A 133854-nucleotide genomic window follows, 5' to 3' on the forward strand; every position below is an offset into this window, starting at 1 on the left:
TTTTTTGTACTAAAAGGGCGTAGTTTTCGGGGATACAGGAATTGGGATACCTAGGGTGCCAGGCGTTGGAGGGTGGAGTGGGCACGCCCTGAAAGCTCCTTACTGCGGTAGCTCTTGGGAAACGGGCTGCTTAGCTCAGCGAAAACTGGGGAGAAATGCGGCACCTTGCTCTGCTACCTAATAGCTGGTCCTTTGGTGACCCAGGACTTGAACTCTAGTAAGATGCTGCTCCCCCAGACAGGAAGAAAGGGGGCATTGCCCTCCTGCTGTTTTCTTGGAAGTTTTCTAGTGATAACGTTTAGAAACAGAATTGTAGCAATGGTTTTTCAAATTAGAGATGTAATTGTCTGAGGGTGTGTTCACAGAGTAAGTTGAATGGTTTAGAAAAACTGGTATCTGGACTCTGAAGTCATTAGTTTCTGTCCATGTAAGGGATTCTGGACTTTCGAGCAGCATTGAAGACACTGCTTTTATCAGAGAACTAAGGGATGAGAAGCCTAAATTTCAATGCCTTCCAGCCTGCCTCTAGACATTTTGGTGAAAGTGTTTTTCAGTTTGCTGAATTCTTTGACTACATGGCTGGCCCTTGCAATCTTTCAAAAGCCTCAAGATTGAAACAAAAGGGGGGGCGGATGGGAGAAAATAGGATGGGCTCAAGTCAGAGTGACGTGCTTCTTGGGGTTAATTCCTTTGATAGATACTTAGTGTCCACCAATCCAGAAGCTAAGGATACAAAATGAGTAAAAATTGGTTCACCATCTTCAGGATTTTGCAATTTGTTGGAAAATGTATAAGCAGTGGAGTGTGGTAAGCACTCTAATAAGACGTGTATCAAGGTTATTGTTGTTGTTGTTGTTGTTTTTAAGATTTTATTTATTTATTTGACAGAGAGAGAGAGAGAGATCACAAGTAGGCAGAGAGGCAGGCAGAGAGAGAGGAGGAAGCAGGCTCCCTGCCTAGCAGAGTCCGATGCGGGTCTCCATCCCAGGACCCTGGGATCACGACCTGAGCTGAAGGCAGAGGCTTTAGCCCACTGAGCCACCCAGGCACCCCAAGGTTATTGTTAATTCACAATGCATTCAACACATTTCTCCTTACCTAAACAAAAAATAAACCTCAACTTGTGTAAGACCTTCGCTATCCACTTAAACAAAGAGTATTTTACGTTTCAGGGCATGATCACAATGAAATCAATTACTTTATTGGGGCGGGGGGGGTTCAGAATTTAGAATTACAGGACTTGTTTCAGTTGTTTTTCCCTTACATTGGCTGTAGGAACCTTGGCAGGTCCTGTAACTTCGCAGACTTCAATTCCCTCTGTAAAATCTACTCCCTATTTGATTGTTGTGGTCGGAAAAGTGAGATAATGAATGCAAAAGGACTTCCTAAAGTACATACATAATCCAATTGTTACTATTCTCTTCTTGTCTTAGTATAATGAAATATGATTTTTATCAACCTTCCTCCACCTTTTGAAAGACCTCAACCTTTAAAATAGTTAACAAAACAATTCTCCCTCTTCGCCTACAGATCCTTAGGAAAATGACCTCCAAATGTCCATCAGGGATGTAGTCTCCGGGAGGAAAGGACAGAACTTCCACTTAAAAAAAAAAAAAGAAAGAAAGAAAGCCAAATCAAAAGGAACCGAAGTTCCACTGCGATGGAGAGGCATCAAACGCCACGCCTACGGGCAGTTCTCCAAACTGCAGCCTCCGGCCACGACTGCAACCCGCGCCTCATTTTCGTTTCTCATGAGTCAGCGGACTCCATGTCTGGGAGGACCGAGGAAGGTTCTACCGCCGTAGTAGACGCGTCCGGCGACTGCACTAGTAAGCCCCTCTAGCTGCCAGCGGCGCCCAGACTCTGTGGTCGCGGTTTGGAAATCTGCGCGGGAAGTGGGCAGCGAAGGGTGAAGCAGCGGTGGGCTGTACCTTGGAGCTGCCCAATCGAGGTGCGCCATTTCGTGCGCGCAAGGCAGCCTCGGATTACCGCCTCCCTCAATCAATTTCAAGCGCCCAGGAAAAGCCGCCCCTTTGAGCTGTTAAGGGGGCGGGGGCGAGGCTCTGGCTGGGCCTCTGGGTTGGGAGCTTCGTCAATCGTCAAGCAGCGGGGCTGTGACAGGCAGCAGCAGGAGCCAATCAGCATATCGGCGCCCTCTCGGCCCGCGCTCCCCCGCAACCGGGTCGCGGCCGTTACTGGTGGCGCGCGCGCGGGGACTCAAAGTAGGTGAGTTCTGGGGGGCTTCGTCCACCGCTCCTCGGAAGCCATCTTGGTTCTCTCGGAGGGCGGGGTGGGCGTGCCTTGGGTGCGACTGGGCGGAAGATACTTGGAAGTTTGTTTCTCCGGATTGTAATACTCATCCTTCCTTGACGTCTCTCCCCGAGTTTAGGTATGAAGACGGGGAGTCGTGGGACCTGGAACCTGGAGGGAGCCTCCTGTGGTGGAGATCAAAGATGGTGGCCCACTGGATTGGCTCCAAGGGCCCTGGGCTCCCGCTGAGTTCTCCATTCTTTAGGCCAGAGTTAGCACTATCCCCGTGGACGCGGCCTAATTTCCCTGTCAGCAGTTAACCTCTGCGGTGACATCTTTCGGAGTGATTTCCACCCATATTGTATTGACTTTTCATCACCTTTCATTTGTCCTTTCATCAGGAGGGCAGGGTTAATTTGACCTTTGGTTTGTGAAGAATGTATCCTGAGCTCTTTGAACAGTACCAGGTGCACAATAGGTACTGTCTTTTTGAGCAGTACCAGGTGCACAGTAGGTACTGTCGAATGAATATGATGGGGCTAGTTCTGCTGCTCCGGTTCTCCAGAGGGTTTGTGAAGGCAGAAATAGAATTAATGGTTACAATATAATGAGAAGGATTAGGGGAAGTACAAGTTCAATGACCAATGGGGACCATGTGGGTACACGAAGAACACTAGAAGGCAAGGAAAATTCCAGGAAAGTGACCTTTGAACTGAATCATAAACTATGGGTAAGAATTGGACCAGAAAACTAGGAATGAAGGGCCAAGGAACTGGCTAAGGCATGCAGGGGTTGGAAACAACAGGAACAGGGTGTTCAGAAATTGGGAAGAAGGTCCATGCGGCTGAAACATAGGCTTTGGTATAGGGGAGCAGGACCTGAGGTTCAGATCATGGAGGGTATTGCGAAGGAGTTGAGATTTTGTTTTATCCCGTGGGCATGGAAAGCCACCAAATATTAAACAGAGACAGTATCTTGGTGATCTTGGGCAAGTTCCTTAACCCACCTATGTTTCAGTTGCTTAGCCTGATAAATGGAATATAATAATAGTAGTTTACAAGGTTCTTGTGAGGATTAAGAGAGTCTGTCATTGTAAAGTAAATAGAGCAGTGCTTCACACATAGCAAACCTCTATGTATGTCAGCTGTTAGGATTCTTTGCAGCTTAGTTTGATCACACTGTGACATTCTGGTAAAATATAAAAAGCCTGTGTTTTGCAGAAGCACATTTATTCCTGTCCTTTCCACCTACCTGCTGTGTTATCCTGAGCAAGTCATTTAATATTTTTAGCTTTGGTTTCCCAAATGCATGCCTCATATGTCTATTATGCCTGACACATAACACAGTGCCCAACACACAGCTGATGCTTGGCAAAGTTTAGCTCCCTTTAAAATGTTTTTTTCAGGGGCGCCTGAGTGGCTCAGTTGTTAAGCATCTGCCTTCAGCTCAGGTCATGATCCAGGGTCCTGGGATCAAGCCCCGCATCAGGCTCCTGGCTCAGCAGGAAGCCTGCTTCTCCCTCTCCCACTTCCCACTTGTATTCCCTCTCTAGATGTCTCTTCTTCTCTGTCAAATAAAATTTTAAAAAATAAAATAAAATGTTTTTTTCAAACTGTGGGTTCCAACCCAGTGGATAGTGGATAGTGAAATCAATTTAGTGGGTTGCAGATCAGCATTTAAACAATAGTGGATGGGGGGGAAAAAAAGAATGAAAACTGGCAGTGTATTGTATACCATAAGGCTAAGCATTGTTTCTCAAAATGTTCGTCTCTATACGTAAGCACATGCATTTGTATAGTTTGTGTACTTGGGACCTTCTAATATTTATTCCCTCTCCCATAATATTTATATTTATTATAGTCACAAATATTTTTGGAATGTTTCAGAAAGGTAATAACAGGATGCTTGTCAGAAGGAGAAATGTCAACCATCACAACTCTCCAGATTTACCCCAGTTATCAGCCTCCTCTTTAAGGCTGTGTGTGTGGACCTGTGATAGAGTTGATGATAATGCGTTTCCTTCCCAGGTCATGGAGGACACCCAGGCTGTTAACTGGGATGTTGAAGAAGAGGAGGAGACAGAGAGATGCAGTGAATCCTTACGGTGTAGCTTGGAGCCCGTAGGGCGATTGCATATCTTCAGTAGTGCCCATGGACCAGAAAAAGGTCAGAGGTTATTGGATACTAAAGTACTGGTATAGGCCTCTTATTTTTGTGGGGAGGTAGTTGGAGGGTTGTAAGAAGCTTATACATGTTTCAAGGAGATCTGAAAAAATGTTTCACTGGGAATTCAGAGGAGGGGCCTGATTGAGTTGATTGTTTCAGGCAAGTACCCTGGGCTCAGTGGGCTCAGTTTTACTTTGGTAGGAGAAGATGAAGAGATTCATATGAAAATCCAGCATGGTCTGGAAATGGATGGTGGTGATAGTTGCACAACAATGTGAATGTACTTAATGCCACTGAACTGTACACTTAAAAATGGTTAAATAGTAAATTTTTCATATATTTCACCACAACAGAAAAAACCCAATATGGATAGATAGGGTATTGACAATGAATAACACTTATTAACAATGAATAACACATTGCTTCTATTCTTCAATACTTAGGTCTTCTCCGGTCTTGTGTATGTATGTGTATGTCTGTGTAAGTAAAGTGACAAGTTTATTAAGTGAAGATATAAGGAAAAGCTCTCAAGAGTAAGGGGGTCCTGGAGCCCCTGCGTAGCTCAGTGGGTTAAGCCTCTGCCTTCGGCTCAGGTCATGATCTCAGGGTCCTAGGATGGAGCCCTGTATCAGGCTCTCTGCTCGGTGGGGATCCTGCTTCCCCCTCTCTCTCTGTCTGCCTCTCTGCGTACTTGTGATCTCTCTGTGTCTCTGTCAAATGAATAAATAAAATCTTAAGAAAAAAAAAAAAGTGAGGGAGTCCTGACAGGGTTGACTGTCTTTTGTTTTTCTTTTGTGTGTGGGGATCTTGAGTTAGTAGTGGAGTACTTAACGGAATATTTTCCTGATAGCAGGCCAAGACTCAAGCTTTAACTTATCTGCCTCTTTAATTCTTAGATTTCCCCCTGTATCTCGGGAAGAATATGGTGGGGCGAATGCCTGATTGCTCTGTGACCCTACCCTTTTCATCCATCTCCAAACAACATGCAGTGATTGAAATTTTGGCCTGGGACAAAGCGCCTGTCCTCCAAGATTGTGGCAGCCTCAATGGTACTCAAGTCCTAAGGCCTCCTAAGGTCCTAAGCCCAGGGGTGAGTCACCGGCTGAGGGACCAGGAGTTGATTCTCTTTGCTGACTTGCCCTGCCAGTACCATCGCCTGAATGTCCCCCTGCCCTTTGTTTCCCGGGGCCCTCTAACTGTAGAAGAGACACCCAGGGTACAGGGAGGAACTCAACCCCAGAGGCTCTTGTTGGCTGAGGACTCAGAGGAGGAAGTAGGTATGTCTGTGTATTGGGAGGGTGGGTGAGAAGATGGAGATGGTGAGTATAAAACAGTCAACTTACTCCTTTCTACTCTTGACAGATTCTCCTTCTGAAAGGTGTGTGATGAAAGGACCAAGGACCTCCCCTTTGGCAGCAGTAGTTCCAGAGAGGTGAGTGCCAAAGGGCCAGATACTTGAGTCTTCAAAAGGAGGAGGAACCAGGGACTGTAGGATCCATCTGCAAGAGATGCTTATCATGAAAGTGGGGAATCGCACATACTCTTTCACTCAGATGAACTTTGATTGAACACCTCTGATTGTGCCAAGTAGAGAACTAATTGCTGGAGAGAGGAAAGAAACCACCCACAAAAAAACAAAAAACAGCTACTGCCTTGTGTCTGCCCTTATGGGGCTCATAGCTGAGCGGAGTATTCCTTCTTGGGAAACGGGTGCTATAGACTCTTTCCCTTTTCTTCCCTTTGCAGTGATGAAGAAGGACCTTCTCCTGCCCCAGATGGCCCTGGGCCACCATTTGCCTTCAGCCTGGACAGTGACACAGATGAGGAAGAAAGTCAGCATCCAGCAGCAGGAGAGGCCTTCTTAGCTGCCAGAAGAGGCTCCACTGCAGAGACAGAACAGCCTACAGCTGTGGCAACTGAAATCCAGCTTGAAAAGGATCAGTGTTCAGTGAAGGAGAGGAACAATGGCACAGAGGTTGAGAGGGATGCAAGGAATGGGGTGGTCCCACTTGGGGCCACTCTGGCAAGAAACCAAACTGCTGAGGAGGACAGTGACACAGATATGGATGAGAGAAGGCCTGCTGAGGTCCTCTGGAAAAGGGCCCAGCCTTCTGGCTTCACAGACAGTGATACTGATGTGGAAGAAGAAGGGATCCCCGCAACCCCAGCTGTAGTTCCTACGAAGAAGAGGCAAATCCTCCACGAAATTAGTAAAAAGATTCCTCAGGCACCTGCTTTGGTACATCTGCAGGAGAGCCCAGCCAATAATGATACAGATGTGGAAGAAAGTGAGTTCCAACTGGCAGTCCCTCCGGAGAGAAACCAAGCCTCCGTGGTGATTGACAGCAATACAGATGATGAGGAAGAAGTCTTAGCAGCACTCACTTTGGCACATCTGAAAGAGAGCCAAGCTGATACATGGAACAGAGGTACTGATGTGGAAGAGAGCAGGGCCCAACCTGTGGCTCTTCTGGAGCAAAACCAAACCTCTGCTGGGAGAGACAGTGACACAGACTCGGAGGAGGAGGGGCTCCCAATCGAAAAGAAAGGAACTGTTCCCAAGTGTCATATAGACAAGGCATATTCAGAAAAAAGGCAGTCTCCTCTCCAAGACTGTGATCTAGGGGTGGACGAAGATAAGAGCTCACTTGGGGCCCATCTGCAGAGAAGCCAAGCCTCTGCCACAGTGGACATCAACACACAAGTGGAGGAGAAAACCCTATCAGGACCAGCCGTTACACTTGTGGAGAAGCATCAAGTGCCTATGGTATGGACAAATCAAACAAATGTGGAAGTAGAAGGGGGCCAAGCAAAGCTGCCTGTGATGCATCTAGAGGAAACCCAGCCTCCTCCCCCTGGGGACTGTGAGACAGGTGCAGAAGAGGGCACATCCTTAGCAGCCTCAGTGGTGGCAGATACAGGAAAGTGCCAGCTTCCAGCAGAAGGGGATGCTGGGATGGAATGGGCTGCAGCTGTTCCTGAGCAAGAGAGAGCTCTTGAGGCAAGGGCCCAGGGTGAATCCCTTGTGTCACAGGTGGAGCAGGATCTTCTCCCTGTCTCGAGGGAGAACCTTACAGATCTTGTGGTGGACACAGGCACTTCAGGGGAACCCATCCAGCCGCAGAGAGAGGGAGCCCAAACCCCTACAGAAAGGGAGAGAGAATTACATGTGGACAGGACCAAGGACTCTGGGGACAACCATGGTGGTAAGTGCTGGACTTCCTCCCTTGACTCCTTAAAGAAAGAATGCAAAAATAACAATAATAAATAAATAAAAGAATGCTTATAGGGTTTCCTAGTCTATTTGAGCTGCTATAACAGAATGCCATAGGCTGGCTGGTTTATAAACAACAGAAATTTTTTCTCATAGTTGTGAAAGCTGGGAAGTCCAAGATCAGAGTGCCAGTATAGTCATGTTCTGCTGAAGACTACTTCCTCTTCATAGGCAGCTATCTTCTCACTGTGTTGTCACATGGCAGAAGGGGCACAAAGGGAATTCTGGGGTCTCTTTTACAAGGGTACTAGTCCCATTCATGTGGGTTCTACCTTCATGACCTAATCATCTCCCAAAGAACTTACCTCCTAATAAAATCACATTGGAAATTAGGTTTCAACATACGAATTTGGGTGGGGATATAAACATTTGGTCCATTACAGAGGGCTTGGGGCTAGGGAGAAAATGGTAGAGAAAGAATAAGGAAGTGTCAGATAAGACTTTTTTTTTTTAAGGTTTTTTTTTTTAAGATTTTATTTATTCATTTGACAGACCACAAGTAGGCAGAGAGGCAGTTAGTGAGAGAGAGGGAAGCAGGCTCCCTGCCCAGAACCGCAGGATCATGACCTGAGCCAAAGGCAGAGGCTTTAACCCACTGAGCCACCCAGGTGCCCCTTTTTTAAGGTTTTATTTATTTGTCAGAGAGAGAGCAGCAGGCAGAGGGAGAAGCAGGCTCCCCACTGAGCAAGGAGCCCAACAGGGGGCTTGATCCCAGCACCCTGGGATCATGACCTGAGCCGAAGGCAGACAGTTAACTGACTGAGTCACCCAGGTATCCCCAGATAGGACTTTCTATTATCTGTCTTATATTTTCCCCTCTCAGATTCTGAAGACTTGGACCTACAGGCTACCCAGTGCTTTGTGGAGAGAGAGAATCAGAGCCCAGAAGGTAAGGACATCCATGTCATATGGATGTTGGCACAAGTGGGAGCTGGGAGCCTAGACTGGTGGTCCTTGAAGGTTGTGAATACTGGTGTGGGGAGGCCAGGAGGCCAGGAGTGGGAGCCCAGAGTTCTCTGGAGGAGCTATGCTTGAGCCAGCTTTTCTTGTCCAGCAGTCCAGAGCATGGAGGATGAAGCTACCCAGGCCTTCCTGGTTACTCTACCCCAAGACCCTGGCCCTTCCTGTTGCAGTTTCCAGGCCCCAGGTATAAGAAATTCTAGCCTTCATGCCCCTAACTTGGCATCATTGCTTTTCCCTCATGTTTCTTTCATAATCTTTGACTCTTCTGCTAATGTTTCTCCATCTCCCATCTTTTTTTTTTTTTTTTAAGATTTTATTTATTATTTGACAGAGAGATCACAAGTAGGCAGAGAGGCAGGCAGAGAGAGAGGAGGAAGCAGGCTCCCCACGGAGCAGAGAGCCCGATGTGGGGCTCAATCCCAGGACGCTGGGATCATGACCTGAGCTGAAGGCAGAGGCTTAACCCACTGAGCCACCCAGGTGCCCCTCTCCCATCATTTTTAAAGAGGCTGCTATGAGAATTTCTATGCACATGTGGGGTCTTAACTTAGACAAATATTAAATGTAGTAATTGTCCTCTTTATTCCAAGCCTTCCTTTAATAATCCACTTAGGTTTATTATTCATGAATTTTTTCTTTGAAAGATTTTATTTATTTATTTGAGAGAGAGAGCGTGCACACGCGCACACCCACATGAATGGGGGAGAGGGGCAGAGGAAGAGGGAGAAGCAAACTCCTCGCTGAGCAGGGAGCCTGATGTGGGGCTCAGTTTCAGGACCCTGAGATCATGAGCTGAGCTGGAGGCAGATGCTTAAGTGACTGAGTCACTCAGGCACCCTTGTTATAAATTAATTTCTCTTACTCTTTTTTCAACCTATTAAATTTTCAATCTGCATTTCTCTCTCTCTTTGACTCTTTGCCTCCAGGTGCCCTGGATGAGCCATGGGAAGTCTTGGCAACACAGCCATTCTGTCCGAGAGAGTCTGAGGCCTCTGAGCCCCATCCCATTGCTGCCCATCTTGATGCCCATGGATCTTGCCCCTCTACACCCAGGACACCACCACAAGCCCAACATCCAGAGATCCCAGGTCATGAAGAGGCACTGGGGACTCAAGGCAGAGGGATGCAGACTGTGGAGAACGACATGGGTACACCAAGGGAAGCAGCAGAGGGGGTGACCCCTGAGAGAGGACTGTTGAACAGGGAAACCAAGAACCTGCCAGCAGAAGAGAGAGAAGATGTTATAGGAGAAGAAGAATTAACCAGAGGGAAACAGATGTTAGCTAGAGATAATCAGGGACAAGAGTCTGACCAAAAGGTAAAAAGTGCAAGTATTGAAAGGAATACGGAGACTTTAAACATAGAAATTGAGATCCCCAGGGAAGTACAAGAGGAAGAGATAGGAAAGCAGACTCTTGCAAGAGAAGTATTTGAGAGAGAAGCAGAGAAACTAGTACTAGAGAGAGAAGATGAGCCAAGTGGATTAGGCATTGAGGTACCAGAAGAAAAACTGGAGAGCGGACCACAGAGAGGGGAAACAGAGAAAGGGAGCCAGGACCAGGAAGGGCAAGCCTCCCATCTAACACCAGAGCCTAGAGCAGGGACGGGAGACCATCAGGGACTCACTTCAACCCCAGGAGCTTCTGGGAACCAGTCAGATGGAGCCCCGATAAGCCCCAGGAGGCAGCAGAGAGGTAAGTGAAGGCAGAGGGAAACCCAAGATGGTACACAGCCCCTGTGCTAATCAACCCCTAAGTGTCTCGACTCTTAGACCTCAGCTCCACTTGCTTTTACTTTCTCTCTAGGCCACTGGACTTGCAAGATGCCACCTGCTGAGAAGGCCTCTGCGGTGAGAGCTGCTTTTTCTACCTCTTCACTGCCCCTTCACCTGACCTTGCTTTAGTCTACTCCTCCATCTTCCCGATTTTCTTCGGTTGTCACCACTCCTTAGTTGGCTTCTGTGCCTTTCCTTTCAACCTGTCATTTTCCATATCTGTTTCCCAAGTTCTATCTCCCTCTGTCTGACTCAGAACGTCCATTTTTTCATGTCTTTTCCCTTTTTCCAACCATCCTTTTATTATCATCATCTATCTGTGGAGAACACTGCTGGCATGAGGAAAGGTGTGTGAGAATGAGGACTGCTCCCTCCCTAGGAAGTTCCCAGTCTCATGGAAGGGAGATCATAGATAAGTGAAATGCCAGGAACACACTCTAACCATAAACAAGTATTAAGAACATATCCAAGTACTGTCTCTCTTCTCTCTGCCTCTTCTTCCCTCACTTGCTTCTGTTTCTCTTCAGGGTGATCAGGAATCTGCAGATGCTTGTCTGCCTCCTGCAGTGCCTGAAGCCTCAGCCCTCCACCACAACTCCCTCCTCTCTCAGAGTCAAAAACATCCTGTGCCCCAGCCCTTCCATTCTCCCTCTCCATCTTCTTTAGAGCCCATTCCCAGAACCAGACAAAATGGGAATCAGGAAGTTCCAGAGACTACCTTGTCCTCAGACATGGAGCCTCTCCACTCAAAATCCAAAGTCAGGCTCCAAGGGTCCTCCAGGAAGACACCCTCTGCAGTTTCTTCTTTAGCCCTTGAACCACACTCTACCATCCCCACAGACCAGCCCCTCAGTCCTGAGCTCACATCTCGGGTCACTCGGGGCAGGACACGTAGGTCCTCTGTCATGACCCCTGAACTAGTTGTCCCCACAGCCCCTGAGCTCCAGACTTCCACCTCCAAAGACCAGCCTGTCATCCCTGAGTCAACATTGCCGGTCACTCGGGGTAGAACAAATAGGTTTTCTGTCAAGACCCCTGAACTTGTTGTTCCTATAGTCCCTACAGTCAAGCCTTCCACCTCCAAGGAGCAGCCTGCCGCTACTGAGCTCATATCTCAGAGCAGGACCCATAAATCTGTCAAGACCCCTGAACCAGTTGTCTCCACAGCCACTCAGGGAAGGGCACATAGGTCTTCTGACAAGACTCCCAAAACAGTTATCCCCATAGCCCCTGAGCTCCAGCCTTCTACTTCCAAAGACCAGCCTGTCACCCCTGAGCGCACATCTAGGGTCACTTGGGGCCGTACACGTAGGTCCTCTATCAAGACTCCTCAACCAACTGTCCCCACAGTCCCTGAACTCCAGCCTTCCACCTCCAAAGACCAGTCTATCATCACTGAGCCCATATCTGGGGCCACTCACAGCAGGACATATAGGTCTTCTGGTAAGACCTCTGAGCCACATATCCCAACAGCTCCTAAAGTCCAGCCTTCCATCGCCACAGACCAGCCTGTCACCCCTGAGCCCACATCTAGGGTCACTTGGGGCAGGACACGTAGATCCTCTGTCAAGACTCCTAAACCAACTGTCCCCACAGTCCCTGAACTCCAGCCTTCCACCTCCAAAGACCAGCCTGTCATCACTGAGCCCACATCTGGGGCCCCTCACAGCAGGACACATAGGTCTTCTGGCAAGACCCCTGAGCCAGTTATCCCAATAGCTCCTGAAGTCCAGCCTTCCATCCCCACAGACCAGCCTGTCATCCCCAAACCCACATCTCAGGGCAGGACACCCAGGTCTTCTATCAAGACCCCTGAGCCAATTGTCCCGACAGCCCCTGAGCCCCAGCTTACCACCCCTGGAGGCCAGCCTGTCACCCCCAAACGTACATCTCGGGGCAGGACACCTAGATCTTCTAGCAAGACCCCCAAATCAATTGTCTACACAGTCCCTGAGCTCCAGGCTTCCACCCCCACAAACCAGCCTGTCACCCCCAAACTCATATCTCTGGCCACTCGGGGCAGGACACAAAGATCCTCTATCAAGACCTCTGAGCCAGTTGCCCCCACAGCCCCTGAACTCCAGCCTTCCCTCTCCACAGATCAGCCTGTCACTCCTGAGCCCACATCTCGGGCCACTCGGGGCAGGACACATAGGTCCTTTGTCAAGATCCCCCAACCAACTGAGCTCAGAGCCCCTGACCTTGAATCTCTCACCCCCACAGATCAGCTGGTCACCCCTAAGGCTCAGGGTTTTCAGGGTAAGACACTCAGGTCTTCTGGAATAAGTGCTGGGCCAGTTCTTACCACCCCTGAATTCCAGTCTCCTGTCCCCACAGACCAGCCTCTTCCCCCTGAGCCCATCTCTCAAGCCAATTGCAGCAGGAAGCTGAGGGCCACTAGGAAATATGGGTCCCTCACAGCTCCCATTGTCTGTGAGCCGTATTCTGCACTCCCTGAATCTAAATCTCAGTCCTCAAGGAACCAGAGACAAGGGGCAATGAGAGTAGTTGAATCCCTCAGGACCACACCCAAGCCTGCCTTAGCCCAGCTTCCTGAGGCCCCCACTCATGCTACCCAAATCCAAAAGGTAGAGGGAGCAGGCAGATCAGAGTTCACCCCAGAGCCCCTGCCTAAGGCCTCTCAGAGCTGCAAGAGGCCTTTGGCTACTGTAGATTCACCCCCACTTCAAAAACGGCTCCAAAGAGGGGAAGTCACCCAGAAGACAGTGTTCCTCAAGGAAGAGGAAGAAGATCCAATGAAGAGGCCAAGGAAGGAAGAGGTAGGGAGAGGGCCGGGCCTATGAAGCTAGGAAAGGGCTTAGAGACTCAAGAAACCCCCAGCAAGATCTTTCTCAATCTCAGGATGTAGTGGCTCCAGGACCAGGCAAGAGAAAGAGAGACCAAGCAGAGGAGGAGCCCAAGGGACTACCAAGCCGCAGCCTTCGACGCACCAAACCTAACCAAGAGTCCACAGCCCCCAAAGTAGGAGAAAAAAGGCATGGGGCTTGGTGGGAGACAGACAAGGGAGGATGGGAGGAGACCTTAGGGGTTTGGAGACAGGCGCAGATGGTACAGGTTGCTGTGACCAGCTCAGGTTAACCCCTCCACAGGTACTTTTCACAGGAGTGGTGGATGCCCGTGGAGAGCGGGCAGTGCTGGCCCTGGGGGGGAGTCTGGCCAGCTCAGTGGCAGAGGCTTCCCACCTAGTGACTGATCGAGTCCGACGCACAGTCAAGTTCCTCTGTGCCCTGGGGCGGGGGATCCCCATCCTCTCCTTGGACTGGCTGCACCAGGTGAGAGTCTAAGAGAGGACATACCATCAGAGGTCACTGATGGCAGAAGAGCTGGGTGGTGGGCTGGGCTGAGCTTTTGTGCTCACTGGTACTGTCCTTAGTCCCGCAAAGCTGGTTGCTTCTTGCCCCCGGATGAATATGTGGTGACTGATCCTGAGCAGGAGAAGAACTTCGGCTTCAGCCTTCGAGATGCCCTGAGCCGGGCTCGGGAACGAAGGTTGCTGGAGGTGAGAGGCTATCTTCTGCCCTGTGCTTTAGCCTTCCCTCCAGAGGCGCCCCAGCTATTCACTGCCTGTCAGGGCATACATTTATGACCTCCACCATTTTCTTCCTCTTAGGGCTATGAGATCCACGTGACCCCAGGAGTCCAGCCCCCACCACCTCAGATGGGAGAGATCATCAGCTGCTGTGGAGGCACTGTACTACCCAGCATGCCCCGGTCCTATAAGGTATGAGTGCTATGTTCTGGATCTGGTGAGGTGGCAGTTAAAGAGATGGCTGGGGGGCGCCTGGGTGGCTCAGTGGGTTGGGCCTCTACTTTCGGCTCGGGTCCTGGGATCAAGCCCTGCATTGGGCTCTCTGTTTGGCAGGGGGCCTACTTGCCCCCTACCTCTGCCTGCCTCTCGGCCTACTTGTGATCCCTGTCAAATAAATAAATAAAATATTTTTTTAAAATAAAAAATAAAGCAAGTAAAGAGGTGGCTAGAACGGGAAAAGGTTGGAGAACCAAACATGGACAGGAACACAAGAAGTGAGAGGGTGAAGGGAAGCTCTGTAGTATGTAAAGGGATAGGAATGAAGAAGTCTGCTGATTCCGAGGGATTTATTTTTATTTATTTATTTATTTATATGATAGAGAGAGAGAGAGAGAGATCACAAGTAAGCAGAGAGGCAGGCAGAGAGAGGAGGAAGCAGGCTCCCTGCTGAGCAGAGAGCCCGATGCGGGGCTTGATCCCAGGACCCTGAGATCATGATCTGGACCAAAGGCAGAGGCTCAACCCACTGAGCTACCCAGGCACCCCCCTGAGTGGATTTATTTTTATTTTATATTTTAAAATTTTTTAAATATATGCAAAGGGAGAGAAAACTTCCATTATCAGTGAACCTCCCATATATCAATCACTCAGATTTAACAAGGTAGTTTAGACTTTGCTACATTTTCTCCATTTATCATTTTGTTCTTTGCTAAATTATTTTTTTTAAAGATTTTATTTATTTATTTATTTGACAGATCACAAGTAGGCAGAGAGGCAAGGCAGAGAGAGGGGAAGCAGGCTCCCGGCTGAGCAGAGATCCTGATGCAGGGCTCGATCCCAGGACCCTGAGATTATGACCTGAGCAGAAGGCAGAGGCTTTAACCCACTGAGCCACCCAGGCGCCCCTGCTAAATTATTTTAAAGAAACTGCAAACTTCGTATTATTTCTCTCTATATACTTAAAGTATACTTTCTGAGATACCATGCACTTTGTTTTCTCTTTTCTTTTCTTTCTTTCTTTCTTTTTTTTTTTTTTTACATAATCACAACGCCATTATTGATCCATAACAAAATTAACAATAGTTTCTTGGTCATTTTCTTACATCCCATTAGCCAGATCTCACTAGTTGGCCAAAAATGTCTCTTTATTATTTTTTTTTTTTTAAAGATTTTATTTATTTATTTGACAGAGATCACAAGTAGGCAGAGAGGCCGGCAGAAAGAGAGAGAGGAGGAAGCAGGCTCTCTGCGGAGCGGACAGCCCGATGCGGGGCTCGATCCCAGGACCTTGGGATCATGACCTGAGCCGAAGGCAGAGGCTTTAACCCACTGAGCCACCCAGGCGCCCCCAAAAATGTCTCTTTAAAATTCAAGTCAGGATTCAGACAATTCCCATGTATTGCCACAGTTGCATATCTTTTGATTCTCTTTTACTCTAGAAAAGATCTTCCCCAACCCACCTAACCTTTTTTTTATTCCATTGACTTCCTACAGAAACCAGGTCAGTTGTTCTTTAGAATGTCTGAGTCTGGGTTTTTCTGTTTGCTCCTTTGTTGTGTAATTTATGTTGTTCTTTTACATTTCCTGTAAACTATTAAATTTAAAAAGATTGAATAAATCCAGGTTTAGCTTTTCTGGCAAGAGTACTTCTAGCAAGTATGCTTCATATCAGAGGTCTATTTCAGTGATGCTGAAACTGATTAGTAGATTCTGAACCTACTTCTAGGATTCTTTTTCACTCCTGACTTTGTCTTTGCTCTGTCTTTCCCCAGCCTCAGAGAGTTGTGATTACATGCTCCCAGGACTTCCCTCGATGCTCTATTCCGTTTCGGGTTGGGCTGCCCATCCTCTCACCTGAGTTCCTGCTGACAGGAGTGCTGAAGCAGGAAGCCAAGCCAGAGGCCTTCATCCTCTCCACTTTGGAAATGTCATCCTCCTGAAAATGTAACCACAGTACTCTCTTCCCTCCTAGACCAGTAAATAAAGTGTTAGAAAATATTTGGAAGAAAGAACCTAGGGTTTTAGATAGGTTTTGGATATACTGACCTGATTTGTCTTGGAACATGGGGGGGCTGAAAAGGTTTACGGGTAACCAAAAAGATAGGGAGATTTAGAGCCACAGATTTCTTAAATAACCACTTAAGAGTTGGGTAATCCCATACTCATCTCTTAAGTGGCTACCCTTAGCAGGACTGATGTACTTAGTGCTATGAGGAACACACAGTGTCCTGCCTCCTGTTTGGAAACAAACCATTTCTCTTCCTCTTTTACTGGGATTCTTACTCATCTTCTGAAAGATAGTGGAAAGAATTTTAGTGTCAAGAACTTAAAGGGATGCTTGGAGTGGGTAATTTAAGGTTGGATTATGGAACGCTCTAAAATATTTTCCTTTCTTCTCACTCGATCTTGTTAGAAGCGTTCTTTAGCTTTGACTTTGAGCAAATTGCTACATTTTTCTGGCCTGCTTTTCCAGTATTTATAAAAATTAGAGCTTAGGTTTAACCTCTGATAAATAAATATTCACTCTGTGCCTTATGGTGTAGTGTAGTTTCTTTTAACATACCTGAAATTTAAATTTTACTTATTTTATTTTTAAAGTAAGCTCTGTACCCAAAATGGGGCTCGAACTCACAATCCTGAGATCAAGAGTCTCACGCTCCACCAACTGAGCCAGCCAGGTGCCCCTTAAATTTAAATTTTAAAAGTTGGTTGATTACAATGATGGGGAGAAATTGGAACCTTTATTATACATTGCTTCTAGGAATATAAATGGTTCAGCTGCTGTGGTAAGTAGTCTGACAGTTTCCCAAAAAATTAGACATAGAATTCCCAAATGACCCAGTAACTCCATTAGTAGGTATATATGCAAAAGAATTAAAACTTGTGTTCAAACAAACACTTGTACACAGTGTTCATATCAGCACTTAACATGAGTCAAAAGGAAAAAACAAAAACAAAAAAACAAGAGCCAAAAGGTGAAAAAAAAATGTTCATCAGCAGTTGAATATAAATACATGTGGCATATCCACACGATGGACTATTATTCATCCATAAAAGGTGGTGAAGTACTGATTCATGCTACAGTGTTTTGAGGATGAACCTCAAAGCATTATGCTAAGTGAAAGGAGCCAGACACAAAAAGTCACCTGGGATGATTCCACTTACATGAAATACCTAGAATAGGTAAATGCATAGAGACAGTAGAGTGGTGGTTGTCAGGAGCTGGGAGAAGGGGAAAATGTGTGCAGGGTTTTATTTTGGAATGCTGGGGTTTTACTTTGGAACTTGATAGAGATGGTGATTACACAGATTATGAAGGTATTAAATGTCACTAGATTTTTCTCTTTAAAATAGTTAATTTGGGGGGCGCCTGGGTGGCTAGTGGGTTATGATCAGGTTATGATCTCAGGGTCCTGGGATCGAGCCCTGCATCGGGTTCTCTGCTCAGCAGGGTGCCTGCTTCCTCCTCTCTCTTTCTCTCCCTGCCTCTCTGCCTACTTGTGGTCTCTGTCAAATAAATAAATAAAATCTTTAAAAAATATTTTTTTTGGAAATAGTTAATTTTGTTATGTGAATTTCACTTTAAAAAAAGATGGGTGATTAGTTTGTGACTTTTCTGCAAGTGAATTATACTTAAGTTTGTAAAACTTTGGTGTAGTAGAATGAGCACAAGCTTTACTGACTTTTAACACTGCTGATTTCTAAACATGAACATGTCTCGATATATGTTAAGCACAGCCATTGTAGGTGTGGCACATGGTAGGACCCAAATAAATATTAGTCCCATTGCACAACTCAGCCTGTACTCTGTGAAACTGTCTATGGCCTGGAGGTCCAGGGGATTCCTTACAGTACCAGCTGCCTCTATATCCCTATTTAGCACTCATGTGCACTCTTAGTGACACTGAAGTGCCCCAGTTTAAATTTCTGGAGACTAGAGACCTTTTCTTACACTTCCAATAAATTCTATAGCTTATAGCACAAATAAGAAGTATCTCTATCACTCAGGGTCCCAGCAAGAAATGACAACACTGGGGCGCCTGGGTGGCTCAGTTGATTAAAGTCTTTTCCTTCGGCTCAGGCCATGATCCCAGCGTCCTGGGATCGAGCCCCGCATCGGGCTCTCTGCTTGGCGGGGAGCCTGCTTCCTCCTCTCTGTGCCTGCCTCTCTGCCTACTTGTAATCTCTGCTTGTCAAATAAATAAATAAAATCTTAAAAAAAAAAAAAAAAAGAAATGACAACACTGTCAAATTAGGGCAATTTGGAGAGAGTTTAATAAAGTGAAATTTACAAAGAAATTGGAAGAGTAGAGAAATCATAATGTTGCACTACTCCAGTACCTATAGCTCTATTGTGACCACCTCTAAGTCCTAGAGGTTGAGAGGAGGGAGCAGTTTTGCAGAGAGGGCTTCCTCAATAAAAGCTGTGATTTTCATTGATACAGTCCATTCAGGACAACCTCTTGAAGCAGAAAGCAGGGTGGAGGGTGCATCTGGAGAGGAATCATAAGATGTCTGGTAACAGTTAACAACAGCATTGATTAAGAAAGGAGGGTAGGAGTACTGAGTCTTGGGGTGGAGGAATGTAAAGGCTATGGGGTGCTACCTGGCAATTCATGAGCCGAAAGCATCCCATCTTGGTAAATTTTTTTTGTATTTCTTCTGTCTGTAAGCTAAAGGATTTCACTTAATGATGTCTAAGTTCCCTGCTATGGTCATAGCCACTGTGACTAGGTCCTTAACAACATGGTCTTTTTTTTTTTTTTTTTTTAAGATTTTATTCATTTGAGAGAGACAGAGAGAGCATGAGCGAGGAGAAGGTCAGAGATGAAGGAGACTCCCCACTGGGAGCCCAATGCGGGACTCGATGCCAGGACCCGGGATCATGACCTGAGCCGAAGGCAGTTGTCCAACCAACTGAGCCACCTAGGCGTCCCAACAACATGATCTTTAATTCTGATGGAGGAGGGGCACCTGGGTGGCTCAGTGGGTTAAAGCCCCTGCCTTCAGCTGGATCCTGGGATCAAGCCCCGCATTGGGCGCTCTGCTCAGCAGGGAGCCTGCTTCCTTCTCTCTCTCTGCCTGCCTCTCTGCCTACTTGTGATCTGTCAAATAAATAAATAAAATCTTTAAAAAAAATTCTGATGGAGGAAAACCTTTCTTTTACTTTGCTTTTCAGAAGTATTTGTAGGTATTACAAACAGGTCTGAAGGGAAAATATGTTTAGACAAAAGATCTTAGCGATTTCTCACTAGTAAGTGGGGTCAATCTAATAAGCTTGCAGAGTGAAGTCATAGATAGTTAATTATCACAGGCTTGGATAAAATTAACCTACTACAAAGTTCACAACAAATACAATTTTCTATCACAAATATTTTAACATTGTTACTCTCATGATTGCAAATCAACAACCTTTGGCATTATTAGAAATAATCTGTGTTACAGAGAAGTTTTCTGTCCTTGGCAAGTGGAGTGAACAAGTTACAGAATAAACATGGTAAAATAGTCACTAACTCTTTAACAAGATGTAAAAGGTGATTCAGAGCTTTGGGTTCTCAGTCTGGGTCAACAGTCTTCCGTTCTGTCGCCGTTTATTATTGAAGTGTTAACTGAGGCTTTGTAACTCTGACTCCGGCTAGATTTTCTGGCTAAGGTTACAGAAAAGGGGGGGTCATAATTCTCGGTTTCTACAAGAACCCTGAAAGAGAGGAACTGTCTTCATTTCAGCTGAGACAACTAGCCGATCTACGATTCAATCCACACGAAGGGCTATAGAGCCGCTGCCCTTTCCATCTGTCACTCGGAATTCTAACTTTCCCTTCTGTGACGCAGAGACTGCGGTCTGGGTAAAAGCCCCCGCGACCCGCCCAGCCGGCAGAAAAAAGGGCGCACGGCTGACCCGAACCCCGGCATTTGAGCGAAGGAGCCCCGCCTTTCCGGGCGGGACCCGAAGGGCGGAGCCTGCGGCCGCGGGAATCCCAAGCCCGCCCTCTTCCCCACCCCTCCGTGTGTCGCCATGGCCCCAGCTCTGCTCCTGATCCCTGCTGCCCTCGCCTCTTTTATCCTGGCCTTTGGCACCGGAGTGGAGTTCGTGCGCTTTACCTCTCTTCGGCCACTTCTTGGAGGGATCCCGGAGCCTGGTGGTCCGGGTGAGCGGGAGGGATCAAGGATGAGCTCTGGGGATGGAGGTGGAGCCGGACGAGAGGGAGGGAGGGCGGGGCTTGGAGACGAATGACAGGGCAAGTCCGGGAGAGGGAACTAGAACTGCGAAAGCTGGAGAAGCTTCAGGGCAGACCAGAGGGCTAAATTAGGAACTCAGAGATTAGCGGTTTGGAGAGAGCGCGCGCGCGCGCGCGAGAGAGAGAGAGAGAGAGAGAGAGAACGAGAACTGGGTGGGGAGGAAAAGGGCGATAAGCAGAGGAAAGAAAGTGCTTTAAAGAGAGGAATATGGAAGGAAGAGTGTTCGAAAGAGGGAGCATTTAGACCACGGAAACAAGAGGGTCAGTCCCCTCTTCAGCCATATTCCTCCCCACTCTGAAGGAGGCCTGGGGAAAAGGGAAGAAGCAGGGAATGGAAAAGGTAGGCAAAGCCTGGAGAGGAAGCATTAAGACTCTTGAAGCATTAAGGGGAAATGGCCTGGGGCCCCAAGAAGAGAGTAGGATAGGGGATGTTTCCCCTAACCCTCTTGATCTTTTGTCCCTTTCTTCAACTCCCCCTAGATGCCCGCCAGGGATGGCTGGCTGCCCTGCAGGACCGCAGTATCCTTGTCCCCCTGGCTTGGGATCTGGGTCTCCTCCTACTTTTTGTGGGGCAGCACAGCCTCATGGCAACTGAGACAGTGAAGGCGTGGATGTCTCGATATTTCGGGGTCCTTCAGAGGTCACTGTATGTCGCATGCACTGCCCTGGCCTTGCAGGTATGAGGCCTTGGCCACTGAGTCCCAAGAGAAACTGTCTGTGATAAGGGTGTCCTAGACTGGAGCGGCAAAAGGCCTTCTGAAAATGTGGGTTTAGGAAGAGAACTGAGGGTGTTGAGGACTCTCATCTCAGCTTTCATTCCTCTACAGCACATATTCTCCTTATCAAGAATGGTGTACCATTACTCATTCCCCAAGCAGATATGTGCATTCTCACCTTTGCAACCTTGTTCATGTTTTTCTGCTTGAGATTCCCCTTAGTGACATCTCTTTCAGGGCTACCCTTTCTTCGAAACCTCTTCCCTAGGTCTCAAGAGAAGGCTTCACAGTTAGCATTCACTTGTCTTCTCAGTGGGTGCTTGGTACTTTATGTACCTATCTGGTTACCCCCATCTGGTCTGCAAGCCCTCAGGGTAGATATAGGTCATCCTTACATCCTTGGGACCCCACCCTAGGACCCCCACTTAGGACCCCCACCACCCCTATGTGGTGACTTTTTGTGATGTTCATGTAGAGGTGGGGAGAGCTGCAGGCCAGCCTGGGTTGGGGGGCAGCCTCTGGGTCTAAGTCTTTCAAGGTAGGCTGCTGAGATACCCAGCCCCACATCCTTCCCCAGTTGGTGATGCGGTACTGGGAACCTGTACCTAGAGGCCCTGTGTTGTGGGAGGCTCGGGCCGAACCATGGGCCACCTGGGTGCCCCTGCTCTGCTTTGTGCTCCACGTCATATCCTGGCTCCTCATCTTCAGCATCCTTCTCGTCTTTGACTACGCCGAGCTCATGGGCCTCAAACAGGTGAGGCTCCCAGATTCCTACCTGAGACCTAGGATTCCTTCCAGAATGCCTTTTTCCCTTCCAAGGATTTCCCTCCTCCTTCTCTCATGCTCTTCCACCTTCCTCTTCTTTCAACTCCCTTACCTACCTTCCTTTCTTATAAGACAGTCTCCCCTCAGCGTTCTGTCAAAGGCCTGAAACCATGGGCCTACTGGGACTGGGGAAGGTTCATGAACCAGAGATGAGGATCAGGGGTCCTGGTCTCAGGAGGGTGGTCCTTGGGCCTGAGTTACAGAAGGGGAAGTTTCCTGGAAGGGGAGGAAAGAGATCGCTAAGTTGCAAAAGGGGCTTGATCCCATTTCTAAGCTGTTCTCCCTTCTAGGTGTACTACCATGTGCTGGGGCTTGGTGAGCCTCTGGCCCTGAAGTCTCCCCGGGCTCTAAGACTCTTCTCCCATTTGCGCCACCCAGTGTGTGTGGAACTGCTGACGGTGCTGTGGGTTGTACCCACCCTGGGCACTGACCGCCTCCTCCTTGCTCTCCTCCTTACCCTCTATCTGGGCCTGGCTCATGGACTTGACCAGCAAGACCTCCGCTACCTCCGGGCCCAGTTACAAAGAAAACTCCACCTGCTCTCCCGGCCCCAGGAAGGTGAGGCCAAGTGAGGAGCTAACCTGGTTCCAAGCCCGGCATTTTCTCTCCTTTAACATCCAGGCCCTGGCTGCTTCAGACCAGAAGCCGAAATTCATGGACTGAAGGGGCTGTCCCTTACCCTGTTTGAGCTTCCACTCCTTGGGCCCAGCACCATAACCTAAATTCTGAGTTTCAACCACTGGACTCCAAGATCTAACTTCTCACCAGCCTGGAAGAGGGGATAGGGAACTTACCTGTCTCCTCAGTTCAGGGCTTGACACCCCCCCCCCACAACATACACACCTTAAGAACCTCCTCATAAGGAAGAAGGGAGGACCTGACCACTTCCCTCCCACTGTTACTCCCTTCTGCACCTCAGGGATCCCCCTTCTCCTCCTCTGGCTTCCCCTTCTAGGAGTGGGACCAGGGTCTGCAGGTTTGATAATGCCTGCCCTCCAGGCTCCGAGTGCCAGCCCCCTGACTAGCCTTGCCTGCTCCTTAGGCGCTGGCCCTAGGCTCTGTCCTCTAACCTAGTTGAAAGGATCCTCTCGCTTTTCATTTTGGGTGACTAAGAGCTCTCTGCTCTCCCGAGGAACACGCGCAGCAGAAAAATAAAATTCAGCCTGTTTTTTCTACATATGGTATGCAGTCTATCGGTGTTTCTCTAGCTAGAGGGGCTGACTTTGGAAAGGAGGGCAAGCGGAGCCGGGCACATCAAACTGGAATCTGGGCAACCACCGCGCCCTCTGGCGACCGCTGCGGTCAGGCCCAACCCCGTTTCCCCAGAGAGGCCCAGTCCCCCTTCCTCCAAATCCCCCAGTTTGCCTCGCTGCAGAGCAGGGAACCCAAGGGAGACAGGTTGAAGGCAAACAGTGGGACAGCGGCTCTGCTGTGGGATCCAGTTCCCATAGCTGTTGGCTTCGGAGTACCTCTACTGCCGTCCCGTTCCCCACGGGCCCACCACAGCCTGGTGGCGGCCCCGGACCCCGCAGTAACAAAGGCCGGCCAGGGGAGGCAAAAGCGTGGGGAGGAGCAGCAGGAGATGGAAGGGCGGGCCCGGCTGTAGCAGCTGCTGCTTCCTCTCCAAGTCCCTCAAGGGGCCTGAGTCACGGGCGGCTGCCTTGGGTCGGCGAGCTCGGGGCGAGGGTCTGGACACCTGGGTTCTCCGGGGCTACGGAGAGGGAGCGGGGCGTGGTCCATGGGGACAGAAATTCAGGGCCAGGGATTGCGGCGGGAAAAGAGTCCGCGAGCCTAGTCCCACGCGAGGTCTCCAGAGCGAGGCTCCGCCCCTCGGGCCCCGCCCGCGCCCCCTTCCCACTCCGCATTGTCCTCAGACAAAGCGGTCGCCGCCCCCTGCCCGGCCCCCAGGTCTCTGTCTCGGTCCCTCCTCCTCGACTCCCCTCTTTCCCTCCTCCTCTCCTTCCCTCCTCTCCTCCCTCCTGTCTCCGGATCTCTCTCGGTCCCACTCTCCTCCTCTTCCTCTCTCCTCCCTCCGGACGCCAGGCTCCTCCGCACCCCCTCCCCTGGGAGCCCCGACGGCTTGTGAGTTGACTGAGGGGCTTCAGACTTGGGGAGGGGGTGTCTCCTGTCTCCCGTCCCCGGTCCGGACCTAGGGCTGTCTCCTCTTTGTGACGGGATTGCCTGTCCGAGCGGTCCGAGCTGGGTGGGAATGGCCGGCTATGTCAGGACTCCCCGAGAGCAGAGACTCAGGCATAGGACTGGCAGGCTCGGATGAGCGGAGCCGTGGAGAGGGTACTCTGCACGCCAGGGTCTCGGGCTCGGCGGGTGGGAGAGGCAGGTGGTGGTGACGGGACCGGGTGGGGGTGGACGCCAGGGTTCTGGGAACGTGCTGGCAGCCCAGACACCCGGGTTCCGAAAGTCCCCAAGGGAGGGTATTTCCCCCGAGCTGTCTGGGGGCGGAGTGCAGGGTGGCGGCTGGGGGGCCGGAGAGGCGTGGCCGGAGTCGAGCTGGGAGGGGAGCCGGGACCTCCCAGGCCCGCGCTGAGACGCTCCCGGCGGCTCCCGCGGAGCTCCATTTCCCCTCTGCCCCCTGATTCCCCCGCTCCCCTAGACCTCTCCACTCCCCGCCCCTCCTCACCGCTCCGACACCCCCTCAAGTCCCACCATCCCCTCTCGGGCGGGATTCCCTGATCTCCCTTCCCACTCTAACCGCCTCGGGGTAACGGTGGGGAAGCCTCGCCTGAACCCTAACACCCCCTATCCCTCCCGGCCTCTCTTTTCTCTCTCTTCTCTCATTCCGACTTTTTCCGCCCTTCTCTTCTCTCACATCCTCGGGACTGTCTTTGATACCATTAATCCTGTGCTGCCAAATCTGACTCCTGCGGCTTTGCCCTGAATCTCTCTTCTTCCTCTCAGGGCCACGACCCCACCCCCACTTGGCCCCCAGCCTTTTCACTTTTGTTTTCTCCTTTCTTTGCCCTCCATCTTCTCACTCTTTCCCTCTGTCTTTACCCTCAGCTCCTGTGCCTATCTCTGTGTCCCACCTCTCCCCCCTCTACTTCCTCTCCCCCCACCCCCAGTTTCACCTCTGGGCCTCTGGAGCCTCTCTTTCCTGTTCTCTGGCCCCAGCACTCCCTACCCTCACCTCAGCGCGACCATGGCCACCATCCCAGACTGGAAGCTACAGCTGCTAGCCCGCCGACGGCAGGAGGAGGCAGCCCTTCGTGGCCGGGAGAAGGCAGAGCGGGAGCGTCTGTCCCAGATGCCAGCCTGGAAGCGGGGACTCCTGGAGCGTCGCCGAGCCAAGCTTGGTCTGTCTCCTGGAGAACCTAGCCCTGCACCTGGGACTACAGAGGCTGGACCTCCAGACTCAGATGAGTCGGCTGTCCTCCTGGAGGCCATTGGGCCAGTGCACCAGAACCGATTCATTCGGCAGGAGCGCCAGCAGCAGCAGCAACAGCAGCGGAATGAAGAGTTACTTGCAGAGAGAAGGCCTGGGCCTTTGGAGGCCCGAGATCGGAGACCCAGCCCTGGGGAGATGCGGGATCAGAGCCCCAAGGGAAGAGAGTCAAAAGAAGAGCGGCTCAGTCCCAGGGAGACCAGAGAGAGGAGGCTGGGGATAGGGGGAGCCCGAGAGTTGAGCCCCAGGCCTGTAGAGGCTTGGGACTGGAGGCAGAGCCCTGGAGAGGCTGGAGACAGGAGCTCCAGACTGTCAGAGGCCCGGAAATGGAGGCTGAGCCCCGGAGAAACTCCAGAGTGGAGTCTGAGACTGGCAGAGCCTGGAGAACAAAGCCCCAGGAGAAAAGAGGTGGTGGAAAGTAGACTGAGCCCTGCAGAGTCTGACAACCAGAAGTTGGGGCTGACAGAGTCGCATAAATGGAGGCCTGACTCTGGAGAGTCTCAGGAACAGAGTTTGGTACAACTGGAGGCATCAGAGTGGAGGCTGAGCTCAGAAGAAGAAAGAAAAGACTGTTCGGAGGAATGTGGGAGAAAAGAAGAGAGACCAGTTCCAAGGCTGGCCTCAGAAGAGATTACAGAGCTGTCAGAGACCCTGACAAGGGAGGCTCCAGACAGCAGCTCCAGAGAAGTGGAGGCAGGAGAGCAAAGGCCCACCCCTGTGGAGGATGGTGAGAGGAGCCTGAGGCTGACAGAAGGATGGAAATGGACCCTGAACTCTGGAAAGGCTCGAGAATGGACACCCAGGGACACAGAGGCTCAGACTCAGAAACTAGTCCCCCCAGAGTCTGCTGAGAAGTATTTGGGGCCTCTTGGTACTGAGGCTGGAGAAGGGGAGGCTGAGAAGGAGAAGGCGGGGGCTCAGGGCAGGCCTCTGAGAACCCTGCAGAACTACAGCTCTGTGCCCTCCCCCTTCCCACCAGAGGACGCTGGGACTGGAGGCTCTAGAAGGCAGGAAGAGGAAGCAGTGGATCTCCGGCCCCCACCAGCTGCCCCTCTGTCTCCCCCACCCCCAGCCCCACCTGCCCCCCAGCCCCCTGGGGATCCCCTCATGAACCGTCTGTTCTATGGGGTGAAGGCAGGGCCAGGGGTGGGGGCCCCTCGCCGCAGTGGACACACCTTCACAGTCAACCCCCGGCGGTCCGTACCCCCTGCAGCCCCCACCACTCCTGCCACCCCAGCCACAGCTGATGCGGCAGTCCCTGGAGCTGGGAAGAAGCGGTACCCGACTGCCGAGGAGATCTTGGTTCTGGGGGGCTACCTCCGCCTCAGCCGCAGCTGCCTTGTCAAGGGGTCCCCTGAAAGGCACCACAAACAGGTAGGGAGCAGCCAAGTCAGACTTCTCAGAAGCCTGCTCCTCAGTTCTCTCTGGCCTTTCTTTTTTATATCCCCGTATTCTTGTCCTCCTCTATTCTTTCTTGTGAATTCCTGCCACCACCCTTCCTCCTCTATACACACCCTTCTTTCTTGTAGAGCTCATTTTCCATTCATTTCCAAGCCCAAGGATCCTGCCCCAAATCAAGTGCTGTCCATGGGTGTGTCTCACAGGGTGTGCCCAGGCTGCTCACTTGTCATCCCTTCAGGCTCTGGGTCCTTCCTCCCCACCGCTTCAGCTCCCCCTCTTCCCCCCGCAGTCCCATTTCTTCCCTTCCTTTCCTCTGAGTCTGTGACCGAATCTAGCCCTTCTGGTGGGAGACCTGAACCAAGGCTACAGCCTAGAATCTGTGAGAGCAGGGTTTTCAGTTGAAAGCACATACAGCCTTCCAGTGGAGTGAATGTTGGGCAGGAACCCGGCAGAGGCACAAGGGGTGGCTTTGGGGTAGGGAGAAATGGCAGGGAGAAGCGAGTGGAGAAGGGTCTCAGTCCCAAGGCAAAGAGGGGAGAGCTGAACAAGGGGACATCCTAGGATGGGGGCAGAGGAATGGAATAGGGCTGGAGGGCAGAGAAAAGACTTCTGAACCCCGAGTCAGCTCCATGGGAGAGGCGCACACAGAGGCCATTTGAAGTGGGTGACCTCAGGGTTGCACACCCTCAGCTGGGCCACTGCTTTAGACAGTGCTCCCTTCTCTCTTGGGACAAGAAAAGCCTTCTCTTCTTCCAAAATCTGCCCCCCCAACTCCTCACTCCCCTTCTTCCTTCCTCCCTGGGCTTCCCCTTCCTCCCTAGGACTGCCTCAGCAGTTGGTTTTCCCCATTTTCCCCTCTCTTCCTGCTGCCCTGGTCTCTCCCTCCCTTTGGGTAGCAAAAGAGAGAAGTGAATTTGGAGGCACTGTGCTGAGAGCAAGGAATACAATGGGAGTTGGGGACAGGGGTGGGGGCTGAGGCCAGCAAAGGGTCAGAGGTTAAAACTGGAAAAAGGACAAGGTGCAGGAAGTGGGAGCAGCTAGGCTTCTTGCCCTGGCTTCAGCCCAACCCCTTCCTTACACACCAACCAGTTTCCAGCTTGCAAATCTCTAAGGAGAGAGAGGTCCCTGCAGGGACAGGGAAGCCCTTCCTAGTCTCCAGTCCTCATCTCACCTGACATCCTCAGATTTGGTTTTCTTGTGTGTACCCTGTCAGTGGGAAACCACAGGGACCAGAGACCTAGATTGAGCTTTCAGGTCACTTGATTCCCCCAATTCATCTTCATGTGGAGCTCAGGCTCCCACACCTGAGCTGTGGTACCTGAGTCTGTCCTGAGCACTCTGACTGCTACCAGCCCCTTTCCCTTTGGGCTGGGCAGATGAGAGGAGGTAGGTCAGGAACTGCCAGCATGAGGTGTTCAGACAAGTCACTTCCTACTGAGGTTGGCCTGTGCCTTTGGGGAGGAAGAGCAAAGGGAGGCATGAAGTTTGGGGCCCAAAGCTGGGGCCCATATGAGTGCAGGGCAGGACCTTTCATAGTGACCCTACCTAGGTCAGGGAGTAGGGGAGCCGGAAGCAGATCACCCAAACAGGAAGCCTGGGGTGGGGGCCGGAAGGCTGGTATGGCTGAGTGGGGAACCGCTGGGCCCTGGGCCTGCCAGAACCGCTCAGGATGTGGTGAGAGAATAAGGAAGCCCTGGCTGCTCTGGGGGTGGGGGTGGGGAGAAGCAGCACAGAGTTTTCTAGACCCAGACACCTCCCCCTCCACCCTGTCTCAGGCCTCCTTCCCTCTCTGCACCCTGCTCAGCAGGGACTAGCATGCCTTGTCCCAGCTCTGACCCAACCCACTTGCTGGGAGACCACAGGACTGCCCTCCCCCATAACTTCTGTTGGCAAGCTAAAGCCATCAAACATATCCTTGCCACGGGAGAGAAATCCCAGCCCTGCCCTGTGGCTGGTGCCCTTCCCTAAAGGCCCAGAGATGGGCTCCTCCCCTCTCTGGCCCCCTTAAGACTTTATATAGCTGATGGGAGTGGAGCAAGTGAGTCACACCCCTCTGTTTCCTTACACCCCCACCCCACCCCCAACTCCCATGCAGGCTGTGCATTCCTGAGAAGTCCAGTCAGAAGTTGGGGGGGGGAGGGGGGGAGGGGGCTCTGAAGAGAAGCAGGGTTAGGGAAGAAAGACAAACATGACTGATAGCAAATAAAATGAATCCTTTTTCAGAGTGGATAATAAATTGTAGAGCTTGTTATCCCAAAGGGGATGTGAAAAGAAAACAAATGGGTCCCCAGAAGTCTGAATAAATCTGTCAGTAACAGAACCAGAAGTGGTCCCTTTTGAACAGCTGGAATGTAAGGGATCTGGCTGCTGTCACTCATCTCTACCAGCAGTTCCACAGACAGTGTGCCTCCCACATTGTTCCCCAGTGTTGATTCTCTGTGGGGACCACTGTCTGAGGTCTGGACCAACCCTTCCTTACTCCCTGTAGCAACTTTCATGCTCTTATGGACAGCAGACAAAAGATCACAAATAAGTAAATTCTCTGGTACATTAGAAGGTGGTAGGTAAATGATTAAGGCGGCGGGGGTGGGGTGGTGGTTAGAACAGGGAAAGTGGAACCTTGAGGGCCAGAAAGTTGGGGGAGTGAATATGAACTTCAAATAGGGTGACGAAGACAGGGAGCCACAGGGATATTTGGGGAAAGAGCGTTCCTGGTAGAAGGAATAGCCAATGCAAAGGCCCCAGAATGGGAGTGTCCTTGGTGGGCTTGACGAGGGTGGCCAGAATGGGAGCAGATGCCTGAGAGGTGAGGTGGGATGTGACACAGTGGAAATACCCTGTGCGCCTTAGGCTCTAACTTTTCCTCCCAGTGAGATGAGCCAGTGCATGGTTTGGAGCCAAGGAGGCGGAGTTCCAGCTTCCCTTGGGGACCCAGGTTTCGCATTCCTTACAGCCTTTAGCATCCACCTGTCCAGCCACCCCTACCCACCCACCCCAGCTGCACTCTTCTCACATCCCAGCCCATGTGGAGACACAAGGAAGCAGAGCCCAAGGTCCGAGTTTCCCAAACAGGTGCCTGGGAAGACCTGAGTAGATCATCTGGACCTTTCCAAGTAGTTCACAGGGAATCCTCCTGTTTGTCTCCTTAATTGCTTCGGCTCCCAGAGGTAATCCCACTCTGCTCCTGCGCCCTGAGCTTCTTAAAAGGGCAAAGGGGAAGGGTAGAAAGGCGCTGAGAACAGCTGGGCCTCGCCTGCTCTTGGGACAGTGTGTTTGTGGGTTTTCTGCTCTCTCCAGGTCCCCTCTGGCCTTTTGCCTCTGTCTCTGCTTGCCTTTCCTGGTGCATTCTCCACTGCAACCTGTGTTTGCATGGACTTTCCTCTTTGCCCTTGTCACCCCGCCTAGCTGTACCTTTCAGGGACTTAAGGGCCCATCTCCCCTGTGTGTTAGGGGAGAGTCTGGTTTCCTCTGGGCCTTTTGGTAGATCTCTTCTTCCCTCCCAGGCCCCAGCCCCACTTTGTTGTTGGTCCACTCCAGCTACAGGAGAAGAGTGAGGGGAGCAGGAGGGCACCGGTGTCAGAGTCCGGGGTTTCCCCAGGAACTTCAAGGAGCTGGGGTGTGGAAACTAATGGCTTGGCTTGGCTTTTGCCTGGGACTGCCTCCAGCCAGCTACTTCCTGCCAGGTCAAACTTCCCTCCTCCTCCAGGAAGCCTTCCTGGTTCCCCTCAGGATGCCCAAAGAGTCAGTTCTGATTACAGGAGTTATCTCCATATATTTTCAATTCTTTTTATCCTTCCACCACCCGCAGTCTAAAGAGTTGGGACCCAAGTCCTGTATTAATCACTTCTGCCACCTCTGCCCCAGCTCAAGCCAAAGTCTGATGTTTTGGAAATAAGATAGAAGAAGGAAATTATGGGATTAGAAAGCCTGTATCAAAAGGAAAACTGGACCCCTGGAACCTCGGGCAAAGTCAGTAGGGTGCCCAAATCCAGCTCCCCCCCCTCCCTTGCATTTGCTCCCCGTACTAAATTCTGGGCCTCCCCGCAACCGCACCCCGTTCTCTCCCACTTCAGCTCAAGATCTCCTTCAGCGAGACAGCATTGGAGACCACGTACCAATACCCCTCCGAGAGTTCGGTGCTGGAGGAGCTGGGCCCGGAGCCTGAGACTCCCAGTGCTTCCAGCCCCGCAGCGGCACAACCCGACGAAGAGGAGGATGAGGAGGAGCTGCTGCTGCTCCAGCGGGAGCTCCAGGGCGGGCTGCGCACCAAGGCCCTGATCGTGGGTGAGCTGAGGCTCCGCCTGTCCGAGGGCACCCCCTGGTGCTCAGAATGGGCACTGCGGTCCGGGAGGGAAAGGGAGGAATTAATGTGGGCGCTTCGAAGAGGCTTGACGGGATCTCTAGCCCCACCCACTCCTTTACAAATGGGGAAATCGAGGTCTTGGGAAGTGAGATGCACAGGGGCTCTCCAGATTTCAAAACTAGGAATCTTTCTGAGCGCAGTAGTGTGGTTAAAAATACAGGGTGTGGATCAGACAGGCCTGCATTCGAATTCCATCTTGTCTCTTGCCTGTGGTGTATGTAACCTCCAGGAAATCACCTAACCTCTGGCTTCCGTTTATTAATTCTGAAATGTGTTTGATAATAACCACCTCCTGGGGTTTCCAGGAGGAATTTTTATGAAGCATCTTGGAACTCTGGCTGGACATCAAATTATTTCGCCCTATCTGGGGTTATTGTGTGATTAAAAGAGTTGTGAGAATGCCTGACACAGAATGCAAGTCACATGAGTGATGGCTGCTGTCACTGTAGTAGCAAGCACTTGGCTTGGAGGATATTATAAGCCTTACGTTCAGTGTAGAGGGTAAGTGGGGAAGGTAGGAGGCCCTCACTCATTCCCTACTATTATTGCTTCCTCTCCCACAGATGAGTCCTGTCGGAGGTGACCTTCTTTCAACATAGAGTCTATACCCTGGTTTCCCGGAACTGAAGATCCTGGAGCCCAGAAGACTGAGAATAGAGAGACCCTGAAAATGAGCTTGGCAGGGAAGGGCAACCGATATCTTCCAACTTGCTTTCCTCATCCTGTTTTTGGGGGCAGAGCTAGTCTCCCAGTTTCCACCCTCACCAAAGGTCCCTGGTTTGAGTGTGTCGTGCTGATGGCATCCTAGATGATTCAAACGTGAGCATCAAGTCCTGAGGAGGATCACAGCACTCACTGGGGCTGGAGGTGGAGTACCTCCTCCACCTCCATGGGTGGGTTACCCTCTCCCTTCAGCTTCCTTGACTCCCAACCATTCCCTGGGGGCTCTTAGGATTTAAGTACTCTTCCTGGGCAGCCTGCCCCCACTCCATTTACAAGCCCCTCTCCTTCCTATTCTGTAGGCCACTGCCCTTTTGTTTATACCTCCTGCCTCCTCTCTTGACCACCAGCCTGGTTTACAAACCCCATTAGCTCCCAGCCCCACCTGTCAAAGTCCCAGGTTTACAACGACACCTACTTGTTGAATCCATGTGGAACCCTCTCCCTTGTCCCTGGCGCTTGCCTCATTGGGGGTGTGGCTTCCTCCACTTTTGCTCAGTATTACTGTACCTTAGTTTTCCCCAAGAAGGAAGGCTGGGGATCTTAGACCTGTACCCCCCATCTAATTATTTAATTCTGTTCCTTCCAGTGGTCCACAACTGAATTGAATTGCAAGGGTGAGGGGCGACTAATAAGGCACCTCTTCCCCATTTCTCCTTCCTTATCAACTGCCTGTTTTGTTTGTTTGTTTTTTAAGTTTTCCTTAATAAAATGGAGTTCTCTCCAACTCTCCTGCTGCTTTTCCTTCTTTAGAAAAAAAGTGTGGGTGGGGGAGGCTGTCTGTTCCTCATTCCAAGTCTCTCCCGTCTTCCCACTGGCCATGAAGAGGTAGTGGCCATGGCTGCGGGAGGGAAAAATGGGGATGAAACAGGAACTCAGCATTGACATGAAGAAAGGGCTTGGGAGAGCCCCATACCTGTTTCTCAAAGGACTGGCAGGAAAAGGACTGGTTTGAGGAAGGGTAGGAGGAATCCACTAAGCTGGAAGTGCCACAAGAGCAGACTATTTCAGCGGGGTTTAATGAGGCATCCCCATGCCTTGCAAAATTACTCCTAGTGCACTTGCAGAGTTATTACCAGAATGAATGACTGAACAAATATATGAATAGATGAAAAAAGCTAAAATACTGGAAGCAGAGGACACTCTGAATTGAAGGATTCTAGTATTTAGAAGGCTGCTAGAAGCAGCCAGCTTACACTAACTAGTGTATAACAATCGCTAATCTAGGGGCATTTATTCCAAGACTCAAGACCATAAATAATAAGTCTAAAACTGCTGCAAAATATAGTGTATGTAGAGAAGGGCAGTTTCCTGAAAAACAGTCTCTGAAAGACCATGGGTTTTATATTTCTCAAGGTTTAATTAAAAACCATTGATAATTCAAGGCTTTGTTGCCCAACTATAGTTCACTGGGAGATTTTCCCATTTCAAAGAATTTCTTTCTTCTACAAATGTGGCAGATCTATAGTTCACTTATCAGGGTTTTGTTTGTTTGTTTGTTTGTTTTGTTTTTTTCCCAGTTTGCTAGGGTAGTAAAGACAAGTTTGAGTAGTTATAATCCTACCACTACAGGAATTTTCTCAGCTTAGTCAGAGGAGACTCCCTTTTACTAAATATAAAATAAGTAAGACAAATTAATTTTAAACATATACGGAAGTCTTTAATTTACTAGCAAAGGAACAATGAAGGTGTTAAAACAATGAGCCAGTTTAGAGAGGGTATGAGTATGGAAGGAAACAATGCTTACATTAGTAGCTAATTAGGTAAAGATCCTAATCAGTTACCACCCAGGAAACCAGAGAGGCAGAAAGCTCTGAGATGTCAGGGCTGCCCACAGTCCATCTCAGAAACAGAAAACAATGCATTTAAGAAGTAAATGCTAAGGACTCAATGCTATGGCTGTTGGAATAGCAATATTTATTTCCCAACAGTAAGTGTCTGGTAAGTCCAATTACTCATAGAAGTATGAAGGGGGGTCAAACCAACATCAGATAAGCAGAGAGTAAGGTAACAAGCTCTGCTTATTTTTGAATAAGCATCACCAGTGAATTAATCAAGCTGTTAGCAAAAACACAGAACATAGTTTACATGTTCCTTAGTTTGGAGGGGTTTTTCTTACTCTTTACAGATTTTATTTATTTATTTGACAGAGACACAGCGAGAGAGGGAACACTAGTAGGGGAAGTGGATGAGGCAGGCTTCCCACTGAGGAGGGAGCCTGAGGCGGGGCTCAATCCCAGGACCCCGAGATCATGACCCAAGCAGAAGGCAGATGCTTAATGACTGAGCCGCCCAGACGCCCCAGTTTGGAGGTTTTTAAAAATAACTTTATGGGGCGTCTGGGTGCTTCAGTCGGCTCAGGTCATCCGGCTCCCTGCTCCCTGCTCGGTGGAGAGTCTGCTTCTCCCTCTGCCCTGTACCCCACTCGAGCTCACTCTCTCTAATAAATGAATACAATTTCTTTTTGAAAAGAAATCACAAGTTTCGGAGAGGAGGCACAGAGAGAAAGAGGGCACTCCCCGCTTTGCCCCCTCCCCATCCTGAGATCATGTCCTGAGCCGAAGGCAGCGGCTTAACCCACTGAGCCACCCAGGCGCCCCGAATACAATCTTTTTTAAAAGATAACTTTCTGAGAGCACCAAGAAAAGAGGGCACTTTTGCCCCCCCCCCATCCTGTTTCTTCCTGCTTGGAGGTCCTTGGTTACGTCTACGTGTATTCATTCCTGTCGCAGGTGCCGGTACTCGCAATCAGCATGAGGTAATCCTTCATCAGCACGGACCTAACCTTCCAACTTGAGATATTATCTCCCACCAACACGCACAAACCTTGCATTATATTTGGCTCCATAGGACTTACAGGTTTTATTTATTATGTATCTTCTCCCTCCTCCCACCCCGCCTTCATTAAGGGGTTTTTGTCTGATTAGTTCTTTGCCATATCCCCAGCAACTAAAATTGTGCTTAACACACAGCATTTGTTGAATGAATGAATAAGCGAGGGAATCCACAGACTAGCCATCAGAGGGCGACAGAGAGACTTAGTGGAGGCGGAAATGAAACGTTTTGCCCCGAGCTTCACGTGAGGTTCCGTAAAGTTTGAACTCGCTCGGCCACCATAGTGCTTAAGCCGGAAATGGCAGGCCATTTCCGGTTTTCGCGGTTCGGGAAGACGTTTTCGGGCTGTCGGAAACCGAGCCCCAAGGTTCTAAGACAGGTCCTTCACGGAACTCAGACTCCATCCCAGGGCTCCAGGCTCCAGGCCTCCGACGGCCCCAGCCGCCAGCGTGACTACTGGAGACAGTTCAGGGCCAGGAACGGGGCAGCGTGGGTCACCATGGCGACGCCGGGTGGGCTGGAACGCTGGGTGCAGGACGAGCTGCACTCGGTGCTGGGGCTGAGCGAGCGGCATGTAGCGCAGTTCCTAATTGGTACCGCGCAGCGCTGCGCCTCGGCCGAGGAGTTTGTGCAGCGTCTGCGAGACACCGATACCCTGGACCTCAGCGGACCAGCCCGGGACTTCGCCCTGAGGCTCTGGAACAAGGTGTTGAGAGGGGCGGCGTGGGGCGGTGCCAAGAGTGGGAGCGGCGGGGGAGGAGGTGGAGCAGGGCAGGGGGTGGAGCTGGGCAGGGGCCCCAGGTTACTTGTGCAGGTGAGGTTGGGCTAACGTCCTTCCGAGAATTAAGTAATCTCAGTACCCAAGCACCTAACTTTTGTCCACTGTCGCCTGGGTACTGTGCTAGGTGCTGGACGTCCAGTTCTGGGGAGAAGTTCAAGGAGGGTTAAGTGTTATAGAGCAGTGTTTCTTGAACTTTAATATGCATGCTACTCATCCAGGACCCTTATTAAAATGTAGATTCCGATTAGGTGGTTTTGGGATGGGATCTTAGTTTTTGCATTTCTAACTAGTTTCCAGGTGAATCCGATGGTCTACAGGCTACGCTTTGAATAATGAGGCAGTAGAAAAGATGTGTGAGAAGTGCTGTGGAAGGGCAGAGAAGGTATGGGTAGTGCTCAGGGGAAGGAAGCCCAAAGATTCCCCAAAATCTGTCTGGTAGAGAAGGGGTTGGGAATAAAGCTGTAAAGATTAACTACTGGAGGACAGGACTCTGTATTTCTTGTCTTTGTATTTCTCCCACCTGACAGCTCCTTACAGAACAAGTGCTTATTTAAGCATATGGAAGAGTGAAAGTGTCCAGCATGTTCACAGAATGGCATATAGCCTGCTTTAATTGTCACATATGTCACAAATGGTGCCTGGTGGGAGATGAGTTTAGAACCTAAGTGGTATGAGGATAAGACGTTATGTAAATCTGTTTAGCATGTATCCTGGAATCTGGTACAGTGCCAGGCTTCTGCAAACCAATCCTTATAGCATATCAGTTCTTGCATAGGGATAGCTTAGTTATGAGGAAGCACAGAGGCTGAACAATTGAGAGTTGGTTTTGAGAATGTAAAATAAACTCCATGAAGGCAGGGATTGTTGTCTTTTGTTTATTCCTGTGTCCTTGGTCCCTAGGAAACAGGTACCTGATGCATCAGACAGATTTTTTTACGTGACCAAAAAAAAAAAAAAAAAAAAATTGCAGATGTGATTAAGTTAAGGATCTTGAGATAGGGAGATTATCCTGAGTTATTTGGTGGGTTCTCATGAGTGAAAGTGGGCAGGAGAGTCAGTGTCAGAGCAATGCAGCAGGAGAAGGACTTGATCGGGCATTACTGGCTTTGAAGGTGTCATTCAGTAAATGTTTGGTAAGTAAATGATTGCAAGGAGGTTCAAAGCTGAGAGGCCCAATTCAGGCTGATGAACATGGGGTGAAGCCATAGGGAAAAGAGACAGTGAAGGCTGGTTTAAGATCAGGTCATTCCTTTTTTTTTTTTTTTTTAAAGATTATTTTTTAAATTTATTAACTGACAGCAAGAGATCACAAGTAGGCAGTGAGGCAAGCAGAGAGAAAGGAGGGGAAGCAGGCTCCCTGCTGAGCAGAAAGCCCAATGTGGGGCTTGATCCCAGGACCCTAGAACCATGACCCGAGCCGAAGGCAGAGGCTTAACCTACTGAGCCACCCAAGCGCCCCAAGATCAGGTCATTCCTTAAATTTGGAATGGGGCAGAGTGGGTTGGCAGAGATCAGGAGTTGCTCATATCCCATTGTCTTCCCTTCTGATAGGTACCACAGAAGGCAGTGGTAGAGAAGCCAGCTCGGGTGGCTGAGCGAGAGGCCCGAGCCCTGCTGGAGAAGAACCGATCCTATAAATTGCTGGAAGACAGTGAGGAGAGCAGTGAGGAGACTGTAGGTAGAGCCGGGAGCAGTCTCCAGAAGAAGCGTAAAAAACGGAAACACCTCAGGAAGAAATGTCATGAGGAGGAAGAAGAGGAGGAGAAGATTTCTGAGAAAGGGAAGCGAAAGGCAGGGTAAGTCAGAAGCAGCGTGAGAAGGGATGCACCAGAGGATGAAGGGACTTGATAAGCTTCCTAGGAGGCCTCATGTAATCCTTTGGGCTGGACTGCAGGGGGAGTAAACAGCAGACTGAGAAGCCAGAGTCGGAGGATGAGTGGGAGCGGACTGAGCGAGAGCGCCTTCAGGACTTGGAGGAACGTGATGCCTTCGCCGAGCGGGTTCGGCAGCGGGACAAGGATCGAACTCGCAATGTCCTGGAGCGGTCAGACAAGAAGGTGCATAGGAGCAGCATGTTGTATGAAACCCTGGGAAGACTCCCTTGGTCAAATCTGAGGTTTGGTGTGATTGGAGAGAGATCTCTGGGAAGACCAGGATGGCCTCTGGTGGTGTCCATCTCTATAGTATGAGGACCCTTCTGGGTCCTCTGGCTCTGGCAGCCTTTTGCCGAACCTGTAGCCCTAGAGATTCCTCACTGAAAAGGGCCATTTCTTTATACAGTGGTATATCCGAATGAGCCTTGTGATTCTAGAGGAGCAATGGCTGTGGGAGATTTTGACCTCACAGCCCTCCAACCCTTGTTTTCTTCTCCTAGGCATATGAAGAGGCTCAGAAGCGCCTCAAGATGGCTGAGGAAGACCGGAAAGCCATGGTGAGTCCTAGTGCCCAGGAAACCAACTATCAGAAGGCCTGGGGTGGGGGAAAAAGGACACAAAGGAAATATAGTCGGGATGCTGATGGCTTGTCAGATCTGTGTTGCCACGAACCTGACAAGGACAAACTTAAGTTGTAGAGGAAAAGAAGCTGCCCACAAACCTTCTTACTCCTTAGGATCTGAATCACACTATGTTCATGAGGGAGATGTGGGCTTTCCCTAAGACTTAAGGAGATGTAATCAGAAGTCAGCTGGAACATCTAAGAGGATGGCTGGAGGACAGGGGCAGGGCAGCTGTCCCACTGCCGAGGTGTGTGCTGTCCAGTCAGCTTGGGCACACCCAATTCCAAAAACCTTCCTACCACCTAATCCCTCTATCCCAAACATGGTCTTATAATCTTCCCCTGGTTTCCTGAGTTTCTTCTCTCTGAATGGGGATATAGCTCTTGTAATTCCTAAACTGAACTTGTCATGGTGTGAGTTCTGGTAGGGTAGACAGTTTTTCCAACGGCCCGGTCATCCCACATAAGGTTATACTTCGGATTCTCAAAAGAATTTTGAGACTCCTGGTGTCCTAAAAATGGCCTAGTGGAAGTCAGGTCTCTCCTGACTGAGCCATCTCATGACCCACCCCACAAAATGGCTGTGGTCAGAGACTTCTGAGCTATCTGTCAGTATGGGTGTAATGTTTTTATTTGCCAGAATTTATTCTTTCCTTTTCAGTCATGAAAACTTCCAAACAAACAGGGAAGTTAAGAGAGGAGTATAATAAACACCCATATAAACTATTCAGATTTAGAAATGGCTAATATTATGTATAGTATTTGTAAGTGTGGGCTTTTTCTTTCTAAACTTTTTTTTTTTCTTTCTAAACTTTTTGAAAGAGTTTAGACATCACGGCATTTTATCCCATCAGCATGTATCTCCTAAGAATGAAGACATTGTCCTCCAAGACCACAGTGTCATTGTCATGCCCCCAAAGATGGACAGTCATTCTCATGTACCAGTGAGGAACCTGTCCACAATAAAATTTCCCCAAAATGTCTTTAGTAACTGCTCTTTCCAAACTGGAAGGCAAGTTTCATGCATTGTATCTGGTGGTTCAGTTTCTTACGTTTATTTGTTTCCTATTCTCTCTCTCTATCGTCTTGTACCGTGCCCCACATTCTGGATTTTTCTGACTCTTATCTTGTGTTGAGTTCTTCTATGCCCTGTGCTTCCTTTAAAGTTGGGTCTAAATCTTGCGTCAGCTCAGATTAAAAAGTTGTGACAGGAGCACTTCTTGGGTGGCAATGTGCCCTTCACATTACACCACATCGGGGGAACACACTGACTGTGTACCTGTTGGTGCAGGTAGTGTTCCTGTCAACAGCCTTTCATCTAATGGTTTTAGTATAACCACTACTAATCCTTTCCAAAGTCGGCTGTTTCACTTTTTGGGGTTGCAAAAAGATGATTTTTGGAGTATGACATTCCTTCTACATTTATTGGCTGATCTTTTTATGTAAAGAAGAGCTTTTCCCTAACTAGGAATGAGCAGGACACCTTGGGTGATACAGGCATTTAAGCATCAGACTCTGATTTTGGCTCAGGTCATGGTCTCAGGGTGGTGAGATTCAGCTCCACATGGGGCTCTGCCCTCAGGGAGAAGTCCGCTTCTCTTCTTCTCCCTTGTCTTCTTCCCTCCCCCTGCTTGTGTTGCTCTCTCTCTCTCAAATAAATAAATCTTTTTTTTTTCAAGATGTTATTTATTCAATTGAGAGAGTGAGAGAACACAACCAGAGGGAGAGGCAGGGAGAGGGAAAAGAAGCAGACTTCCCACAGAGCAGGGAGCCAGATGTGGGCCTCGATCCCAGGACCTGAGATGATGACCTGAGCAGAAGGCAGATGCTTAACCATCTGAGCTCCCAGGCACCCCAATAAACAAGACTTAAAAAAAAAAAAAAAAACTAGGAATAAGCTATAATTCCATCTTAAAAGGGAGCACAAATGGGGCACCTGGGTGGCTTAGTCAGTTAAGCATCTGACTTGATTTCAGCTCATGTCATGATCTCAGGGTTGGGAGATTGAATCCTGTGTTAGGCTCTAAGCTCAGCGCAGAGTCTGCTTGGTATTCTCTTTCTCCCTCTGTCCCTGCCCACTCATGCTGTCTTTCTCTCTAAAAATAATAAATAATAATTTTTAAAAATCTTTTAAAAATGAAGGCGGGGCAAATGTTATTTACTAATTTTGAGAGAAAGGAGTTTGATGTAACAGTCACCTCACTGGTAACAAAACCTTTTTTTCCCATTTTTTTTGTGTGTGTTTGTCACATTGAACTCATGCATTTTTATTTCTCAGTATTTTATAGTTGCATATCATTTTTCTTTTTGTACTCGAATTGCCTGAGTTGGGTTTGTTGTTGTTGTTGTTGTTGTTTTATTAGTAATCTCTATACCCAGTGTGGTGCTCAAACTCAAGACCCCGAGATCAGGAGTTATATGCTGTTTTGAGTCAGCCAGGTGCCCCTCAAATTGCCCGTTTTTGGTTTTGGTGGGGTTTTTTTGCCTGTATTTTAAAAGAACATCCATCTGCTTCCTCCATCAAGTTGAAAAAGTATTTGATTATGGTACTTAGATTATATCATGAACTTAAACTCCTTTTAAGTCTTCGTAGAATAGGGGCGCCTGGGTGGCTCAGTCGTTAAGTGTCTGCCTTTGGCTCAGGTCATGATCCTGGAGTCCTGGGGTCTTGGGATCAGGCCCCACATCAGCCTCCCCACTCAGCGGGAGGCCTGCTTCTCCCTCTCCCACTCCCCCTGCTTGTGTTCTCTCTTTTGCTGTGTTTCTCTCTGTCAAATAAATAAAACCCTTTAAAAAAAAGTCTTCAGGGGCGCCTGGGTGGCTCACTGGGTTAAAGCCTCTGTCTTCGGCTCAGGTCATGATCCCAGGGTCCTGGGATTGAGCCCCAGATCAGGCTCTCTGCTTGGTGGGGAGTCTGCTTCCCCCTCTCTCTGTCTCTGCCTGCCTCTCTGCCTATTTGTGATCTCTCTCTGTCAAATAAATAAATAAAATCTTAAAAAAGAAAAAAGAAAAAAAAGTCTTCATAGAATAAACAGAAGCCAAGCAATTAAACAGAATTGAGGCACCAAAGGAGAGGGCCTGATGAAATTTTGCCACTACAGTAGAGGAGATTGTTTTGATCACAGGGAAGACAGTGTTGCCACAGTGGGAGGGCTCATGGTGAGAGCTGAGAAAGGCCTTAAGGTTGTGGCCAGTCTTTTACTGTCATCCATAATGTGTCCTGAAAAGCTCCTGTCAAAGGAAGCATGTAGAAGCCAGATGATACATTGTATGAGGCAGGGAGAAGTTAGTCCCAGAGGCTAAGCATTTCTGATTACATCTTGCCTTACAGAAATACTCTCTGATGCTATACTTCCAGATTTTTGTATATAGTGTGTTTTTCCCCTTTTTCCAAACTGTAGTCATTTGATTTCAGACCATGGAACATCTGAGACTGAAGTTGACCTCCTGTTGGCACATCCAGTGGTTTCTAATAGTCTCACTTGTTTTCAGTTTGAGACCTGTGCTTCTAAATGCTGGTATTAAGCCCTTTAGTTTTCCTTCTTTCCACTAAGTTGAATAAAATAGTAAAAATAAAATCTAAAATATTCAGATAATTGCTTTAGTGTATCTATGTTGACAAAGATGGTGAGGCTGTCCAGAAGGACCTTCCAGCTGGATCATGCTGCTAGAAGATAGTGGCTTTCAGACAGGCCCAGCTTGGGGCACACCATTAGTCAGGTTGGAAATTGCCAAAGGACACTGCTGGCCTATCAGGGAACTTGTCACTCTTATGGATAGGTAAGGAAAGGGGTTTCGAGGTGAAGATTTGGCTGCCCTGTCCTAACCCAGGTTCCTGAGCTACGGAAGAAATCCCGCCGAGAGTACTTGGCTAAGCGGGAGCGAGAGAAGCTTGAGGACCTGGAGGCTGAGCTGGCTGATGAGGAGTTCCTTTTTGGGGATGTGGAGCTGAGCCGACATGAACAGCGGGAGCTCAAATACAAGCGGCGAGTTCGGGATCTGGCCCGAGAGTACCGGGCAGCTGGGGAGCAGGAGAAGCTGGAGGCCACCAATCGTTACCACATGCCAGAGGAGACCCGAGGCCAGGTGAGGCAAAACAGAGTCCACTTCAGCCCTGCTTCCCAAGCCAAGGGGAGGGAAGTCTTCAGAGCATTAGTCAGTGCCTTGGCTGACCCCTTCCTTGTCTTCCCTTTCCCTGCATGTGGGAGTAGTGACTGGGAAGGTGAGGCTTGGGAAGAGGGCATCTTCTGTCTTCACACATCCTTCTTTCCACAGCCAGCACGAGCTGTGGATCTAGTGGAGGAGGAATCAGGAGCCCCTGGAGAGGAGCAGCGACGCTGGGAGGAGGCCCGGCTGGGGGCAGCATCCCTGAAGTTTGGAGCCCGAGATGCTGCCTCTCAGGAGCCCAAGTATCAGCTGGTGCTGGAGGAAGAGGAGACCATCGAGTTTGTCCGGGCCTCTCAGCTCCAGGGCGATGAGGTGAGCAGGAGAACTCTGGGACATTCTAAGGAGGTTGGGAAGCCAGCCCTGAAGCTCACACCCCTCTTTCTCCTCAGGAGCCATCGGGCCCACCACCCCCCACCCAGGCCCAGCAGAAGGAGTCCATCCAGGCTGTCCGCCGCAGCCTCCCAGTGTTCCCTTTCCGCGAGGAGCTCCTGGCTGCTATTGCTAATCATCAGGTCCTCATCATCGAGGGTGAGACGGGCTCCGGGAAGACCACCCAGATTCCACAGTATCTCTTTGAGGAGGTACAGTCATCCATGCCCTCCAAGTTGCTGAGCCCTGATCCTTGACAAGCACAGTCCTGTCAGTCCTCCTTTTACATGTTATTTTGAGTGGGTACGTACTACCTTCTCCGTCTTTAGTCTTTTCCGCTAAATTGTGAGTTTCTTAAGAATAAGGACAAACCCTTTTCATGTTTCTTTTCTCACTTCTGTCACTGTGTCTGTGCCTAGTTCCAGCGTTCCTGTTGGAAAGACCTGTAGACAGGTAGATGGTGGCCTGGGGACCTTCCCACACCACACCACACCACCACACCAACCAGCTCAGCCATCACATCCGCAAGGGCCAAGAACAAGGAGTCAGAGGACTTGGTTTCCTGCTTTTTCACCTTCTTTTGTTCCCCTTTGTTTCTGGGTCTGCCCCAGCTGGTCTTTTTCTAGTTCTGGTGTAGCTGAGCCTGATTGTGATCACTCAAAAGGCTGGAACTCTTGGGGCTGGGTGAGGACACCCTTGAGGGCCCTAAGGTCTGCCCTCCTATGTGTTTGCCCTGGTAGTCTGTTTTTCACTTTCTGTCTGTTCCCTCCTTTCCCCCTGCCCTGTTGTACATTTATACTTTCTTTCTCTAAATTATTCTGGGCCCCAGGAGCATATTTATTTATTAAGGGTTTTATTTATTTGAGAGAGCATGAGCAGGGGTGGGGGGAGCAGAGGGAAAGGGAGAAGCAAGGGGAGCCCCATGTGGGGCTCATCCCAGAACTCCGGGTTCATGACCTGAGCCAAAGGCAGACGCTTAACTGACTGAGTCACCCAGGTGCACCTTCCCATTCCCCCAACCCCGGAAGCATATTTAGCCAAGGAAAAACCTCTTCTTTTGTCATTCAGGGTTATACAAGGAAGGGAATGAAGATTGCCTGCACCCAGCCCCGGAGAGTGGCAGCCATGAGTGTGGCTGCCCGTGTGGCCCGGGAGATGGGTGTGAAGCTTGGGAATGAGGTGAGATCTGTGGGGATGGAGAGGGGAGGGGAGACTCTAGGGTCTGGGACGTAGCCCACACTGTGCAGGGCTTCACACCACAGGTCCAGGCACTGATCCCTTCTCCCCTAGCCCTGCACTCCCTTCAGGGAGTGTCCAATCTTAATGGCCCTTTTGACAGGTTGGCTACAGCATCCGCTTTGAGGACTGCACATCAGAGCGAACTGTCCTCCGCTACATGACAGATGGGATGCTCCTCAGGGAGTTCCTCTCTGAACCTGACCTTGCAAGTTACAGGTACACAAAGGGTCCCTGTCTCCCACAAGAGAGCCACTGCCCTCTCTTCCACCCAGTCTATTGCCTTCCTCCCCTTCAGCACCTTCCTACAGGTGCTGCTCCTTTATTCTCTGGCCTTTCTCTTCTTTCTTCTCATCCAGCTAGTTTGGCCTTTGTCTTCTGACTGGCCCACCAGTTCTTGAATCTTTTATGGTGTGGATAGTCGTAGGACTGGCCTGCAGGTATCATGGAGATGGGGTAGAAGAGAGGCAGAGAAGTCCTCTGCCCATTGCTTCCACAATTTAGAAAACACCAGGATGGTAGAGTGGTGCTGTGGAGACTTAAAAAGCCACATGAAGACTCTTTGAAGATTCTTAGAATGTTCAGCGTAGAGTGGAGAAACTCAGGGAGACATCCTTGTTCTAGGGGCGGGCTGTTACATGGACAAAGAATTCAGACTTGTTTCACATGATGCTAGAGAGTGCAACTAACAACCATGGGAGAGGTTACAGGGAGACAGATTTCAGGGCAATACTAAGAAGTCAAGAGTGGTGGAGATTGGAGGGGCTGTCGGTGTGCTGGGGCCCTCACTCTTGGGCCTCTGGCCCAGGTCTTGGAGTGGCTTGGTCTGTGAATAGTGAGTTCTCAGTGCTGGTGTTGGCCAGGCAGGGCTTGGATGAACATGTGTTTAAGAGGAGAAGGGATGGTGCGTGGCTGGTGGTGGGGTCAGGCCAGCCAAGCAGTATGTGCTTTCTCAACTCTCAGGAGGCTGTGAAGTTCTGGTCTTAGGAGATCACAAATGGAGCAATAGGACAAATACGATTTGAGCCTTCACATCCCTTGCAAATATTTCAGAACCCGAGGAAGGCTAGCCAGTACAAGAGTGTTTGGGTATAGGGTTTTCCCATCAAACCAGCCTGCTTTGTGGAACAGATAGGGACTTCACCAGCATAGTCAGGAGTGAGCTGATGCAGGCTTGCCTGTCACTTGGAAATCCAGAGATTTGAATGAGGATAAAGAAGATGCAGCACCGGGATAATTAAGGAGAAGACCAAAAATTCTGGAGAGCTCTCTCAGGCTGGGATTGAAAGGCTGACCTGGGCCCTCTCCCCAGAAGGAGGCAGCAGGGCCAACAGGGATGCCAACAGCTCACAGGGTGTTTGAATTATGGTGGCCCAGGGGACCTTCCCAGCAGGGCCTCTTTTGAATAAAAGAGCTCTCACTTTTTTCCGCTTTAAAACAGATACTCTTACTTCTGCTGACTCTAACAGACCCATGACTCTAACCCAGAAAGGATGTCTGACTTGTCTTGGCCTTGGCTTCCAACCTCCAAATCTTGGCTGTTGTTGTCTTCCCAGGCTGGGATAAGCTGCAGACTGTGGGGTCTTGGCCTTCTTTAACTTTCTGTTGGTCTTCCTTAGCTGGGGTGATTGGCTTCTCTTTGGATCCATCCTCCCACATTCCCACATTCACCTTTGGGCTCTTTGCTTCCTCTGTGCCCTCATCCAGGGGACCCTCTTGTCTTCTCCTGGCCAGCTTTCCAGGCTCACTGCTCTCCTGTTCTTTCCCTAGTGTGGTGATGGTAGATGAGGCTCACGAACGGACCCTACACACAGACATTCTCTTTGGGTTAATCAAAGATGTTGCTCGCTTCCGGCCTGAGCTGAAGGTCTTGGTGGCTTCAGCCACTCTGGACACTGCCCGTTTTTCCACCTTCTTTGATGATGCCCCTGTCTTCCGAATCCCTGGACGCAGGTTTCCAGTTGACATCTTCTATACCAAGGTGCTTCCCTCAGGGAGGGTGGGTTTAAGTGCTAGGCAGCAAACCATGGGCCTTTGGAGAAGGTTGTCCCAGGGAGGGAAGGGGAAAATGGAGAGTCCAAAAGGGCACTAGGACAAACTGGTTATTGAGTTGGGAGAAAAGGTTTCCCAAAGAGATGGCCTTCCTGTGACCCCTCTCCTGCTTCTGCCTAGGCTCCAGAGGCTGACTACCTGGAAGCTTGTGTAGTGTCTGTGCTGCAGATCCATGTGACCCAGCCCCCTGGGGATATCCTGGTGTTCCTGACAGGACAGGTGTGAGATGGTGGGGTTGGGAGTGGTGGTGGTGATGTATCCCAGGGGAAGACAGAACTTCCAGGTGGGCCTTGTGTCACTTTGGGACCTGTACTGCTGTCTCCATCCCAAATCCAGGAGGAGATTGAGGCCGCCTGTGAGATGCTCCAGGATCGCTGCCGCCGCCTGGGCTCCAAAATCCGGGAGCTCTTGGTGTTACCCATTTATGCCAACCTGCCTTCTGACATACAGGCTCGTATCTTCCAGCCCACACCCCCTGGGGCACGAAAGGTCAGTTGGAGAAACCCACATTTTTCACCCCTATAGTTCACACAACTAATAGTGAAAAAGAGAGTATGTGCCTGCCCTGTGCAGGATCTGTCCTGGGCCTGCTGCAGCCACAAGGCTCAGTAGTAGTCCCCCGCTTCCAGAGCTGGAGAGAGGATGAATTCAGCATGAACTGAGACACACCCAAATAACGTGACCCGCTAAGTCAGTACCGTGGAGGTGCAGAGGAGAGGGGAAGTCCTTGGTGTGCTGAAAGGTGGGATTTTATCTGTATCTTTAAGAAAAAAGGTAGGGAATTCCAAAGCAAAGCCTAAGGTATGTTTGAGGTCAGAGTGTAATCTAGAAGATTAAGGGGAATGTTCACATGGTGAAAACAACTCTGAACTGAGATTAGATTGAGAGCAGTTGGAAGCATTTGAACTTGAGACGATTGGATTGGATGGCAATCAAAGGGTTTTGAGCAAAGATGTAACTTCCATTCAGCAAATATTTAATGAGCTCCTCCCACGTGCCAGGTACTGTTCTAGGGAATGAAGATACAATGAAGAACAGAACAAAGTTCCTAGCCTCTCAGAGCTTATAGTCTAACGTAAGTTAGGAGACACTGGACATGTAAATACACAATGCTGATTCGTGACCAGTGCTATGGAGAGATACCATGCAAAATGGGGAAATGGAGACTGACTCCAGAGGAGTGGTAGTGAGGAATGGCAGAAGGTGTTTTCCTCAGGATGTAGGGAAGATCTCTCCTTCTCCAGTAAGGTGAAAGGGAACCCAGTGAGGGAGGGAGCCTTGCTGATATCTGGAGGTAAAGTGTGTCCGGTGGAGGGAACAACTAGTGGGAAGGACCCGAGGGAGGAGTGTGCTCAGACCAGCCAGGGAGCAGCAGGAGTGGAGGAGGAGTGGAGGCAAGGAGCCCATAGTACTTAGAGAGGAGGTCAGAAAGGTAGCCAGGGCTAGAGGATTCAGGGCTTCAAGGGGTTTGAATATAGTTCTCAAGTAGAACAGGAAGCCATTGACAGCTGGGATTAGTGATGTGACAGGCTGATGTTTTTGAGGCCATCCAGATGCCAGAATGATGAGTTTAGGTAAGCAGGGCCAGGAGTAGAGGCAGGGAGACACATGAGAAGCCTCTTGCAGGAAGTCCTGGATGAGGATGAATGTGAAAGTGCTGGTGGGAAAGATGGGAGCCAGGGACCTGGACCCCTCTCCCATCTCTGAAAACAGTTCTAACCCTGCTCCCATGTCCTTTCCACATTATGTCCCTGTTCATCCCTACTCTCGCTTGCTCCTGCCTGGCTTGTCCCCTCTCCTGACTTTAGACCCTAATTCCTTCAGTGCCTGTCCCTTATCTGCACCTGCCTCTCTACTAGAATCTTCCAGGAATACTTTTTCTAGGTAATTTTGGTGGGTGGGGTCTCCAGGTGACTATACATCCTGTCACTCAGGTGGTTGTGGCAACAAACATCGCTGAGACATCACTCACCATTGAAGGCATCATTTACGTACTGGATCCAGGGTTCTGTAAGCAGAAGAGCTACAACCCTCGCACAGGCATGGAATCCCTCACTGTCACACCCTGCAGCAAGGTCAGCCTGCTTGGGCTTCAACAATGTCTCCATGGGAAGGGTTCAGTTCTAAAGCCTGTGGGAGCTTCTTAGAGGACAGGGAAAAAGCAGCCTACATCCTCTCAGATTTCTTGCATAAGTATTGCTTCTTCTCTGTTCTCTCTCCAGTTGTCAGCCATGCCTGCCTCTCCTTTCTTTGTAGGCCTCAGCCAATCAACGGGCTGGTCGGGCAGGTCGGGTGGCTGCTGGGAAGTGCTTCCGCCTGTATACTGCCTGGGCCTATCAGCATGAGCTGGAGGAAACCACGGTGCCGGAGATCCAGAGGACCAGCCTGGGCAATGTCGTGTTGCTGCTCAAGAGCTTAGGTTATTTGGGGTCCCCCAGTCCTCCTGAAGAGAGGAGGGAGGAGGGGCTGGAGTCACTGATCCCTGCAGAGAAGCTGTTCTACACCCTCACATCTTTCTTCAGGGATCCATGATCTAATGCACTTTGATTTCCTGGATCCTCCACCATATGAGACCCTTCTGCTGGCTTTGGAGCAGCTGTATGCTCTGGGAGCCCTCAACCACCTCGGGGAGCTCACCACGGTAAGGTGGGAGGGAAGCATGGGCAGGAGCAGGATGAGGGGGTTGGGGTGACTTCTTGAGTGGTGGAGGGACTCCTGAGGGAGGACTGGCCTCAACTCTTTTTCCTCTCCTTAGTCTGGACGGAAGATGGCAGAGCTACCGGTGGACCCCATGCTATCTAAAATGATCCTGGCCTCTGAGAAGTAAGTGCCACACCCCACTCCCACCCCTGCCACTCTGGCCAGGCCCCCAGCACACAAACTGGCTTTGCTTCCTTCTCTCTTGGGGCCTTCTTTGTTATCTTGGTCTTTTTCCTTTTTCTCCTTGCTGTATTTTTTTTTTTTTTTTTAAAGATTTTATTTATTTATTTGACAGAGAGAGATAACAAGCAGGCAGAGAGGTAGGCAGAGAGAGAGAGGAGGAAGCAGGCTCCCTGCTGAGCAGAGAGTCTGATGCGGGGCTCAATCCCAGGACCCTGAGATCATGACCTGAGCCGAAGGCAGCGGCTTAACCCACTGAGCCACCCAGGCGCCCCTCCTTGCTGTATTCTTTAACAAATAAGTTACTAGAAAACTCTTAGTGCCCCTTTTGAGGCTCACAAGGGGCAGTAAAATACTAATCAAATGAGTAAGATTGACAAATAGAAAATTGGGGGGCATGAATGGATGTGGAAGACTTAGCACCTGTGAGGAGTGTTGCGTGTGGACTGGTTTGGGGACTTTCTCATTCCTGAGGTTTTGGACTGTAACACTTAGATGTAGTTGTGGAGGGGCCACCTTTAAATGCCATTCCTCTGCCGTAGTAGAGGTCAGAGGTCATTAGTGAACTTGAAGTGCTGTCTTTTCCTGATGCACATAATACATCCCTTCCTCCTACAGAAGTCCTTCCTACCCTCAGAAGTCCTCAGCGCTTTCCTGCTCTCGCCATGGATAGCCTCCCCGCAATTGTTTCACCTCCAGCCCACCACCACCCAAATCTGTAGCCGTTAATGGCAATCTCCATGTGAGGACACATCCGCACACAGTGATCACTTCTCCCCTTACCATGCATGTATCTGTTCCTGTATGCCTTCCTTTGGACCCTCATGCTTTGCCCTTCCGGCCCCAGGTACAGCTGTTCAGAAGAGATCCTGACGGTGGCTGCCATGCTGTCTGTCAACAACTCCATCTTCTACCGACCCAAAGACAAGGTTGTGCATGCCGACAATGCCCGTGTCAACTTTTTCCTCCCTGGTGGAGACCACCTGGTTCTGCTGAACGTTTATACGCAGGTCACTGGGCTTGGCTGATGGGATTGAGGGAGACACGGGGGACTCTGGTTCTGCTATATACTTAAGTCCCACTTTTTTTTAACCATCTTCACAGTGGGCTGAGAGTGGTTACTCTTCCCAGTGGTGCTATGAGAACTTTGTGCAGTTCAGATCAATGCGCCGAGCCCGGGATGTGAGGGAACAGCTGGAGGGGCTCTTGGAACGTGTGGAAGTTGGTCTCAGCTCTTGCCAGGGGGACTATATCCGTGTACGCAAGGTCAGCTTTTTTTCAGCCTCCCTGTTCCCCACACACTCTCCATCTACAGAGTGAGCTGCTCTGGGGGCCTGAAGCAGTCCCTTCAGCCTGAGGATGTGCCCTCTTCCCCTGGAGAAGGCATGCTTTTCTGTGCTTTCTTCACCAGACTCCTGAAGGGTCATTCCCAGGGGGTTCTTCACGCATTCCTTACCTTTTGAGTTCTCCAGAAGCCTGAACTAAAAAGGTAGTGAGTGCTTAGGTTCCCTGCATGTGTGGCTTTCTGGTTGACTTTCTTTCTTGTCTTTCTCTCAGGCCATCACAGCTGGTTACTTTTACCACACGGCCCGGTTGACTCGTAGTGGCTATCGCACAGTCAAACAGCAGCAGACAGTGTTCATCCACCCCAACTCCTCCCTGTTTGATGAACAGCCACGTTGGCTGCTCTACCATGAACTTGTCTTGACCACCAAGGAGTTCATGAGACAGGTGAGGGGACCTTCCCTTGCCCAGGATGGTGCAGATGTGGGGGGAGGTAGGATCCTAACAAGCTAAAAACCCAGGTTCAGGTTGCTGAGACCAGCAGAGAAATAGGAAAACACTTTGCTTTAAGGCAGGATAAAATAGAAAGGCCTTCTCTCAACAGCTATGTCAGCATCTACTGAGATTTAAGAACTGCATATTCATTCAGTACATATTTGAATGCCTAGTACCTTGGTGTTTCAGATGCTGGGGTAAGAATGGTGAACAAAGCAGATGTAGTCTCTGTCCTGAGTGTACTTTACGACTAGGTAAAAAACCTAGTTTAGGGATAGTTTACTGGGGATCCTGAATGACATGTAAAGGTTATGTCTGCCCTTGGAGTATATAGTATTAGAGCCTGGCACCTTGCCCCTAGCCCTGTAGTCAAAGGTGGAAGAAATAAACTTTTCTGATTACACAAACAGTAGAGTGTAGGTTGGAAAAAGGGGAACTCTACTGACTTTTTCTCTCCTCTTGTAGGTACTGGAAATTGAGAGCAGTTGGCTTCTGGAGGTGGCTCCTCACTATTATAAAGCCAAGGAACTAGAAGATCCCCATTCTAAGAAAATGCCAAAAAAGATAGGCAAGACACGAGAAGAGCTAGGGTAAAGAGAAGGGGACACAAACAGAACCCAGCACCCCTCCTTTTCCTTCTGTAACATTATTTAATGTACATTTTTGGAATAAAGCTTGTGGGAACTTTAAATTTTAATTGATTTATATTTTATTTTTTAAAAAAGATTTGAAAGAGAAAGAATTATTATTTTAAGTAGCCTCCATGCTCAGCATGGGGCTTGAACTCACAACCCCAAGGATCAAGAGTCCTATGCTCTACCGACTGAGCCAGCCAGGTGTCCCAAGCTTATGGGAACTTTTGAGATGCAGATAAAGTGACATGGAAATTCTCATATATTCACTTAGACTTTATTATTTACAAGTTAAATTACACAGCAGCTTTACACAGCATGAGATGGCAAAAAAGGAGAGTAAAGAGGGGAGGAAGCTGGCTCCTGAGATTCTAGGCCCCCTCCACCCCTTCCTCTTTTGCATATATAGCAGTCTTCAGTGCTGCCTTTACCCCAGTTCCTGGATCAGGTCTTCGAACACAGGTGTAAGTTGGGTTCTGGCTCTGACAGTCCCAGAGTCACCAGGGCTCCCACTAGCAGCTTTTTCACAGGCGTTGGGGCTGAGTGTGAAGGCATCAGCTGCAGGGACAGAGGTTAAGGCCAGTTGGTGGGATGTTCTACACCTTCACCCATCCCCATCCAGCCTAAGGACTTACTTTGTCTAGGCGATGGCGACAAATGAGGCCACTGGAATTCAGGTAGAAGGTGGAATAAGCATCATAGGTCCTGGTGAAGGGAAAGAGAGAGGCTTACTAAGGGAGATGACTAGTCCCAAAGTTTAATTCAAGCATTTGTTTAAACCAGTAGTTCCTAAATTTTGCTACACAGTAGATGCAGATGAGGAGAACTCAAAAACAACTGATGCCCAGGTTGTACCCTGTCCCACTTAAATCTGAATGTCTGGCACCAGTATTTAAACTTTAAAGATCCTTAAATGATTTTTGCAGCAAAGTTTGAGAATCACTGGTTTGGGCCAAACCTAACAATTTCTTGGGATTCTGTTCTATGCCAGAAATTTACTAAATACCTAAGACTATGAAGCTCGACTTACTAGGAATTTTCATTTGTTCAATAAATACTCGAATGACTATGATGTACCACATAATGTACACCAAAAAACAGAGTCTAGAGGTTTCTTAACACACTCAAAGTCCCTGATTCCTGGTAGAGAAAACAAAATTCCTGCTCTCAAGGAGGATGCAGTCAAGTCACAGTATATCAAGGATGGTCTGGAAGACTAGATCAGAGTCCTAAAGGCAGGATTAAGAAACCGATTGGATCTTTTCTCACTTCTCTTACCGATAAAGCTCTTCCTTATCTCGCTTGTAGAAACGCAGAAAGAGCATGTGGATGGGCAGCCCCACAAGCCGCCATCGAGCTTGCAGGGTCCAATTCTCTGGGTGGCGGGTCAGCTGTAGAACCTCCAACCGAAGCTGTGCAAAATAGTTCCAGGCTAGGAAGCGGCAGAGGGTCAGTGACAGAATGTACCATGTCCGGCCCCTGGGAAGAAGGGATGGGAAAGATCGCTCATGATGGCATAATCAGAAAACCAAACTGGCCTCTGTCTGGGGAACAGGAAACAGTTGTGAGAGGTGGCAGGACCTTCTCTGGCAAATGAAAAAGATCAAGTAGAAAGCACATGGTGCTTTTCCTCCCCAAGGCCCTACCCGTGCCTGGATTCTCACTTGGTACGGATGTTCAGGATCTCATTGATGAATTCCACATCCGATGAGTAGAGAGTATAGTCGTGGGAGTGAAGGAAGAGATTGGGAAGCTGGGTGGAAGAAGAAGGCATCAGCCCAGTAGGAAAGAAAAGATGATCCTACTTCTCAGCTTTCTCTTTTTACTCCCCTCTGAGTAAAAAGTCATCTCATCCCATATTTAACTTCCCTTAAATCCAAACTGAAAAATATCTTTTTCTTGGGAAATGTTTATATGCCTGTCTCATAATTCCAAGAAATCCAGTCGACTAGCCCTCTATTTCCAGGTACTATCTACATCCCTTCTCACTGCACATGGAGGCCACTTTCAGGCTGACTTACCTCTTGTCTCAGTCTCTCATACATGACAGCCAGGTGCTCCTCCATACTTGGATCTCCTGATGGAGTGGCAGGGGAAGGGCGAGAGGTTCCTGGGGCTTGGAAAGGTATCAAAGCCCCAGGACAGGGGCAGGGAGGTCCCTCAAATAGGCTCCTAAGCCCATCCAGGCAGCCACTATGCATCTCAGGTCCTGGTCCCTCCTCTCCCTTTCCTGGAGGGAGAACCACCCATGGTGAGCTGCGGGTCTGGATCTGAGGAAGATGTAGTGGGAGAGCACGGGGAAGCAGCCAAATCGGAGGGTGTGGGGGTGGGGGAGACCAGAGAAGAGAAGATGGAAAAGTGGCTGTTGTGGAGGGGGGCCACAAGGGTGGGAATGGTAGAGTCCGTGGAGAAAGCTGGTCCTAAGGATGAATAATAAAAGGAAAAAGATAAGAATCTAGCTGACTGATGCCCCCTCATCTAAAATCTGTTCATTAATATGCTTCCAATCCCACCTGCTCCTCCTGACAGGAGGAAAATGGGATGAATTAAACTTTATCTCTACTGAAAACAGGAAGTTTCCTGTTGACACTGGTAAAGTACTTCCCCAAAACATTAGTTTAAGATCACAACACTGGGGGCAGTTACACCTCTTTTACAGAAAAAATCCTAATATTTTGAAAAATGAACAAAGCAACAGATTTTAGTGTAAATGTGGATGAAATGACGTGGCCGGTAACACAACTCCACCATGAAGTGGGTGATAGAAAAAAACATCCAGCTGTAAGCAGGGGACATTTCTCTGAGCACTGATGACCTTGGGCACTCTCATTCCCTATGCCTATTTCTTATAAATGTCCTCTTATACACAAGGACGATGAAGCACACTGAACTGTTATAAGGACTGTCGGACATAATAAATGTAAATATAACTTCGTCATCTATAAAGTAGTATGTAAATGTGAGTTACTATCTTTTCAGACTCCGCTAATGACACAAACAAGCCGAGGAGACCGTTAAAGGCTGGGCTTCAAGTCGCCTGGTTTACCGACGTTGAAAGTGCGATGGGCGGGAGGTCACCCAAAGTAAGGAAGGCCTCGCCCGAGTCCTTCGCTCTCAAGGAACCTCAGCGGGGCTGTCTCACTTCCGGGAAGGCTGGCGGGCGGTGCCGGGCGGGGGTAACACCAGCCCCAAGGCGCCGTCTCCGCTGGGGGTGTGGCCATTTTGCCCTGCTGGGCGCAGGGGCTAGAGCCGGATCCACCCAGGCCGGCCTTTCCGCCCTAACCGCTATCCCGGTGTAGGATACGCGGGCTGCACGGGGCGACCCGCAGGTCTGTCTGTTCGGATCTGGGAATTCCGGGGCGGCTCCGCGGCCAGGCTGCGAACCTCCCCGCCCCTTGTCCTTCAAATCACCTCCATGCACAGGTAACCGCGGAAACGCCGGCGAAATGCGGCCGCGCCTCGCCGTCCCTGCTTCAACGGCGCCTGCACACCCGAGACCCGGGAGAACCAACATCGCGTGCACGCGACGCCCGTCTGTACGCTCCTCCCAGTCCCCGCGACCCCTCGCCCTTCCACGCGCCGCCCTGCACAGGTGAGAAGAGCGGTAGGACGGCATTGCGCCTGCGCGGACGGGGCGCGCGCTCCGCCCCACACGCCGACTCTGAGGAGGGTCTCTCCCCGCCCCCTCTCCTCCCCTCCTGTTTCCCCTCTGCTCTCACCTGGGGGCGAGCCTGGTAAGTGCGGAGGCAGGGGCCGAGACGCCGGGCCGCCCCCCGGCTGGGCTGATACATGATCTAACGGGAGCGGAGACAGCGCCTCCGGTGTCCGGCCTCTGGCCGCCTCACAGGGGTGAGCGCGCCCCGGAGCCGGCTTCTTGAAGGGGAAAGGGGGTGTGTGTGTGTGTGTGTGAAGGAGCCGGAGAGAGGGAAACAGAGATGTTGCGCGCTTGCGCACTGCAGCGGCTTCCAAGGAGGCGATGAGGCATTCGTCTGCAGTGAGTGCGCTTGCGCTTGTCGGCTCACGAGGCCATCTAAGCGCGCTTGCGCAGTAAATTAGGTCCCGGCGAACAGGGCTGTTTTACCTGTAGCGCTTAAGCAAAAAGCTGGGGGATAATGGGCCTGAACCAGGTACGCGAAGAGCGAAGGGTGGGATTGAAAATAATGACAACTTCCAGCAGCTCTCGTGATAAAAATACTTTTATTACTCTGGTTAAAAATAAAATACAAATGACTTGGCATTGATAAAGCCTGCTGAGTGAATGAATGAACGAATGAATACATCCATTATGAGGGCGGGCTTTGGCTACCTCCTATAGTGACAATACGGACTTTGAAGGTGTAAGAGGGGGTTGCGGTCACCAAGGCCTGGTGCTGCGAAGGTCCTGCAAGTTTCGAATGAATCTGGCGTTGAATATGTTCCCACCCATTGTCCAGGTCTGGGCTGGTAGGGCCTGGGCCTGTGGAGGAACTGTGTGCATGTGTTCTTCCCCAGACCCTGCCTGTGACAAGACCTGCTCCTCGCTGGCAGACCTGGTAGGTGAGAGGGAGATGGAGATTGGGTTGTAGGAATACTAAAGTGGCAATTAAGATCAGACTCTTCAAGGTCTAGCCCTGATGTAGAATAGGACATATGGGAGTATGAGGCTGAAACCATTAGGGCTATGTCCAAATTTGAAACCCCCCGGAGAGTACCAAAGGTAAGGACCAGTTGAACCTATGGGGAAAGAGCGTTTCAGAATATTAGGATGTTAGGTAGAATAATCTGTGAGAGGAGCTGGTGTTCAGAGGAGAAAGGAGCTGAGAGTGATGTTAGGAAAAGGAGTCAGATGTGGTGGGAGACTGGTAGGGGAGGGGTTCAGACCTCACCTATTCTCTGTGTCCTGTTCCCCCTGCTTTGATTCTTGGCCTATGAAAACACCAGGCATGTGCATGGCAAGACTGGAGTAGATAGTCAGTATGGCCTGATTTGAGGGTAAGGAGGGATGAATACTTACCTGTATTGGGAGATGAGGAATTCAGCCCCCCATGGCGGCTGTAGCAGCAGCTTTGGGCTACCAGCCCTGGGGGAGCCCCCCTGTAGAAGAAATGGGAGATGATGGGGAAGAGGCTATAGGAAGAAAGATGAGTGGGTATGAAGGAATTAGAGGAGAGGAATGAAAGGAATAATACAGGAGAAAGAGAAGGGTAATTACCATTGCTATGGGGTTTTAAACTAAGCTGTGCCTCAGAAAAGGGGAGGGAGCCCATTTCATACCCCAAGATTTCTCTGGAGTAGTCCTGGTTTGTTGATACTAGTTTTAATGTGTTAAAAGTAAGGGTAAATGTTACCGAAATTATGCCAGAAAACCAGACTCAGGCAAAAAAGTTTGTTGGACCAGGTGTCTTGGTGTTTGGTTTAGAAAACATAGTTACTTTAAATTACAGGATATGTCAGACCAGAGGGAAATAGGGATTGACAAAGCTGAATTCAGGGGGAAAAGGAATTGTCTTGAGAGAGGTCCAAAGGTGGTGGTCGGGGCAGGAAATCAGAATGGGAAGCGGAATCCAGGGAATAGTCAGGAGGCAGTGAGTGGATCCCAGAGATGTTGGTTAATATTGACATTTCAGCTGGGACGCCTGGGTGGCTCAATGGGTTAAGCCGCTGCCTTCGGCTCAGGTCATGATCCCAGGGTCCTGGGATCGAGTCCTGAATCGGGCTTCTTGCTCAGCAGGGAGCCTGCCTCTCTCCACCTCTGCCTGCCTCTCTGCCTGCTTGTGTGCTTCTCTCTCTCTTTCTGACAAATAAATAATCTTTTAAAAAAAATACTGACATTTCAGCAATGGGTGGTCTAGGCTAAAGGGTAAACATCACTGCGGAGAGCTGGAGGTTTCTGGAGGCAATGGGGGAGTACATCTAGCAGCCTATACAGAGGGATCCAGCGACTACATTACAGGAGACAGAATCTGCATAAGATCCAGCAGATCACAAAGGTAAGGAGAATCAGAGGGCCAGGGATCCCAGGAAAAAAATCAGGTGACACACAAATGAGACTGAGACCGGAAGTTTGGGTGTGTTTTGGGTTTTTTTTTTTTTTTTTTTTTCATTGAAAATGTCCATTTAAAAAACACAAAAGAATGCACACTTTATTCAGACAACACTGAAAAGGAGAAGGAAAAGGAGTTGGGAGAGAGGGAGATCCTGCTCCCAAGTACTGGGATGGGGGAACACAGTAGGAGTATCTGATCTACCACACATTCAGAGAGTAGGGAGGGTGAAGACGTTCCATACGCTGGGTATGGAGCAGGGAAGGTTCTTGCTATGGAGGAAAAGAAGGCAGGTCAGGGGAAGAGTTCCCATACCACCTCAAGAAAATCTCACAAGACTGGAATATATCGTCATCTAGCTACTGGAGCAGGGTGTATGCAAGAGGGGATCCCAGAAGCTAACAGATACTTGAGACTCAGGGCTTGTTCTGAAACATGGCTAAGAGTGACTCTAGGATACTAAATGGGATCTACTGCCAAGAAGAATCTGGATCTAGGGAAAGTGGTAGTATCTTTAGAAGTGTGGGAAGTCTTTAGAGCCTCAAAGCAGACATCAGTTTGGGGGCTCCCGGACACATATACAAAATGTGGGGAGATTAAGAGTTTGGCAATGTTGAGTGGATCCCTTTGGGGACCTGGTCGTCTTAACCCTGTCCTTTATCACTGAACTGCTCTGAAGCAGAGCTCATCAGTTGGCTTCAGCAGGCTGAGAAGGTTAAGTGTGGTAGGCAGCACAAAACAGTATTAGAGTCACCAGTAATGCTGTAGAAGGACTATGGGATTTATTCCATGGACAAGACTCCTTAAAATGTTTCCCTGGCAGAGGAAGCCCTTAGACCTTCCAAGGTGTTCCACAGTCTAACAGCAAGCAAGAATGTGCTTCTCTGGGTAATGAGTATGAGCCACCCAACCACGGGATCTGGTGATGAATCAGGCTATCTGTGGGAGTGTTCAGAGCCCACTTAGGAAAGAAAGCGAGCTTTCTACATAAAAGCTACAAAGTATTAGCCCATCTGGGATCCTAACAACATCTTTGCCCAAGAAAGAGGAAGAGGGAATCCTACAAACTCTTGTCAGTTTCCACTGGAACCTAGGGACTACAATGGAAGAGTGGATGTGGGGTTCTCAGGGAGAGGGGGGCTCTGCCCACCCCAGGTCTCCCAGGGAGGGAAGGGGGTAACTATCTGTCAGTATCGACTCTCATCAGAGCGGGGAAGGGAACTGTGGAAGGGTGTTATGGACAGGAGAAAGGGAAAGGGAAAATGGGGGAGAGAGAAAAACAGAGAAATCAGAAATGAAGAGAAAGCTAGGGAGAGAAATCAAGGAGATAACCTCTCCATTTGCTGGGATGGGTTCCTGCTATACAAAGCAGTAACATGAGGCTCCCCAAACTGTCAGAAACATTGCATCTTCCCAGTAAGCATGAAACCAAGATTTCCCCAATCTGATAGACTCAGTCCCCCCCCCCCAATGGATATGTTCTTACTATCCTTCCTCCCATCTCTCACTTTAAAAACTAGAGTCCCCCCTGCCCCCCCCCCAAAAAACAAACCAAAAACTAGAGTCCCTAGCTTTTAAACTAAGCCTGGGTGGCTCAGTGGGTTAAAGCCTCTGCCCTGTTCAGGTCATGATCTCAGGGTCTTGGGATTGAGCCCCACGTCTGGCTCTCTGCTCAGCAGGGACCCTGCCTCCCCCTCCCCCTGCCTCTCTGCCTACTTGTGATCTCTCTCTGTCAAATAAATAAATAAAACCTTAAAACAAAACAAAAACTAGAGTTCCTAGAGTCCATATAAAGTACTATTCTACTCCTTCATGTAACTTACTTCCAGACTGCTCCCATAAATCTGGTCCAATACATTCTTCTCAAAAGGTTTCAGGACTCTCCAATCCACCTGTCCTGTTGCTTCACATCTCTGCAGATTCAAACTCCCCTTTGCCATTGCTAACACCCTCTTTGACAGTTCTGAGGCTCCCTAACCCTCCAACTCCTATTACCTGGTACGCCGACGTTGGGCTGGGCTGCCGCCAGGGTCGGTAGCAAGCAGAAGGCGGGCAGTAGGGTGTGGGGGGCAGAGGCGCAGGGAACGCAGCAACTCCTGCTCTGGCACAAAGGGGCGGAGGGGACCCCGTTCTGGTGAGTTTCCCAGGCTGCTGGAGCGGGGGGGTGGGTGGGCTGGAGGCGTGGCACGACGAGGGGCCCTGTTTAGGGGCCAAGGAGGCTCCACAGCTACCTTCAGAACTGGCAAAAGGGAAATACAGAGCAAGATGGAGAAGAAAAAGGAGAAGAGAGTGATGACAGTAAAGATTTGGGTAGAAAAAAAGAGAAATCGGAGACTTTAGAGAGAACTAATCCTTCTGGGTTAAGGCCCCCAAGCCCAGCCACCCTACCCCAGTCTTACATTCTCGGTCACTAGAGGAATATGGCTTAATGTCTCCCTCTGCTCTCTTGGGTGGCAGCTTTCTTGCTGGAGCTGGCAGTGGAGAATACACAGACAAGGTAAGCATTAGAAGACACACTCTGCACCCCTCCTCCTAGCCACTACCCTCTTGACCCCAAAACTCTGCTCCCTGACACCACATTTCCTCCTGGGGAAGGAGAGAATTCAGTTCAGCTCCATTGCAGAAGCCCTGTTGCAATGCCTTCACACCAAGAGGGAATTCAGGGGAAATACTGGAGCACTTTTGAGGGGAGCCAGAAGGAGTAGGCCAAATGCAGAATTGGGGGAAAAGTTCCAGGGGGAGACTCTGGGACTTGGGAGATGCAGGAGAAAATTGGCTAAGGGAGGCAAGCTCTTACTGTTAGTGGGTGCTGTCACGCCCCCCTGGGATTCTGGGGCAGTGGAATGGTCCCAGCCGGGCCAACGAGGACCCTAGGTCCCTCTAGATGAGATGGACAAAGTCCTTTGTTAATTAGGAATTGCTTTGGAGAGATCAGGGGAGGCTGGGGTAGGGCAGAATCTCTCCTTCCAGGGCAAGATTTAAGCTTTATTAGGAAAAACAAAGTTTGAGGAGAAAACAAAGACATTTGGAGTTAGCACAGTAAATGGGAGGCTAACATATTATGCAAAGCTCTGCTTCCCGTCCCCTCACTTTTCTATTTGGTCCCTCCCTTTCCCTCTTAAGAGGTTCTCTACTGTGTGTGGCAAATGAGAGACTGCTCAGCAAATCCACTTAGGCTATATCCATGGTCCCTCCCCCTGTGGACTTGGGTCCTCACTGTCCTTGTTGGCTCTCACTCCCTCTCTAGCTTGTAGTCAGCAGGAGCTAGATGGGGGAAGCCTTGGCAAGCAAAGTGAGTCATGGATATGAACTGCCTCCCTCACACTGGTCAAAGCTATTAAATGGGAACAGATTGTTCTTTGAGTGGTGGTTATTCCCTTTCCTGGCCATGGAGGAGGTAAGAGCTAGCCACAAGGCCAGCTCAGCAAGGGAACATGTCTGTGCAAGCTGTGCATCTCTACCCTTGGGAGGCAGTGAGGAAGGAGGAGTGGGGCTCAGATTGGCAGGGAGTGTGTGTGTATGAGGATGGAATGGGGAGCCTGGGGAGCATTTCAATACCTCCTAGATTTGGCTTCTCCAGATCAATTTCATTATTTTGTTGGAAATATCATAAATTCTGAGCGTTATTTTCTAAAACTACTATTTAAACGTTGGACCATTCATGTCACTGTTCTGTTACTGCAAAAGGAAGGGGTGGGCCACACTTGTCTATCCCTCAACTGACAGAAACCTGAGGGGTCTGCAAAGGAATGTGACCCTGGCCTACTCTGATGGACCTGAAGTGACAAGAGACTCCATAAATATCAGTCATCAAACAGGCTCCCGATGAGCTCACTCAGTTAAAAGTTTTGACAAGCCTAAGAAGTACTAAGCTCATGAGGGCAAAAGCAGATGGGTAACAACTGCTGGGACTTGGGCTGCTTTAGAATTTTCCCAAATTGTCCATAATCACACTGTGCTCCCTCTGGCTTCCAGAGGAGCTAGCCACCATGGCCTACAGTTCTACCCATTCACTGCAGCTTTACCAGCGGGTGTAGAATCAATCGCAGCAGCGCGAGAGTGTCGAGATCCCCTCAGGGAGGGAGCAGGGGGCCCTGTGAGGAAGGAAGCGGTGGTGCCCCTCAGTAAGGGGGCCAGTGGGATCAAGAATCCACCTCTTTCCTTCCCCTCACCCCAACTACTAGGCCAACATATACAAGGTGACATAACTTACGATGTTGATGGGCAAAGAAACCTTCGAAGATCACAAAGTTGTTGACCTATAAGATGAAACATGTAAAATATCGTTGTTCATTCAGCCATTCACAACTACATGGGGACAGAACCTTGTCCCAGAAAAACTACAGTGGGAGGAACAAAAGCCAGCCTTCCTGTCCTTGTTAACAGACTCAGATAAAAACTCAGACCCTGATAAACTGATCCCAAAAGTTGATACAGAATTACAAAGGACCTCAAATAGCCAAAACAATCTTGGGGGATTCATACTTCCTGATCTCAAAACTTACTACAAGGTATGGTTATCGAAATGGTATTGAAGAAGCCAAAAGAGAGACATACAGACCAATAACATGAATACAGTCCAGAAAAAAACCCATGTGTCTACAGTCAATTTTCAAGGGATGTGACAATATGATTCGATGGGGAAAAAACAGCTTCCTTTAACAAATGGTGCTTGGGGGCACCTGGGAGGCTCTGCCTTCAGCTCAGGTCATGATCAGGGTCCTGGGATTGAGCCCCGCATCAGGCTCTCTGCTCATCGAGAAGCCTGCTTTCTCCTCCCTCTCTCTCTGCTTGCCTCTCTGCCTACTTGTGATCTCTGTCTGTCAATTACATAAATAAAATCTTTAAAAAAACAACAACAACAACAACAAACACAAATGGTGCTTGGACAACTGAATATTCACATGTAAGATAATGAATGTGGGCCTCTAACTCACATTAGAAAAAAACAATTTCAACCGGGTCAAAGACCCTAAATGTTTTGGGTTTAAAATTTGTTTTGTTTATTTAAGTAATCTCTGCATTCAGTGTGGGGCTCAAACTCACAACTTAGAGGATCAAGAGTCACAGGCTCTTCCGACTGAGCCAGCCAGGCACCCCAAAGATCTAAGTGTCAAGAGCTAAAACTATGAAACTCTAAGAAGGAAAGATGGAGGGGGATTGTCTCAGTGGCTCAGTTGGCTGCGCATCTAACTCTTGGTTTCAGCTCAGGTCATGAACTCAGGGTCGTGAGACTACTCCTGAATCAGGCTCTGTGCTCAGCTAGGAGTCTGCCTAAGATTCTCTCCCTCTGCGCCCCCACCATGCTTGTGCACTCTCTCTTAAAAAGAAAGAAAGAAAGAAAGAAAGAAAGAAAGAAAGAAAGAAAGAAAGAAAGGAAGGAAGGAAGGAAGGAAGGAAGGAAGGAAGGAAGGGGGAAATCTTCATGACCTGGATTAGGCAATTGTTTCTTAAAAAAAATTTTTTTTAAAGATTTTTACTTATTTATTTGACAGAGAGAGATCACAGTAGACAGAGAGGCAGGCAGAGAGAGAGAGAGGGGGGAAGCAGGCTCCCTGCTGAGCAGAGAGACCGATGCAGGCCTCGATCCCAGGACCCTGAGATCATGACCTGAGCCGAAGGCAGCGGCTTAACCCACTGAGCCACCCAGGTGCCCTAGGCAATTGTTTCTTAAATATGACACCAAATCATGAGTAACAAAAGAAAAAAAAAACAAACTGGACTTCACCGAAAGCAAAACTTCTGTACTTCCAAAGACACGATCAAGAAAATGAAAAAACGGGGCGCCTGGGTGGCTCAGTCATTAACCATCTGCTTTCAGCTCAGGTCATGATCCCAGAGTCCTGGGATCAACCCCCACATCAGGCTCTCTGTTCCCCGGGAGGCCTGCTTCTCCCTCTCCCACTCCCCGTTTGTGTTCCCTATCTCGCTGTGTCTCTGTCAAATAATAAATAAAATCTTTTGAAAAGAAAATGAAAAAACTGGGGCCCCTAGGTGGCTCAGTCATTGGCCCCCTGCCTTTGGCTCAGGTCAAGATTCCAGGATTCTGGGACTGAATCCTGCCTGGGGCTCCCAGCTCAGCGGGAAGCCTGCTCCTTCCTCTCCCACTCCCCCTCCTTGTGTTCCCTCTCTTGCTGTCTCTCTCTCTTTCAAATAAATAAGTAAAAACTTAAAAAAAAAGAAAAGAAATACACAAAATTATTTAGAAAAATGAAAAAACCCACAGAATAGGAAAAAATAATTGCAAATCATACACCTGATAAGGGTAGAATATATAAAGAAAATATAAAGAACAAATTATAAGTCAAGAATAGAGAGCACACTTTAAAAAATAAGCACAAGGAGGGTGCCTGGGTAGCTCAGTTGGTTAAGTATCTGGCTCTTGCTCTCATTTCAGGTCCTGATCTCATCAGGATCATGAGTTCAAGCCCCATGTTGGGCTCCAGGCTGGGTGTGGAATCTACTTAAAAAAAAAAAAAATAAAAGTGGGCATAGTACTTGAATAAACATTTCTCTTAAGAAGATATGCAAATGGCCAATCAGCACTTGAAAAAATGCTGAACATCATTAGTCAACAAGAAGATGCAAATTGAAACTACAAAGAGATCCGATTAAGCCTCTAACTTCAGCTCAGATTGTGATCCCAGGTACTGAGATGGAGCCTGCTTCTCTCTCTTCCTCTGCCTGCTTGTGCTTTCTGTCTAATCAATGAATTAAAATCTTAAAAAAACAAAAGAAAATGACAGATGTTGGTGAGAATGTCGAGAAATTGGAATACTCATACAATCGCTTCTCGGCCTTTTGGCTAAGATCGAGTGTGGAATACTTGTACATTGCTGGTAGAGGATGTAGAATGTTCGTCATTGTGGAAAAACACTGCGTCAGTTCCTCAAAAATTTAAAGATTACCACATGACCCAGCAATTCCACTCTTAGGTAACCCAAGAAAACTAGGGATGCCTGGGTGGCTCAGTGGGTTAAACCTCTGCATTCTGCTCAGGTCATGATCTCAGGGTCCTGGGATCAAGCCCCACATCGGGCTCTCTGCTCAGCGGGAAGCCGCTTCTCCCTCTCTCTGCCTGCCTCTCTGCCTACTTGTGATCTCTCTCTCTCTGCCAAATAAATAAATAAAATCTTAAAAAAGAAAAAGAAAAAGAAAACTAAAAAGATATGTGCAAACAAAATCTTGCACACAAATGTTCATAGCAGTATTACTCATAAAAGCCAAAACATGGAAATAACCAATTCTGAATCAGCTGATAAATGGATAAACAAAATGTGGTATATCCATATGATGAATATTATTCACCCATAAAAAGGCACATGGTACTGATACAGGTTGCAACATGAATGAACCCTCTGAAAACATTATGGTAAGTGAAAGGCAAACACAAAGGCCACATATCGTATGATTCTATTTATATAAAATGTACAGAATAAGCAAATTGACAGAGCAGATTACTGGTTGACAAAGGCTAGGAAGACGTGTATACAGGAAGTGACTGCTTAATGATTCTGGTTTTTTCTTTGTGTGATGGAAAGGTTTTAGATTTAGAGACCAGGAATAATCAGACAACACTGTGAATATACTAAAAACCAGTGAACTGTGTATTTTCCATAGTTAAGAGTGCATTTTATCTCAAAACCCAAAAACCTGTACCCTACTTTTTAGTTCTCCCAGGACCCAGGGTAATGGAGACACACTGCACAAAATACCAGGGAAGAAGAGGCATCCAAAACTTTCAAAACAGAGCCTTAAACATATATACATACATACACACACTAGGCCAAATGGCTTAAGTATACAAATACTGAGAAAAACTAAGCTTTAAGTAGCATTCAAATGGATGGAATTGTCAAGGGAAGACATGCGGGAGGACAGGGTACCACTTTGATAACTAGTAATTGACTATCTTAGAGTGATTTCATTATAGTGTCATATTCAATTTGGCCTTCACAACAATCCTTGGAGTCACTATGTTAAAGAGTAAAGACTTGGGGCGCCTGGGTGGCTCAGTGGGTTAAAGCCTCTGCCTTCGGCTCAGGTCATGATCCCAGGGTCCTGGAATCAGGCCCCACATCGGGCTCTCTGCTCCGCGGGGAGCCTGCTTCCTCCTCTCTCTCTGCCTGTCTCTCTGCCTACTTGTGATTTCTTTCTCTATGTCAAATAAACAAAATCTTAAAAAAAAAAAAAAAAAAGAGTAAAGACTTGGAGACATGGCCTGCCCAAGCCAAGTAGCTAACAAGTGACAGAGCTGGGCCTCAAGCCCCGGACTCCTAATTCTGGCTGTAGTACTTGAGCCAGGAATACACTGCCCATCAAGAATGGGCAAAGGGGGGGGCGCCTGGGTCGCTCAGTGGGTTAAAGCTTCTGCCTTTGGCTCAGGTCATGGTCCCAGGGTCCTGGGACCTCTGCTCGGAGGGGAGCCTGCTTCCCCCTCTCTCTCTGCCTGCCTCTCTGCCCTACTTGTGATCTCTGTCTGTGAAATAAATAAAATCTTAAAAAAAAAAAAATGAATGAACAATGGGTTAATTAATTGAATTTAAATTTAAAAACAGTAAAACAAAAAAACCAAAAAACCAAAGTGCTTAACATTAAAAAAAAAAATGAGTGGCAATGGGTTCAAATTCTTGCTCTGCTACTTATTAGCTATGAGAACTTGGTCAAAGCACTAAACTGTATAAATCTCAAATGCAGTCAACAACAACAACAGTGTACAAGGATACATCCACGATCCATGTAGATAGCACAGAGCTCAGGAATCATTGTTTACATGATTATTTGTACTCTATAATGTTTTGGTCTCATAGTTACTTGGGTATGCCTGATACTGTGCTCCTTTCACTGCTCTCCACTGCCCTCCCCTGTACAAGGGGAAGACATTCTAAATATAAACAGACCCTGCCTGTTTCCTGCCTTGACCCTGTCTACCCACCCACCCTCCTCCTCCTCCAGAAACAAGCACATGCCCAGCATTCCTGCCACACCAAACTGCCTGCCACACATAATTGAATACCTATCTGCTTCTGCTCATGCTGGTTCCTATATATGAAATGCACTTTAGCCTGCCTACTTGTCCACTGTCCCCATGACATTCACCTTTCAAGATTAAACTTGTGTCAAGCCTTCCTTTACTCAATCCCCACCCCAAGGTAGCATTCACCACCATGTCTTTATGCCTCTGTAAGCACAATCAAATCATATTACAGTGGAGTAAGTGTCCATGGTCCAAATCCAAAGCTAACTTGTCAACCCAATCTCAACCCCTACTGCCCATGACATTGTTTCAGCAATTCTCTCCATGTTCTCTGACATCATCACATTTTCTCTCTACTGAGTCGTTCTTATGCTGTTGCTTCTTCCAACTGAAAACAGTCAACTCTTTTTTTTTTTTTTTTAAAGATTTTACTTATTTATTTGACAGAGAGCACAAGTCTGCAGAGAAAGAGGGGGGAAGCAGGCTTCCTGCTGAGCAGAGAGAACGATGCGGGGCTTGATCCCAGGACCCTGAGATCATGACCTGAGCCGAAGGCAGAGGCTTAAACCACTGAGCCACCCCAATCAACCCTCTCTTAATCCACTTTCCCCTCTAGCTCTTGCTCTTTGTTCCCCTTAAAGTAGCATTTAAAAAAATTTTTTTTTATTTTAAAATTTACTTATTTGAAGGGCATCTGGGTGGCTCAGCCAGTTAAACACCTGCCTTTGGCTCAGGTCATGATCCCAGAGTTCTGGGATTGAGTCCTGCATCGGGCTCCCCACTCAGCAGGCAGTCAGCTTCTCCCCTTGCCCGTTACCCTGCTTGTGTGCTTGCATGCACTTTCTCTCTCTCAAATAAATAAATAAAATCTCTTTTTTAAAAAATTTACTTATTTGAGAGATAAAGAGCTTGCAGGCCAAGTGGGAGGAGGGTGGGGAAAAGGGAGAGAAATCCTCAATCCTGTTGAGCCTGGAGCCAGACAAACAGCGGGGCTCAATCCCAGGACCCTGAGGATCATGACCTAAGCCGAAATCAAGAGTCAGACACTTAACCAATTGAGCCACCCAGATGCCTCCCCTTAAAGCAGCATTTAAAAGAGTGACCTATTCTTTTTTTTTTTTTTTTAAGATTTTATTTATTTATTTATTTATTTGTCAGAGAGAGAGAGAGGGAGGGAGGGAGAACACAAAAGCAGGTAGAGCAGCAGGCAGAGAGAGAAGCAGGCTCCCTGCTGAGCAAAGGAGCCTGATGCAGAACTCAACCCCAGGACCCTGGGATCAGGACCTGAGCTGAAGGCAGCAGCTTAACCAACTGAGCCACCCAGGCGTCCCAAGAGTGGCCTATTCTTGTCTCCACTTCCTAGCTTCTCAATCTCCTAAAGCCCACTCCATTCAGTCTTCCACCCACCACTGCATGGAAAAGGCTGATTAGGATCACCAGTGGCCTCAGGTAAATAAATAATAAACTAAACTCCCACTCCCCGTGCTGTGCTCCCTCTCTCGCTGTCCCTCTCTCTATCAAATTGATAAATAAAATTTTTTAAAAAGAAGATTTTATTTATTTGAGAGAGACAGTGAGAACATAAGGGGGTGGATATTTGGGAGAGGGAAAAGCAGGCTCCCCATTGAGCAGGGAGCCAGATGTGGGGCTCAATCCCAGGATCCTGGGATCATGACCTGAGCCAAAGACAGATGCTCAATGACTGAGCCACCCAGGCACCCCAGGATTCTTGTTTCCTAACTGGTCTACTCGCTTCTATCTTTGCTCCCCTACTGCTATTCTTTCTTTTTTTTTTTTTTAATTTTATTTATTTGTCTCAGAGAGAAAGAGAGAGAGAGAAAGAGGCAGGCAGAGGGACAAACAGGCTCCGTGCCATGCAAGGAGCCTGATGCAGGACTCAATCTCAGGATCCCAGGATCATGACCTGAGCTGAAGGCAGATACGTAACCGAGTGAGCCACCCAATCGTCCCTCCACTACTGTTATTTTTTTTTTTAATTCTATTTCTTTGTTCATGAGAGAGAGAGGTAGAGGCAGAAGGAGAAGCAGGCTGTCCAAGGAGCAGAGAGCCCAATGTGGGACTTGATCCCAGGACACCAGGATCATGACCTGAGCCAAAGGCAGACATTCAACCATCTGAGCCACCCAGGCACCTGCCTACTGCGATTCTTCTTTATTTTTTTTTTAAGATTTATTTATTTATTTGACAGACATCACAAGTAGGCAGAGAGGCAGGCAGAGAGAGAGAGAGAGAGAGAGAGAGGAGGAAGCAGGCTCCCTGCTAAGCAGAGAGCCTGATGCGGGGCTCGAGCTCAGAACCCTGAGAGATCACGACTTGAGCCGAAGGCAGAGGCTTTAGCCCACTGAGCCACCTAGGCGCCCCTTGCCTACTGCTATTCTTAACAGCCAAAGTAGTCTGGTTAAAAGTAAATCAGATTATCATCCCCCTGCTCAAATCCCTACCATGAATTTCCTCTTTCCACTTAGAGTGTAAACTTTATAATAACCTATAAGGTTGGAAATATTATTTCTCCCCCACTGCTGCCTGCTCTAATCTATACATTCCCCTTCACTCCTGCTGCTCTAGCCACGCCAGCCAATTCACTTGCTCAGGCACATTCCTAACTCATGGAGTTTGTACTAGACATTCCCTTTGCCCGGGATGCCCTCTCTATACTCTCCATTACCTGGCTCCTATTATTACTTCCTTTAAATTATTGCTCAAATGGCACTTTCTCAGTGAGGTCTTCCCTGACTATCCCACTTAAACTTGCTACCCCATGCACACCCATCCCCACATTAGTACTTGCAAGCCTTCTCAGTGGCTCTCATCTTTCCAGAATACTTATCATCAACCATGCTACATAGTCATCACTATCTTTGTCAAACCAACTAGAATATAAGCTCCACAAGGGCAGCAAAGACTTTTATCTGTTTTGTCGAGTAAGTATTCCTAATGTCTAGAACAGTGTCAAGTGCTCAGTAAATATTTGTTAAATGAATGGATAGCATTAGTAACATTATTCTGTATTTTCTTATACACAAACCACATTCTCCATATTAGACCAAAGCTCCCAAAGGATAAGGAAAATATATTTTTCTGGGCCTTAATAAACACTGAGGTGCAAATGAGCTGGCTACATCTGGAGTACAAACATATTACTGGGTATACAGAACAGTGAAAAATTAAAATAGATGACAGCAAAGAGCTGCACAATGAGAGATGTTACCCCCCCCCCCAAAAAAAAGGTGGGCAGAAGGAAGAGCGTAGCTGTATAAAATGAATCCTATACAATGGGGAGTAAGAAGCACTTGGAAGATGCCACTTCTTTGCCCCAAATAAACAGATTCAATGCAAATACTCAATAAGGATCTACCCTCTGAAACCTCTAACCTGTGGGACTGTGGTCTCCAGGTTGTAATGTTTATTCAGGAACTTAAGCAGCTTCTGTGAGGGTCGGTCAATGGCCAGTTGGTGTGGTTCAACTCGCTCCTTCTGCAGGGAACAGGAGACTCAGGGTAGGAGAAGGTCGGGGGAGAGCATGCCAACAGGAACCCAGGAGCCTGGGAAGGGAATAGGAGGATACGGGAACATGGCAGGCAGGACGGTACAAGGCAGGGCCCCTGGTAGGGGTTAGTGCAAAGGAAACTTTGATCTCTGTCTTGGATAGACTGGTGAAATAAGCGACACCTGCAACATATAGTGGAAGAGTTCTCGCCCATGGCCATGGCGTTGAAGAGACTCATGGATGTAAAAGTCCAGAATGCAAAGTGGTTCTACCTCATTGTGAGCCTCACGATCATCCTAAGAGGGAAAGAAAAACAAGTACCTTTTAGGACCCAGACATCGTTGCTGCCTCCCAACATCCAGAACTTTTATTCTTAGAAGCCAAGGGATGTGAACTCTCACATCCCTTGTAGTAATACTCACCAGTACAAAGAGTTTCTTGTATCCAACTTTAAGGAAGCCGATAATGGCTCCTTTTCCAGCCCTGTAGGATGGGGAAAATAATGAAACAAGCTAGTAGTAGCTATTTGTAAGGGAGAGTCAAAAAAGGAAGAGGGTTTGGGGGAGGAAGGAATCAAGTATGGGATGGAAGAGCATTTGGCACTTACGGTCGTGCTGAAGTGTCTTTGAGTACATACATAACATGACGGTTACTCTGCATCCTTGATGCACTGGTGATGGGAGCAGGAAGATGCTGCGCCTGCCGGGAAGACAGATTTTCTGTAAGTCCATTTCAAAAGACCTGTGCTTTCCTTATCTACAGGCCCCAGAAAGGCCTTCCCCTTTTCTCCATGTAAAGACTCCCCAGTACCTTGGCAGAAGCCTTGCCCAGTTCATCTACAATGGTCATAATTTGCTGTTGCAGATCAACACTACAGAAAAAAACAACAACAACAAAAAAAACCAGGGAAACAAGAGTCAGATACTCACTGAATTAGAGGATCCTGTGAACCTTGGCCATAATTTCAACCCAGGTTCAGCACTTAAGACTCTCTGACTTTACCTTGGAGACCTCCAATCTGATTTTCTACCCTACCTTTCTGGAACCCAAACTTTTGCCACACCTCTTTTCAATACAGTACACTCCCTCCTTCCTGAGGTTATTGCGGGGAAGCAGGAAGGGCGGGTCAACCACATCCTTTGGTTAGAACAAATCAGGCCAAGGAATGAAAGGTCACAGATGCAAGTGACCATCAATACCACTAAGTCTAAGGTCAAAAGTCACCATATGGGCGAGCCAGGGCAACAAAAGGAGAGGTCACTAGTCAGTGAGAAGGGGGCGTGGTGCCTGGATCAGGTTTTTCAGAACAAGGAGAGAAGGGCTTTGGGGCGGGTTTGAGATGTCACCGGGCCGGCGTTGTGGTTCCGGGTCGGCGGGCTGGGGGTCGCAGGTGCTGGTCCAGCACCGTGATCCGCTCCGGGAGCAGCGCATCCACATCGAACGAGAACTCCATGGCCCATTGTGCGTGGCCAGACCCCGCCCCATACTACGTCACTTCCGCCCCTCCCTGAAGGGAGGAAGTGGGGGAGAGAAAGCACTTCTGGAAGCCTTTAATTCCCAGCAGCTATGAAGGAGGGGCTCAGGACCCGCCCCATCCTCCGCCCATCCGCTTTCATATCCGCCCCCCCCAGCCTTCCAGCAACTCCAGGTAGGCCAGTCCCTTAACGCCACTCCCCATCCCCGCGGCTGTCACAGCGATGCATTTTTCCTAGTGTCCCATTCTCCAACCCCTTCAACAGCCCCACCCCCCATGCCCCCAAAACAACGAGGAAACTGCTAGGTATCGTGGGAACGCTGCCACTGCGTAGGACATAGGAGGCCAGAAAGGTGACCATGACATAATGGCCCAACTGTTCACTTATGGTGATTTCGGGTCCCAAGAATCACTGGCTGGTCTGGCTCAAGCCTGATCACTCCTCTCCCCCACAGCCAGCACCCATTCACCGACAACGCCCCCCACCCCCAGCACAAATGGCATTAATCTGAAACTCAGCCAAGAAACAGGAGATACAGCTTTATTGTGAAAAAGCCAAGTTAACAGAAATCTGAAGCAAGTAATAACGTTTAGCCTATTTACAATATATAGAATCTGGGGTTTCCCATACACATCTGTCCTGCCCTCCCCTAAGCCTCAGAAGCATTTATTCCATTCAACAGCAATCATTTCTTCTCTCTGGCCCTGAGCCTGCCATTGGCCATAGAGACACAATTCCCCAGAGTGAAATCCCATCATGTAATTCCTAGGCACTATCTCTTAACTCCTTCCCATTCTACAGCTCCTACAGAGCACTCTGGGGGCTCTTCTGCTCAGTGGAGGAGGCTTCAGCTGCGGTTTTGAGGGGCACCTCAGGCACTGATTCAGGTGGGGGACCACTCTCTTCTCGGAGATGGCCCTGATAGAGCCGTCGAAGGCGGGACAACTCTCTCTCAGGTGGCTGTTTCCAGCTGTACCATGGATACCAGGGGTCACCTGAAACCAGGGAGGGCGCTGGCGGAGTGGCACTCACAGCTCCATGAGAGGTACTGAAGTCAAGGTCCCGAGGTTCAACCTGAGGAATGTGGTAACTGAGGAGACCTAGGGGATTAAAGAAAAAAAAGGAAGAGAAATAAGGAAGGGTAGTTGGGGTTAAAACAACATGTAAAATGACATATAAAGGGAGGGAGAAATTTAAGGGAATCTAAGGGAAGAAAAAGGAAAGAGGATTAAGACAACGGGGCAATGACAAGGTAAGAGACTCAGGAGAGAGAAAAAGGGACAATGGAGTGCTGAAAAGAGATTCTTGGGAAGAACATGTTGGGTGCCACCTCCTCAGACAGGCAGGAGTATTTATATCCCTCCAGCCCTAAATCTCCTTCTTTATGGCTAAGAAAAATGCAGTGGGCCCCTTCTCATGCTCACCATGATCTCTGGCTTTCTGGATGGCCTGGGTCAACTTCTTGTGTTGCTTCATACAGACCCCTGAACGAAGAAAAAGAAAACTGCTCATTCTAGAAAGCACAGTAAATAGAGAATACAACTGTTTCTATATGGTTATAAAAAGCTGGGTTTGGATAACTTGCTCTACCTAATAACCCTACTTCCCTGACCCCTCTGATTGGCCTCAGTTTCCCCACCTAGGCAATGGGAAGAATGCCCCCTCTCTGAGAGCTGAGATTAACACTTTAGCGGGGTCTAGCCACTATAGAAAAGCTATTTAACTATAAAACCTCCAAGAGCAAAAAATAATCCAAAGGGCAAGTGTGGTTAATTAAAGGTTTGGGTAGGACAATCCATTGAGAAAGATTCAGTAAAGGCAGAAAGGGCTCCTGATCTAGAGAAGGTGCTCTGAGAGAGTAGCAACATAGTTCCTTCAGCTTTTTATAGCTTCACTGCAAAGTTTTTGTTTTTGTTTTATTTTATTTGTCAGAGACAAAGTGTACAAGCAGGGGGAGCTGCCTCCCCACTGAGCAGGAAGCCTGACATGGGGCCAGTACCCTGAGATCATGACCTGAGCCATCCAAGCATCCTGGCCATAAAGCTCATCTTTAAAACTCCCTGACGAAACAAACAAATAAATAAATAAATAAATAAGGATAAAGAAACAAATAAATAAAAAGTAAAACTCCCTGACAAACCAAACTCCACTGATCACGTTGCCATTCCCAAAATGGAGGATTCAGATTATTCTTTGCAAATTTATCTTCCTTTAGAGCAGTGGTTAAAAATTTTTTCTGTGTTGGGCCACATAAATTTTAGGATCTACAAGTCCCACAGTTTCTGTCTCAGCTATTCAACTCTGTCACTGTATCCTGGAAGCAGTTATAAACAATATGAAAATAAACAGATATGGCAGTGTGCCAGATTTGGCCTGTGGCCTTCATTAAGGAATAGACATAATTTTTTTTTAAAGATTAATTTATTTGACAGAGAGCGATCACAAGTAGACAGACAGGCAAGTGGGGTGCAGGCCACCTGCTGAGCAGAGCTCCATGTGGGGCTCAATCCCAGGACCCTGAAATCATGACCTGTGCCAAAGGCAGAAGCTTAACCCACTGAGCCACCCAGGTGCCCCAGAATAGATGTAATCTTGAATTGTTAGGATTGTAACTCCAAATTTGGAAGATCTAATTGGATTGTTGGCAGCAAAAAGAATTTATAGGACAGTCAATTTGCTAGAAAGCCTTTTGTAAAAGCAAAGAGATCCTACAGAAAAGAAGTAATTACCACTTCTAAGAGTTACATTTAGATAACTTACTTACACTGGTACTTGCTTATACCTTTTGTCCACATGTGAATATACCCATTAAGGCAAGATTGCCAACAAAAAGTTCATTCATGGGGTGCCTGGGTAGCTCAGTGGGTAAAAGCCTCTGCCTTCGGCTTGGGTCATGATCCCAGTATCCTGGGATCGAGCCCCTCATTGGGCTCTCTGCTCAGTGGGAAGCTGGCTTCCTCTCTCTCTGCCTGCCTCTCTGCCTACCTGTGATCTCTGTCTGTCAAATAAATACATAAAATCTTCAAAAAAAAAAATTCATTCATGCTTTTTATGCCTTATGTAAGGGCCACCAAGTTACCTGTTGTATGACTGAATAAATGAGAAGTGCACTAAGAAAAAGCTATTTTGGTGGTGACAAGGATGATAAGCTAACCTGTGTATGGAGCATGGAAGATGACACCTGTGTGGGCGCAGACAAACTGTTCCAAGAGCTTCACGTTCTGTGGAGGAAAGTGGTAGGGAAACATAAGAGAGCAGAGAGAACAGCAAGACTTTGAGAAACTGGAAGTGCACAATCCCTACACATGTGCATAGTTTTAACTCCTCTCTCCAGATGCTACCCTCCTTCCTGTCCCAGTTTTAGCTGCATCAATTTGCTGAATCCATTTTTTTTTTTTTTTTTTGACAGACAGAGATCACAAGTAGGCAGAGAGGCAGGTAGAGAGAGAGGAAGGGAAGCAGGCTCCCTGCTGAGCAGAGAGCCCCACACAGGGCTCAATCCCAGGACACTGGGATCATGACCTGAGCCAAAGGTGTAGGCTTTAACCCACTGAGCCACCTAGGCGCCCCTTGCTGAATACATTCTTGAAGACTCCAGCAAACATTTCCCATTTCTTGGCCTTGCAACCATTTCATGCACACCCTACATTCTGTCACTGAGACTCACATAGAACCATCTTCTACAGGAGTTAGGTTCTAAAATCAGCCCCTCACACAAAAAATTGGGGACAGTCAGTTGGCAATCCTTGAAATCACTTAAAGATGTTATGTGTTGGGGCACCTGGGTGGCTCAGTGGGTTGAAGACTCTGCCTCTGGCTCAGGTCATGACCCCAGGGTCCTGGGATCGAGTCCAGCATCTGGCTCTCTGCTCAGCGGGGAGCCTGCTTCCCTTCCTCTCTCTCCGCCTGCCTCTTTGCCTGCTTGTGATCTTTGTCTGTCAAATAAATAAATAAAATCTTTAAAAAGAAAATGTGTTATAATGTGCACATATAAATATGAACGTTTACGACAGCATGCTGTATGTAACATATATATTATTAACATCCATTTTATAGGTCTAATTATGTAGAATGACTGCCAACCAGCAGGTTAATCATAGAAGATAACACCCATGGAAAAAAGGAGATGTGCTTGTGGAGTGGAAGAGCAAGCAGAATCATCTGCACTATTCAATTTGTAATCTTTCTTCCTTGGTTATATAATTGATTCTAAACTGTATACAACTGGTCGTATTCTGTTTTTTTTTTAAAGATTTATTTATTTGAAAGAGTGAGTGTATGTGTGAGTGAGTGGAGGGGCAGAGGGAGAGGGAGAGAATCTCAGGCAGACTTCTGGCTGAGCATGGAGCATGATGAGGGGCACAACCCTGAGATCATGACCTGAGAAAAAAATCAAGAGTCAGATACTCAACCAATTGAACCACCCAGGTGTCGCTGTTCCACTTTTAAACCAATTGTACACGGTTGAAACTGAGATTACCGCGGCGCCTGGGTGGCTCAGTGGGTTAAAGCCTCTGCCTTCGGCATAAGTCAGGATCCCAGGGAATCTGGGATCAAGCCCTGCATTGGGCTCTCTGCTCAGCGGGGAGCCTGCCTCCCCCCTCTCTCTGCCTGCCTCTCTGACTACTTGTGATCCCTGTCTGTCAAGTAAATAAAATCTTAAAAAAAAAAATTGAGAAGTTATCTACAGTGGTGTCGGGAGGGGACTGAGAGCAGTCGGAAACCCCGATCTGCTGACTGATATACGAATTCCTTCGAACTCCCCTGATGACCAATCATTCAGCTTCTGCTCCAATACCTTTACAAGTTCAGAAAAGCATTTTGCCCATTATTTATTTTTTTTAAAGATTTTATTTATTTATTTGACAGACAGAGATCACAAGCAGGCAAAGAGGCAGACAGAGAGAGGAGGAAGCAGGCTCCCTGCCGAGCAGAGAGCCCGATGCAGGGCTCAATCCCAGGACCCTGGGATCCGGACCTGAGCCGAAGGCAGGGGCTTTAATCCACTGAGCCACCCAGGCGCCCCTGCCCATGATTATTATTATTATTTTAAGAATTTATTTATTTAATGGATAGAGATCACAAGTAGGCAGAGAGGCAGGCAGAGAGAGAGGAAGGGAAGCAGGCTCCCTGCTGAGTAGAGAGCCTGATGTGGGGCTCGATCCGAGGACCCTGAGATCATGACCTGAGCCAAAGGCAGAGGCTTAACCCACTGAGCCACCCAGGTGTCCTTCATTATTATTTTTATATGCTTTTTGAACTCTTTAAGGAGCAAGTCCTGGGGCTCCTGGGTGGCTCATCGGGTTAAGGCCTCTGCCTTTGGCTCAGGTCATGATCCCAGAGTCCTGGGATAGAGCCCCGCATCGGGCTCTCTGCTCAGCGGGGAGCCTACTTCCTCCTCTCTCTCTCTGCCTGCCTCTCTCCCTACTTGTGATCTCTGTCAAATAAATAAATAAAATCTTGGGGCGCCTGGGTGGCTCAGTGGGTTAAAGCCTCTGCCTTTGGCCCAGGTCATGATCCCAGGGTTCTGGGATCGAGCCCCACATCGGGCACTCTGCTCCGCAGGGAGCCTTCTTCCAAGCTCCCACCCTCCCCCTCCCTCCCCCACCCCCACCTCGGCCTGCCTTTCTGCCTACTTGTGATCTCTGTCTGTCAAATAAATAAATAAAAATCTTTAAAAAAATAATAAATAAATAAATAAAATCTCAAAAAAAAAAAAAAAAAAAAGAGCAAGTCCTGTCCTTGCAATAAATTTTTTTGGAAAAATAATTGAACTCTGTATATTGCTTCATGCATTTGCTCTCCAGCCTTAAGTATAGGCATGATACCAAACATCAACATGACAAAAAAACTACAAAAAAATAAAAACAAACAAACAAATATCCCACACAACCTCAGGGGCCTCTGGGTGGCTCAGTCCGTTAAGTGTCCACCTTCAGTTCGGGTCATGATCCTGGGGTCCTGGGATCGAGGCCCATGTTGGGCTCCCTGCTTGGTGGGGAGTCTGCTCCCACTCCCCCTGCTCTTCTCCTGCTTGTGCTCTTTCTCCCTCACTCTCTCTCTAAAAAACAACAAAACAACTAACCCAATCTATTTGCTAATAATTGCAATGGATATAAATGAACCTTTAGCCATTAGAAATGGACACTTTGGGGTGCCTGGGTGGCTCAGAGGTTAAGCCTCTGCCTTCGACTCAGGTCATGATCTCAGGGTTCTGGGATGGAGCCCCGCATCTGGCTCTCTGCTTGGAGGGGAGCCTGCTTCCGCCCCTCTCTGCCTGCCTCTCTGCCCACTGGTGATCTCTCTCTCTGTCAAATAAATAAATAAAATCTTAAAAAAAAAAGGACATTTTTCTGACCTGCAATTTTTTCTTTCTGACCTGCAATTTAGACTGTAAATTCATAGCTAAGAGATGAAGGGTTTTTTTTTTTTTAAAGCCCAGGACCCTGACATCATGACCTGAGCCGAAGGCAGCGGCTTAACCCACTGAGCCACCCAGGCACCCGAAATGAAGGTTTTTAGTATAAGTCACACAGTAGAGGACAAAAAGATGGAAAAAGGAATGTTTTTATACTACTAGAAAATCAATGCAAAATAGACCGTAGAGGTGCTAGATTATGAAGAGTGGGGCACCCATGGTAATCTCTTTAGCACTACAAAGAGGCTCCAAATCCTTATTCTAGAGAAAAGACTGCCCTTACCCTAAAGTCGACATGGAGCTTGTGATCCCGGCAAATGGGACAGGGATTCCCAGCAACTTTATCTCTACGCTGTGGAGAAAAGAAACTAGTAGTTGAAGAATGTTCAAAATCCTGTGAGAAAATGTGCTACTGCCACTGTCACTATGGCATTCACCCTCACTCACATCCCATCCACGTACCACCTTCAGAAACTCACAATACATGTCTTTCTAGTCCGCTGTGGGGGTATTCCACCTTTGTGGTTTCTACGGTAGTCAGCCCAGATGGGGCGAGAGCCATAGCGGTTCTGGTATTCTGAAATGAAAACTCATACAAGTTATTCCTGGTGGGGATAGTAGAAGTGTCTCTGTCCATTTATTGCAGACCCCACATGATCCTCCCCTTTCCTATTCAGAGGTACCTTCTGAGTCCAGATATTTCCAGGGTTCATTCTTATAAGGCGTTATCGGAACTGGGGACAAAGAATCTTCCTCAGAGGGGCTTCTGGTGCAAAGAGTCTGAAGAGGAACCTATAAATAAGGCAATAAATGAGAAAATGAGTTCAAGGAAAGGACCTGATAGTTTCGCTGCCCACGTTAGGGACAAGAAAAACATGCCCATGGTTCTAATGGAATAAAGCAAAAATATATTTAGAAAATAGCATCTTTGGGAGCCTGGGTGGCTCAGTGGGTTAAGCCGCTGCCTTCGGCTCAGGTCATGATCTCAGGGTTCTAGGATCGAGTCCTGCATCGGGCTCTCTACTCTGCAGGGAGTCGGCTTCCTCCTCTCTCTCTCTCTTCCTGCTTCTCTGCCTACTTGTGATCTCTCTCTGTCAAATAAATAAATAAATAAAATCTTAAAAAAAAAAAAAAAAGAAAATAGCATCTTTGCTGGGGTAAAACTGAAGTCATCAACAAGCACTTTCTGTCTCTGACTGGATCCTGACGAAGATAATATGACAGGGTAACTACCATAGGTGACTGGGAAGCAGTCTTATTTGAGAAGACACACATGATGTGTTCCTGCTTTCAAAGATGTACTGAGGAAAGGGAAAAGAAAGGAAAAGGAGGATGTCTAGCTTCTTGGAAGGAAAATCCCTAGTGGGGAGAGGATGCATGATAAATGAGTCTCCATCCAAATCCAACCTGAATCATTGAATTTCCCAGCCTTACAAAAGTTGAAGGTCAACATTCCACAGATCAGAACAAACTTGAGTCCTAACGCTAGCTTTAAAGCTACCAGAGCTGTTATTAACTCCGTGGTGACCCCTGTCACCACTCTTAGGGAGTGGCAGCTGTGCAACCTTTCCTATGCCACCCTGCCCCACCAAGAATCTACCCTGCCCTACCAAGAACCTCCAGTGCGGTGAGTACATAAGGCTGGAGGGAAACCTCAATGTAGAAGACCAATATCTTGTATGCTCTGGTTAACAAACAAAACAAAACAAAAACTTAATTTAGCTAGATAAAGAGAGCCAAGGACTGGTCCTCAGGTCGTGAGAACGTATCCTAGTTTTACTGGGAGAGAGCTCAGCAGGTAGAAGTTAGTGTCCCTCAACTCAAGGACACTCCAGGGCACGACAGATTTAGACATTATATGCTTGCTTAAGAGCTGGTTGTGTATGACCAAGAGGCCCAATCCTTCACCTAATTCTTTAGCCCAGTTGGTGCCTTGGAAAAGAATATCAAACTCCTTTCCCTTGGCTGGGGATTAAAAACCCGCGAAGTACTGAGAAGGGTGAGGGGAAGGCGAAGAGTGGTGAAAGCAATGCTGCCTCAACAGGCCAAGGCATAATAAGGACTCGGGAGAGTCTCCGCTCCTGAATTCCCAGCAATGGAGCGACGACCTACAGAAAGTATAAGTGAGTGGTGGTTGTACAAAATGTGCTCCAAGGAGCTACCTGAACTCCGTAGGCACCTCTGAAGGGCGAAAGGCTAGGAAGGAGCCTCAGCCACGAACGCAAAACGGAGGCCGCCATGTTGACGTACGCCAAAGGCAAGAAGAGGCGGAAACGCAACTGCGCTTGCTCTAAGAAACTGACTAGGGTAGGGCCAAGGGCGAGCCCGCAGTGCGCGAGGCGGCCGCGCACTTGCGTCAGAACGGAAGCGTAAACGGAGGGGCTGTGGGGAGAAGCCAATTTCAACTGCGTCACAATCGAATTTGGCTTCAAAATTGCGTTTTCCCCGACCCAATCACTACAACTTCTAGATCTTATACTTAGAGCTTGCACTTTAAGAAATTTTGAAGGGGATTTCAACCGACATCTTCTCAATGCGCATGCGCCAGCCCGGTTCTACCAACCAGGGTGAGACGTGTTCTTGAGGACGGAAGCGGTGGAAGCAGAGGAAAGGGAGGTGCTAGGCTTTCCAGTCACGCGCTCGTAAGCGGGGGCGGGGGGCCAGGAAAGAGGCGGAAGAAGGAACGGGCGGGGAAGGGGCTGAGCGAAGATGAAGGAAGGATAGCCAATCAGCTAGCGAGTTGTCTTTCAGGTTGGCCAATGAGTTCACTCCTCGCGCACAATGTCTCGCGACAAGGGCGTTTCACTAGCATGTTTGGGAGCGTTGGGCGGTGTCCGGGTATAAAAGACTCCGCCCGAGCAGGCAGCCGCCATTCTGGGGTTCGTTTAGAGGTAAGTTTGGGTGTGTTGTCGGTTGGTGGGTAAAGTTTTGTTGAGATCGTTTGACTGGGGAGGGGGTTAGGTTTGAGTTCTGTTGAGGACCGTGGTTTATAGAAGGCGGCTGTGTTCGGGTTGGGACATCGGGGTGTTCGGAGACAACAGATACGGTACTTTGGGGTGTTTAAAGCAACCCGTATTGATTATATCTTTCTCCCTTGTGTTCCTTTTATCCCAGGTTTGAATTTTCTCGGAGAAAGACAGGCCGGCCACGAGGAAAAAAAGAAACAAGCCGCAGCACCACCTAAGCCCTTGAAAGGATCCTGAGAGGGGGGAAAGGGAAAACAGCAGCCACCAGCCCAACCACTTGTGTCTTCTACCCCTTCCCACCTATCTTGCCTACCCCACCAGCCCACCCTGCATGGGACTTGAAATCTGTGGCCGAAGGACCGTCACCACATAACTTCAAAAATAATCAACCACCCACCCTTCCCAAACCCACCCAAATTCACTCATCCAGCGTTTACTTTTTTGAATCCACTCAGAACTTTTTTTCTACGACCCCCCCTCCCTAAATGGAGTTGGGTGGGGGGCAAATGAATACTGAGTTGGCCTTCATTTTTTTAAGAGACTTTTTGATCCAATGAAGCCCCCCAAATAATTGAGTTTTGGGTCCTGGTTGGTTGGTTTTATTTTTCTTCTCCAAAATTTTAACCCCCTCCCCCCTGAGCCCGAGGTGCTGACGTCGCAAAAAAATTGGATAGTAAGTGTCGAATTTTCCAAAACCAGCCTTGCAACAAGAAATCAACGTTTCCCGTTGTGAAACCAAAAATAATGAGAGGAAGAAATGAGCCAATAGAACAAAGTAGAGAACTGGAGAAGGACCAAGGCGGTCACTTAATCTCCATTAAAAAAGGGCCTTTGGTCTAAACAGTCTTGTTCTCTCTCTCCTACCACCTACCTTCCTGCCCTGCTGCAGGAAAGGAAAGGGTGGAGCGAGGGTCAGCAAGTGAGGATTTTGACGGTTAACCCTTGGTAATCCAGCCAATTCCAGACTGCCAAAGCCATAAGTGTTGCTTTTTATAAGGAGGAATGGTTAACTTCCTCTTGTTAGCAGTCTTCAAAAGGGTTAATGAGCTCACATACAAAAGATGGTGGATCTTGTGGCCCAGAAGTCCCACTTCTTTGTGTGTGAGACAAGCAGGGCGCCTTTCAATTTCCCAGATAAATAAGCAATCTGTACATAAAGATTGCAGGGTAAGGAGATGGGCAGAGAAGTAATAGCTGGCTGTGACTTTAAATAATTGTTAAATCCTCTCAATTTTAATGTAATTTGCTTGGGGTATATTTGTATGGTTAAAATAGGTGGCAATCTAGGAATAAAGATTGCAAGACACTTAATTCAGTACAAAATATAATTTTAGTGCCAGTACATACAAGACAATGGGGAGGTAAAGAATGTTTTGTAATTGTTGCAGTTTGCATAGGTTATTTAAAAGCAAAAATGATTAACATTTTTAACTTGATAACGTTTTGGTGGGTGGGAATACAGTCTAATAGGGGGTGTAAAGGTTGGGAAATGTGCAATTCAGGAGTATAATTTTTAAAAGCCATTTAGTGCAATTGAATGCTAGCTTTCTAAAAGATTTTGTGTCGTTAAAAGGAATTTTTTTCTTCCCTGCTTCAATATGGCGACTTTTCCTTGTCCTTTTGTCTTACAAGCGGCGTTGCAGGTTGTGTCTTGGCCCATTTTTCTCCTGTCCTCCCACCTCAACCCTATTTGTTGAGAGGGGTCCAAGTCCTCCCCCCTTTCCCTTTGTAGGGTGGTCGATGGTAGCAGGTTGAATCTCAGTTGGAAATTCAGTTCTTCCCCACAGAATATTGTTCTTGTAAATACTTTAATTGGTTTTATTTTCACAACTTTCTTACCCAAATTAGGTCAAAGACCATTAAGGATGGGTGCTGGTTTGGGGTATTTTACTGTAAAGGGGTGTTTTCTAGTGTAACTAGCTGCCGGCAGCGCCGGGATAGCTTTTTTTTAAGTTTTACTCTTCTCCATTACAAAATGGCGTCGTCCCTGCTTCTTTGTTGTTTTTTCTCCCCCCTTTTGCCACCCAGAGCTTAGGGCCGCCCTAGAAACTTGGTCAAGGGGGAGGAGCAGCACGGAAAGGTGATGTAATCCCCTTTCTTCTCTCCAGCCTCTTGAAACTCCACCCCTGAGCAGATGCCTTCCCTGTGCACGCTGCTGCTAGACAGGAAGACATTTACTTTAGAATATCTTTTATAATCTTGAAAAGGCTTGTAAGAATTAGGTCTTGAAGTTGTCCATCTCCCGGGCAGCTCTAGTTTTTATATTTAACGATCAGAGCCTGTTGCTTTTATTTTCACCCTCCTTCACTCATCACAACTGCTTGGAAGTTTAACCCCGCTTCAGTTGCCAAGGGTGGAAAACCAGTCAAACCAACAATACTTTAAGACTGGGAGCCTTCTGGTGCTGTGTGTGAGAGCTGTGTGTATGTAGATCTTGTGTGGTGGGAGATAGTGGGGAAAGGAGGACTTGTGAAAGTGACTTGAATAGACAAATGGAGCCTAATGACACTGAATTGTGCCATTTCTGCTCAGGAACCAGTCCTTGGGCCTGCATTTGGTCGCTTTGTATAATGAGACTGGGGGAGGGTGGGTACTTCAAGACTTCCTTTTAAATCGCCCTTATTCCCACCTCTGGGTTTGGGGATAAACTCTTTGTGTTCAGTGCTGTATCACGTTCTCCAGTTACGTAGCTCCTGTACATTGGTACTAGGATGAGAAGTGAATAGGAAAGGAGGCGGCAGTTGTAAACTCAAGGCAGGGGGATGCGAGCTACGGTGTCTGGTAAGCAAAATCTTTCTGGTATTACATTTCACAACCTTCATTTCTTTTTTCCAAAGAGCCACCTTTTTTGAATTTCTTTTTTCTTCCCTTTAGAAAGAAATTCCTTAAAAATCATTAATGGCAGAAAAATGTCTTCATTTTTCAACTTGTCAGTGCTTTCGCAATGGGTGCATGTTCACAGCCATGCCCTATCTGAGGGTGGTATTGGGTGTCCTGTCCCTTCTCTATCTTCCTCTGACTTTTTCAAAGTCCAATCTTTGTCAAATTCTTCATATACTTCTCATTTTTTAAATTCCTGATTTGAAGCATGGAGGTTCTAGGCAGAATTGGAAAGCCATTTTGTACAGCTGTCCTGTGGTAACTTGGTTAGACTCTCAGGGCTAATTTTCTGCTGGGTACAGATTCTCAAATTAGTACTTAAAACTTCAGGGTTGGGTGGGAGGGACTCTTCCACATGTCTATTGACCACAAGTTTTTTTTGTTTTGTTTTTTTATCTTTTAAGCAGTTTGCCATGTGTCTCTGCAGCATACCTTCCTTGGGAGCTGAATATTCTACCCATTGGGGTTCCTGATCTCTAGTGAACAGGGGATTTTTAAAGAAGATCTTCCTTAATATGGGAGATGGGGCAACAATGTCTTCTAGGGAAACCACATCCATCCAGAGAACCTCGGAGAACCTGATCCTTGTAGTTTGTGGCCAGTTATATTCTGGGAGCCTTTGCTGGGGTTGGGTGATTTTACATCCTCACTGAAAAGCAAATAAGATTTTGGGGAGATCACTGTACCAAGTTTTCAATATAAGTTTGAGGGATAGGGGCTTACTACTTAGGAGAGGTAAGACCTTGTGCATTACTTGAGAGACCTAATTTCAGTCCACAGAGTCTATTAGGACATAACCTCAAAACACCAAGAAAAGGGGAATTTCAGGGTTCAGATAACATTTTCATTTCCTGAAGTGCTAAGACTTCTAAGTTAAGGTAAATTCAGACTCCTTTCTCTTGTTATAAGAGGGTTATGATTGTTTTTAAAAGGGCTTTGATTTTTTTTTTTTTTTTTTTTTTGATGGCTATGGAATAACTTTAGCCAAGCTAGGTATTTTTCACCTTGTTAATTGAATAACTCCCAAGTAAAAGTCATTTTGGAGGCAGGAGTTGGTGTCACTTAAGAATTTCTATGTTTCTCTCTGGTAAGAAAGAAAATTCCCCAGAGCCTTGTGTTGTCAGTCAGTAGTGCTCATCTCTGCCTGCAAAATCCATAAGAAGGAATGCACAGCTTAGGTCTAGGTGGAGATAAGCCTGGCGTTCTTCCCCTCCCCCTGCCCCTTTTGTATGTTCTATCTTCAAGGAAATTAAAAGCAAACATATCATGCCCTAGATTATTTTTGTTTCCAGAAAGCTTCCTTAAGTATTCGTTCCAGGTTCCAGAAAGTACTAGGAAATGCACTTGGTTACTGTCCCTCCTTCCCTGGTCAGCTCTGCATTTTCCACTGTAGGCCTGCGCCAGGAATTTAGGCTCTTCATTCCTTTGCAGTTGAGTGCCTTGTAACTTCTTTCAAAATATACTGACTTTGAAGTAAGGAAATTTGGTTGTAATACACTTGATATAGTCCTTAGTTTAAAATGAGTTAAAACTAATTTGCTTGTAGGAGAGCCATGAGAAAACCCATTTACATTTTGTCACGATTGGTACTTGTGAGACGAAACTTAGTTCTGTTAATTGTATTTCCAAAATACAAATAATAGAAAAATACTAGTGGAAAATGAATATTTAACATTTCTGCTTTGTCTTCTAGCTTCTCATGACTTTTCTTGCTTGTTGTGAATGGGGAAAAAGTTGTCCCTTGGTCTCATTCCCAGAAGAAGGCACTGGGCAGAATTTGGCTTTGTACTTGTTGGTCTCTTTCTGGGTGTCGTTATTCTTTCTTCTCTCCACCCTCTTGAGGAACATTTGAGTTCAGGTGACACTTCTTTTGAGTTTCTGAAGGAAGTAGGGGTAATACTCTTGTTGGCTCAGGTTGTACTTGGGTGTGCAAAAGTATTTCTCCAAGGTGATGTATATTGAGTTTTAATCAGTCAGGTCAGCAGTATTTGGCCTGGTGGGGGTGGTGGTGCTGGTTTGAATTGATGTTAATTTAATTGAAATCTTTTTGTCAAATTGTGTATATTGTGGTTGCTGTTATGTATTACTTTGGATTCACTCACTGCTTTTCCAGTTTCCAATAGATGGGAAATCTGTTTTATCCTTCTGTTGTATCTGTGTATGTATCTCTTGCTATAGTGTCCATATGCCACTCTATGGTGTCTTACTACATGGAAGAATGCCTTTCTCCCTGTGTCTGTGTCTGTAAGAATCACCACATTTCAGTGGATTTGGCCCATGGGCCCAGTATTCTACTTAAGTGTTTTTCTTCTGACCTCAGATTCTACCTGTCCTTGTGGAGGTTCCAGAGAGGCAGCAACAGCACACTTAATCCAGATTTGCTCACCTCAGCAAATTTTTTTTTTTTTTAACCTCATCTTTCTTTCTGTATTCAGCTCACAGGTTATGGTCTCAAGAATCAGCCTCTTCCCTGCTTCTGCTGCTGCTTCGCTAGGTTGTTAGGACCTGTCTATTTAGAAATTTATTGGCCTTCTTGTTGGGAGGATTAAAAGGTTGAGATTATTTTGCTTGTTTTTCTTTTTAGAACAAATTTTTGTTCTAAGAAATTTGTTCTCTTTTCTGCACAAAAATCTGCACAAAACACAACTTGTAAAACACGGATATTCCCACTTTCCTGCTGGGATTATGTCTGTTACCTGTACTGTAAGTAGGGGAGGCAAGAAATTGTTTTCTTCTTGATTCCTTTCTATCCAGCATTAACCTTACATTCGAAACGCAGATAGTACTGAGGTGGCTTTCTTTTTCAGTTCTGAGAATCTCGTGTTTAGAGGCATAAAAATCACAGAGCTACATTGATTCTAAATTACCTTAGGTTTTGGCCTAGAAATTGCTTCACACTTTATAACAGCAGTTTAGCTTTTAATGAGCTCTTTTTCTAATCTGGTCTAAAGTAGCTATTTAAAATTTAATGGCGTTTTCCCAGCTTCTAGTTTTATTCCATTCTTTTTGGCTCTCTGGTTTCTAATTTCAGGCCTTTCTTTTGGGGATCTTGGATGGTGGTGTGATTTTGAAGGGGAGTAATCAGATTTGCATCTTTGCTTTTGAAATCACAAACCAGTCTTAACTTTAAAACAATAAAATTTGTGCAGTATTTGGTTAATGAGTGACAGTTCTGTTCAAGGCTTAGGAGTGCCTGCTTGATTTCCTTTATATCCATTTGTCTCCATTTCTGGGAGCTACCCACAACTTTCTTGAGGGAAAGATTATGTTTTCAAGTTTTTATCACTCACCAACTGTCACTTCAACTGATTGTCTCCTGGTACAAGCAGAGCATACTCTACTGCTGGAGGTCATTGTGATTCTTAATAGATAAAAAGGAACTGACTAATCTTAGAAGATATTTAGCCCAAGTGTCTGAAATTGTACCAGTTCTTAACAAGCTGTACTTTTTTCCCCCCAAGCCAGATTTAGCAGCAGCTAAGAAGAAATAAGACCTAACAATAAGCAAGAAGACCTTGGAATGTTGAGTGTTTTGTTACGGAAACTTGACTCAGTCCTAGTACAATTTAGTGAAGTTCAGCTATCTAGGAAGGATGTAACCAGGAGGGAGAAAGGTGTGCTGCCCAGTCTTCCTGTCTTAATTGTCTTCCCATTCAGTCCTCCCCATGCTTAACTTACCAGGGCTTTTTTTCTCTGTGGTAATGATGTTTTGATTTTCTCTTACCTGGAAAATGGTGAGTGTAGTTGAATATAGATTGAATAATTAGTCACAAATTTTTATCAACTCTACAAATGGAATTTATTAGAGGGTATAGTGGGACTCTCCTTGCCACCCATTTATTCTGTGGGTTTATTTTGTCCTTGTCTTAGAAACCTCGATCATGGGTTCGGGTCCCATAGATCCCAAAGAGCTGCTCAAGGGCCTGGATAGCTTCCTTAACCGAGATGGGGAAGTTAAGAGTGTGGATGGGATTTCCAAGATTTTCAGGTGAGTCTGCCTGTTTTGGGGAGTCATTGTGAGCAGAGGATATTTTATGTTGAAATATGACTGTGAATAGGAATGACCGTTTTTGGAGGGGGAGAGAGTGAGTCAGTGAAATAAGATCGGTAGCCAATAATTTTAGACTACGTCATAGAAAAAGGTGATTCCTTGGTTCCTCACCATAATAGAATCTGGGTTTTGATGTCCACAGTCTTAAAGTCATGCTTTGGAAGGAAGGGAGCAGAAGAGCCAGGTGACAGAATTTTTGGTTCTGTTCTGGGTCACATTCCATTTACCCAGACTGCCATTTTCCTTCAGGGATTCTCCAGTTTCCGAGGGGAAGGCAAAAGACCAAGCCAGTCCTGAATAGACTATGAATGGATGGCTGTTAGTGCTAGCATTCTTAACTGGGAAGCAAAATCAAGTGTGTCCTGGGGGTTAGAAAAGCAGTGATGCTCACCTCCCCAGATCAGAGACCTCAATGTCCCTTCAGTTGTCTTCCATCCTCTCCTGGGATTCCATTTCACTCGATCCATCCCATCCCCCAGAGGCTTGTGTGACTTTCCTGTTCTGTGGCAAAGTCCCAGTCATAGGGATTTTTAGGCACTCCCACAGATCAGAGATGCTTCTGTTGAAAGAAGAGGCTCTTGCTCCATTTCTAACCTTAATATCTCTCCTACAGCCTGATGAAGGAAGCACGAAAGATGGTGAGTCGATGCACTTACTTGAACATTCTCCTGCAGACCCAGTCACCAGAAATATTGGTCAAGTAAGTGGGGATCTGGGTGTCTGGGCTGGGAAGATGTACATAGAAGGTGGGAGAGGGTGCAGGGGGTTCCTTGGTCATTGATGGGGGAGTAGGAGTGTGGGATGTGGCACTCCAAACCTGGAAAGGACATTACAGATTCTCCTACCTGCCTGCAGGTTTATTGATGTTGGTGGCTACAAGCTTCTTAACAATTGGCTGACCTATTCAAAGACAACGAACAACATTCCCCTCTTACAGCAAATTCTACTGACCCTGCAGCACCTCCCGCTCACTGTGGACCATCTCAAGCAGGTACCTTAAGTCTCTACAACACTAATGCTTCCTTTTTGCTTTAGCCTGGTAGATAAAATACATGGAGTCTGGTGTGGCAGTCTTGGGCCTGTGCAGGAGAGTGGTAGAAAAAATAGGAATTTAGTATCAGAAGACTTGGTTTATGTCCATTAATAGGTTTCTGGTTGGGGTAGTTCAGGTATTTGAGCCTCAGTTTTCTTGTCTTTCATTGGGAATGAATGCCCCTACCAACATTGGTTGTTTTTAGAATTAAGTTTGTATGCCTACAAAGGTTTTATAAATGGTAAAGTACAAGAGTAGTGGTGGTCGCAGTTAGGGACTGCTAAGAAATTGTGGGCAGGGCGCCCAACTGGCTCAGTTGGTCTTGGGGTTGTGGGTTTGAGCTCCTGCTTTGGTGTAGAGATAACTTTAAAAATAAAATCTCACAAAAAAGAAATTGCGTGTGAGTTTGTGCAGTTCTTAGCTCTAAGAGGACTCATTTTCCTCCTTGTATTTAACTTTCTCCCCATCTCTCACAGAACAACACAGCCAAACTGGTGAAACAGCTGAGCAAGTCAAGTGAGGATGAAGGTAGGGGCCAGCCCTTCCTCATGACTGCCTCTTTGTTATTTTCTTTTCTTTTCTCTTTTTTAAGATTTTATTTATTTATTTGACCGAGAGCGAGATCACAAGTAGGCAGAGAGGCAGGCAGAGAAGGGGGGAAGCAGGCTCCCCACCGAGCAGAGAGCCCGATGCAGGGCTCCATCCCAGGACCCTGAGATCATGACCCAAGCTGAAGGCAGAGGCTTAACCCACTGAGCCACCCAGGCGTACCCCCCCTTTGTTATTTTTGTGTCTTACTCCTATCCTTGAACTATCCTGTCACTCCTTGCTACCTCACTATACTTTTCTCTTTCTTTTAAAAATTGAGACTCTCTTGGGCGCCTGGGTGGCTCAGTGGGTTAAGCTGCTGCCTTCGGCTCAGGTCACGATCTCAGAGTCCTGGGATCGAGTCCCGCATCGGGCTCTCTGCTCAGCAGAGAGCCTGCTTCCCTCTCTCTCTCTCTGCCTGCCTCTCCATCTACTTGTGATTTCTCTCTGTCAAATAAATAAATAAAATCTTTAAAATAAATAAATAAATAAATAAATAAATAAATAAATAAAAATTGAGACTCTCTAACCTTTCTCCCTTTCCTGATCTGAATTCCGAATGGGATTTGTCCATTTCTCTACTATTGAATGTAAGATGAGATCCCATACTTAAAAACTGATGCTTACTATCTCTTGGTGTAAAAGGCATATACTTAAACTTCTTTGGAGAAGATAGTGTCATCCTAGAGAGTGTTGTCATCATTTCCTTTTATTTATTTATTTATTTATTTATTTATTTATTTAGATGGGAGTTCCTTTTATTTTTCTAAATAAATATAGCATATTCTGGGACCTTCAGTGTGTAATAGACATATAGTACTACCAATAAACACCTTCCTTTAGGACATGGGCAGAAAGAATCCTGATCAAAGATCATAGCTTTGTTAGCAACAGAGTCTTTCTTTTTCTTAAGACAAAGGGTATTGGAGCCCTTGGCAAGGACATACAGTTCTGGCATAAAGACAGGGCCTGGCTCCAGAAAAGGCTTCCCAGCCTTTTCTTTAGTGAAGAAAAGGGTTTATACCCAGTGTACAAACCACTAGCACAAAACATTAGTATCCCACAAGTGAACAGTATTCTAGCAGAGCTAATCCCTGATCAGAATAGGCTTATTCTTTTGTCTAAAGGGAATGGTGTGCCAGGGCCTTTTGGAAAGAGGCTTTGGCAGTTTGGTATAGAAGGAGCATGTAGGCCTGGGTAAGCCTATCTGAAATTCTTCAGCTATAGAAGAAAACACTGGGAACGTTTACCAAGATAAGGGGTTTAACAGTGTTTAAGTGAAAAATGTTCTCTAGCTTTCCATTCTTTTTTATTCTCGGTTTTAGATTTTTTAAAATACTGAACACGTCTGTTTTTGTGACATAACAGAGTATATTGAGTAATAATTCGTAATGTAGCACATACTGTAGAATTTCCTTTTAAATCATTGCCCATCTCTTATTTTTTCATTTTCAGGTATAGTGTTCCTTGTTTTCCCGTTGTCTAGTTGTGTTGCCACCTTTGAATACAGCTTTAATTGTTCTGTTACTTCCTTTGAATACTGAAATTTGTACATTCCTTATGGACCTTAAAGTCTCACTAGACCATAGTATCAGTTGGTCCAAAAAGGTTTAGGGTATCCCTGTATTGGGGATGCACTGGAGTTCATGTTGCCTTAAATATAGAAATTGCTAGTTGTATATTTGAAAAGTTAGGGTTTATGGGGTGCCTGGGTGGCTCAGTGGGTTAAAGCCTCTGCTTTCAGCTCAGGTCATGATCCCAAGGTCCTGGGATCGAGCCCCACATTGGGCTCTCTGCTCCACGGAGAGCCTGCTTCCTCCGCTCTCTCCCTGCCTGCCTCTCTTGCCTACTTGTAACCTGTGTCTGTCAAACAAATAAATAAAATCTTTAAAAAAAAAAAGAAAGAAAAAGTTAGGGTTTAATGTTTTCAACAATCTCATTATCAAATAAGTCTATATGTGGAAATGTTGGCAAGAGGCTAGTGCCGTAGGTAAGAGCTGTTCTTTGCCAAGTACAAAAGGCAAGAGCTGTAGGGGTTTTTGTTTTTGTTTTTCCTATATATTTGGAAACACATTTTTATCCTTTAAATTCTCTGTTCATCTTCTTTCTCTAAATAATGCCTTCCCCGTCCGTAAAGTGGTCTGCTTTAAGCTCTTCGCCTTTGCTACATTTAATTGATTTTTTTAAAGCCATTAATCACTAGTAGCATTCTAGGAAAAAAGGTGGCTTAGGAAATCTTTTATAAGATGGATCTAAATCTGTTCCTTGAAACTTTGTTTGCCTTTAGGTAGGACAACGTAGAGTAATACTGTTCTTAGCTTTTCAGATACTTGAACCCTGCCTGTTTCCTGATTTTAGTTTAATACATGGTTAGCAGAAGAGCATCGGCACTGGCTTCATTCTGGTGCTTTCTAGCTTTCTGACTCTGATCTTTATGCTGCTGTGTGTCTGTGAAAGAGGAATAAAAATCTTCAAGTTATAACAGCCATATGAGATACATGTAAAACAACTGATGTAGTTTTTATAATGTACCTTGTATGTAATTAATGTGTCATCTTCCCCTCCAAACCCCCACTGGATTGGAATAGAAGACTACCATGTGATTTATTGTTCCATTTTTTTTTTTAAGATTTTATTTATTTGACAGAGAGATCACACGTAGTCAGAGAGGGGGGAAGCAGGCTCCCTGCTGAGCAGAGAGCCCGATGCGGGGCTCGATCCCAGAACCTAGGATCAGTGACCTGAGCCGAAGGCAAAGGCTTTAACCCACTGAACCACCCAGGCGCCCCTCATTGTTCCATTTTGAAGAGTTTGGTTTTTGAGCCTATCTCATGTTGTTGTTAAAATTCTATGTTCCTTTTTCTGTTATACAGATTTTTATAGTATATCTTTAAACATCCTTGTTTTCTGTTAGTGAAAGAAAATATTTTTAGCTACTTAGGCATTTCCCTTTATACTCTGACCTGCAGAGCTCCGGAAATTGGCTTCAGTCCTTGTCAGTGACTGGATGGCTGTCATCCGCTCCCAGAGCAGTACCCAGCCTGCTGGTAAGTTCCTTAGTCTTTTATCCCTTGTGTTTCTTTCTTTCCCACTGGGACATGGCCTTCAGTGCCTTTAGCCTGCTTCACCTCTTAACAGTGTTTCTTTTTAAGTAAAATCCTTTAATGCTTTTTATTTTCATAACAGAGAAAGATAAGAAGAAACGTAAAGAAGAGGGGAAGAGTCGAACCATCCCTCCTGAGCGACCCTTGACTGAGGTGAAGGCTGAGACCCGGGCCGAGGAGGCCCCAGAGAAGAAGAAAGAGAAGCCCAAGTCTCTCCGAACCACAGCACCAAGTCACGCCAAATTCCGTTCCACTGGTAGGGCTGCTGGCTGGTCTTGGGAAGGTCTGTGGGTAGATGTACACCTAGGATTTTGTAGTGGATTAGCGGATTTATGATAGGGCACACATGGAAGAAGGAAGATTAATGGGTGAGGCTTGGGTTGGATGAAGATTTAGGGTTGGACCAGGGAGGAAGAGTTGAGAGTGGGAAGGAGTTCAACCCCAACAGCATGTTTCTTCCCACAGGGCTAGAGCTGGAGACTCCGTCTTTGGTGCCTGTGAAGAAGAACGCCAGTGCAGTGGTGGTTTCTGACAAGTACAACCTTAAACCCATTCCCCTCAAGCGTCAGAGGTATGGACCACATCCTCAGTTTCTGCGTGGGTTAGTTTGTGGATATGAGGGAGAAGAAGGGGCAAGTCAGAGTGAGTCAGAGATGTTGTTGACAGTTCCTCTTCTGACAGCACCACAGTTGCTCCAGGAGATGCTGCACCCCCTGCAGAGAAGAAATACAAGCCACTGAACACCACACCGAATGCCACCAAAGAGATCAAAGTGAAGATCATCCCACCACAGCGTGAGTCTAAAGTAGAAGAATGCACTTTGGGAGCAAACTCTTAATGGGAATGAATGTTGAAGGGTGGGTAGGGGGTGGATTTCTTGGTGACTTAATTTTTGCACCTCTGGAGGTCCCCTTTCATAGGATTACTTAAAAGTAATTTTAGAGATGAGTCTTAGAGGTATGCTATTCAGTGACTGATTAGGGATTCCCCCAGCTTTGGGATATTCTGTCTTGTCCATGTGGGCTGCCTTCTTCAGTTACCTGAACTCTAATTCATACTCAAAGGGTCGGTTGCTTGCCTTTAAAATTTTTAAAAGAAAGGGCGCCTGGCTGGCGCAAGTGGAGGAGCATGCAACTCTTTATCTCCAGGTTGGGAGGTCAAGACCTACGCTGGTTGTAGAGATTACTTAAAAACAAAATAAAAAATAGAATAACAAGAATTTCTTACGTGAATCCAGCATATTCTTCCTGGTTACCTTGAACTTACTATGTCCTCAGTCGTGACGGGGTCTCCATTGGCCCATTTCCTGCCCAGACTTTGTCTATAGGAATAGGATTGTGAAAAAGGTCTGATGATTCCATTTTATGCTTTTTCCTTTTGTAGCCATGGAAGGCCTGGGCTTTCTGGATGCACTCAATTCAGCCCCTGTTCCAGGCATCAAAATTAAGAAGAAGAAGAAGGTGCTGTCACCTACAGCTGCCAAGGTATGAGCACTAGGCCGTAGGTGTGAGTGACAGGGTATCAAAAGTAAAGTAGAAGGAAGGGCTCAGCACCTGGCAGTGGTTGGGGAGGACAACAAGATGTGGACTGTGGTGGAGGTGGTGCAGGGTCGGTGGTATGACAGAATCTTCCTTTATAGGAACTCATGGGGGATCCTGTCTAAGACCCCAGACTAATTGTCTTACCTTAACCTTGTTTCACATCAGCTCATGAACTTCTTTTTCTTTCACAATAGCCAAGCCCATTTGAAGGGAAAACGAGCACAGAACCAAGCACAGCCAAACCTTCTTCCCCAGAACCAGCACCTCCTTGTGAGGCTATGGACACAGACCGCCCAGGCACCCCAGTTCCCCCTGTTGAAGTTCCAGAGCTCATGGATACAGGTGAGTCTAGAAATTGGTTCAGGTCTGGGGGTTTTCTAAAGGGACGGACCTTGGTCTGAAACCTCTCCTGCTTACAGCCTCTTTGGAGCCAGGAGCACTGGATGCAAAGCCAGTGGAGAGTCCTGGAGATCCTAGCCAGCTGACCCGGAAAGGCAGGAAGAGGAAAACTGTGACGTGGCCTGAGGAGGGCAAACTGAGAGAATATTTCTATTTTGAACTGGATGAAACTGAACGAGGTGAGCGGTCAAGATTTTTGTGTAGTAAGTGGGCATAGGAAGTTTAAAAAGGACTGGGTTGTGTTTACTTTTTTTTTTCTCCTTGCCAATAGTAAATGTGAATAAGATCAAGGACTTTGGTGAGGCTGCTAAGCGAGAGATACTGTCAGACAGACATGCATTTGAGACAGCCCGGCGTCTGAGCCATGACAACATGGAGGAGAAGGTGCCATGGGTGTGCCCGCGGCCCCTGGTTCTTCCCTCACCCCTTGTCACCCCTGGAAGCAACAGCCAGGAGCGATACATCCAGGCTGAGCGGGAGAAAGGAATCCTTCAGGAGCTCTTCTTGAACAAGGAAAGGTGAGCAAAAGAGTGTGGGCATGAACGAACCATGGTCTTGTTAAATACTTGGACTCCTGAGGGGTACATTCCCTGGAGTAATATGGAGGTGGGTGGGGGCTAGGAGGGAATTTGAAGGGTTTAAATAATTTGTCACTTTTTTTCCCGTCACCTGTGGTGTTCTTAATAGTCCTCATGAACCTGATCCTGAGCCCTATGAACCTGTACCCCCGAAGCTCATCCCCCTAGATGAGGTGAGCACATGCTATGTGGTGATGGAGGGTGTGATCGATTTTAATGTGTCTTCTGACAATTCATTTCCATTTCAAATGGAATGTGTCTTCATTCTTTCAAAGTTAGTCCTGATTATTCTCCTGTCTTGCAGGAATGTTCCATGGATGAGACTTCATATATTGAGACTCTGGAGCCTGGGGGAGCTGGTGGCTCACCTGATGGGGCAGGTGGCTCCAAGTTGCCCCCTGTCCTAGCCAATCTCATGGGAAGCATGGGTGCTGGGAAGAGCCCCCAGGGTCCTGGAGGAGGAGGCATCAATGTCCAAGAGATCCTCACCTCCATCATGGTATGAGCCCACCTTCCTCTTTTCCAGTTTCTCTGGAATCTCTCTTTTTACCCCAGTACTTGTCTTCTCACTTGGTTCCTCATCTGGCTCTTCTCTCTGCAGTTGTTACCCTTGCACTCTGTTGACCTTGTTCTTTATTCATCTTACCTTACAGGGTAGTCCAAATAGTCATCCCTCAGAGGAACTGCTAAAGCAACCAGACTATTCAGACAAGATCAAGCAGATGCTCGGTAATCACCAGGGCCAGTCCTGGAGCTTGGGGGAGGAAGCCTACTGCAGAGTTGAGGGCGAGCAGGGAGCAGGGTTTACAGACAGTGGTGAGCAGGGGTATTACTGCTGGTGGGGAGGGCAAGACTGGACAGAGCATTGCTTTGCCAAGTTGGTCTGAGAGGGTCAGAAAGGCACACCTAATTAGGAAGTCATGCCACTCTTCTAGCATCCTCTTGTTCTACTTTTTTTCTTTTTTAATAGTGCCACATGGACTATTAGGCCCTGGTCCAATAGCCAATGGTTTCCCACCAGGAGGCCCTGGGGGCCCGAAGGCCATGCAGCATTTCCCCCCTGGGCCTGGGGGACCTATGCCAGGTAGGTGATAGTGAGAGGTTGGAATGGGTTTACTTGCTTAATTTTGACCTGGTAATAATGTAGGTTTGACCCAAAGGTGGGAGGTGGTTTAGGGTGGGAGAGGACCTCCCTGAGTGTAACACATAGCTGATACTGTCTTTTTTTTTCCTTAACAGGTCCTCATGGAGGCCCTGGTGGGCCAGTGGGTCCACGTCTCTTGGGTCCCCCACCCCCTCCACGAGGGGGTGATCCCTTCTGGGATGGCCCAGGTGACCCCATGCGGGGGGGCCCAATGCGGGGAGGCCCGGGACCAGGTCCTGGACCATACCATAGAGGCCGCGGTGGCCGAGGAGGAAATGAACCACCTCCTCCTCCTCCTCCCTTCCGGGGGGCCAGAGGAGGTCGCTCTGGAGGAGGACCCCCAAATGGACGAGGGGGCCCTGGTGGGGGCATGGTTGGAGGTGGTGGGCATCGTCCACATGAAGGCCCTGGTGGGGGCATGAGCAGCAGCAGTGGACATCGTCCCCATGAAGGCCCTGGCAGTGGCATGGGTGGTGGGCACCGCCCCCACGAAGGCCCTGGCGGTAGCATGGGTGGAGGTGGGGGACATCGTCCCCACGAAGGTCCTGGTGGTGGCATGGGCAGTGGCACTGGACATCGTCCTCATGAAGGCCCTGGCAGTGGCATGGGTGGAGGCAGTGGACATCGCCCCCATGAAGGCCCTGGTGGAGGAATGGGTGCTGGAAGTGGACATCGCCCCCATGAAGGCCCTGGTGGGAGCATGGGTGGAAGTGGTGGACATCGCCCCCATGAAGGTTCTGGACATGGTGGGCCCCATGGCCACCGGCCTCATGATGTCCCTGGTCACCGAGGCCATGACCATCGAGGGCCACCACCTCATGAGCACCGTAGCCATGATGGCCCTGGCCATGGAGGAGGGGGCCACCGAGGGCACGATGGAGGCCACAGCCATGGAGGAGGTGAGAATGGTTCCTGCTCACTATGTGGCTTTTGATGTCCCATGCAAGTTTTGGGGGAGCATCACTATGCTGGGTATGCTAGGCCAGACATGAAATCACCCTATTTTTTGTATGTCTGGTAGTTGTTACCTTTTGGCCTTCCCTCAAATCCCTAAGATTCCATGTCTCCCTGAAAGATAGTTTTCAGGATGCTATCGATAGGGTGGTGATGGGGTGCGAGGGTGGCTTTGAGCTCTTAGCCATGTTCTATCTAATGATTCCACCATCATTCCCACAGACATGTCCAACCGCCCTGTTTGCCGACATTTCATGATGAAGGGCAACTGCCGCTATGAGAACAACTGTGCCTTCTACCACCCGGGTGTCAATGGGCCCCCCCTGCCCTAGGGACCACCTCCTCTGCCCCACCCACACACACCCCTGTGGACTGCAGCCTTGCTCCTTCCACCCTCTTATGGCTTCTGTGAGGCCCACATTCCCCTGTCCCCAGCTGATGAGGAGCCGGCCCCCTCAGTTCCCACCTGCTTGGGTTTCTGGGGGTTTTCTGATCACTGGTGCGCATTGATGTACATATTTTCCTCCAGTCTGGGGAGGAGAGAGACTAGATACATTCTGTACCCTGGACTGCTGAAGAGAAGACCCAGTTGGCTTCACTTTTTGAGGAGATTTGCCCTATAACCCCAAACCCTTTTCCAGTATTACCCTTTATGCCTGAGAACCTAAAGCTGGTTATCCTGGAGAACACCTCTACTCTATTGTGGGTCCTCCACATGCACACAGAACTGACATGGGATCAGATGCACTTATGAAATCATCCCAGCCAAGTTCATTCTTCTCATGGGGTGGGGAGATGGTAAAAGGGGTATTATATACCCCACTGCACTGAGAGGGCTCAATCAGGCTGGATTTGAGTTCTGGAATACATCATCCCCACTTCCACCTTGACAGAGGCTTTCCATTGAGTCCCTTTCTCAAGTAAGACTTTGCAACCTTCTGTGAACACCCAAGTCTGCATCATGGGTCTGCTAGGTTCACTGATGGTCAATTCACGCCTGCATCCAAGTGGAAGTTGTAGCTGGCATAGGCGAGGCTGGTGGTGTTGGCCCACCCTTGCCTGTAGCTATTCTGGAAACTAACACTTGAGTGAGACCAGCTTTTCATCAACTTGCCGGGCCCTCTGGGCCTGACAGTCACACTACATGCACTGCCTTCAGGAGTTGGCGCACTCTGCCCCCACCTGGAACCTTGTCAGTGTGAAGCCTCTGGCTCCCTTGCCCTGTCAGCCACCTCTGAGTCCCACCAGGTGCCTTCCTGGGTGGGTGCCGCAAAGCTGACGCACCTTTCCCCAGCCCTCTCCGTCCCAGGTCTCGGCATCAGTTGTTTTCTATGAAAACAGTGGATTGGTTGGCTTCTGTGCAGGGTCTTGGGTTAGAGCCACGATGGATTTGAGGGATGAGTATTTTTTTTCTTTTGGTTTTGTATATTTTGTACATTAATAAACAGTGGAAAGAGAAGCAGCTTATTTAACCCCTAGTGTGTTTGGGCTCTTTGTTTAAAAAAAAAAAATCCACCACTGTCTGCTTAAGTACATTAGTACAAACCTCTGTGTCCCTTTGAGGAGCTAAAATTGGTTCTGCTCTTGAGGTGTGGGTATTGAGTGAAATACTGGTGAAAGAATTTTTTAAGATTTTATTTGATAGAGATCACAAGTAGGCAGAGAGGCAAAGAGGGAGAGCCCGATACAGGGCTCCATCCCAGGACCCTGAGATCATGACCTGAGCTGAAGGCAGAAGCTTTAACCCACTGAGCCACCCAGGTGCCCCTGAAAGAATATTTTGAACATAAAAGACCGGCACCTGAAAGAATATTTTGAACATAAAAGACCACAGGTACAATATTCTTTGAGCAAGCCTTGGGACCTAGGCAAACTGCTTTTCACATTGCCAGAGCTGCTGGAGCTGCTGTCGGTATGTGTCGACGTTCACTTCACCTCTAGTTGACCCTACCGGAAGGAGTAAAGTGTGGGTGGGTGGAAGCAGCAGGGAGAGTGGAAGGAGGAAAACTCCCAAGAGCAGTTTCTGGGAGAAGGAAAAACTGGTGGCTCCCTTTTTTTAAAACTGGTGGCTCCTTTTAAGAGCAGTTTCAGTGGATAAAGCAGCAGAACAGCTGCTTTTCCCCCAAAGAGAAGAGCTGCTCTTCCCTAAAAAGTGGCTCTGCAAAGCAGATGTCAGTAGGCCTACCACCTGGTGATGTTGAATTCTTTTTTTTTAAAGATTTTATTTATTTTATTTGACAGAGATCACAAGGAGGCAGAGAGGCAGGAAGAGAGAGAGAGGGAGGAGGAAGCAGGCTCCCGGCAGAGCAGAGAGCCTGATGTGGGGCTCCATCCCAGGACCCTGGGATCACGACCTGAGCCAAAGGCAGAGGCTTTAACCCACTGAGCCACCCAGGCACCCCTGGTGATGTTAAATTCTTAAGGACAGGTATTGAGGGTTTCGTTGATGGAGTAAGGTCTTGGAGACAGGTTTTGGAGATCAGAACATAGAGGGATAGGATTAACTTCAAATAGGAATTTCTGCTATTCTTGAAAACAGAAATTAGGATAGTGCATTTTTGGGAAGATGGGGCTATAGGGGCATGGATTAAGAAGAGTGGTCTTCAGGGGCATTTGGCTAGCTCAGAGTTTTGAGTTCCATGTTGGGTGTAGAGATTAGGGAAAAAAAACTACAAACAGCTCATTTTGGGGCACCTGGGAGGTTTGGTAGAGCATGTGAGACTCCTGATCTCAGGGTCATGAGTTGGAGCCCTATGTTGGGCCTACTTAAAAACATTTAGCGTGCCTGGGTGGCTCAGTTGGTTTGGCTCAGATCATGATCCTGGAGTCCTGGGATTGAGTCCTGCACTGGGCTCCCAGCTCCACAGGGAGTCTGCTTCTCCCTCTGACCTCCCATCTCGTGCTTTTTTGCACTCTCCCAAATAAAATTTTTTTTTTTTTTTTTAAAGATTTTATTTATTTATTTGACAGAGACCACAAGTAAGCAGAGAGGCAGGCAGAGAGAGAGGAGGATAGATCCCAGGATGCTGGGATCATGACCCGAGCCGAAGGCAGAGGCTTTAACCCACTGAGCCACCCAGGCACCCCAGTGCTACCAAATAAATAAAATCTTTAAAAATTTTTAAAAAAAGAACAGTTTTCAACCTAACATCAGAATCATCTGAGAGGCTTCTTAAAAGACATGAGGAATGGCATCCAGCACATTTTATGATTCAGTAGTTGGGATGGATCCTGAGATTCTGCATTTCTAAGAAGTTCCCATGTGTTGCTGCTGCTGATCTGGAAAACACTCAAAACACATTGCCCTAGAACCCAAGTTTCTTGGCTGTTTCTTCCAGGAGTGGCCACAGGAGGGCCATAACCACCTAAATTTCACAGGTCTCATTTACATTTAGCAAGGCCAACGGAGCTTTTTTTTTTTTTTTAAAGATTTTATTTATTTGACAGAGAGAGATCACAAGTAGGCAGAGAGGCAGGCAGAGAGAGAGGAGGAAGCAGGCTCCCTGCTGAGCAGAGAGCCCGATGCGGGACTCCATCCCAGGACCCCAAGATCATGACCTGAGCCGAAGGCAGCGGCTTAACCCACTGAGCCACCCCAGGCGCCCACGGAGCTATTTTTATTTTCCCTTTGCCCAGCCCACCCAGACTATGCTCAGTCTGCCTATAGGAGCTCTGTGCACTTAGGACCTAAGAAGAGCCCCTAACATATGGGCCAAACTAAGAGGTAAAGTATGAATGAAGTAGTGGCTGGCTCTGTCAGTGGAAGGTGTGACTCTGGAGCTTGGGGTTGTGAGCTGGAGCCCCACAATAGGGGTAGAGATTACTTAAAGTTTAAGAAAAATTTTTTAAAAATAACTAGTACCGGGGCGCCTGGGTAGCTCAGTGGGTTAAGCTGCTGCCTTCGGCTCAGGTCATGATCTCAGAGTCCTGAGATTGAGTCCCGCATCAGACTCTCTGCTCAGCAGGGAGCCTGCTTCCGCCCCCCCTCTGCCTGCCTCTCTGCCTCCTTGTGATCTGTCAAATAAATAAATAAAATCTTTTAAAAAAATAACTAGTACCCAGTTGAAGGAGAAAAAATGAACAAACATGTCACGACCTAGTGGGTCATTTTCTGACTTGTGTTTCTATCTCTGGCATCAGGCCACAAGAACCTTTAGAGACATCTCAAAGTTTTTTCTATTTTAATTTAAAAATGAGTTCAGCCATTTTTCTTTCAAATTCTCCATGAAAATCCAAAGTAACCTGTTAGAGACTTTTTTTTTGACAAGGCTGATCATCCTACATTTCAGCCACTGACCCATTTCCACACCTTCACCAAGTCCCCATAGGCATTTCTCTCCATTTCAGCTGGTCTTTTCTGCTCCCATCCTCCTTGCACCCCAAATACCCTTTCTGCTGTAAACATTCTGTCAATCCCTCCCCAGACACACCAGTTACATCTCCAATTCTGGATCACCATTGTTCTAGTTTTCACATTCCTACTCTTGGGCAGTAAACCTAATGTTGCAAAAATATGAAATCCTACCATCTTGGCTCAGTACAAATTGCAAGTACCAACTCAACACTTACACTGCTTGGCAATTCCTAAATCTTGACTGGCACCAAAACTCCTGAGTGAGCCCCATCAATGTAAGCACCACTTCCCCTTCACCTGAAAATACCTGAGTCTACATTATCTTTCTTAGAGAAGAATAGCCCTTTTCCAAGGCCCAACCCTTCTCTCATCTCCTGTGTCCTCTACCCAGCAACTAGAACAACTCTGTAAAAATGAAAACAGATCAATTCTCACCACTGCGAGAAATGACCTCCCATTGCTCTTCAAACTGTATCCCCTCCCCATCAAGGCTTACAGGCCCAGAGTGCCCTGGCCCCTACTTAAGTTCAAGCCACGTATCTTGGCTATGTCAAGCTCTTCCCAGGTTCAGGGGCTCTGCACACTATGGTTTCTTCCCTAGGGCTCTTCTTTCCCCACTCCCTTTGTTCCTTCACCACCTTCAAGGCTTGGCTTTAGTGTTACTCCCTGAGACATCTTCCTTATTCACGTGACTTAAAGATGACCCCCTACTTTCCTAGCGCCATGTTTCCTTTGGCATGCTCTAAAGGCACCATAGTGCCTATCTGCACTAACAGACTCCCAGGTGATGCTCATGCTGCTAGCCTGGGACACTCTGAAAGCCACTATCCTAGACTAGCTAGTTCAAGCGTCTCTGTTGTTGCATTTAGTACTGGCCGCACAATGGCAATTTCAGACACTCCCAGGCCTCCTTTGAGTACTGTATGGCTACAGGACTCTTTTACTAGTTTTCACTTTTCCAGTTGTAGCACTATTTCCTAGAACACTTGTGTGTTCCTAAAACACAGTGCTATTCTGGCTCTCAAGCCCCTCCAGGACTCATGCTTTGGTCACCCTCTCCACATTTTACACAAAGAGAAAAGGTCCAGGATACTGGAGTCAGATAAACAAGGACCATCATAAAAACAAAACAAAACAAGGGCCATTATATCAGCAACACCCTCTCTGTTGAAGGTGGGTCACTGTGGGCAGGTCACTGTCCTGAGTCGTCATTAGGAAGGTATGCAGGAGAATCTCTGCTTTTCAAAAACATTTTTATTTATTTATTTATTTATTTGACAGACAGAGATCACAAGTAGGCAGAGAGGCAGGCAGAGAGAGAGGGGAAAGCAGGATCCCCGCGGAGCAGAGAGCCCAATGGACCCTGGTATCATGACCAGAGCTGAAGGCAGAGGCTTTAACCCACTGAGCCACCCAGGCGCCCCTCAAAAACATTTCTATGGTTATTATGTACCTTAGTCCAGGATTTAAAGATAGCAAAACTTGCTTAAGAATAAAAAATTTAATTCTGTTAATGAAATTCCATTTTCCAGGCTTTGGGTTACCCATATATACTGTACCATGTAAACTGTGTGTTTTTATTTTTTTATTTTGTATTTTTAAAGATTTTATTTTGACAGAGATCACAAGAAGGCAGAGAGGCAGGCAGAGAGAGAGAGAGAGAGGGAAGCAGGCTCCCCGCTGAGCAGAGCGCCCCATGTGGAATTCGATCCCAAGACCCTGAGATCATGACCTGAGCTGAAGGCAGAGGCTTTAACCCACTAAGCCACCCAGGTGCCCCCAACTGTGTGTTTTTAAAAGATTTGAGAAAGAGCGAGAGAGTACACTTCTGTGTGCATATACAAGCAGGAGGATGGGCAGAGGGAAAGAAAGAATCCTAAGCCGACTATGCTGAGTAAGGAGCCCAATGCTGGGCTCAATCTCACAACCCTAAGATCACAACCTGAGCTAAAATCAAGAGCTGGACACTCAACTGACTAAACCACCTAGGCACCCCTTTTTTGTTCTTTTTGCATTTATTTATTTATTTAAGAGAGACACACACAGTGAGAGAGAGAACACAAGTGGGGGGTGGGGGGGCAGGGGGAAGCAGGCTTTCTGCCAAGCAGGGAGCCTGATGCAGGCTTGATCACAGGACCCTGGGATCATGACCTGAGCCAAAGGCAGGGGCTTAACAACTGAGCCACCCAGGCACCCCTTCTTTTTGCATTTAATTTCTATGCTGTTTTTCTTTTGGAGAAGAGGCAACCTTTTACCCATATTTAAGTGCATTATTAATAGTTCCACTAAGTATGTATATTGAAGGAAAAGGTGCTATTTGTGTCCAGAGACAGAAGCTGTTTTGCAGCATTTGAAGTGCTTGCAGTGAAATTAGATAAAAAAACTGAGGGGCACCTGGGTGGCTCAGTGGGTTAAGCCTCAGCCTTTGGCTCAGGTCATGATTTTGGAGTCCTGGGATCAAGCCCCGCACCGGGCTGAGCAGGGAACCTGCTTTCCCCTCTGCCTGCCTCTCTGCCTACTTGTGATTGCTGTCAAATAAATAAATAAAATCTTTTTAAAAAAAATGAAATGTAAAATTTTGGCATTCACTTTATAAATAACATTCCAATGTATTTTACATACCATCTAGACGATTGAACTGAAAATATTAAGGTAGAATGTTGCATGAAACACATGTAACAAAAGCAAAAATTTAAAGCACTTTACAAAATAATTACATATCTATTCCCTTCACAACCTCTGAGGTAGGTATTTTTTATCATCTTCATTTTACAGATGAGGAAACAGGTACCAAGAGGTGAAGTATCCTGTCCCAACATCATGCCATTAGTTTGAACCCTCACTCCCACTTTCTGTGACATATTTACTTCACGGAATTGTGGAAATTATTTTACATGAAACATCTTACTCAGGGGCTTGGTTCAAAACCCTTGTCTTTTTCCCCTCAAATTCCATTATGGGGGATGGTTTCCTAATTTGAGATGTTTCCTAATAACACTATCTCCACATCAAACTTGTACCTCCAGTATAAAATTTGTACTTCAGACCAACTATTATTTATTCACTTGGTCAAAAAATAGTTTCCCGGGGCACCTGGGTGGCTCAGTGGGTTAAAGCCTCTGCTTTCAGCTCGGGTCATGGTCTCAGGGTCCTGGGATCGAGCTCCACATCGGGCTCTCTGCTCAGCAGGGAGCCTGCGTCCCCTCCCCCGTCTGCCTGCCTCTCTGCCTGCTTGTGATCTGTCAAATAAATAAATCTTTAAAAAAAAAAAAAAAGGTTTCCCAAAAATAGGTGTCCACACTCAGTAAGTCTTGACCAAACAGCTCCTCATGTTCCCTCTAGAACTGGACACCTCAGATCATTCTCTTCTAGAATTCTTCCCACCTCCCGCACCTCTTCCTGTCTTTTCCTTCCCAACCCATCCTTCCCACACCCTACTTAAGCACTTGGTTACCGCACTTGCAACAAGTTATGGGCTCCACTCCACATGCTCTACAGTCATACCACCACCTGAACCACCAACCACTCGCCACTGGTTACTTCCCAAATCTACCTCCCCAATATAACTCTAGTAAGAAAAATGGCCACACAAGCCACGCTTTCTCATTAACTCGCAAAATAGTTTTTTCGTCTTTGTAGGCCTCTGGTCTGCTCTTTTCCTAGAGTCCAAACATGGCTCCCTATTCTCTCATTATTCAAATTCTTCTTTTTTAAAAGGCCCACCCTGAAGTGATCCTCTCAGTCAAATAATCAAGTTCTGGATAATCTTCCCCTTCTATAAGCATATGGCAAAGCATAGAATCTAGAGTACCTACCATACATTTGGCAATTAACCTTTTACTGGACACTCAACTGACTAAGCCACCTAGGCACCCCTTTTCCTTTTGTATACCCCACGGTGCTGTACATGATGGCTGACTTAGGAACTTTTGAGAGGATCGGTACTCTGCCACAGGGCAGAGCTTGGACAGTGAGAGGCCCAACTAAGAGTCCCAGATGGAAGGGATGAACCTTTTCCTTCCTGTCTGAAGGGCTGGAGGAAGGCAGCGAGGCCCCTCAAACAGTAAGTACCATCTAAAACGCATTAAGACTGCAAGTTACAGCCATCAGTATTAGTGAAGAAGAGTGGATACTGGATGCTGCTAGCAAATGGAAAAAAGCAAATAAAAACTGAGAACAGTCCCAACTCCCACATATCTCCAAACAGTAATAGGGTGGCAACAACTCCTTTCCTTTATTTCTCCCCTTGTAAAGGGAGATTCAAGTTGAGTGGCAATTCTTTCCTGCCCTCAAGTCCCCAACTCAACAAGCAACTGCAGGTACTGGACCCCGGACTGGGTAATAGTACAGGCCTTAGAACTTGCCTCTAGCACTAAGCTGCAACAGCTGTTTGTATCAGTAAGTCATCATTAAATCCACCAGAAATGAGCAGCACCACTCAAAGACCAGGAGACCAGCTGGGCCTGAAGCTTTCAGATGGACCAGAGGCTCTGTTCTTAATGATAAAAGAGTCTGGCCACTTAAGCTTGGCTGGATGGAGCCCACAACAATGACGGTCACCTCTGTGTATATGGAGGGATGTCAAGGATAAGGCCAGCTTAGTTCTCTGAAGAAAACTGAAACAGACTGGTCTTTCAGAGAAAAGGAGTCAATCAAAGTGGTACCCTGGTCACGTCAAGGTCATGGTCCACATTCCCGTGCCTGAGTAGCTGCTGGGTCAGCTGCAAACCAGAGGGAGGTGTCCAAGTGGAGAGAGGGAGACAATAAGAGACTTCTAGGCCATGCAAGCTTGTCTTTCAGGAGACTTCCAGGAAGGAAAACTCACTCTCGGGGTCTGTTGACCATGACTTCACCCAGGGCCTCCAACACTTCCCGTTTATAGTCCTCGAAGTCACCATCAATCTGGCTAACACTCTGCTCCTCCACCACCCACAGTTGGCAGTTGGTTTCCGTGATGAGTCTGGCATCATGGCTGACGACAATCACAGCTTTGAAAAAAGATGAGGGAGTGAAAGGCAGGGAAGAAGGGGGCAGAGCAGACTCAGAACCTGTAAAAAGAGAGCCCTGGCCAAGGGACACTACAGCCTGGTTCCTAAGGAAAGGAGGAAGGCGCACCCTGAGCCAACTTACCGCCCTTGTATTCATTGATGGCTTCCCCAAGAGCATCAATAGACTCAATGTCCAAGTTATTGGTCGGTTCATCCTATGGAGGAGACATTCCGTGACCAAGCGTTAACAATTCCTTTCATTACTGCCACCTTTGGCCCCTCCCGCAGTCCACTTCCACTCACCAGGATGAGGACATCAGGCTCCCGACAGGCCAGCTCAGCAAAAACAACTCGGGCTTTTTGCCCACCTATAGCAAAGGAAAGAGGAGAACCATGACACTTCACTGCTTTATGTTTCTGAATGTAAGCTGTGTGCATGCACAGATTCCTGAAGTCCTAGCCCCTCTTCTCTTCTGACTCTAGGTACAGTCAGGAAGTGTGAAAATGGAAGAGGACACCTTCCCAACCCCCCACAGTGGTACCAGAGAGTTTGCAGATCTGGATGGTGTGGGCGTGACTCTCAAGGCCAAAGCGGCCCAGGCACTTCCGGGCATCCTGGTAAGGCAGGTTGAAGCCCCGCTGTAGGTATTCAGTGGGCGTCTCCTCCATGCGCAGCTGCTCTGCATACTGCTGGTTGAAGAAGCCAATTTTCTGCCCAAGAGAAAGAGGTGGTCTATAAAAATCATACTTTTTCTATCAAACTCTTTATATCCAAATTCCCAAAGTCAACTTACCAGCCGATGGTTCTTTCTCATTTCTCCACGAGTCTGCAAGGAAAACACAAGTGGGAAGATAAGGGAAAAGGGAGAGGTGCTGCCACTCCATATTCCAACTTTTCTGTAGGGGAGACAGAAACCAGAATTGGGCTAGGAATAAGTCCATGCAGGAAAGGGAACCTGAATGTTCTCCCTAATGTGACAACAGCACACCTGGGAAAGGAAAGAGTACAGAGCCAAAGGGGAGTGAAAGGAGAATAAAGAAGGGAGACACAAAGCACAGATTCAGAACCAGAAGGGGACTGACCACAACCAAAGAATACCCCCTTCCCACCCAGCAATACCTACCAATGGCACCTTTTTCAGCCTCAGATGGGGGTTAAGAGACAAGTTTGTGAGAGGATCTAAGAACACTGGATGCCTGGGTGGCTCAGTGGGTTGGGCATCTGCCTTCGGCTCAAGTCATGATCGAGTCCTGGGATCGAGTCCCACATTGGGCTCCTGCTCGGCAGGGAGCCTGCTTCCCCCTGCCCTCTGCCTGCCTCTCTGCCTAGTTGTGATCTCTCTCTGTCAAATAAATAAATAAAATCTTTTTAAAAAGTAAATAAATAAATAAAAACACCTTGTGGTGGTGTGAAGAAAAGGGCCCTTCTCAACACTTTCCTGGAGAGAATAAAGAGGGCTACAACCAATGTATAGCACTGTACGGCAGTGTGTTGTAAAAGTCCCAAAAGCAATTCTTAGGAACACATCCTAAAAAAATGCTGCATTCAGGAACACATACAGTAAGAATGTTTACTATACAACTGACCTCCAATGAAAAACCAGAAATGATCAAAGTGACAGATATCAAATAAATCATAGTTAACCAATAAAAGACACAGATAACTACTGGCAAGGAAAAAAGGCTTGATGTACATTATCTGAAAGAACTAGCTGTAAAAACAATCCGAGAGCCCATTTTTGTCAAAAACAAAAACAAAAACATACGCACATTTGCAGAGAAAAAAGAAAAAGCAATCAATCAAAATTAATATCAGGAATCTCTAGAATTTTCTCTGACTTATGCAATTTATACAATGAACTTACATATCTTGTATAACCAAAACACAGACAGGGGAAGGGTACCCCCAGTCTAACCCCTCTTCTCCTGGCTCTCCTCCCCAAACTGATCTACAGTGTTCTCCTCTACTTCTACTTTCTTGAGCACCTCTTAGGACAATGAGTCATCTATGATGCGTTCCATATTAAAATCGCCAGCACAGAAAGGGACTCCTTGATTCTAGCATCTGGTGAAGAGCTGTCTTGCCACCCTTGTCACGTTCCCCTGTCCTGGCTCCACGACTTACTGGTGTGAGCTTGCCCGTCAGCAGCAGGAGCAGGGTGCTCTTCCCCACGCCGTTAGGGCCCACAATGCAGACTGTAAGGACAAAGACAGGTAGTTAAAGAGGTCCCCAGGAACTGTCCCTCACAGTCTAGCTCCCCATCCCCAAGCACTTGACACCAACTCACTCCTTGAGTCCATGTCAATGCCAAAATCCAGATTCTTGAAGAGTGGTTTCTGCCCCTCATAACCAAACGTGACACCTGAGAACCAGGAAAAGAAGTGATTTATTTCCTTTTCAGAGTCACCCTGAAGGTCCTGTCCTGGCCAATGGATCCCATGCTGGGTGGAGGACATGGGGTACACATGGTTCCGCCCCGTGCCGCCAGGGTCTGGCACCGCTCACCATGCAGACCCAGCACAGGAGGACTGAGAGGCGGGGGGTTAGGGAAAGTGAAGCGCACGGTGTACTCCTTGGGGCGCTTCAGGAGCTCCGGAGCCTCTTGCGATTCCTCATCCTGGTTTTTCCTCCGGCATTTCTGCTGCTTTCGAGTCAGGGCTTCCTTTGTTTGCTTCTCCTGGAGAGAAAGGGAAAAGGAGAAATCCACACCCTTCATATGAAATGAAGGGCAGTGTCCTAGTGCCCCCTCTTTCTCTGTACTGAGAGAAGCGCCCCCCAGGCCAGGGAGATCCCCAGGTGCTCACCGCCTGCTTGGTGGACTTGCCACCTGCCTTTAGCTCCTTCAGCTTTTTCTCCTGCTTCTCATACTGCTTCAGTAGTTCCTTCTGCTTCTGCTGATACATCTTCTTGAAGGTCACTGCAGCAGAACAGGAGGACGGGCATCAACGGTTGTCTTTCTCCCCAGCAGAGAGAAAAGCAGGACCAGTTGGTGGGCATCACTGTCTGGACTCTGAAGACTTAGCTTAACACTACTGGGTCCTTGTTCTGAGGCCTTTTCTTAGGCCTCATCTCTTTCCTCCCCCTACAAATGATGTACTTACTGTAATTGCCCCGATAGTAATGGAGCCGCTGGGCATCGAGATGGATAATATCAGTGCAGACATCATCCAGGAAGCCCTGGTCATGGGAGACGATGAGCAATGTCTTCCGCCAGCCCTGGAGGTAGCTGAGTTTTAGAAAAGAGTATGGACATGTCACCATGGTCAGGTTAGGGTGAAGTCAGGGGAAGCAGACAGACAATAAAAAAGGGAGGAAAGAGGAAGTGCTAGGCTGTAAAGACAGGGTGTAAACAGCTAGAAATAAGGACGTAATGGGAACCAATGATGCAAAGACTGTAATGGTGGGTGACGCACTTATTGAGCCAGATGACAGCATTGAGGTCCAGATGGTTAGTGGGCTCATCCAACATCAGCAGTGTGGGCTCCATGAACAGCGCCCTAGGGGGTAGGGTGGCAGAATGTAGGATCAGGGGTAGATCTTTGCTCAGAAAACCCCATCGAAGCCTCTGATAGGTGAAAACTACTTTCCAATCTCTCGTCAGAGAAGCTTCTGTGCAGAAAATATCAATGAAAATGTACCACCAGGTAGGGAGGAAAGATCTTCAGTCTGACAATGCAGACGATATGGGAGGAAGCAGGAAGCCTTGAAACTCCCTACTGGCCATAGAATAAGATGGATGGAGGCTGGAAGAGGGAGGGTAGTGATGTGGGTGGCCCACCTGGCCAGGGAGACACGCATGCGCCAGCCCCCTGAGAATTTCTGTGTGGGCCGATTCTGCATTTCAGGGTCGAAGCCCAGACCAGCCAAGATCCGCCGGGCTTTGGCCTCTGCAGCTGCTGCCCCGGTCGCCCGTAATTCCTCATACACCTGGAGGAGGGAGAAGAGGACACATGTCTGAAGGTTCCAGGAACCTCCAAGGCTTAGCCCGTGTCCCTTGCGCCATACCCTCTACCTTCTCTAGCCTCTCAGCAGCTGTATCATCTCCCTGCTCCAACTGTCCCTGGAGCTGTCGCTCCTCTTCCAACAGCTTCAATCGCTTGGTATCAGCTCGAAGAACAGCCTGCACGGCTGGTGTCTCATCTGCTACCACCTCTGGGCAGGGGCGAGAACAGACAGGTCGCCAGGAGAGCCAAGACTCCCATTCCTTTTTCCCTTCAGCTCTATTTCTGGTTGGCCTGACCTTGCTCAATACTTTGTACTTATTTCAAATAAAATATTCTTTACTCCCTCCTCTCCTTAGCATCCATCTCCCTGTCCCCACTTTCCCCCCACAACATTTCCCACTCCATAACTATAATTTCTTCTATTCGTGGTTGACTCTTCTACCCCAACTGCCCACCCCCTTAGACCCACTTCACCTCCCCTCCAAACCCATCCCACCACTGGCCTCACCCTGCTCACACAGCAGCACGTCGATGTTGGGAGGGATGCTCAAGGCCCGGTTGGCGATGTGCTTAAGGAGAGTGGTCTTGCCCTTGCTGGGGAATGAGAACTATTGGGACCAGGCCACCCCTGAAAAATCTTCCTTCCAGCCCCTTCCCCTTTACAACTTCAGCCCCTCTCCTCACCCATTCGGTCCTACTAGCCCGTAGCGGCGGCCAGCTACAATGTACAGGTCTGCGTTGACAAATAACTCCTTGCCATGGGCTGAGATGCTGAACTTCTCCAGCTGCAGTTATCAGGAAAACAGTGGCAGAAGAAATAATAGGTATATGAGAGCCCCTCTCTCACACAGAAGCTGCAACCTTCTCCCTGCTAAGAAGTCTCTGACAGACAACTCCAGCATAACCCTCTTTTCACACTGGTCTCCTTCCTGCCCACTACCTTGAACAGGAGTCTCCCAAATTCTAAGCCAGTCTACCCCATCCCACCTTACTTTACCCCCAAGCGTAAAGCAGACTCCTCTGCTTCTGTTGGTTTTCCTATTTTCTTGCTGAAGTTGACAGAACTCAAGGTATGGAACACGCCTCCAAGTTTTCTTCCAGTGGACTATGCCACTCATACCTTACTTCCTTGGCTGCCACGAATGCTCAGGGAAGGGTGGCACTTCCCTGAGCAAAATGGTTTGAGGGTCCCCTCAGACCATACCTTAATGTCAGATGCATTTTCTAACATAGCTTGGCGGGAGGACACCTCTGCTTGGGACACGGAGAAATCATTTTCAGCAGCATTGGCTGCTTTTAATGAAGCCACCTGGCGCTCATACTCCATCTGAGAAGGAAGGAAAAACAAGTTATAAGGCCACTGTATGCCAGTTACCTGTCACAACACAGCCACACACACACAAAGCGCACAGTATACACACTTCTTTCCTGACTCCCATTTTTCTTGCAATAACCCCCAAAGCTCTCTTTTCCTGCCCTCCTAATTCAGATGTCCCCTATATGAAAATAGTTTTTTAAAGGTTTTAAGTAATCTCTGTGCCCAGTGTGGGGGTTGAAGTTACAAGCCAACGATCAAGAGTCACATGCTCTAAAAACTGAGCCAGCCAGGTGCACCACCCCGCTCATTGAAATATTAAAAAAAATCAAATGCTCCTAACTTCAACCAAGGTCTTACCTGTTTCTTTAGCTTTTTCTTCTCCTTTTTGCTAAGGTGTACATAAGGATCATCAGCCTTAGACTCCCCTTCCTCTTCCTCCTCTCCTTCTTCCTCTGAACCCTGTGAGAACCAGGGGGTGATGAAAAAACAAGAGACTCCTTCCTGAACTCAGATTTACTGTCATTTACCCAGTCCCACAATCAATTCATTCCTTCTCCACCCAGAGTCCTGAAATATCTTGGTGGGTCCTATCACTCTCTCATACACACCCCTGCGCTACCTGGAGTCCTTTAGCCACTTCTGCTGCCAGGAATTGTGTAAGACAAACGGTATGAACGTGAATGTATAAAATATAACAATTCTTCTTTTTTTTTTTTTTTAAAGATTTTATTTATTTGGGCGCCTGGGTGGCTCAGTGGGTTAAAGCCTCTGCCTTCGGCTCAGGTCATGATCCCAGGGTCCTGGGATCGAGCCCCACATCGGGCTCTCTGCTCCGCGGGGAGCCTGCTTCCTCCTCTCTCTCACTCTCTGCCTGCCTCTCTTCTCTGCCTACTTGTGATCTCTGTCTGTCAAATAAATAAATAAAATCTTAAATAAAAAAAAAAGATTTTATTTATTTGACACACAGTGAGAAAGGGAACACAAGCAGGGGAGCAGCAGAGGGAGAGGAAGAATCACGCTTCCTGCCGAGCAGGCAGCCCGATGTGGGGCTCGATCCCAGGATCCCGGGATCATGACCTGAACCAAAGGCTGAGGCACCCAGACACCCAAATATAACAATTCTACATACCCACAGATATAACAACACATACCACTGCGGGGTGGGGGAGGAATAAACGAAACAGGTTCTTTTCTTCACCTATCAAATGAGCTGCTCTTACATGCTAACAAGCAAAAAAAATGTCCAGAAACCCTAACATACAGCACTGAGGAATCTTTTTCTTTCTGGGGCTTGATCCCAGAACCCTAGGATCATGACCTGAGCCGAAGGCAGACGCCTAATGCCTAACAACTGAGCCATCCAGGTGCCCCAGCACTGAGAAATCTTAAGTGGATCCAGAATCAGAATATTCTACAAGTGCAGGGACCTCAGAAATCACTAGATCACACAGATAACTGAGCCCCCTTGAGGTGGAAAAAAGTCACACAGCTGGTGACTGCCAGAGCCAGAAAACCAGATCATCTGAGGGTAACACCAGGGTCCTTTCCTCTCTCAATGGGCCACAGGCCAAATCCTACCTGATACCTAGATTAATATGGCCCACAAGCTAAGAATGGTTTTACAATTTCAAAGAGTTATTTTTAAAAAAAGAATATGCTGGGGCACCTGGGTGGCTCAGTGAGTTAAAGCCTCTACCTTCGGGTCAGGTCATGATCTCAGGATGCTGGGATTGAACCCCGCATCGGGCTGTCTGCTTAGCAGGGAGCCTGCTTCCTCCTCCTCTCTGCTTGCCTCTCTGCCTACTTGTGATCTCATGTCTGTCAAATAAATAAATAAAATCATTAAAAAAAATAAATTGAATATGCACCAAAGATTGTATGAAGTCCGTAAAGCCAAAAATATTTATTTTGTGGCCCTTTACAGAAGCCTGTCAACTGCAGTATTTAACACCACCCCAGATTCTGCTCCCCTCCCCAAACCAAGGGCCACAGAATGCTAATACCTCAGCCCATCTTCTCCCAACACCAAAATACATACCGGCTCTGCCTTCTTGGCTTTCTCCTTCCCTTGTCTAGGTAGTTCCTTTTCTTTTGTTATTTCTTCTTCTTCATCCTCCTCTTCTTCATTGTCCAGAGCAGCAGACTTATTGTGAGACTAACATTGAAGACAACTGGTCTGATGAAAATGTTCTAATGCCTGAGACCCAGCAGGGGACCCTCCTCCTGCCAATACTCCCTCACCTTGGCCTTCCCCTTTGACTTCTCTTCCTTTCCCTTTCTGCCCTTCAACACAGGCTGCTGTTCCTCAGACACAGCCTGGAGAACACACACACAGAAAATTAATTTACTACCTTGTTGTTTACTAAGTATTTCTAAGAAGTCTAGAACTGGGAATTAACTATACCCAGTGCTGCTGAAGAGAAAATGAGATCAAGGAAAACACTGGCTTCCCTCATGAGATGAAAGTGGAAGGCTAACTAGATGATGTCAGTAAAGCTAAGGGATTGGGAATCAGGAAAGTGAGCAATGTGGATGGGGTGGCACTAATACTGGAGGGCTCTGAGACCGCACATCTTTTTTTTTTTTTTTTTTGAAGATTATATTTATTTATTTGACAGAAAGAGATCACAAGTAGGCACAGAGGCAGGCAGAGAGAGGGGGAAGCAGGCTCCCAGCTGAGCTGAGCTCAATCCCAGAACCCTGAGATCTTGATCTGAGCTGAAGGTAGAGGCTTAACCCACTGAGTGACCGAGGTGCCCCTAAGAGGGCACATCTTAAGAGGAGATAATGGATGTGAGTTTGGAAAAGGCATTAAAGCATAAAAAACTAAGAAAGGCTTCAAGGGCACCTGGCTGGCTCAGTCAGTAGAGCATGCAACTCTTGATCTTGTGGTCTTATGTCTGAGCCCCAAATTGGATCAAATAAATAAAATCTTAAAACAAAACTATTAAAAAAATAAAATCTTAAAAAAAAAAAAAAAGAAAAGAAAAGAAAATTTAAATAAATAAAAGCAGTTTAAAAAGCAAGGGAATTACCACACCATGGCCAGAAGGTGCTCGATGGGGTGGGAGTGACCAGGAGAGCTGCCACTTTCACCTTATTGATCCGATTCTTCTCTAGCTTGGCAGGCTTAGGAGGATGTTTTTCTTCTTCCTCCTCATCCTCACTCTGATCTTGAATCAGGGCTGCAAAAACATTACCAGCCTAGAGAAAGAAAGGGCAGGAGAAGTCAGTGGGATGGTCAAGGTTCCCCCCTGGGACACAGATGGCTTACCACACAGATGGCTTACCTTAGTTTTCTTCCCTCCTCGGGGCATGGGGGCAGGGACTGAAATGAAAAGGGGAGAGGATGAAGTAGGAAACATTATAATGTCTGGTTCCCCAGTCGAAGATCAAGGAATGAGGCACTTTACTATTATCATTTAGTATTCATAACTAAAGGATTCTGGGGCACCCATTTCTCCTCAAGTCATTTACCCTCATCCTCCTCATCACTGGCTGGCACTGAGAGCTTCTTAAGACGCTCCATGAGCTCTTTCTCTTCTCCATCATCACCCACATCCTTCTTCCGCCGGCCTTTTCGGGTGTCTCGTTTTTTTTTCGGCTGCTGAAAGGAAAGCAGGAGTAAGACAATGAAGCCCTGGCCCATGCTGCATCTCCCATGAGCTGAGTGAACCAATATGGGCTGGACAGGGGTTGGTGGATGGAACCCCGATACTTGAACCTGCTGCTGCTGTTGCTCCTTCTCCTTGAGCACTTTCTCTTCTTCCCCAGCCTGTTTATCTTCTACAGACAGTTCCTCAAAGAACTGTAAAGGTAGTTAAGATATAGGTTAATGTGTCTCAGAGACCAACCAAGCAAGCCCTCCTCTGCCACACAAAGGCCCAATGACCCTCCAGTCCACCCTTACCTTCCTTCCTCTCTTGACAACATCTTTCCTCCTCCCGTGAACTCCCCACCTCCTACACATGGCCATATTTTTCTTTTTTATTTATTTGAGAGAATGGAAATGAGAGAGATCACAGAGGGAGAGGGAGAAGTAGATTCGCCGTTGAGCAGGGATCCCGATGTGGAGCTTGACCCCAGGACCCTGAGATCGTAACCCAAGCGGAAAGCAGACACTTAACTGACTCAGCCACCCAGGTGGCCCACGTGGCTATATTTTGATTGGAAACACCCATGGTCATTTCTCACCCACAACCCTCATTTCCTCACCGTCTTTTTGGTCTTTTTGTCCTTCTTCCCCTTCTTCACCACTTTGTCTAGAAGGTTAAGCAGACATTGTGAATGCTTATCTACAAATTCCAAAGCAGCATAATCTTCCCTGCAAAGCTCTCATTGGCTCCACTCTATTTTACTATTTTCTATCATTCTCTAGGCATTTGCACTGTCCCACAAAAGACAATGGTGCCATAGTGGCAGTGGAAGGGAGTAGAATTCATATAGTAAAGACAGAGCTCCCAGCTGTGTAAGTAGTTACAATATTCAGAGATGACAGTATTTTTTGTTTTTTTAAAGATTTTCTTTAATCCCTATACCCAACGTGGGGCTTAAGACCACAACCCCGAGATCAAGAGTCCTACATCAACTGAGCCAGCCAGGTGCCCCAATGACTCCTGTATTGTTACTTGGAAAATTAGTGGCACTAGTGGTACCATTTATTACTTCAGGATACAGTGGAAGAGAAAGTCCCTTCTCCCTACCCTTGTTACCCATGAGGGGGAATGTAGGACAAAAATATGATCAGGGACGCCTGGGTGGCTCAGTTGGTTGAGCAGCTGCCTTTGGCTCAGGTCATGATCCCAGCGTCCTGGGATCGAGTCCCACATCAGGCTCCTTGCTCAGCAGGGAGCCTGCTTCTCTCTCTGCCTCTGCCTGCCATTCTGTATGCCTGTGCTCGCTCTCTCTCCCTCTCTGACAAATAAATAAAATCTTTTAAAAAAAATGATAAATTCAGTTTCCCATATGTCATTTGTGAAAAGCACAGACTGGGGGGTCCTGGGTGGCTCAGTGAGTTAAAGCCTCTGCCTTCGGTTCAGGTCATGATCCCAGGGTCCTGGGATCGAGCCCTGCATTGGGCTCTCTGCTTGGCAGGGAGCCTGCTTCCCTTCCTCTCTCTCTGCCTGCCTCTCTGCCTACTTGTGATCTCTGTCTGTAGAATAAATAAATAAATAAAATCTTTAAAAAAAGAAAAAAGAAAAGCACAGACTGTGTAAACAGAGCTCTCTGGTAAGTAAATGAGTATCTGGGTCTATGCCCCACCTGCTCTGCTCACATAACATTCTAGCTAAAATCACACTGCGTTATATTTAACTGTTTGTACATCAGTCTTTCATCCCAGAGAGCACGTGACAGACTGTTTGGCTTGAGTTCCCCTGGAACAAAGTGGGATGTCCTATATAAAATGTGACTGACTGAACAAATTTCAGCTCCTGCTTTCTATCCAACCCTGCTTCCCTGAAGGCTAACTAACTTCCTCTCCCTGCCCTATCAGATTGGGATGCATCCAGCAGTCTTAGAATTTCTCTTCCTGTCCAGGCCTCCCCACCATCATGTTCCCCTCCAAATCAACCCATCTATCCAAAAGCACTCCTGGATTGTTAACTTAAAACAAACAAACAAATAAATAAATAAATGGCTTTCTGCTACCCACCACATTAAGTATTTTTCTTTCTTTCTTTCTTTTTTAAAAGATTTTATTTATTTGACAGAGAGAAGCATAGCGAAAGAGAGAACACAAGCAGGGGGAGTGAGAGAGGGAGAAACAGGCTTCCTGCTGAGGAGGGAGCCGGATTCGGGGCTCAATCCCAGGACCTGGAATGGTGCCCTGAGCTGAAGGCAGATGCTCAACAACTGAGCCACCCAGGTGCCCCCCCCTTTTTAAAGGTAGATTCCATGCCCAATGTGGGGCTTGACCTCATGATCCTGAGGTCAACAGTCACATTCTCTACCAACTGAGACAAACAGGGGTTCCCTACATTAAATATTTTTAGGCTAAAATTCCACACAGTCCGTAGTAATCAATTATTCAGGGAAGTTTTACTGATATCTATATGCCTAAAACTGCAATTATCCAAGGATAATCTCAGTAATTTAAGGCTTGGCAAATTAAAAGGGTCCTATCCTATCTTTTCTGTTATATCCTTTTCCCTACCCACATCTAGGTTCTGGACATTAACTTCTCCTTGCTCCCTGATTAAGCCCCAGGCATACGTAGTCTGACTTTCCTTAATCTGTGTCTTCCATCCGGAACATATTTTAAGAATTTTTTTTTAAAGATTTTATTTATTTATTTGACAGAGATCACAAGCAGGCACAGAGGCAGGCAGAGAGAGAGGAGGAAGCAGGCTCCCTGCTGAGCAGAGAGCCCAACGTGGGGCTCGATCCCAGGACCCTGAGACCATGACCCGAGCTGAAGACAGAGGCTTTAACCCACAGAGCCACCCAGGCGCCCCCAGAACATATTTTAAAATTTGATCCCCAAATCAGCTGAGTAATGTGACTGAGTTGAAAAGATATGCAGAAGAAATAATGAAAGGTTTTATATGCTATTCCAAAGAATTTAATCTCTTAAGACTTTTTTTGTTGTTACTTTAAAAAGATTTTATTTACTCATCTGAGAAAAACAGAGTGCAGGGCGAGGGGCACAGGGAAAAAGAGAAAAAATCTTTTGGTTTTTTTTTTTTTTAAGATTTTATTTATTTATTTGAGAGAGAGACAGCACAAGTAGGGGGAGCAGCAGGCAGAGGGAGAGGGAGAAGCAGGCTCCCTGCTGACCAGGGAGCCCTATATGGGGCTCAATCTTAGGACCCTAGATCACTACCTGAGTTAAAGGCAGATGCTTACCCAACTGAACCACCCAGATGCCCTGACTTGAGCCGAAGTCCTAGGACCCTAAGATCATGACTTGAGCCAAAACCAAGAGTCTGACACTTAACCGACTGCTCCACCCAAGGTGCCCCAATCCTAAAAACTTTAAGACTAAGGACCCACTGCAGTATAGAAGAAGGAAGAAAAGGCAGGATCAGCTCACCTTGATAACACTGAGGAGTCTTGTCCCAAATACTAATTTCTCCCCAAGGACTAATACAACCACATCATCTCTCCTTCCTTTAAATCTCTTTTGAATTTTAGGGGCGCCTGGCTCAGGGGGTTAAGCCTCTGCCTTTGGCTCAGGTCATGATCTCAGGGTCCTGGGATTGAGCCCCACATCGGGCTCTCTGCTCAGCAGGGAGCCTGCTTCCCCCTACCCCCCGCCTGCTTCTCTGTCTACTTGTGATCTTTGTCTGTCAAATAAATAAATAAAATCTTTTTAAAAAATCCTTTGAATTTAGAACATCACTTTGAACCTCCTGAAAAAGCATGATCACCAAGGAACAGGACAGAACTAAGTATGGCTAAAGTGATCTTCCATCTCTCCTTTTTTTTTAAAGATTTTATTTATTTATTTGACAGAGATAGATCACAAGTAGGCAGAGAGGCAAGCAGAGAGAGAGAGAGAGGGAAGCAGGCTCCCTGCTGAGCAGAGAGCCCGATGTGGGACTTGATCCCAGGACCCTGAGATCATGACCTGAGCCGAAGGCAGCGGCTTAACCCACTGAGCCACCCAGGTGCCCCTCTCCTCCTCTTAACAGCTTCAATTCATCACTTCAGCTGCTCCTAACTCCAAAGCTTAATACAACACTTCCCTTTACCTCAACATCTCCGCACCCAATTACCATTTGCTACCCTTGTCCTTACTGAGAATCTCCAAAGTGTAGTCCACACTAGCTCTGCTTCCTCATTTCCCACTCCTTTTAAAACATACTTCAAAACGGTTTGGATATCATCTCCTAAGGACTACTACTCTTTTCCAAAGTTGCCACTGTCCCCTTAGGTGCTCAACCCAAAAAGTATATTTTTTTTTTTATTGGGGCGTCTGGGTGGCTCAGTGGGTTAAAGCCTCTGCCTTCGGCTCAGGTCATGATCTCAGGGTACTGGGATCGAGCCCCGAGTCGGGCTCTCTGCTCGGCAGGGAGCCTGCTTCCCTTCCTCTCTCTCTGCCTGCCTCTCTGTCTACTTGTAATCTCTGTCTGTCACATAAAATCTTAAAAAAAAAAAAAAAAAGGTTTTATTTATTTATTTGACAGAGATCACAAGTAGTTAGAGAGGCAGGCAGAGAGAGAGGGAGAGGGAAGCAGGCTCCTGCTGAGCTGAGAGCCCCACGTGGGACTCGATCTTAGGACCCTGAGATCATGACCTAAGCCAAAGGCAGTGGCTTAACCCACTGAGCCACCCAGGCGCCCCCCAAAAGTGTATTTTTAGTCCTGATTTTGCAATGACTTCTCTGCAACATTCCATGCTACCATCTCCTCAACCTTTTACATCTCTCCTGTCATTACTTAATTTCAGGGCTTGTTGCTTCTGGTTTGCCTCCAGTTTCTCTGATGGCTCACCTTTTTCAGTCTCCTCTCTTCTGCCTCCTTTCCTTACTTCCCTTAACTGCTGAGGTTCTCTTGGGGTCCTATCTTCTGTCCTTTTTTGGCTTCAATCTGCATATTCTCCCTAGCAGACTTTTCTGCATCCAGCCTTTCAACAACACGCCTGTGTCTTTACTTCTAGCCTAAGATCTCTCTTCCTGCCATATGCTCTTAAAAGATTCCGGGGTTGGGGGGGGGGGATTCCCAGAAATCCCCAACTTGGCTTTCAAAAGTTGACCTTACCTCTTCCCACTCCCAATCCTACAGCCCATTCCTGATTTCAAGCAATAGTCTACCCACTGAGTTACCTGTCATTCTTTTTTTTTTTTTTAAATGTATGTATTTGACAGAGATCACAAGTAGGCAGAGAAGCAGACAGAGAGAAAGGGAAGAAGCAGGCTCCCCGCTGAGCAGAGAGCCAGATGTGGGGCTGGATCCCAGGACCCTGGGATCATGACCTGAGCTGAAGGCAGAGGCTTTAACCCACTGAGCCACCCAGGCGCCCCCTGAGTGTCATTTTTAATCCTTCTTCCTTCAGTCAGTTCTCAGACCTGCTCAATGCCATCTCCTCAGTACTCTTTTAGTCTTCGCTGCCTTGGCTCACTTTCTTATTGCTTCTCACCTAGATCATCGCTAGAGCCTCTTACCCATATGGTCATCCTGCCTCCAATCTTGATCTATTCAACCCATTCTCCACTGCTCAGTGTTGTCAGGATGAGCTGATCATATTACTCCTTAAGCACTTCAATGAGTCGTCCCTAATGTCTTCAGGATTGAGGTCTTTGGAATGGTTAAGAAATCTTCCATTATTTGTCTCCTGAACATCTTTCCAGCCCCATCACATTAGTCACCCAATACTGGGAATCAGACATCCTCACCTGTCTTTACCTTTGCACAAACTTCTTCCTCTGCTTGAAATTCTCCTCCTCTGGCTAACTCATACTCATCCTTCCAGAATTAACTCAGCTACCACATATTCCTGCGAGGCTTTGCTGACATTCCTACCCTATCTGTCTGAATAAATGCTTCTCCTCTCTGCTGTAGTCTTTTAGTATTCTCAAGCACATTCATCACTCTGTCAATTATTTTCTGATTAATGCTTTCCCCTCCATTAAACTGGGTGCCCCTCTGGGGCAACTCTTATCTTTTATCTCTACATTTCCAATTCTCTACTCAGTACCAGGTATACAAGAAGTAACCAATGAATGCTTGTAAAATTAGTCACACTGTGTACCAAATGTAATTATTTTTAACCATTTTCTCTCCCCTTCAAATTTGGGAGGATGTCTTCATATTTTTTTCTCCCTCCCCTCAGCACAGTGTATACGGTGATAAAAAGCAGCTGCTCAACAAACATTCTGGGTTTTTAAGTAAACCTTAACTCTCATTCCAACACCCAGTAGCTACACCACGTTCTTGCTCCAGATGAGCCTAATGTGTATTACGCAAGAGCTCAAAGGGAGTCATCCTCTCGCTCCCGAGGGGGTGTGGGTGCGTGGCGCGGTCTATGTGCGTGCGTGTACGATCGCGCTGCAGCAGGGGTATCGAGGCACTGGTTACAGATTCCTGAGGAATGTAGAATACAGCATGGTGGGGAAGGTGTTCAAAAGGGAAGGAGGGCTTTCTTATTTCTCCCCATCTCTCCCGCGGCGCCATATACTTTTCCTTGTCTCTTGCCCAGTCCCACTGAAACTCGTGCACGACACCCCGGCACTTTTTCTTCCGCTCCCACCCAATTCGCTCCCGCCTGGGTAAAAGCTTTCTAGCTCCATTAAACGCATGCGCAGTGGCCTCTCTCACGGCCCGTCAGGCTTACACCCCGTGACCCCTTCCTAAAACATGCGCACTCTCTTCTCCCCTTTCCTCTCTCGTTGGTTCCCTGCCCATCAGCCTCACCTGTGGGGCTTGTACTCTCTCCGTCCCCGATCCACTCGGGTTCCGGCGGCTGCTGCTTGGGCCCCTTCGGCATCGCGGTGGCAGTTACAGCTACTCTGGAGACGCCGGGTGCTATTTCCGCTTCCGGTAGCGTGGGCTCCCGATGGGGGCGGGCTCTCCACGGCCAGCCTGTCCTTCCGCGGTGCACGTGCGCGCCTCGCAGTCATTTCGCGGGGCGTGCCTGCGGCGACGGGGCGGGGCCGACGTCTCACAACGTCAACAAAGCACTGACCGCTGTCCGGGAATCCTGAGCTAGTGACTCCACAACGCTGCGTGATTAAGTACTGAACATAGTAATTTCGGACTAGTACGGAGGAACAGAGGCATCCTTTTTTTCTTTGTTTTTGTTCTTTAAGTGATCAGGAGCAGAAAGACTCAGTCTGTCTACTTAGAAAGAGGCGTGGTGCAAAGACCTCAAGTGTAGAGTTGTAAACGACGAACCGTCGCCTAACAGTGTGGTGAAGCTTGGGTTCATTTTTGTTGGGATTCAGGGGGAGACCAACAGTTTTTCTGAGGTACAATTGATACACATAAACTTCACATACAATAAATTGACGGGGAATAAACTGCAAAATGTACACTTGGATCAAACTTTTGGCATATATACAACCATTAAACCACCACTACAGTCAAGATTTGGGCTTGCTTCTAACTGTACCACTCAATAGACGTGGGAGTAGATGCTCCCATAACTCTTTCAGCTCCTGTTCTTCCCTTAAACCATTATAATCATGCTCTTGTCTCTATACCATTATCTGAGTCTATTCTTGCCAAGGCCAACAGACTGGGGACCAATTCTCTGTCCTTATCTTACTCTCCCAGCAGCATTTGACACACAGTAGCTCCCACTTCCTTTGCGTTTTTCAGGGACTGTGCTCTCTGCAGGTTTCCCTTCCATTTCAGTGGCAGCTCTCTTTCTCTCCTTTTAAGTCTAAATGTATTGAGGCACATTCTTTGACATTCTTATCTAGATTTATCACCTACGTCTCATGACTTTAAATACCATCCATAACTGATGAACATCTCCCAAATATCTCTTCTTGACCCCAACTTCTGCCGTAAACACCAACTGCTTTTTGGACTTCCTCTCTGAGATCTCTAATAAGTACCTCGAATTATTATGTGCAAAACTGAGCTCTTGTTTTTACTCCTTAACCATGTCTCTCTCACGTTTCCCATCAAGAAATCACACCACCTCTCGGTTACCAGGGCCCAAACTGAAAGGTAATTCTCTTTTTCCATTTCCCCCTCAGCAGCAAGCCATGTCTACTTCATTTATTCAAAAAATATATTTATTAAGCAAAGAGAAGACACTACACTCCGAGATATCTCCACAACCCCCTCTAGCCAACCCTTTTCCATCTCCTTGTTAGTTTCATCCTCATTCTTACTTGGCCACCAAATGTCAGCCCTCCTCAAGGCTGTCCTGTGAACTCTCTTCTTCCCACGTGACATTCTCCTCTCAGGTGACTTCAGCAACAGATTCCTCAGAGTTCTATCCCAACTACCGTATCTTGAGTAGCCCCAATCATTAATCACCATCTATAATTATTCATGTGTTCATGTTCAAGAAAAAGAGCTCCTGACAACTGGGAATTGGCCTGATCCTAAGAGATAGGCCATGGTGCTCAAGTTGAAATAACCTCACAGAACACCAATGTCAGAAAAGGTTACTGTGACTGTCATGAATTTAAGACAAAGTTCATAATCTTCTCTAAGCACAAAGGCAAGGTCATTGTGCAAACACCATAAAATATTAAACAGCTCCCTCTAGGCCAAAATGATGGCTTTCTTTGACCAGCTACACTTTTAGCCATGTTTCATTCCTCCCTCCTTCTAGATGAGATTTTTTAAGATGTACAATTGCATGGGGTTCCTGGGTGGCTCAATCACTTAAGCATCTGCTTTTGGCTCAGGTCATGATCCCAGCTTTCTGGGATGGAGTCCTGTGTTGGGCTTCCTGCTCAGAGGGAATTCTGCTTCTTCCTCTCCCTCTGCTGTACCCCCTGCTTGTTCTCTCAAAGAATAAATAAAATCTTTAAAAAATGTGCAATCAGGGCGCCTGGGTGGCTCAGTGGTTTAAGCCGCTGCCTTTAGCTCAGGTCATGATCTCAGGGTCCTGGGATCGAGTCCCACATCAAGCTATTTGCTCAGCAGGGAGCCTGCTTCCCTCTCTCTCTCTCTCTCTGCCTGCCTCTCTGTCTACTTGTGATCTCTCTCTGTCAAATAAATAAATAAAATATTATAAAAAAAATAAAAAATGTGCAATCATAATTGTCCTCACTTCCTGATAGTATCCAACCCAGAATAATTTCACATCCCTGAAACTTCTCTCCAAATCACCTAGCACAGATGCTAGTCCTGTCATTCCTAAACCTCCATTAGTGAGACAACCTCTGCAGAACTAATAAATCCAGTTTTTTGGATGTGTTCCTGGTGGTCTTTGGCTGGAGGGCATTAACACTTTGTCTTATCTTCTACTGCATCCTGAAATTTTAGCAGAGGGGCTAATAGAGGATATTCATTCTGAAAATCCAGTATTTTGCTTAGCACATAGCTGCTTGAATAAAAATAATTTTTCAAAGCTTCGGTGGCAGCTAGGAAGACTAGTTATTATGGTCAGTGGCATAAAGTTGAAGAGCTGTGTTAGCTTTAAGGAAATTTCCTCCAAGAAAGCCGGTGTCCTCTGCCCTTCCTGGTCCATCTTGAGAATTGGAGCATGGATAAACTAGCGTTGTTTCCCAAACCACAAATAGGAGTATCTGACCCTGGTAGTTGTGGAGCTGAAACCTGGGGGAAGGGGTTCTGAGTACCTGAGGTGGTGGCCTACCTTGGGCTGTCTACCTCTTGAATTTTGAGAAATTAATTTCTATTTTGCTTTAGGACTAACTTTGGTTTCTGTTAAAACTGTGCTTAAAAGCTGATAAACCGGGTCATAGTAGGTACTTAATATTTAGTGAATATTTCCCTGCTTATGGTTTAACTACCACTTATACTGTAAAACTTAGATATGCAAAACATTTGTCACTAGTTTTAATATGAATACAAACCTGTATACCCACCTATTTTCTCTCTTCTCAGAGTTCTTAAAATGACAGCTCAGATTCATTCTGAATTCCTAGCGTTATCCCTGTATCTTTCTTTTTAAATGGTAGTTATGCAACCCAGAACTACCCCGAGAAAACTGATACTTTCATTTCGATCTCTTATTTTAAAAATGTCTACTTTTCAGGGCGCCTGGGTGGCTCAGTGGGTTAAAGCCTCTGCCATCGGCTAAAGTCATGATCGCAGGGTCCTGGGATCGGGCCCCACATTGGGCTCTCTGCTCATCAGGGAGCCTACTTCCTCCTCTCTGCCTACTCTTGTCAAATGAATAAATAAAATCTTTAAAAAAAATAAAATGTCTGCTTTTCTCTGGTCTACTACCCAAGTCTGTATCATAACTCACCTGGACTAGTGAAATTACTTTTGAAGGCATTTCCAAGCCTGGTCGGCTCCAAAGATCCATACACCCATATGATCTTGTTGAAAAATGAATCTAATCCATACCAACCTGCCTAAAAACCGTTCAAAGGATTAATGAAAAGACCCAAGACTGTGGGTTCTGCAAGGTCCTGAGTGGTCTAGCTCTTCTTCCTTCTGCCTCATCTCCTACTTTTCCCATCTCTTGGTGAACACCTTTGCTTAGACTTTGCTTTTCCACAGCTTGTCCTTCAGAGCTTGTCTCAGATGTCACCTTCCCAGTCTCCCTTTATTACACACTCTCTTTGCATTATGTCTCACTTTTGACAGGTGTGACCTTACACATATTCATGATTTTTTGATAAACGTGTCTCCCCTGTACGGGGCGCCTGGGTGGCTCAGTGGGTTAAGCCTCTGCTTTCGGCTCAGGTCATGATCTCAGGGTCATGGGATCCAGCCCCGCAAAGAGCTCTCTGCTCAGCAGGGAACTGCTTCCTCCTCTCTCTCTACTTGTGATCTCTCTGTGAAATAAATAAATAAAATCTTAAAAAAAAAAAAAAGTGTCTCCCCTGTAGATTTAAACATTGATTTTCGTTATTTCTAGTGCCTAGTATACTGTCAGGCCCATAGTTATTCTATAAATATTTGTTTAAAAACTGTTTTGTCGGGGCGCCTGGGTGGCTCAGTGGGTTAAAGCCTCTGCCTTCGGCTCAGGTCATGATCCCAGGGTCCTGGGATCAAGCCCCACATCGGGCTCTCTGCTCAGCAGGGAGCCTGCTTCTTCCTCTCTCTCTGCCTGCCTCTCTGCCTACTTGTGATCTCTGCCTATCAAATAAATAAATAAAATCTTAAAAAAAAAAAAAAGACTGTTTTGTCATCACAACTCCATAATCATCAAACCTACAAACATGGGTAGAACATTACAAAATTACTCTGTGGATACTTGGCCTCTCCTTTCTCCTCTAAGGCCTTACCGTTGAACATAATGCAGCCTGGTGTGTCTGATGCTTGTAGGTTATGGGACCTCACTAGTTCCTTCAGACTGAAAAAAAAAACTCAAGCTTTTTCCTTCTCCAACACCACTATATATGAACAAATGGAAGAATAAAGTGACTCCAAAAAGAACACCCTTATCTGCACCTCCAGAGATGACTGGAACACAGGGATTGAAGAAAACACTTGTTTCCACTGCATTTATTACTAATATAAAAAATGTTAGAAAGAAAAAAAAATTCTCTCAGTTCTCCAACGGCTCTCATCCTTCCCTCTTGCCCACACAACTCCTGACCCATTTCTTCTGGGTCAGTTCAAAACCAAACCTGTTCACTGCCGTTTTCACAGAAAACAACCAGTACCAGGGATGTAGGAAAGAAGGTTAGATGAGGGCGACAGTACTGTCCAGGTTCCACCCAAAGGTAGGCCGGGTGGAGATTCACAGAATTCAGACAAAAGGGCTGGTGGCCTCACAATGACGTACTCTAACTAAAGTGGGCTGGAGAGGAAATAGGGTAGCCCATCAGAGGCTTCAGAGGACATCTCATGGGCTTATGTCAAACCCAGAAAAACCAACACCAGGAGAATGGGGAGACTAGAGAGGCAGTCTTGTGGAAAGTTTCAAATTCTCCCATGTTGGGAGGTGTGGAAAGTCTAGAGGGCACCAAGAGCCTCACTCATTTTGGCAGAAAAACTTACTCTAGTGTTGGGAAGTCACAAAGATGCCACGGACACTGAGAAAGGCTACGTAGGAGGGGATGCACAGTTTCACAAAGCACAGTGATCACAGACCAGAGCAGTGGGGATCATGCTACTGACGAAGAAACTACAAAATCCAAAAGCAGGGAGAGTGGCCTTTCAGGGAGACTGTACCAGTCGTCCATATTTGACCCCAGGTCAACCTGGTTGACCTGCTCAGTTTCACAGAGCAACTGGCAACTTTGGGGGTAGGGGCTGTCACATAAAAAGGACTTAAAACAAGCAGCTAGAAGAAGGAAATGGTAGGAAACTGCTCCAGGGCTCTCAGGAATCGAAGGCAGTACCAGGGGCGAGGTGGACAGATGTACAAGAAACAGCACCAAAGAGGTTTCCTGTTCAGCAGTCAGTTGGCGATGGGGAAGAGGATCCAGGAGGCAGTTGAAGGGAGCAAAGATGGGGTCCTGAAGATGAGTCTCTGGAGGCTGGATCAGAAGAAAGCCCACATACTGGGCACCAGTGATGAAACAGCTCTGGACCCCAAACTGGAAGGCTGTGGATAGGGGTGGGTGTCACTGACTGAGGGTGGTGGGTAGAACAGCCTCACAGTAGCCATCACAGGGCCACAGGGAAATATATGGCGACTAGGTCAGTGGGCTCCTTCCAGCCTGGATAGGAAGGCACAGTCTCACAGAGGAGGTCCATTGACACCTGGGTGGTAGAAGGCACAGAGGTCTTCATATCGACAGTGGCCCTTTTTGGCAAAGTGTCGGCAAACGGGGCGGTTGGATTTGTCTGTAAACAAGTCAAAATTGAGCAGTTTAAAATAAAAGAAAGGAAAAAAATGTAACAAAAGCAGAGAAAGAGAGGGCAGTCAGATTTTCTACTCCCTACCACTTCCAGACATTTTAGAATAGTAGTCATTTTCCTGGGAGAAAAACACATTCAGGGCTACTCTTACTTCAGAAGGACAAAGGACAACCCAAAAGAGAAGAGTCACAGGCATTTGGGGAGTGGTGGATATTAAATGTTATAGGCATAAGAAAAATGGACCTTACCTTCCATAACTTGGGGGCCATCCTTCGGCGGGCAGGTATTTTTGATAAGAGACCAACTTTTCAGCCTTCGAGGATTTCTCTGCTCTTTGTGAAAGCCTCCCCTGGAAGGGCCCCCATGGCCTGGTCCAGGAAAAGGAGGTTCAGTATTGGCCCCCCACCAACCACGACCATATGGGCCACACCTGGGGCCTAGGCCTCCCCGAATTGGGCCTCTACCCCGAGGAGGCGGTGGGAGACTCAGCAGTGGTGGAATCATTGGTCCTCTTGATCCTGGAGGACCTCTGTGAAGAGCTGAAGAATAAGAGAGAAAGAAAGACATGGAAAGGTGATCAGTGGCCAGCTTAATTCTGATAAAGCAGCCCTGTGTTTTTGTTGTTTTACTTTTTATTGAAGTACAATATACATACAGAAAAATACACCAATTTTAAATGTACAACTCAACTGCCATCAAAGTAAACACACCTGTGATTTTACCACCCAGGTGAAGGGATAGAGCCTTCTTAGCACTCGAAAATCCTCCCCACTTTGTGCCCCCCCCCACTATTCCACCCTCCTCCCCAAAGGTAACCACTCTCCTGACTTCTAGCACCATAGGTTAGTTTTTGCCTGTTTTTGAACTTCGCACAAATGGAATCATACAGTCTGCATTCTTTTCTGTCTGGCTCCTTTCGCTCAACATCGTGTTTGTGAGATTCATCCAGGTTGCCTGTAGCAGGAGTTCGTTCATTTTCATTGCAGTGTAGTATCCCATTGCATGCACACACAACAACTTATTTATCCATTCTACTGATGGTGGACATGTGGGTGGATTCCAGTTTGGGGCTATAACGAAAAATGCTGCTATGAACATTTTTATACATGTCTTTGTTACACATATGTATGCATTTCTGTTGAGTATAAACGTAGTAGAAGTATTGTTGGGTCCTAGGGTATATGTATGCTGAAGTTTAATGAAGTCAAACTTTCTTTTTTAAAGTGACTGTACCAATTCATACTCCCACTGGCAATTGTTCCATAGTCTTGGACAATACTTGGTATTGTCAATTTTTTTCACTTTGCCATTCTGGGGAGTGTTTTTATTTTGTTTTGCTTTTTAATTGTGGTGGAATATGTAACATAAAATTTGCTGTCTTTTTTAAAAAAACTCTGCCCAATGTGGGGCTCGATCTCATAACTCTGAGATCAAGAGTCATATGCTCTATTGACTGAGCCAGCCAGGTGCCTAAGATTTGCCATTTAACTATTTTTAAGTGCATGTTTCAGTAGTGTTAAGTAGATTCTCATTGTTGTGAAACAGATCTCTTTAGAACTTTTCCATCTTGCAAAACTGAAACTCTATAGGTACTGAACAACTCTCCTTTTCCCCCTCCAATCAGCTCTTACTAACCACCATTCTACTTTGCTTCTATGAATTTGACTACTTTAAATACCTCATAAGTGGAATTATACATTTGTCTTTTTTTGACTGGCTTGTTTTATTTAGCAAGATGGCCTGAAGATTCATCCATGCTGTAGCATGCAATAGGATTCCCTTCCTCTCTGGGGCTGAATACTATTCCATTGTAAGAAGATACCATATTTTCTTAAAAAAAAAAAAAAAAAAAAAAGAAGATACCATATTTTGTTTATTCTTCTGTCAATGGGCATTTAGATTGCCTCCAGCTCTTGGCTGTTGTAAATAATGCTGCTATGAATAGGAGTGTGCAAATATCTCTTCAAGATCCTGCTTTCCATTCTTTTGGATATATACCCAGAAGTGGGAATGCTGGATCATGTGGTATTTCTATTTCTAACTTTTTCTGAGGAAACTCCATAGTGTTTTCCATAGAATTGCACCATTTTACAGTCTCACCAACAGTGCACAAGGGTCTTAACTTGAAGTGTTAGGTTTTCATCTTGCAATTATTTAACAACTAATGATATTGAGTTCTTGTTCACATGTTCTTGGTCATTTAGATCTCGGTTTTTGAGAGAGAGCTGTTCTGGCACGTTGCCCATTTTTTCCCCAACAGGTTGTCTAAAAGAGGCCTGTGTATATTCTAGATTCAAGCTCTTCATTGGTTCTATTTGTTGCAAGTATCCTCTACTCTATGACTTCCTATTAATTTCTTAATGGTATTATTTCATTAATAAAAGTTTAATGTAGTTCAGTTCATCAATCTTTAAAATGTTTATTATCTATTTAAGAACTGTTATCTCCTCCAAGACCATGAAAATATTTTTCTTTACTTTTAACACTTAGATCTATACTTCAGTTGGAGTTGATGTTTACATACCATATGAATAGGTCAGATTTCATCCCCCTCAAGAATACCCAATTAATCCAGCATCATTTATTTAAATGACCACTATTTCAGCTCCAACTTCATCATAAAAGAGGGGTCTACATACGTGCAGGCCTGTTACTGTACTTTTTGTACGAGGCTATTGACTTTTAGGTCTGTTGTGCCAACATCACACCATAACTACTACAGCTTTACAGTAAATTGTGACATTCAGGTAAGTCCTCCAACTTCAAGATTGTATTTGCAGCTTTTGCATTTCCATGTAATAACACAGAATGTTTATTTCCATTATAGGGATTGATAGGGATTGTAACCAGGAATCCACTGAATCTACAGATCAATTTGGGAATAAGCGACATTTTTACAACACTGAGTTTTCCAATCTGTGAATATACATCTTTCCATTCATTTTTGAACAGAATCCCTTATCTTTTAGTTTTAAGTTCTCCTGGGTTTTAGTCCCTCCCTTGCCCCCTTCTCCAGGACTAATCAAAGAATCAGAGCCCCCTCATCCTCACCTGACTTGGGGTCACCAGGCTTTCCATTGGCCATGGGGGGAGGGCCTAGAAGGCTGGGTGGTCCTAAGAGCAGACATGAAAATATAGTTATCAAAATGGACTAAAGTTATAATGATCCTGTCTTATGTTTTTCTACTAATTTCTTAATTCAATCTGTAAAGCCAGACACATTCTCAGTAGTGTTACATGTTCTCAGGTAAATCCACCTGCCCTTTCCTCAAAAAAAAGTTTCCAGTTTGGAAAAAAAAAAATAAAAAAGTGGAGACTCAGTCAAGGAGTATAACGCGCGGTAAGACTATCTTACAGCTTTCTCTTTCCCTTAACCTAGTTGCTACCCAAAAGATCCCGGGTGATTCCAGATGTAATCCAATCCTCCCTTTAACTGTTGGCCAATCAGAACGATCCCCCCCGCCCCCGGAGTAGTTCAGAGAAGGCAGCACTTCTATCTAGCTTCTCTGTGCAAGTCTGGCGGTAAACTGTTATCCTAGTCTTCGCAATCTGCAACCTCTCTAGGGCCCCCTCTCCCTTGCCGTTCTGCGACTGCGCACACGAGCTCTTTATCTTCTCCCCTGCCCTCTTCAGAAAGGTTAGAGGCCGGATCGAAGTTGAGGGGTCAAGGAAGAGAACTCGCTCAGGACTCCACACCGGACAGGATCCCATCCCCGCCCCAGTGTTTGAGCCCTTCTTCCTTCCGTTAGAGCCGCCTCCCCCGCACCTTTTCAGACCCTAACCCTTCGCCCTCGACCAGCTGACAGGCATGTGCACACCCCTCACCGATGGGACTCCCATCCTCCTCGTCTCCAGTCTCCTCCCGCTCTGGCAGCGGGGGCTGCTGCAGTGGCGGCGGCTGCTGCTGATTCTGCTTCTTTCGTTTGGGCATCGTGATTGCGGCAATGGCTGCAGCTGGATTTGGAGGGCAGTGAGGAAGGGGCACGCGGGGATTCTATTTCCGCTTCCGGTGAGTGCATGGAGAGGCTGATGCTCCCGCCATTTAACTTCCGGAAAGCTCCGGGGAGCTTTTATGCGTCAAATTCTATCATAAAACGCCTCCCTCGGTCTCTGCCAGGCACAGGAGCAGTCTCAAGGCTACTTTTTATTGCGTTCCTCTAAATGCTTTTAAAAATTCCTCTCTTCTCCCCTCGCAAAGAACCCACGACTGGCTGCTCACTGTGTGCCATAGAGTCGACAGGCTCTCGGGCCAGAAGGCCTGAGAGAGCTGTCGCACCTTAAGATCGCCACATCCGGACCCTGGTTACTATGGTAACGGCTGCAGGCACAACTTCGTGCCCTCTGACCTCTCTCCAAAAATCCTTGTCCCACCTGGGTTTCCTTCCTAGCCTGCCTTTGCCCTTATGATCTGTAAACCTGCTCTTTACCACTACCTTGACAAGGAATTTGGGTCCCACGGCTCTTGAGACCGCTACCCGCCCCTCAAGACGTCTGGCCCCGCCCCCAGTGTAGACGAGCAACTCCACTCTATTCCTGGGACGCGCAGTCCAGTCTTTCCACTAAGGTCAAGCCCGGGGGGGTGGGGGGCTGGGAAGTAGCTTCAGCGCAATCACGCTCTTTCTCCCAGGTGGTAGGACCCGCCCTCCGCTCCCCCTCCCCCTCCCCCTCCAGGTGAGTGGTAGCTTCCCCCACCCCCAGAGCGCAAGGTAGTGATGATACAAGTCCCCCCTCCTCCGAACGCGAGTTGGTAGCGTCCGTGACGAAATTAGCTTGATCCTCCCACGCGCGCCTCCTTCCTCGCCGCAGCTGCGCCTTCTCGGTGCCACTGACTCTCACGTGCAGTAGCGCACCCCGCATCCTGCTCTCGCCTCGCTCCTATAAAGAAGTGGCTGTATTTCCTTCGCTTTCCACCCAGGCCACAGTTAGGGGGGTGCGGGCAAATCGGCCAGGCCCGCCCGCTGACGTCACCTCATAGCCCCGCCCCCTCTAGGGTCCCAGGCCCGTGCGGCGGGGGGTGCCCGGGGGGGTGGGGGGGGAGACAGTTGAGGCGGCGGGAGCTCGGCGGAGGGTGGGCCAGGGGACTGGTCCAGGCCATGCCGAGAAAGAAGCCCTTCAGCGTGAAGCAAAAGAAGAAGCAGTTGCAGGACAAGCGGGAGCGTAAGCGAGGTCAGTGCGGGAGCGAGGGGAGGGGGCGGGGCTCGGGTTCCCGGCACCTCTGGAAGGAGGGGTGTGCCCGCCGCACCCCTGCGGGGTGTGGGAGTGGGTGGTGGCCACGCGCAGACGATCGGGATTCTCTCACCCCAGTCTCCCTGGAAGGGGTGGGAAAGGATGGGGAATTGGGGGAGGGGAATCCCTCCAGCTCGAACGGGGCGCCATCCCCGCAGGTCCCTGGAGGAGGAATGACTCCCCCCCACGCACATCCGGTAGGGTCTTGGGCAGGATGCTGGGAGGATCGGGCCTCAAAAGAAGTGGGGTGGTGTGAGGGGAAGCCACACAGACCGGGGAGGGGGGTCTTACCGCCCCTTAGAGCCGTCCAGTATTGGCGTCACCGCCTCCTCCCCGCAGGGCTCCAAGATGGGCTGCGATCCAGTTCCAACAGCCGCAGCGGGAGCCGGGAGCGACGGGAGGAGCAGACCGACACCTCGGACGGGGAGTCTGTGACCCATCATATCCGCAGGCTCAATCAGCAGCCTTCCCAGGGGCTGGGTCCTCGAGGCTATGACCCAAATCGGTGAGAGCAGGCTGGGGGCGCTGGCCGGGGCATCCCCGCCTACCCGGAAGTGAGAGCGTTGTTGGCTGGGGTGGGAGGGGGGAGCCTGCTGCTGGTCGTGGAGGGGGTGGGTCTGGGATGCCGTCCGTCTCTTCGCTGGCAGCTGGGCTCACGGGAGCCGGCCACAATCCTCCTTTGCCGGGCGGGGGCGGCTGGAGAGAGTTCTTGGCTTTTAAAAAAGCGAGGTTTAGAGAAGCTCAGAATATTGCGGGAGAGGGACTTGAGGGAGGTGGACTGAGAGGAGACTTGGACAACTTTGGAGAGAAAGCTCTATGAAGTTGTCTGCCCAGGAGGGGAGTTTGTGGCCATGGGATTGCAAGAGATGCTGCGGTCCCTGTCCCATTAGATACCGGCTGCATTTTGAGCGAGACAGCCGGGAGGAGGTGGAAAGGAGAAAG

The 133854-nt window shown here is 47.6% G+C and overlaps 11 protein-coding genes and 1 long non-coding RNA gene across 44 annotated transcripts in view; 7 read left to right on the plus strand and 5 right to left on the minus strand.

Moving 5' to 3' along the window:
- Positions 1 to 1729: 1729 nt before the first annotated feature.
- On the plus strand, positions 1730 to 16731 carry MDC1 (mediator of DNA damage checkpoint 1). 8 transcript variants are annotated; one of them, XM_004781595.3, is made up of 16 exons: positions 1731 to 2226; positions 4278 to 4416; positions 5313 to 5693; positions 5779 to 5848; positions 6163 to 7183; positions 7451 to 7622; positions 8514 to 8579; positions 8745 to 8837; positions 9580 to 10347; positions 10459 to 10502; positions 10955 to 13207; positions 13290 to 13409; positions 13538 to 13720; positions 13822 to 13947; positions 14059 to 14169; positions 15969 to 16731. In XM_004781595.3, the coding sequence occupies exons 2-16, from the start codon at positions 4281 to 4283 to the stop codon at positions 16134 to 16136; spliced, it is 5712 nt and encodes a 1903-aa protein (XP_004781652.2). In that variant the 5' UTR covers positions 1731 to 2226; positions 4278 to 4280; the 3' UTR covers positions 16137 to 16731. The 8 variants fall into 8 exon arrangements, with proteins under 8 accessions (XP_004781650.2, XP_012905994.2, XP_044921140.1 ...); XM_004781593.3 differs by having other exon boundaries at positions 1730 to 2226; positions 6163 to 7622; XM_013050540.2 differs by having other exon boundaries at positions 1730 to 2222; positions 6163 to 7622.
- Positions 16732 to 20067: 3336 nt separating this feature from the next.
- On the plus strand, positions 20068 to 23153 carry NRM (nurim). 2 transcript variants are annotated; one of them, XM_004781596.3, is made up of 4 exons: positions 20073 to 20345; positions 20916 to 21112; positions 21729 to 21905; positions 22267 to 23153. In XM_004781596.3, exons 1-4 carry the CDS (start codon positions 20213 to 20215, stop codon positions 22546 to 22548), a joined length of 789 nt encoding a protein of 262 aa, XP_004781653.2. In that variant the 5' UTR covers positions 20073 to 20212; the 3' UTR covers positions 22549 to 23153. The 2 variants fall into 2 exon arrangements, with proteins under 2 accessions (XP_004781655.1, XP_004781653.2); XM_004781598.3 differs by lacking the exon at positions 21729 to 21905 and having other exon boundaries at positions 20068 to 20345.
- Positions 23154 to 23800: 647 nt separating this feature from the next.
- On the plus strand, positions 23801 to 32587 carry PPP1R18 (protein phosphatase 1 regulatory subunit 18). Of its 2 annotated transcripts, none has more exons than XM_004781600.3 (4): positions 23801 to 24058; positions 25106 to 26750; positions 30851 to 31061; positions 31704 to 32587. In XM_004781600.3, the coding sequence occupies exons 2-4, from the start codon at positions 25134 to 25136 to the stop codon at positions 31721 to 31723; spliced, it is 1848 nt and encodes a 615-aa protein (XP_004781657.1). In that variant the 5' UTR covers positions 23801 to 24058; positions 25106 to 25133; the 3' UTR covers positions 31724 to 32587. The 2 variants fall into 2 exon arrangements, with proteins under 2 accessions (XP_004781657.1, XP_012905983.1); XM_013050529.2 differs by having other exon boundaries at positions 23803 to 24058; positions 24893 to 26750.
- Positions 32588 to 34984: 2397 nt separating this feature from the next.
- Positions 34985 to 51152, plus strand: DHX16 (DEAH-box helicase 16). 3 transcript variants are annotated; one of them, XM_004781602.3, is made up of 20 exons: positions 34985 to 35401; positions 37028 to 37272; positions 37371 to 37533; positions 37851 to 37907; positions 41804 to 42058; positions 42248 to 42451; positions 42529 to 42720; positions 43577 to 43687; positions 43848 to 43963; positions 45515 to 45725; positions 45917 to 46015; positions 46133 to 46285; positions 47731 to 47871; positions 48053 to 48215; positions 48319 to 48437; positions 48552 to 48619; positions 49524 to 49686; positions 49781 to 49933; positions 50234 to 50407; positions 50921 to 51152. In XM_004781602.3, the coding sequence occupies exons 1-20, from the start codon at positions 34994 to 34996 to the stop codon at positions 51047 to 51049; spliced, it is 3324 nt and encodes a 1107-aa protein (XP_004781659.1). In that variant the 5' UTR covers positions 34985 to 34993; the 3' UTR covers positions 51050 to 51152. The 3 variants fall into 3 exon arrangements, with proteins under 3 accessions (XP_004781659.1, XP_004781658.1, XP_044921144.1); XM_004781601.3 differs by having other exon boundaries at positions 34986 to 35401; positions 49781 to 49942; XM_045065209.1 differs by lacking the exons at positions 34985 to 35401; positions 37028 to 37272; positions 37371 to 37533; positions 37851 to 37907; positions 41804 to 42058 and having other exon boundaries at positions 42447 to 42451; positions 42529 to 42667; positions 49781 to 49942.
- Positions 51153 to 51348: 196 nt separating this feature from the next.
- Positions 51349 to 54944, minus strand: CUNH6orf136 (chromosome unknown C6orf136 homolog). Of its 2 annotated transcripts, none has more exons than XM_004781610.3 (6): positions 54807 to 54944; positions 53109 to 53507; positions 52752 to 52840; positions 52366 to 52566; positions 51723 to 51792; positions 51349 to 51645 (listed from the first exon to the last, which is right to left on the minus strand). In XM_004781610.3, the coding sequence occupies exons 1-6, from the start codon at positions 54876 to 54878 to the stop codon at positions 51532 to 51534; spliced, it is 945 nt and encodes a 314-aa protein (XP_004781667.1). In that variant the 5' UTR covers positions 54879 to 54944; the 3' UTR covers positions 51349 to 51531. The 2 variants fall into 2 exon arrangements, with proteins under 2 accessions (XP_004781667.1, XP_012905981.1); XM_013050527.2 differs by lacking the exon at positions 54807 to 54944 and adding an exon at positions 54499 to 54629.
- LOC106004573 lies at positions 54151 to 75289 on the plus strand. 3 transcript variants are annotated; one of them, XR_006602018.1, is made up of 4 exons: positions 54158 to 54416; positions 54511 to 57056; positions 59568 to 59607; positions 75127 to 75289. It is a non-coding gene; the product is annotated as an uncharacterized LOC106004573 (long non-coding RNA). The 3 variants fall into 3 exon arrangements; XR_006602019.1 differs by lacking the exon at positions 59568 to 59607; XR_006602017.1 differs by lacking the exons at positions 59568 to 59607; positions 75127 to 75289 and having other exon boundaries at positions 54151 to 54416; positions 54511 to 58650.
- ATAT1 (alpha tubulin acetyltransferase 1) lies at positions 55266 to 71095 on the minus strand. Of its 8 annotated transcripts, XM_004781607.3 has the most exons (13): positions 70942 to 71095; positions 70406 to 70466; positions 70203 to 70294; positions 70018 to 70078; positions 69778 to 69891; positions 69481 to 69582; positions 61324 to 61369; positions 61136 to 61204; positions 59510 to 59581; positions 59106 to 59349; positions 56081 to 56160; positions 55953 to 55992; positions 55266 to 55616 (listed from the first exon to the last, which is right to left on the minus strand). In XM_004781607.3, the coding sequence occupies exons 1-13, from the start codon at positions 71046 to 71048 to the stop codon at positions 55442 to 55444; spliced, it is 1263 nt and encodes a 420-aa protein (XP_004781664.1). In that variant the 5' UTR covers positions 71049 to 71095; the 3' UTR covers positions 55266 to 55441. The 8 variants fall into 8 exon arrangements, with proteins under 8 accessions (XP_004781664.1, XP_012905979.1, XP_012905980.1 ...); XM_013050525.2 differs by lacking the exon at positions 55953 to 55992; XM_013050526.2 differs by lacking the exons at positions 55953 to 55992; positions 61136 to 61204.
- On the minus strand, positions 71595 to 79831 carry MRPS18B (mitochondrial ribosomal protein S18B). 2 transcript variants are annotated; one of them, XM_004781605.3, is made up of 7 exons: positions 79651 to 79831; positions 78172 to 78280; positions 77968 to 78065; positions 77772 to 77840; positions 74225 to 74291; positions 72495 to 72554; positions 71595 to 72170 (listed from the first exon to the last, which is right to left on the minus strand). In XM_004781605.3, the coding sequence occupies exons 1-7, from the start codon at positions 79726 to 79728 to the stop codon at positions 71875 to 71877; spliced, it is 777 nt and encodes a 258-aa protein (XP_004781662.1). In that variant the 5' UTR covers positions 79729 to 79831; the 3' UTR covers positions 71595 to 71874. The 2 variants fall into 2 exon arrangements, with proteins under 2 accessions (XP_004781662.1, XP_004781663.1); XM_004781606.3 differs by lacking the exon at positions 77772 to 77840.
- A 437-nt stretch (positions 79832 to 80268) lies between these two features.
- Positions 80269 to 98198, plus strand: PPP1R10 (protein phosphatase 1 regulatory subunit 10). Its single transcript, XM_004781604.3, has 20 exons — positions 80269 to 80379; positions 80603 to 81127; positions 87205 to 87322; positions 87999 to 88085; positions 88241 to 88376; positions 88895 to 88946; positions 91976 to 92053; positions 92193 to 92366; positions 92576 to 92681; positions 92792 to 92904; positions 93494 to 93594; positions 93846 to 93993; positions 94071 to 94229; positions 94322 to 94568; positions 94738 to 94801; positions 94933 to 95127; positions 95282 to 95357; positions 95599 to 95712; positions 95868 to 96671; positions 96949 to 98198. Exons 3-20 carry the CDS (start codon positions 87216 to 87218, stop codon positions 97056 to 97058), a joined length of 2871 nt encoding a protein of 956 aa, XP_004781661.1. The 5' UTR covers positions 80269 to 80379; positions 80603 to 81127; positions 87205 to 87215; the 3' UTR covers positions 97059 to 98198.
- A 7092-nt stretch (positions 98199 to 105290) lies between these two features.
- On the minus strand, positions 105291 to 121880 carry ABCF1 (ATP binding cassette subfamily F member 1). 6 transcript variants are annotated; one of them, XM_004781612.3, is made up of 25 exons: positions 121687 to 121879; positions 115547 to 115593; positions 115050 to 115139; positions 114809 to 114938; positions 114622 to 114659; positions 114428 to 114535; positions 113573 to 113647; positions 113370 to 113486; positions 111689 to 111790; positions 111218 to 111340; positions 110698 to 110798; positions 110522 to 110607; positions 110082 to 110221; positions 109848 to 109996; positions 109483 to 109566; positions 109171 to 109295; positions 108874 to 108986; positions 108575 to 108746; positions 108357 to 108431; positions 108194 to 108264; positions 106863 to 106895; positions 106611 to 106779; positions 106372 to 106436; positions 106211 to 106283; positions 105291 to 106068 (listed from the first exon to the last, which is right to left on the minus strand). In XM_004781612.3, the coding sequence occupies exons 1-25, from the start codon at positions 121757 to 121759 to the stop codon at positions 105902 to 105904; spliced, it is 2526 nt and encodes an 841-aa protein (XP_004781669.1). In that variant the 5' UTR covers positions 121760 to 121879; the 3' UTR covers positions 105291 to 105901. The 6 variants fall into 6 exon arrangements, with proteins under 6 accessions (XP_004781669.1, XP_012906001.1, XP_012906000.1 ...); XM_013050547.2 differs by having other exon boundaries at positions 114809 to 114935; positions 115056 to 115139; positions 121687 to 121878; XM_013050546.2 differs by having other exon boundaries at positions 115056 to 115139; positions 121687 to 121878.
- Positions 121881 to 126353: 4473 nt separating this feature from the next.
- PRR3 (proline rich 3) lies at positions 126354 to 132197 on the minus strand. 6 transcript variants are annotated; one of them, XM_045065217.1, is made up of 6 exons: positions 131512 to 131644; positions 130738 to 130800; positions 128574 to 128756; positions 128151 to 128225; positions 127935 to 128054; positions 126354 to 127671 (listed from the first exon to the last, which is right to left on the minus strand). In XM_045065217.1, exons 1-6 carry the CDS (start codon positions 131615 to 131617, stop codon positions 127565 to 127567), a joined length of 654 nt encoding a protein of 217 aa, XP_044921152.1. In that variant the 5' UTR covers positions 131618 to 131644; the 3' UTR covers positions 126354 to 127564. The 6 variants fall into 6 exon arrangements, with proteins under 6 accessions (XP_044921152.1, XP_004781671.1, XP_044921154.1 ...); XM_004781614.3 differs by having other exon boundaries at positions 127935 to 128225; positions 131512 to 132197; XM_045065219.1 differs by lacking the exon at positions 128574 to 128756.
- A 525-nt stretch (positions 132198 to 132722) lies between these two features.
- GNL1 (G protein nucleolar 1 (putative)) overlaps positions 132723 to 133854 on the plus strand; it is a 7714-nt gene continuing 6582 nt past the window's right edge. Inside the window, exons 1-3 of the mRNA XM_004781618.3 lie at positions 132723 to 132852; positions 133252 to 133417; positions 133803 to 133854. The exon at positions 133803 to 133854 is cut by the window's right edge and continues 85 nt beyond it. Coding sequence (XP_004781675.1) covers positions 132780 to 132852; positions 133252 to 133417; positions 133803 to 133854 — 291 coding nt within the window. The 5' untranslated portion in view covers positions 132723 to 132779. The remainder of the gene's footprint in view (positions 132853 to 133251; positions 133418 to 133802) is intronic.

This window comes from Mustela putorius, unplaced genomic scaffold (genome assembly GCF_011764305.1).
Source record: "Mustela putorius furo isolate JIRA1106 unplaced genomic scaffold, ASM1176430v1.1 tig00003856_pilon_pilon_pilon, whole genome shotgun sequence".
In the NCBI taxonomy this organism is placed as follows: Eukaryota; Metazoa; Chordata; class Mammalia; order Carnivora; family Mustelidae; genus Mustela; species Mustela putorius.

What these genes read in the sequence shown, in the direction of transcription:
- MDC1 (XM_004781593.3), top strand. Translation starts at nt 4,281, where the DNA reads ATGGAGGACACCCAGGCTGTTAACTGGGATGTTGAAGAAGAGGAGGAG. An exon ending in CTGCTGAGAAGGCCTCTGCG is followed by an intron (nt 10,503 to 10,954) that starts GTGAGAGCTGCT and finishes GTTTCTCTTCAG; the next exon opens with GGTGATCAGGAATCTGCAGA. An exon ending in GCATGCCCCGGTCCTATAAG is followed by an intron (nt 14,170 to 15,968) that starts GTATGAGTGCTA and finishes GTCTTTCCCCAG; the next exon opens with CCTCAGAGAGTTGTGATTAC.
- NRM (XM_004781596.3), top strand. Translation starts at nt 20,213, where the DNA reads ATGGCCCCAGCTCTGCTCCTGATCCCTGCTGCCCTCGCCTCTTTTATC. An exon ending in CCCGGAGCCTGGTGGTCCGG is followed by an intron (nt 20,346 to 20,915) that starts GTGAGCGGGAGG and finishes AACTCCCCCTAG; the next exon opens with ATGCCCGCCAGGGATGGCTG. An exon ending in AGCTCATGGGCCTCAAACAG is followed by an intron (nt 21,906 to 22,266) that starts GTGAGGCTCCCA and finishes TCTCCCTTCTAG; the next exon opens with GTGTACTACCATGTGCTGGG.
- PPP1R18 (XM_004781600.3), top strand. Translation starts at nt 25,134, where the DNA reads ATGGCCACCATCCCAGACTGGAAGCTACAGCTGCTAGCCCGCCGACGG. An exon ending in CTGAAAGGCACCACAAACAG is followed by an intron (nt 26,751 to 30,850) that starts GTAGGGAGCAGC and finishes CTCCCACTTCAG; the next exon opens with CTCAAGATCTCCTTCAGCGA. An exon ending in CACCAAGGCCCTGATCGTGG is followed by an intron (nt 31,062 to 31,703) that starts GTGAGCTGAGGC and finishes CCTCTCCCACAG; the next exon opens with ATGAGTCCTGTCGGAGGTGA.
- DHX16 (XM_004781601.3), top strand. Translation starts at nt 34,994, where the DNA reads ATGGCAGGCCATTTCCGGTTTTCGCGGTTCGGGAAGACGTTTTCGGGC. An exon ending in GTGTGAAGCTTGGGAATGAG is followed by an intron (nt 43,688 to 43,847) that starts GTGAGATCTGTG and finishes CCCTTTTGACAG; the next exon opens with GTTGGCTACAGCATCCGCTT. An exon ending in ATGATCCTGGCCTCTGAGAA is followed by an intron (nt 48,620 to 49,523) that starts GTAAGTGCCACA and finishes TTCCGGCCCCAG; the next exon opens with GTACAGCTGTTCAGAAGAGA.
- CUNH6orf136 (XM_004781610.3), bottom strand. Translation starts at nt 54,878, where the DNA reads ATGTATCAGCCCAGCCGGGGGGCGGCCCGGCGTCTCGGCCCCTGCCTC. An exon ending in ATGAGAGACTGAGACAAGAG is followed by an intron (nt 52,841 to 53,108) that starts GTAAGTCAGCCT and finishes TCTTCCACCCAG; the next exon opens with CTTCCCAATCTCTTCCTTCA. An exon ending in GTCGCCATCGCCTAGACAAA is followed by an intron (nt 51,646 to 51,722) that starts GTAAGTCCTTAG and finishes CTGTCCCTGCAG; the next exon opens with CTGATGCCTTCACACTCAGC.
- ATAT1 (XM_013050525.2), bottom strand. Translation starts at nt 71,048, where the DNA reads ATGGAGTTCTCGTTCGATGTGGATGCGCTGCTCCCGGAGCGGATCACG. An exon ending in ACAAGAAACTCTTTGTACTG is followed by an intron (nt 69,892 to 70,017) that starts GTGAGTATTACT and finishes TTTCCCTCTTAG; the next exon opens with GATGATCGTGAGGCTCACAA. An exon ending in TCTTCCACTATATGTTGCAG is followed by an intron (nt 69,583 to 69,777) that starts GTGTCGCTTATT and finishes TGTTCCCTGCAG; the next exon opens with AAGGAGCGAGTTGAACCACA.
- MRPS18B (XM_004781605.3), bottom strand. Translation starts at nt 79,728, where the DNA reads ATGGCGGCCTCCGTTTTGCGTTCGTGGCTGAGGCTCCTTCCTAGCCTT. An exon ending in GAGGTGCCTACGGAGTTCAG is followed by an intron (nt 78,281 to 79,650) that starts GTAGCTCCTTGG and finishes CCTTATTTATAG; the next exon opens with GTTCCTCTTCAGACTCTTTG. An exon ending in CTTCCATGCTCCATACACAG is followed by an intron (nt 72,555 to 74,224) that starts GTTAGCTTATCA and finishes TTCTTCGTTCAG; the next exon opens with GGGTCTGTATGAAGCAACAC.
- PPP1R10 (XM_004781604.3), top strand. Translation starts at nt 87,216, where the DNA reads ATGGGTTCGGGTCCCATAGATCCCAAAGAGCTGCTCAAGGGCCTGGAT. An exon ending in ACTGGATGAAACTGAACGAG is followed by an intron (nt 94,230 to 94,321) that starts GTGAGCGGTCAA and finishes CCTTGCCAATAG; the next exon opens with TAAATGTGAATAAGATCAAG. An exon ending in AGGCCACAGCCATGGAGGAG is followed by an intron (nt 96,672 to 96,948) that starts GTGAGAATGGTT and finishes TCATTCCCACAG; the next exon opens with ACATGTCCAACCGCCCTGTT.
- ABCF1 (XM_004781612.3), bottom strand. Translation starts at nt 121,759, where the DNA reads ATGCCGAAGGGGCCCAAGCAGCAGCCGCCGGAACCCGAGTGGATCGGG. An exon ending in AGCCTGATGTCCTCATCCTG is followed by an intron (nt 106,284 to 106,371) that starts GTGAGTGGAAGT and finishes TCTCCTCCATAG; the next exon opens with GATGAACCGACCAATAACTT. An exon ending in CATCAATGAATACAAGGGCG is followed by an intron (nt 106,069 to 106,210) that starts GTAAGTTGGCTC and finishes CTTTTTTCAAAG; the next exon opens with CTGTGATTGTCGTCAGCCAT.
- PRR3 (XM_004781614.3), bottom strand. Translation starts at nt 131,617, where the DNA reads ATGCCCAAACGAAAGAAGCAGAATCAGCAGCAGCCGCCGCCACTGCAG. An exon ending in GGAGGATGGGAGTCCCATCG is followed by an intron (nt 130,801 to 131,511) that starts GTGAGGGGTGTG and finishes GTCTGCTCTTAG; the next exon opens with GACCACCCAGCCTTCTAGGC. An exon ending in TGGCCCCCAAGTTATGGAAG is followed by an intron (nt 127,672 to 127,934) that starts GTAAGGTCCATT and finishes ACTTGTTTACAG; the next exon opens with ACAAATCCAACCGCCCCGTT.